The 137,592-nt window shown below is 36.6% G+C and overlaps 2 protein-coding genes across 6 annotated transcripts; one reads left to right on the top strand and one right to left on the bottom strand.

Moving 5' to 3' along the window:
* The first annotated feature begins 10,529 nt into the window (after positions 1–10,529).
* Positions 10,530–21,571, top strand: MRPL44 (mitochondrial ribosomal protein L44). Its single transcript, XM_074298599.1, has 4 exons — positions 10,530–10,814; positions 13,302–13,770; positions 17,145–17,323; positions 19,156–21,571. Exons 1-4 carry the CDS (start codon positions 10,633–10,635, stop codon positions 19,322–19,324), a joined length of 999 nt encoding a protein of 332 aa, XP_074154700.1. The 5' UTR covers positions 10,530–10,632; the 3' UTR covers positions 19,325–21,571.
* Positions 21,572–32,859: 11,288 nt separating this feature from the next.
* Positions 32,860–104,146, bottom strand: SERPINE2 (serpin family E member 2). 5 transcript variants are annotated; one of them, XM_074298594.1, is made up of 11 exons: positions 103,736–104,146; positions 103,217–103,287; positions 96,698–96,758; positions 61,184–61,463; positions 55,707–55,934; positions 50,101–50,298; positions 39,677–39,875; positions 38,836–38,936; positions 36,850–36,936; positions 34,942–35,025; positions 32,860–33,644 (listed from the first exon to the last, which is right to left on the bottom strand). In XM_074298594.1, exons 4-11 carry the CDS (start codon positions 61,440–61,442, stop codon positions 33,607–33,609), a joined length of 1,194 nt encoding a protein of 397 aa, XP_074154695.1. In that variant the 5' UTR covers positions 61,443–61,463; positions 96,698–96,758; positions 103,217–103,287; positions 103,736–104,146; the 3' UTR covers positions 32,860–33,606. The 5 variants fall into 5 exon arrangements, with proteins under 5 accessions (XP_074154695.1, XP_074154696.1, XP_074154697.1 ...); XM_074298595.1 differs by lacking the exon at positions 96,698–96,758 and having other exon boundaries at positions 103,736–103,997; XM_074298596.1 differs by lacking the exons at positions 103,217–103,287; positions 103,736–104,146 and adding an exon at positions 102,246–102,306.
* Positions 104,147–137,592: the final 33,446 nt, after the last annotated feature.

Genomic DNA, 137,592 nt, shown 5'->3' with positions numbered 1-137,592 from the left:
TCATTTGGTGATACTTCAGAATTATAAAAAGAATTGCAAGAAATTGTTAGGCCTCACTCTTGACTATCAATAGTATATTAGTTGCTTGTTCTGTTGGAGGCAAAGACAAAAATATTTGTCCTCAAAGGCCTTAGATGGGAAGAATGCATTTTTTTTATCAGAGATCGAGACTCTCACTTTTTACAATTAAGAAAATGAGAAGGAAATTTATATATTTTAGATTTCAAGCTGGAAAGAAATGTAATGGTCATGTACAATCCCTTCATTTTAAAGTTTAAAAAGGCCCCAAAAGGTGGTCATTTTTTCACAGGGAGAAAGTATAAAAACTGATTTAAACTCAAGTCCTCAGCTACAGAGATAGGATAACAAAGCTTGTCTGACTTCAAATTCAGCCCCTTATATAATACCAAGCTGCTTCAAATATGAAATTATAAAATTATTAGACGGCCTTTCCAATAACTGAAGATATTATGCTTCCCTGCTCCACAAAATACGTGATTAATATTATGCTATATAAAATATTCCTGTATGTATATAGTTCAATTTGCTTTTTTTGTTTTTTCACAAAGAGCATTCTTATGGCTCACAGGTTACATTGGTGAGTAAGAACCTGAAATTTCTGTTCTAATCTTTCTGTAATTTCTCTCCTTCAGATCTTATACTGTTAAAAATAAACTTAAATAAAAAAAGATAGATTTTACAATGCTTAGAAAAAAATACATGTTTATTTTATGCAGAAATTCATTTATTTTTACCAACAGAATAATTTTGAAAACTACCCACAAGCAGCAATTATTTATTTATAGATCTATTTTCCTTCAATTACGTTAAAAACAATTTTTAACATTTGTTTTTGTTTTAAGTTTTGAGTTCCAAATTTTATCCTTCCTTCTTCTGCTCCCTCCCTTCCCCTTCCCTGAGACTGTAAGCAATCACATATAATTAAACATGTACAATTATGTAAAACATTTCCATATTAGTCATTTTATATAAGAAGGCTCAAATAAAAGAAAAAGAATGAAAGTGAATAACAGCATGCTTTAGTCTCTATTCAAACATCAGTTCTTTCTCTGGAGGTGAATAATATACTTCATCATGAGGCCTCTGTAATTATCTTGGATTGTTCTAATATTGAGAATGGCTAATTCATTCATAATTCTTCTTCATACAATATTGTTGTTACTATGTACACCACTCTTCTGGTCTTGTTCACTTCACTTTGCTTCAGTGCATCCAAGTCTTTCTAGAACTTTTTGTGACCATCCTGCTTGTCACTTCTTATAGCATAATATTCCTTTTTTTGTTTGTTTTTTTAAATTAAAGGTTTTTATTTTCAAACATATGTACAGTTAATTTTCAACATGCACCTTTGCAAAACTTTATGTTTCAAATTTTTTCTCCCTTCATTCCTCCACCCCCTTCCCTACACAAGTAATACAATATATGTTGAACATGTGTAATTCTTCTGTATATATTTCCACAATTATCATATAGCATAATATTTCATTACAATCCTATAATCACAGTTTATTTATCCATTCTCCAGTTGAAGTGCACCTATTTGGTTTCCATTTCTTAGCTTCTACAAAAAAGAGCTGCTATAATTATTTTGGTACAAATAGGTCCTTTTCCCTTTAAAAGAAAATGTCTTTGAGATATAGATCTAGCAATGGTTTTGCTGGTTCAAAGGATATGCACAGTTTTATAGCCCTTTGGGCATAGTCCCAAATCACAAGCAGTATTTCTAATGGGGCATGGTGTCTAGTCTTTTAATTGTAAATTTTTGAAGAATGCAATGTGGATCTTGACCTTGGTAAACTTTTTTCAGTGGGGACAACTCTTCAACTTGTCTATTTGCACAGTGAGAAAAGTATGTTAAAATCTGTGAACCAAGCAGAAAACAGAATTTAATATGATTTCCTTTTTTGGAAAAGGTCCTTCTCAGCAGGACTTGGCAGATGCTGGAGAAATATTAAATCACACCACGGAAGAAGGAAGACATCATTCTCTTCTAGACAATAGTTTAACTCAGAGTAGTTTTTTATTTCAGTTCAAGTTCCCTGAACTATATATACCCAGGTCAAATACTAGACCCCTGAGTCATAATTTCTCCTTGAAAGATCCTTCTAAATGATGTTAATTGATTTTTTTTTCAATACATTTCCCCTCCAAAAAGTCATTTAAGAGACAATCTCCTTAGAACTTTAAAAAACTCCAAAGGTTTCAAAACTTTATTATCTGAAATTTATTTCTGCCATTTTCTATTTTGGTTTTTCTTTGTTGTTACTGTTTGCAGACTTCATCAACATGACTCTTTTTTTTCCACTGCCCTCTTCCACCTAACCTGATAAAAATCTTTTTTTTTTCTTTTTCTTCAAGGCCCAGCACTCCTGATTCCTTTATTTAAGGAAGAAGCCCTGGTCTGGCTCCTTGGTTCCCACCTGGGGCACCAGGACACCATCTCTCTAGGGCACTGGGCATCTTTTCCAATCTGCAGACCCCTTGCCCACTCACAGGATGGTGCTTCTTTAGAGCTTACCACCCAACAAAATGACTTTATATCAGACTGATTCTAGCAAATAACATCAACTTCCCTTTTACTGAGAAAAATGGGGCCATATGAACTCAAGACCTACATAATATGATACAATGGAAACAGTATATATCACAGGATGTGACAAAAGGCTGATATTGCCCACAATGTCAGACAGGGGCAGATGATACATCTAGAAGGAGGTACACATTTTCAGACCTAACCAGCCAGGAGGAAATGACAGTGATGGAATTAAACAACCATCACAATCAACAATTCATTTTAAAAAAGAAATAATCCAGAGGATAGAATATTTGTAAGAGAATCAATTAAACTAAGTCCCCTTTTTATGTAGAGATGAAAAGACTCAAAGTTTGCCATAAATTGTTACAAATACCAAGCAAATGGAAAGGCATGATTTTTATTAAAGCGATATCTATTTCAGAAATAAATAAATAAGAACCACCAAGGATCATTGGCATTGACTCAACAGTCATAGCTGCCTACTTTTGCAGCCCCCAGGGATGTCTTTAATATGGACTTGGTGATTTGAATTAATGGTGGATAATCACACAATCTCTTCTGCTTCCAGATTTGTCTTGATTATCAACTCTCCATTATGCATTTTTGCTCTAACCTTCCAAAGCCAGAGATCATTCTTCTTGGCAGAGAAAACAGTCAAAATAAGAGTTGAACTGATCCAGTTTCCTTCCATTGTTGGAAACCATTTTTCAACTTCCGTCCTTCCTCCCTCAAAGTGGTCCTTTCTTTTCTTTGATCTTTTAATTTCCCCAAAAATAACATAACAAACCTTATAGTTTGTTGCCTCTCACTCAAATTCTGGCCTATTTCCTCCTTTTAGTGTCTCGACCCTAAATTTAACCAACCCAATCTTCTGCCTCTACCTGTGAGTTCCTAAAACAATGGTGAGCATTGGGTCGTGTTTCCCACTGGACTTTTCCTGTTCCTCTCTATGAGCCGCTAAATACTACTAGAAGTCACCAGACCACACTGCCTGGGTTCACTACAAATTCAGGTTTTTATTTATCTGGACCATTATTAATCGGTTCAAATGAGGCCCTATAGATATTCTTTTTACTCTTCCTTGATTGACTTTATTACATTTCTATGACTGCTATTTCAAATGTTTTTCTCTTTCCTCACACCCAACACCAGCCCCAAACCAGCAGATGACATAATTTCCTCCTTTCCTGAGAAAATTAAGGTCATCTGAACTGGATGTCTTCAAAAGCATGATACAGTGGAAAGAGCACCTAGAGTCACAGGATATAAGTTCAAATCTTGACTGTTTCTTTTACTTGGGGAATATGAGCAATTCACTTAAACTCTTTGGCCCTCAATTCCCGCATGATCTAAGGCCCCCTTCTAAATCCATTACTTTTACATTGAGTGTTTCAAAACCCATCTTCATCATCACCCATCCTTTCTTCCTTTGTTCCAATTACTGAAAAAGAGATTTATCCTCAATTCCATCTCCTTTTGTGCTCTATCAATCCTGCTTCTTGCAAACTTCAGTTTGGATGGAATCTTCCTTACTGCTTGTAAACAGGTGCAGACCACACCAGTCCTCAGGATTGTAGGATCTAAGCTCTGGAGTTGGAAGGGTCCTCAGAAGCCCAGAAGTCTAGCCATGCATTATACAAATGAGAAAACCAAACAACAGAGGAGTTGCCCAAGCTAAGAGAAGCTGAACACTGGAGAGCCCCTGGCGGCAAGGCCTCTGATCTTTCTCAAATACTCTAAGGCATCCTTAAAAAAACGAAACAGCTCACTTCACTATGAATTCTTTCCCTAGAAATCACTTCTGATTTTTTTTTTTTTTTAATTTTTTATTTTATTTTATAATTATAACATTTTTTTTTTGACAGTACATATGCATGGGTAATTTTTTACAACATTATCCCTTGCACTTACTTCTATTCAGATTTTTTCCCTTCCTCCCCCAACCCCCTCCCCCAGATGGCAAGCAGTCTTATATATGTTAAATATATTACAGTATAATTTAGATACAATATATGTGTGTAGAACCGAATTTTTTGTTGCACAGGAAGAATTGGATTCAGAAGGTAAAAATAACAGTTTACATTCATTTCCCAGTGTTCCTTTTCTGGATGTAGCTGGTTCTGTCCATCATTAATCAATTGGAATTGGATTAGCTCTTCTCTATGTTGAAGAAATCCACTTCCATCAGCATACATCCTCGTACAGTATCATTGTTGAAGTGTATAATGATCTTCTGGTTCTGCTCGTTTCACTCAGCATCAGTTGATGTAAGTCTCTCCAAGCCTCTCTGTATTTCTCCTGTTGGTCATTTCTTACAGAACAATAATATTCCATAACATTCATATACCATAGTTTACCCAACCATTCTCCAATTGATGGACATCCATTCATCTTCCAGCTTCTAGCCACTATGAAAAGGGCTGCCACAAACATTTTGGCACATACAGGACCCTTTCCCTTCTCTAGTAGTTCCTTGGGGTATAAGCCCAGTAGTAGTATGGCTGGGTCAAAGGGTATGCACATTTTGATAACTTTTTGGGCATAATTCCAGATTGCTCTCCAGAATGGTTGGATTCTTTCACAACTCCACCAACAATGCATGAGTGTCCCAGTTTTCCCACAGCCCCTCCAACATTCATCGTTATTTGTTCCTGTCATCTTAGCCAATCTGACAGGTGTGTAATGATATCTCAGAGTTGTCTTAATTTGCATTTCTCTGATCAATAGTGATTTGGAACACTCTTTCATATGAGTGGAAATAGTTTTAATTTCATCATCTGAAAATTGTCTGTTCATATCCTTTGACCATTTATCAATTGGAGAATGGCTTGATTTCTTATAAATTAAAGTCAATTCTCTGTATATTTTGGAGATGAGGCCTTTATCAGAACCTTTAACTGTAAAAATTTTTTCCCAATTTGTTACTTCCCTTCTAATCTTGTTTGCATTAGTTTTGTTTGTGCAGAAACTTTTTAATTTGGTGTAATCAAAATGTTCTATTTTGTGATCAATAATGGTCTCTAGTTCTCCCTTGGACACAAACTCCTTCCTTCTCCACAAGTCTGAGAGGTAAACCATCCCATGTTCCTCCAATTTATTTATGATTTCGTTCTTTATGCCTAAATCTTGGACCCATTTTGATCTAATCTTAGTATGTGGTGTTAAATGTGGGTCCATACCTAGTTTCTGCCATACTAATTTCCAGTTTTCCCAGCAGTTTTTGTCAAATAATGAATTCTTATCCCAAAATTTGGGATCTTTGGGTTTGTCAAAGATTAGATTGCTATTTTTATTCACTATCTTGCCCTGTGAACCTAACCTATGCCACTGATCAACTAGTCTATTTCTTAGCCAATACCAAATGGTTTTGGTGACTGTTGCTTTATAATATAGCTTTAAATCAGGTACACTTAGACCACCTTCCTCTGACTTTTTTTTCATTAGTTCCCTTGCAATTCTACTTCTGATTTTTACTAACAAATTCCTGGAAAGAACTGTCTACACATTCTATCTCTATTTCCAAATCAGACACTTCTGAAACCCTTATAATATGGCTTCTGGTCCTACAATTATATTGGAATTTCTCCATTAGGGCTGACCATAGGTTTCTTAACTGCTAAACTTTATGAAACTTTTTATTCCAGATCTCACTTTCCCTCCCTGCCATTATTCCTGAATTTCCTCTTACCTGTCTCACTTTGCAGCTTATTTTGCTGAAACATCATCCATATCCCACCCATGCATTCCCAATAGTTATCTGAAAATGACTGCTAAATCATGTAGTCCAGCCCATTTCTCTAGTGAATATTGGTCCTTCATCTCTTAACAGCTTCAGACATCTCTGCCCATACATCCTGTTAACATCTCAAAGTCAGAATGTCCAAAATTGAAATCCTTTTCCCCCTTAAATTTTCTTCTCCCAAAGAAACTTCCCTATTTCTATGACTCAGATTCATACACATTCAATACCTTTGACTCTTCTCTCTATAATCCACTCCCATAGAGTCATTTGCTAATTCTTGCTAATTGTACTTACATAAATTCTGGCCACCACCCCATCTCAATCCCAGATCATCTTTCACTTGAATATGTAAAAAACACCTACTTCCAACCTCTCCCTTCTCTTAATTTATTTTCCACACAGCTGCCCAAATATTTTTCCTAAGGCATATGTCACCCCTCAACTCAAAAACTTTCAGTGACTCCATAGCGCTCCCTAGAACAGTAAGGTGAATGCTGTCTCTGAAGTCTGAGAGCTGTGGTTTGAGTCCCTGCTTATCTTGGCCAAGCCACTTAAGCTGAGTTTATTTGTCTGTAAAATGAAAGGACTGGATTCAGTGACTTCAGATTCTTGTGGTTGCAAATCAATGATTCTTCACAATCTCTATTTTCCAGCCAAACTAGAGCTCAAAGAGGAGGTAGCTGTTCCTTCAGTTCATCTCTTGCCTTTCCGGTTTCTTGCCTCTTCCTCCATGCTTGGAACTCTCTTCTCATCCCTCTCTCCTTCATGGGTTTTGGACTGTAGCACTTGTTGAATTGGGTTAAAGTCCAGTTCAGGTACCACCTCTTCTTTACAGCTTTCCTTTATCCTTCCAGCTCTTAAAAAACTGCCTTGTGGATACTTATCTGGGAACATTTGGGGTTTAGAGGTAACTGGGTGGCACAAAGTCAGACTCAGTGTCCTTTTCTGTAAACTAGGCAGAATAACAGCACCTACATCAGAGAGGTGTTGTAAGGATCAGATGACATAAAACATCAAGCATTCTGCAAAGTTTAAAGACTTTTATTAATTTATTAATTAATGCTAGCTGTCATTATTAAAATAATGTAAGTTTCATTAGTAGTTTTTCCAGAATCTTCCACATAAAAGATGTGCATAAACATATGCAATTCCTCTATACATATTTCCACATTTACCATACTGCACAAGAAAGATCAAAAAGAAAACAAAATGCAAACAAACAACAAAAAGTGAAAATACTATGTTGAGATCCACAATGAGTTCCTATAGTCCAAATTAAATGTATACTCAGTGCTCTGCGGATTTTCAAAAGGGCATAGGATAAAGGTTACAAATAGTTATATTCTCCTTATCCTGTGTGTACTTCTTTAAAAAGAATTATAAAGTTGTTTTTGATAGAATGAAATGATCCTCTTAGTACATTTCAGGAGTCACAGTGATGCTGGTTGGCTCTGAGGGCAGGACAAAGGTTGTCAAGGGAGGTTCCCAGAGGTGCTCTTTCCAACACAAAACACTGGCCATAGAAGCAGTTAATCTTGTCAGTTACTATGCTGTTACCAAGGGTGGCTTCAGCTAGGCAAAGGGAGAAGTATAACTTGTTAGCAGCTTGTCTGCTACTCTGGTGGCTGTTTGCATGTCCCTGAAGTCAGGATAGGGATTCAGACTTTGAGAATCAAAGATTTTCTTCTTCATTTGTCTCCATGTATGCCCCCAATACTGAAATTAATACAATGACAATTAAAGAAGAATAACTAATTCAAATAAGTAGAAGAGTTAAAAGGCAGCATGGTACTGTAGTTTGGGCAATGGAATTAAAAACAGGAAGCCCCGTGTTCAAATCCTACTTCAAAATATTATTGGTCAAGTAAGTTATTAAAGGGCAAGTCACTTAACTGCCCTGTGCCTCAGTTTCCACATCTGTAAAATAAGATGATGGCCTTTAAGGTTCCCTCAAACATTTAATCTATGATATTAAACAAAAGTCTAACAAAAATAAGATAATTAGAAAAGAAATAAGAAGCCTTTATTTAGCACCTCATATATGCCAGGAAGTGGAATAGATTTTTTTCCTCTTTCCATCATTTTATTTTATTTTATTAATTTTGTAACAATTTTTTTTGACAGTATATATGCATGGATAATGTTTTACATTATCCCTAGCACTCACTTCTGTTCCGAATTTTCCCTTCCTTCCCTCCATCCCCTCCCCCACCCAGTCCCATACATGTTAAATATGTTATATAATATCCTAGATACAATATATGTGTGCAGAACCGAATTTGTTGTTGTTGTTGTTGTTGTTGCACAGGAAGAATTGGATTCAGAAGATAAAAATAACCTGGGAAGAAAAACAAAAATGCTCACAGTTTACACTTATTTCCCAGTGTTCCTTCTCTGGGTGTAGCTGATTCTGTCCATCACTGATCAATTGGATCTGAATTAGATCTTTGTTGAAGATATCAAGTGGGATAGATTTTAGCAAAAATATTTCTACATGTTTAATTGGAGACACCTCTCATCAGTTCTCATTGATTTAATTACTATCTCTATGCTAATGATTCTCAGAACTACCTGCCCCAGTGTCTCTCCTGAGCTTCAATCTTGTATCTCCAACTGCCTTTTAGCCATAGAATTAGCTATCCAGTACATATCTTAAGTACAATATACCCCAAATCAAACTCATTATCTTTCTCCTCAATCTCCATCCCCCTCCTGGTTATTGATTGATATTAATTGATTGACTTTGCAGTGGAGATATTAAAAAAAACAGTAATGGAAGTTATGAAGAAGAAAGAAAGATATGAACATGTGGATCTGGAATTATCTGCATCAAGACAATTGACCTATGGGAGTTGATGAGATCTCAGGAAGAGTATCTGGGAAGAAAGGGCTAGGAGAGAGTCCTGGCATGATCCATATACGGTACAAGACATGATTGCTGATCCTGAAAAGAAAACTGAGAACAATCAGACATATGAAAGGAAAACCCCAAAGCGATTGGTCAGCATTCTATTGAAATAAGCAGCACCAAGATGATTCAGGTCAGTTCTGATGATTGTGTTGGAGAGAGCCATCCACACCCAGAAAGAGGACTATGGGAACTGAATGTGGATCTCACTTTTTTGTTGTTGTTTGCCTGCATTTTGTTTTCTTTCTCATTTTTCCCCCCTTTTTTTAACCTTTCTTGTGCAGCATGGTAAATGTGGAAATATGTACATAAGCATTGCATGTTTAGCATATATTGGATTACTTGCCTTTTGGGGTAGGGGACAGGAGGGAGAAAAAAATTGGAACATAAGGTTTTGCAAGAGGGAATGTTGAAAGCTGCATATGTTTTGAAAATAAAGTTTATTAAAACATTTTTTTAAAAGGAATTAAAAAAAAGAAAGAAAAATCAGCAGCATCTTATAAAAGGTGGTGCATTGGTATAGCATTGGATTTGCTGTAGGAAAGCCCTCAGGATGTTTAACAACTGTGACTGGGCAAGTCATTCAATCTGACAGCCTTAGTTTCCTCATCTGTAAAAAGGTGACAATAGCATTTATTTCTCAAGGTTGTTCTTGAGGATAAAATAAGCTTTTTATTTTTTAAATTTTATTTAAAAAATTTATATATATATATATTATATGTAATATATATATATAAAACACAATTCTATTTAATTTTATATTTTCAAGATGAAATTAAAAATAAGCTTTGCAACCTTAAAGCACTGTCCCCGCTAGCAGTTATTTCAGCTCTGTAGTTTAGGGTTAGGTTCAAAATCTTTTTCACCAGCTGAACGAAGGTTGCCCGGTAATGGACATGTTTAAGTGATCCCGGGAAAGCTGACAAGGGCTGAAGCAGGAGAAGCTCTTTTAATACATAGAGGTATGCATACCACCAGGTAGTGGGCAGTTTCCTGCTCCGGGACCGAGCATCAGTGCAGCTCTAGCTCGGGCCGACGGATGCAGCAAGCTAAATAGCCAGCAGAGGGAGGAAAGAAGGGAGAGCCAGGCCCCGCCCACGGGAGGATGCCCCGTCTCCTCCCGCCCCCAAGGAGAGATCGGCAGGTTTAGTCCCGCCTCCACGCCCTTCTCGAGCTTGGTCCCACCTCCCGGGCCCTGCTCTCCCCCTCCCCGCCCCAAGGATTATTTTAGCTCCGCCCCCACAAGTTAGGTCCCGCCTGCAGGGCATCCCTCCACGCATCCAGAAGCTTGGCTCCACCTCCCGCAACGCCCTCAGAGGAGGCTCCTCCTCCAGTTTAGGAAGCGGGGACTGGTGTTAACATTGCACCGTCCCGACCCACTTCCTTCCTTTCCTTCTTCCCTCCTTCCGCTCACGCTGGTACATCATGGCTTCTGGACTGGTACGGCTACTTGTCCGGGGGCCCCGAGGCTTCCTGCGAGCTTCAGCTGCTCCGGAGCCCATTCTGCAGAGTCGGGGCATCAAAGGCGGGGTCCGCGCCGCTCTCCGCTTCCAGAAAGAGGTAGAACGACGGCGGCTGCTCCGCTGCCCCCCGCCTCCCGTGCGCCGGTAGGTTCTGGGCCCCGGCAATTGTCCGTGCGCGCGTTCGTCCGTGCGCATGCGCGGGGTGGGGCTAACGGGAAGAAGGACCCGCGGCCTTCCCCACACCCACCCGCATCTCCCCATTTGACGGTGGCTGGAGAGCCTCTGCGGTCAGTCTCGGACTCCTCACTTTTCCTTCGCCAAGTAGAAGTGACGTTAGCGGTCATCAGGGTTAGACTCTTATTTTGACAGATGAGGAAACTGAGGCCCTGAGAGAAAAAGGGACTTGTCTAAAGGGGAAAGGAGGAAGAAAACGTAGAAGTGGAGAAGCATTTATTAAGTGTCAGCTGTGGTCCAGGACACTGCTCAGCGTTTTACAGCATATATTTACGGGATCCCCACAACAGCCCTGGGAGGGGTGCTGTGAGCCCACTTTGCAGATGAAGAAACTGAGGCAGGCAGCAGGCAAGTGCCTCTCCCAGGGTCGCATACAAGGTCTGAGACTGAACTTGAACCCGTGTCTCCCTACATTGCCAGGAAGGCCAGAGTCTGTCCCTGTCAATTAGGGCGGGCCTGGTACAAACGTGCTTAATGAGTGCCCATTGATCGAGCTAGTCTTAAAGCTCCCAAATCCCCTGTTTATTCCAGCATATTCTCTTAAGCCCATTATAATTTATCAGAATAAATTATGGAATAAAGTACAATGTTGACTAAAAAGCATGTTCTTTGCACATGTTTAACCTATATAGGATTACTTGCTTTGGGGGAGAGAGAGAAATTGGTAGCACGAGGTTTTGCAAGGGTGAATGTTGAAAACTGTCTTTGCATGTATTTTGAAAATAAAAAAAGTTATAAAATTTTTAAAAAGGTAAACAGCGTATTCATTCCCACCTAAGGTTAGAAGCAGTATTCTTTTTTTCTTTTTCTTAACCCTTGGCCAAATAGTTAATAATAGAAATTCTCTATGATCTGTGAGGCGAGTCCAGCATTTATTAAACACCGGCTATGTGACCCTGGGCAAGTCTCTTAGCCACTCAGTCCTTCCCTGGTTTCTTGGGCAGTTAGTAATACCACCTCCCTGGCACCTGTGAAGATCCAGTGAAGTAATATTTGTGAAAAGAAGACACATAATGGCTCAGAGCTTCCTTTTATGTGCCAGGCCTCACTTTAGGTCTTGGGGACACAAAGGCAAACTCTCAGCCCTGCCCTGAGGACCACACCAGACACACTGTGTGCCCACGGGGTCAGCGGAGACAATTGGGAGATGATCTCAAGGCAGGGGTCCTCAAACTACGGCCCTCGGGCCAGATGCCGCCCACTGAGGACGTTTATGTAGCCCCCGGTCATGGCAAAATCAGACCGGAAGTGACATTTGACCTAAACTCCCCTTAGGTAGGCACACTTCCGGCACTGGGCTGGGGGCGGAGACAGCGTGAGCTTTTGTTCTTACAGTAGTCTGGCCTCCCACAGTCTGAGGGACAGTGAACCGGCCCCTATTTAACAAGTGTGAGGACCACCGTCTTAAGGTGTTGATAAGAGCGGCAAGTGCACCTCTTGAGGGGTTCTTTGGGGCATGCAAAGGTGAAGTGGAGAGCTTTCCCAGCAGAGGGTGCCCGGGTCAGTGTAGCCAGGAAGGCAGGGAGGGGCTAGATTACAAAAGACTTCAGATACCAAACCGAATTTTATATTTCATTCTGGATCACTGGGGAATGCTATTCTCTTTCCATTTTTCTTGCTGTCACTTCCCTAACTTGTGCATTCCAGGCCTGGGAATCTCCCTCAAGGAGCCCTAAAGACTAGGCCAGGAGGCTTGTTTGGGGAAAATCTTAGAAACCTGGCAAAGGCCTTCTGCCATTTGGTCTGACTCTCATTAATAGGTAAAAGTAGTTTACTCCGAGGAGTTACGTGATGGGAATGTCATGGTGCTAGGTGAGCCAGAAAAAGATGGGGGGAGGGGAATGGCATACTTTGAAAACTTCATGGATTGGAGGAGATGGAGATTCTTGGTAAAATCTAACCCAGCGGTCCTCACACTTTTTAAATAGGGGCCCGTTCCCTGTCCCTCAGACTGTGGGAGGCCTGACTATAGTAAAAACAAAAGCTCACACTGTCTCCGCCCCCAGCCCAGTGCCTGAAGTGTGCCTTGCTAAGGGGAGTTTAGGTCAAATGTCACTTCCCGGCTGATTTTGCCATGACCTGGGGCTATCCTCAGCCTGCAGCTTCTGGCCTATAGGCCATAGTTTGAGAACCCTGGTCTAGAGCTTTTAAATTAAGATAATGTCTTACTGTGCAGGAGATGCCAGATTGTGACTACCTTTCAAAGAAAATTTAGTCATCTAAATTTCTAAAAATCATAACCATTGTTCAGTCTGATTCATGTTTTGAGAAAAAGGATCTAGAAGTAGGAATAGCAATTTTTCGAGTTATTTCTTGTAATTGGAGAAGGGAGGACATTTGATAAAAGGAAGATTATGCTTTTGCTTCTTCTCTTACTGTTCTTTTTTGGATTTTCAGTTCAGAGAAGCCCAACTGGGACTATCATGCAGAAATCCAGGCGTTCTGTCATCGACTACATGAAGACTTTTCTTTAGATCTTCTCAAAACTGCTTTTGTTAACAGATGTTACATTGAAAGTGAGGAAGCCAGGCGGCAGAAACTGGGAGTGGGCAAAGAAGCTGTGGCTCTCAACCTTCGAGATAATGGAGAACTCTCAGAACAAGGGAGAGCCTTCTCACACGCATGTCTCACCCAGCTCCTTGGGGACGCGTACCCAAGCCTGCCCCCAGAAGGCACACAAGCCATTGTGAATTTTCTCACCAGTGAGGACGTCGTGTGTCACGTGGCCAGAAACTTGGCAGTGGAGCAATTAACTCTGAGCGCAGAATTTCCCGTCCCCGCCACGGTACTCCAGCAGACTTTCTTTGCGGTAATAGGAGCATTGTTGCAGAGCAGTGGGCCTTTGAAAACATCACTTTTTGTCAGGGTATGTAATTATACGTTACTCGTGCTTTTGAGGTTGAGTTTATTTAAACAGCTACACTTTCAGATCACACATTACTCATAAGTTATTGTTTGTGAAGATCCTTGGATGATTTAAAAAGACGATATTCCCAAAACCAGGTATAAACAGCAAGAAAAATCAAGAGCAATGGATTTGTTCTTTATTTTTCATTTTTCGTTTCTGTTAAAATGGTGCACAGATTCATGAGCCATGACTGGCTCGCTTTAGGACTATCTGCCTGAATAAGCACAAGCTCCATTCAGTTTGGAATTTGTGTTGGAAATTGTGGTGGTGATGGGTCATTTCAGCCATGTCCAACTCTTCATAACCCCATGTGAAATTTTTTTTGCACAAATACTGGAATGTTTTGCCATTTCCTTCTCCAGATGAGGAAGTGAGGTAAACAGGTTAAGTGACTTGTCCAGGGTCACACAGTTAGTAAGGACCTGAAGTCAAATCGGAACTCATGATCCTAAGCCTGGTGGTGGCGCCACCCACCTGCCTTCCACCACTGTACATTATGCACAATATCAATATATGAAGATTACCAAGCCCTTTTCATTGACCCACTCATTCAAATGATATGTGATTTAAACAAACAATGGCAACACAACACCATTTGTTTCATAAGAATCTGGAGATAGGCTGCAGTATGAATCTGACTGTTAGCTCAGTGCTGTTATATTTAGATAATAATAAATTATTGCACATATTTACAAAGCATATCTATGTATAATAACAACTGGCATTTACATAGCAGGAGACTCTCTGATTTGTTTACCCAGCCCTGGTATCTCCTAACTCCAGGACTGGCCCATGTTAGATATTCGAAACGGGACAGTCCACAGTTAGCTGAAAACATGTCTGAAGTGGAACTCGTCATTATTTTTTTCCCCTAAACCCTCTTCCGAACTTCCTAGTAAGTTCACAGCCTTGTTCCATTCCCTCATTTTTGCCACTATACATACTACCAAGTTTTTTTTTTTTTTTTTTTTAAATAGCTTTTTGTTGACAAAACATATGCATGAGTAATTTTTCAATATTGATCCTTGCAAAGCCTTCTATTCCACGTTATCCCCCTCCATCCCTCTACCCCCTCCCCTAGATGGCCAGCAGTCCCATACATGTTAAATATGTTAAATTATATGTTAAATACAATATGTGTGCACATATTTATACAGTTATCTTCCTGCACAAGAAAGATCGGATTTAGAAATAAGGTAAAAATAAGCTGGGAAGAAAAACAAAAATGCAACAAATGATACATGTTATTGTCTTATTGTTTCTACATCCACATCTCTCATCTGCTTCTCCCTGCATCTAGTACAGTGCCTGATAGATAGTAGACAGGCACTTAATAAGCACTTATTGTTCTAAAGTTTGCAGAGGATTTTGTTTTTTTTATGGGATTTGAACCATACAACAACCATAGGAGGTTGTAGGTAGTAAAGATTTTTTTTATATCCATTTGTGAAGTGAGGAAACCAAGGCTTAGGGAAATTTGACCTTTAACAATACCAACTTGAATCTGGATGTTTTTCTGTCCATTTCAAATACTTGTTCACTAGATTGCTGTGTTTTCATTCCTACCATCTTGTCATTTAGTATGGTTTTTTCAACAACATGTCTGGTTGAATAAATTGCTTTAATTATTAAGTAAATGTTTTGCTAGTTACTATAGTGTCCCATAGGTGTTCCCTTTTCATTTAAATAGATAAAATAATAATAGATTAATAAAATTAATAACAGATATTAAAAGAATGAACATTAGCATTCTTCTTGGATTATTCATCCTTGTTTGTGAAGCTTCAAAATAGTTTTTTTTTTGTTTTTTTTTTTTAAGCAAGTCCTTGGTAAGGTGATTATTTTTTCAGTTAGCTATTTTGATCATCCTTAAAAGGTAAATAAAAGCTGCTGGAGGCAATAATTAGATGATTAATAAATCTGGGACTATCTTACATTTGCTACATATCAGTAGAGGTTATTAACTTGTAATCTCAGAAATATTTTATCTTTATATAATATAGGCCAGATCTGAACAAAGGACAACACAGGTCAGACTTGATGTCTATAGAAATCTGGGTTTGAAACTGGCCTCTGGTGCTTTTGTGATTCAGGGGAGTCAGTCAACCTATTTGGACCTCATCTTTCTCATTTGTAAAGTGGGGATGCCTGTCTCACAGGATGGTTGTAATAAAGAAAGATAATGTATATAAAGAGTTTTAATTTTTTTTCTTTTTTAAAAATTTAAATAGTATTGTATTTTTCAATTACATGGAAAATATAATTTTCAGCATTCATTTTTGTAAGATTTTGAGTTCACTTTTTTTCCCTTACTATTGTCCCTCCTCCCTCCTTAAAGAAAGCAATCTAATATAGGTTATATACATGTACAATAATTTTAAACATTTCCATGTTAATCATTTTGTGAAACAAAAATCAGAACAAAAGGAGGAAAAACTACAAGAAAGACTAATCAAACCCCCCAGAAAAGGGTAAAAACAATGTGCTTTGATCCACATTCAGTTTCCATAGTTCTTTCTCTGGATGTAGATGTCATTTTCCTTTCCAAGTTTATTGGAATTGTCTTGGATTATTGTATTGTTCTGTTATCACTGTTAAAAGCTAAGTCTGTCAATTATGTACAATGTTCTCTTGGTTCTACTCACTTCGTTCAGCATCAATTCATGTAGGTCTCTCCAGGCCTCTCTGAAATCATCCTGCTGATCATTTAAAGAACAATAATAAATATTCCATAACATTCATATACCATAAGTTATTCAGCCATTCCCCAACTGATGATTATCCACTCAGTTTCTAGTTCTTTGCCATTACAAAAAGGACTTCTACAAACATTTTTGCACATGTGAGTCCTTTCCCCTTCTATGATGTCTTTGGGATACAGACCTAGTAGAGATTATGTTGGATAAACACAAATTAATATGTCTTTGGGCATAGTTCCAAATTGCTTTCCAGAATGGCTGGATCAATTAATAATTCCACCAACAATGCTAGTGTCCCAGTTTTCCCACCTCCCCTCCAACAAATATCATTATCTTTTCCTGTCATCATAGCAGTCTGAGAGCTGTGAGATGGTACTTCAGAATTATTTTAATTTACAGTAAATGCTGTTACTGAATTGAACCCAGACTATTTCCTTTTTTTATTGCCCTATAGTTTTATAAGGAGTATGGGATGAAATACACAATTTGGGAGTTAGATTTCCTTTTATTCTATGGGAACTTTGTTTTTAAAGAAGTTTGATCTGGATCATGCTGTAGGAACCACATGGTAGCATCATTAGAATTGTGAATGACTTTTTTTCCTAATATTTATAATGTTATTTTTATCTGCAGGACTTCTTAATTACACAGATGACTGGAAAAGAACTTTTTGAGATGTGGAACGTTGTAAATCCCATGGGACTACTAGTTGATGAGCTGACGAAAAGGAATATTTCTGCTCCTGAACCTAGAATTACCAGGCAGTCTGGAAGCAACACAGTGTTACCACTGTATTTTGTTGGTTTATACTGGTTAGTAAAATTTGCATCTTATTTTATGGTATTATTTGCAAATTTTAACAAAATTACATTGAAGGATATTTATTGTGATTGTTCCAGAGAAAGACAGCTTCTCAGATCCTACTTTTTGGTAGATATCACTTTGTAATCTGCATGACACTTGGCTTCAGAAACAGAATCTGTTTTATTTTATATATATTGGTAACTTCTGTTAATTTTACTAGAGTGCTGAGTTTGTAAGGCATATGATGACCAACCTAAGAGATTGTCCAAAAAATTTCAGGTCTGAGATATATTGCTGTATTAATTGACCCCATTCTGCTCTTGCTATTTAACTATTGTAACTGCGAGGCACATGGGTTTAAACATTCATTTCCTTGTGGCAGTGATTCAGCTACAGAAGGGAGGACTACTCTCAGTACTCATTTCAAATTTGGGAATTTTTTTTTTTTTTTTTTACACTTTGAAAAAATCAACTTATACACTGATAAATCCATCATTAAAACATTATGAGAATGTAAATAAAAAAGATATATAAATATATATAAATATATATATATATATATTTTTTTTTTTTTTTTTGAAAAACCTTAAATACCTTATTAATCTATAAGGTCTCATTCTGATTGTCAGTTATGATACAGAAATTTCTTTGTAGGTTCTCAAAGATGATACTGGGTCCTACCAAAGCCATATAGGCTTCAATTAGGTCCTGGCAGTGGACTGTGCTTGTTGTCCCAGGGGACTAGGTTAGCTAAGTTACAGGAGGCTTACTGTGCTTTTCAGCCACAGCAATTCTAGAAAAACCCGTTACCAAATTGTAGAGGGTTATTATCTGCATCTATGGAGATGGTGCTGGTCTACATAAATGAAATTACAGATTTTTGAAATTTATGTTTACTTACCATGGTCTAGTTGCCTTGCTCTGTCACATGCCTTTGTTTTAGTTTGGCTTAAATTTTTCTTTTTTTAAATTTGCAAGGATTAAGTGACTTGTCCAGGGTCACACAGCTAGGAAAAATTTAAGTGTCTGAAGTAGGATTTGAACTCAGAGCCTCCTGACTTAAGGGCTGGTGCTCTATCCACTGCACTATCTAGTTGCCTCCTGTTTGGTTTAAATTTAAATGTCCATTAGTCTTAGCCTCAGCACATATTAAGGCAGTGTTGCTAAATTAATACAATTGTTTTGCTGTCTAGAAAGCAAGTTCTGTAACAGTTCTTTAACTGTCATGGATCTGAATAGGAACCAGCAGCAAAGCCTAGTCCAATGATAATGCAATCTTAGAAAAAGTGGTTTTATATTGAAGCTGATGCAGAATCCATTACAGGCCATAGCTATTGTTGTTGTGAAGTTGTTTGAGTCCTGACTGACCCTTGTGATCCTATTTGGGGTTTTCTCGCCAGGGTGCTCTGCCATTGTCTTCTCTGGCTTTTTTACACGTGAGGAAACTGAAACTAACAGGGTTAAATGATGACTTGCTCAGGGTTTACACTGCTTGTGTCCGATGAATCTTCCTTACTCCAGGTCTGGCACTTGTATCATTGCACTACCTCACTACCCAATCTAAAAGTATCATGATTAAAAAATCATAGTCCCCTCCAGTGCAGGTTTATTTTACCTTTTTTTTTTTTTGGTCATGTATCCCATTGACAATTTGGTAAAGCCTATGGACACTTCAAAGTAATGTTTTTTAAATATGTAGATTACAGAGACAACCAACCAATTATATTGAAATGTAGTTACCAAAATGTTCAAACAAGCTCCTGGACCATCTCCAGATGGCATTGAGAAGATGCATCTACTGTCTGCACACTGACAGTTAATGGTTGTTTTTACTTTCTAGTGAAAAGAAACTGATTGCAGAAGGACCTGGTGAAACAGTACTGGTTGCAGAAGAAGAAGCTGCTCGGGTGGCCCTGAGGAAACTTTATGGATTGGCTGAGAATAGGCGACCTTGGGACTATTCCAAACCCAGTGAAAAATTAACGGAAAAAGTTACTGCTTTGAGTTAACTGGCCAAAAGCATGTTAGCACTTGAACTCACACAAAAAAAAAAAAGAGAGAGAGAGAGACAAACTTCAAAGTGACTTGGAAAATATGATGCCAGTTCCCAGCTTGCTCAGAGACATCTTCTTCCTCCCTTAGGGGTCTTGTTAGATTACAAGAATGTCATTTGCTGCTCAAAAATGATTACTGTGAAATCCTTTCAAGTTTATTATGTCATATTTTTTGACCTCTTTAAAAGAAATTGCTCTTAAAGTTCTGGATTTATCTCTGTGTGACTTGTAGAATGGTATGCTCTTTTCATTTAATTATTCCTTTCCATCTTTGAAGCATTATGGCCAAAAGAATTGTTTTTTTAGTGCAAATTCCAATAATACTAATTTTTTTAAAATGTTGAATACAGCAAATCTTTATCTTCTAAAGTGTTACTTGCCAATTAAATTTGATGCATTTAGCTAATTTGGCCTATTTAATACAACCAAATAGTATGGAAAAGGTTTTGACATCACTGGAAAGGCAAAATTCAAATTGTGACAATTTTACAATAAGGATTAATGTCTTGAAATTTTGTGTTCCAGTAAGTCAGTAAACTAGAATTTTAAAGTAGTAATTAAAAAAAGAAATTCACGGTTATTTTTTAATCACCCTAAGAACGTAAACTTTAAGACCAATTTGAAGAATATAAATAATTGTTAGTTCAATGAATTTAGAATTGGGAAGATAATTTATTACCATAAGTACAAACATTTTTATATCTAAATTTATGGAGGAGGAATCTTTCCTTTCAGTATTGTTATTTAGGGCAGCTTTATCAGAAATTTCCCGTCTTGCTATTTGGAAAAAGATTGGTTACATATGTCCTTATTTTGAAATAGTTTATAAACATTTAAATTAATGTTCTCTAAAGTCCTTTGTAAAGCAGTTTGAAATTGTTTTTTAATTTTTTAAGTAGTATTTCATTTTTCCCTCAATTATATGTAAAGACAATTTTTAGCATTCATTTTAACAAGATTTTGAGTTCCAAATATTTCTCCCTCCTCTCCCTCTTCCTAAAATAGTAAAACTTTGATAAAGGTTATATATGTGCAATTATGTAAAAGATATTTCTATATTAGTCAAGTTGTGAAAGAAGAAACAGCCCAAAAGGGAAAAAAATCACACACAAAAAATTAAAAAAGTTTAAAAAAATTTTTTATCGGTATTCAGAGACCATCAATTCTTTATCTGAATGTGTAATGTGTGAAGCATAAAATTGTTTTTTAAAGAAGCATTTTTAATAAAATGCAACACCTGAAAAGGAAATAGTTTACTAAGTTCTCTGTATATTTGAAAAAAATCGAATGAAAAAGCTGGAAATTTACAACTAGTTCCTGAACCATCCAGCTGTTAGATTTACTCAGAGTAAATCCTACTATGAGTTTTGAAATGCAAACAGAGAAAAAGGAATCATTAATTTATTTCATTTAATAAATAACTGTAAGAGATCATAGAGGTCTTCTGCTGAAAGGGTAAAAATTGTTTCCTGTATTAGTCTCAGAACTGTCAAGAAGAAGATTAAGTACTTGTTATATAATTTGTAAAAAAATTATAAAGCCAGAACTTGAATTCTTCAGGAGTAGAACAAAAGAATATAGATACTTTTCTTTGAGATTGTAATTGATCTCATTAAACTATTTGGCAATTTTCTAAAATAACTATCCACACACACAAAAGTTTAGGCCAAATTAAACTTTTCATATCTAAGAATTAAAATGTAAAAAATTTATGTAAAACAACAACTCTTCATTCCTATCACTGCTTCATATTGGATATCTAAGCATAGCAAGCTGTCCTGAAAATTTAAGCATTAAGTTTATTCCACAAAAAGTGAACCAAGAAATACGTCTATTTTCCAAATAAAAAAAGGATGGATCACTTGAACTGGTGGTTTTATGGCAATCATTCTGATCTTAACCACCAGATGGTGCCATCATCATTTCCTTTTCATGGAAGTGTTGTTATTTTAGTCTTGTGAAAGAAAAGCTAATCTTCCAAAGCAGCAATTAAGTGATTTTTTATTATGGATAAATCCATTGTGATTGCGAAAAGGTGGTATCTGGCTTTATAATCAGATTTCTTACTCAGTTATAGGCTCTCTATTATACCTCCAAATCCAAAAAGCTAGCTCTATTTTCTAGTTTCTCTTCTGAATGCTTAGTGGTAGTTGTGAATGCCCATTGCTGCTTTAAAAATGAATAAAAAATATAAAATCTTAATGAACTAGACATCTTCCACTAAATGAAGTCTTAACACTTTTCCTGGCATTTTAAGAATATGCATCTGGTCAGAAACCTGCTTTTCCAGCTTTATTTTACTTCTTCCCTTTATCCACCTTAGGTTTTAGGTAAACTAGGATAAGGTAATTTGTTTACCCAAAACATCCTTTTTTTTCTTCTCTTTGTGTATATGTTTTTCTTCATCTGAAATGCCTTTTTCCCTATTTCTCTATTGAAGTTGGCCTACTGCTCATCTTCCATGTCTGGTACAAATTATACTTCTTTCATGTGGTCTTTGAGTCAGCATTATATACATACATACATATATATGTATATATATACATATTTTAAACAGATTTTTTGTTTTTCAATATACGTGCAAAGGTAGTTTTCAGCATTCACCCTTGCAAAACCTCGTGGTGTTCTGTTTTTTTTCTCCCTACCTTCTTCCTCCCCTAGACAGCAAGTAATCCAATATAGGTTAAACATGTGCAATTTATCATCAGCATTATATATGTAGAATTCAAAGGGACCTCAGAGGTGATTGAGTCTGATCTCATTTTATATAGAGAAACACTCATGTGACTTCCAAGGTCACACAGCAAGTATCTGAGATCACATTTGAATTCAGGTCTTAACTGAATCTACTAGTTGCTTGAGAACCTTTGTTGAAGGAGAAACTCATTTCTGAAGGCAGCCCATTCAACTTCCCAATAATTGGAGACATTTTTTTTTTTATTATTATAGCTTTTTACTTACAAAACATGCATACATAATTTTTCATCACTGACTCTTAGGAAACCTTCTCTTGCAACTTTTCCCCTCCTTTCCCCCACCCTGTCCCCTAGATGGCAGGCATCCAATACATATTAAATATGTTCAAGTATATGTTAAATACAATATATGTATACATATCCATACAGTTATTTTGCTGCATAAGAAAAATTGGATTTAGAAAGAATGTAAAAATAACCTAAAAAGGAAAATAGAAATGCAAGCAGACAATAATAGAAAGAGTGGAAATGTTATGTTGTGGTCCACACTCATATTCATTAGTTCTTTCACTGGGTGTAGCCCGTTCTCATCATTACTTAACAATTGGAACTGATTTGGATCCTCTCATTGCCGAAGATAGCCACTTCCATCAGATTTGATCATCATATAGTATTGTTGAAGTGTATAATAATCTAGCACTGCTCATTTCACTCAGCATCAGTTCATGTAAGGGGGAAATTATTTCTTCATTTGTTTCCAGTGTTTGTGCATTCACATAGATTTCACTTATTTCTAGTTTAGATAGAATCCTGGAATTTATCTTCATTGCTTTCAGTTTCTTAAACTCTAAAAGTACTTTCCTGGAAGACTTGTTATCATTTTCAATAAGGAAGTTATTTGAAAGGCTTATACAGTCAGCTTAATGGACTATGGAGGAAATTAGAATGACATTTCAAATTCTTTTTTACCTTAAGCCATATTTTTTTGTCCAAGTCAATTTTAAATATAGTAAAACAAAAATCCAAACAAAAACACCTGATGAATCATTTGTGTCTGTTTTTTTAAATCCTTTAATTTAGATGATTTGGCAAATAGAATCAATTGCCAATCAATTTATCTGCTCTTATATGACTGGTTATGCTATAATTAGGCAATTTCTGATGTTTCTTCCAACTCTATATTCTGTGTGATCCTTAAATGAGTGAAATCCAATTACACAATGCTGGTAACCAGTTGCAACCTCTTCCAGTAAATTTATTATCAGAAGAAAGGTGCAAAATGGATTAATTTTTTTTTTTTTAACACATCTAGTATTTAAAACCAATTTAATTAAAATGATCAAAAGTTTGAAGAAAATGGAGGTAAAGATCATCATTGTGTGAAGGAAACCAGAACCAAAGCTGTTCCAGCCCTAATAGGATGTACCTATAAGATAGGGCATGACCACTTCCATATTGTGACCCTTTCTGTAAGTAAATGAACAGCGATGGGACTGTGAAGGCCTTTTCTGAAACTATTCTTAGCCCGCTTCAGCTTCCATTCAAAATAACTACAGCATATCTTCTAACTCTTGTCAAATGTCTGACAATAGCAATAGTGTTGGACATCCTGAGACCTGGATCATTTTAGGGGTGCTCATATACCTTGTGAGGAACTTAGCATCCAGTCATCAACATGACCTGTTCTTGAAAGAACTGAAATCCTTTATGGGAAATTGTTAGGATTACAAGGTGTAAGTTCTCACCTTGTAATCCTAACAGGAAATAGTGAGAATCTAATATTTATAACCAGAATGATTACCTAATCAGGTAATCAGTCAGCTGGAGGAGTCTAAAGACTAGTAGACATTCAGATAATCCATAGACTTTGTTAGTCCTTAATGATAATTCAATGTATATTCTCTTCCTCAAAATAAAACAAAACAAAAAAACAAATCTCCAAACCATATATAGTCTTATAATTTCTCTAAAAACAAAATAAACAATGATTTGGTTCACTTCATACCTCTGTGTGTGTGTGTGTGTGTGTGTGTGTGTAGACACACACATATATATATATATATATATATATATATATATATATATATATATACATGAAAATCTGTATGTATATATTCATCTACCTCTAATATATAGATAGATATATACATATCTCTCAGTCCATCACTCCATCCATCCATCTATCCATCCATTCATCCATCTACCTATCTACCCATTATCTACCTACCTATCCATCTATCCATCATCTATCTATCCATCCATCCATCTAGATCCATCCATCCATCTATCCATTATCATCTATCTATCTTATCTATCCATCTATCCATCATCAATTATCTATCTATCTGAAAAAGCCTGCTGTAGTAAAACATTTACTGGGAATTGTAGGAAAGTAACTTCATTTAAAATGAAGAGAACCTAAGATCCCTTGCAAGCACTCTATCTGATCACAATTATGCAGCACTCTCCTAGGCCATAGAAACAATAGTTTCTAAACTCTTCCACTCAATTTAAGAATCCACACAAGGAACCCTAGAGTCCTGAGGGGATTCTGAGATAGACAAGTCTTGAAATGTGTCCACAGCCAAAGGCAGAGAGTTATTCAAAGACTCCTGCAGCCTTTGAGGCTGTCTTAAAATTACCTTTCTGCACTCCACAGAATCAAGGTCTATTTGTTGGAATGCAGTTGCAGAAGAGAAACTTTGGGACTTTTTTGAGGGGTAATTGTCAGATTCATTATGGCACTCCTTGTCCAAGCTTCTCTAAATAAGCCTGGCTTGGACAGGAGTAACTTTAAGGCATTCTGAATATGCCAGTTTCAAGGTTTTCCTGGTAGATTTAGCCTGGCATTCTAGGGAACAGCTTGATAGTCCAGCGGTAATAGGGCCCAAAGCAGCCCTAGGCTAGCAGAGACAGCAGCCTCAGGGTGTTCCAAACAGGCCCATTTGGGTCCCAGTAGCCCATACCACTCAGTTATTAACTTTGACTAAAACATAGGTCTCCTCCTCTTGAGCAAACTAAGCAAAACTCCGACCACCATGAATAAATACCTTGGTATTAGCATAGAAAGCAAAGTTCCACAAAAAGTCCAGGAAAAGCATCAGAGAAGAAACATGCCAGATTAAAGACATTGCAATTGTATCTAAAAAAAAAAAAATGAAACAAGAATGATCAAGAATGGAAAAATCAGAGTACAGAACAGCAAGGAAACAACTGACACATTAGAACAGACAGTGGAAACCTCATTAAAGAACTAAATACTCTGAAGTTAAAATTGGCCAGACAGAAAATAATAATTCAATAGTACAAAAAGCACTGGGAATACAAAGAAAGGCCAGGAAAAATTCTCCCAAGAAAAACAAACAAATAAAACCAGGCCTTGATATTAAGAAGTATGGGAAATGGGAAAATAACATTTAAAAAACTCATCTTTGTACAAACAAGATACTTAGAAATGATGGAAGCCTGGGAATCTAGCAGGCTGTAGGGACAGATTTGGGAAATGCAGTATCTGTCATATTTGAAAAACACCAGGAGGGTCAAAACCTCTGGATCAAAGGATATGTGGTAGGGAATAAGATCAAAGAAGAATCAAAAGGTAGGAGGTTATAAAAGTCAAACAAGATTTCATATTTGATACTGTAAATAATAGGGAGTCATTGGAGTTTAATAGGGTTGTGGTTTGATCAGATTTGAAAATGGAGGATGGATTGGAGTGGGAAGAGTCTCAAGGATAGAAGATCAAGTAACAGGCTTTTATAATAGTTCAGGTACAAGATAATGAAGGAGAATATAATAATAATAAAAAATATTACTATTTAAATTAATTTCCTCATTCAGCACTATTCCAATTGAAATGTCCAAAGGATATTTTATAGAACTGGAAAAATCATAATAAAATTCATTTATACTTTTTTTTTGGTAAATGAAAGATAATTAACACTATGTGTTAAGTTTAAGAACACTAAAAATCAAAGGAGGAAATGAGATTTATTTAAAGTAAGATTTGTTTTTCAGAAAACTTACTCTATTAAGCAAGACATGCCTCTACTTAAAGGAAATTTAAAATGATTATATCAGTTTTGTAGGCTCTAGAGTCAGTTTGTTAAATACAAGGTGACAGTATATGAAGCTGACAGAAGTAATAATAAGGACAATAATATAGTAGAAATCTGATTACCATGAGGATATATTTTCTGGCAATTATGTCTATGAAGCTCCTTCCTACTTTCCATTATCTGAGTAGCTCCAATTTTATTCTCTGAATGGTCTAGGAGGAATAAATCAACAAAACATCAAACACCTCTATGTCAGGCATTGTGGTAGGGTTGGGAATACAAAAAGAAAAGTGAAAAAGTCCTGTTCTCAAGGTTGCAGTTCTAATGGAGGAGACAACTTGTACATATTTTATACAGAAAACATCAAACTTTAAGAACCATTATGCTGTTCATTCTTCATTTTGGTTTGTCTTTGTTTTTATGTTTTGTTTTTAATTTTCACCATTCTTGAAATGTAGGAAGATTTTGTATTTCACATTTTTTCTCCCTCCCTTCCTAAATTTCCCCTTCCCTAAAATAGCAAGCAATCTGATATAGGTTATACATGTATAATATTTTTAAACATATTTTCATATTTGTCATGTTGTGTGGGAAAAATCCAACCAAAAGCATCCTTTATTTTGGGGGATGTCTTGATTTTCTTGTCCACTGGATTTAAGTGATGTAAGATTGCACAAAGTTGTCAGTCTCACTCTCTTTTTCTTGAGATATTAAAATCTAACAGCAAACAAAAGTCAGAAGGATTGGTCCATGATGCAGAGGGTGACCTTGGAGTCTTTGATGTCTGACCAAACTCTAAGGGCTCCACAAATCCTGCTTCAGCTACCTTCATGGCCATTGGAACAAGTTGTTCTCTTCCTCTCATTCCATTGGGAGAAGCCTTCTCATGTTTGGGGTAAATATCCTCTTAAATCATCGACCAGTTTGAGGACTGTTGGCTATCCTCAACCTGGTTTAGCCCATCTGCCAAGATAATTTACCAGAGTGTAATCATTGAGCATTCTACAGCCCACAGGTGGATACCAAAGAATGAGGAACAGCCTTGAGAAGGATTCAGCAAGCCCTCATACCAAAGTTTGAGCCTCCTGAACACTCTATACATCTCAAGAACCACTATTAGTTCCTTCTCCACTAAAGAGCTGCTAGATATGTGGTCCTGGGAGTACTTGGGTTACAATGAGAGTAATTTCACACTCTATGATTCTTAAAACCCTTCGGACTCTGGGAAAAATTATTTGTAAGTTAAGAATTGGCTTAGGACTAGAGTCTTTAAAAAAAAAAAAAGAATAGAAAAGCATTCAATGTGTAATGTAAATCAAATATGAAACAGGTATTTGTTTTCCATCCACAAAAGAAATGCTCAAAATAGAACACTTATAAGCACATATTTAACAAAAACAAACTTGTACAGGCAGCAGTAGTTCTATTATGTTTTACCAGGAAATTGAACAATTTAAATATTAAGCAATTTGAATTACTGCTGCTTAGGCATTTTATGTCCTACCTTGACCTTACATTATCTAAATAAACTGATTCATGCCATCTAGGGCTTGAGCCAAAACTCTGAATAATACTTGTTTCCAAGAGTGCTAGAGTAATTGTTGAGGACTCCTTTCTTTAAGCCAGTCAGGTCTAACCAAAAAGACCCAGAATCTCTGGACCACTAGAACATACAAGGTCACTGTCACACCTGGACATATCTAGCTTGAGATAGATGCTTATTCACCCCAAATAAAGAGAGAATAAACAAACAAACAAAAGACATCTCCAAACCCAAGCTCACACTTAGGCTAGAAATGAGCTTTAGATATATGCTCATAAATGGATGGTAACTAGGGTGGAAGAGAGGGCTAAATGTTCAAGCAGAGGTTATTCTTCATCAGGTGTGTTATAGTGAGGATTGCTTTGATATATGGGTTGGACTCTTTGGCCATTGAGGACATTTCTGCCTCAAATTTTATGATTCCATAGTTCAATAAGTCAGTTCTTTCTGCTCCACTTTCTGCCAGTTAAGAGGATTGCTTTGTCATCTTAGAACATCATGCCTTTGAACCCTGTCACACACTACTGGAAGCATCTGGGAAAACATTTCTGTACATGCTGACACATGGCCTCAGTTAGTATGTGAAAAATGAATATTATATATAAAAATGAATATGATTTGGGGAGAAGAGGCACTGGCATCTGAGAGAACCCATAAAGTTTTCTTGTAGAATGTGGCATATGAGCTAAGGATTCTAAGATATGGAATTGAAAAGGGAAAGCATTGTAAGTATGGGTGATGGAGTTGGACAAGGGAAGCAGAAAAAGAGGAAATAGTTGGGTTTCCATTGTAGTATGGCACTATGGACCATTTAACCTGCAAGGACTGATGAACATATTTCAGTTCCTTTTCATTCCAGTCACAACCTCTATCTGCTTTGTGCCCAGCTCTGTTCTCCAAGATTGCTCAGAGGTCTAGGGACAGATCAGAGATTCCCTCCTGCTTCCAAGTGTCATGGGAGCTGAGAAGAGCCCTTTGAAAGATAATGATGCTTCAGTGGGTTATTGTCACAGAAAATATAATCTGGACAGGCAGAGGAAACATTATGGGAGCAACTATATAGCCAGAGTCCTGGGGATCCTAAGAGCAAAAATCTGGAACTAGGATGAACTTTAGTGACCATCTAGTCCAGTCAAATTTCTAGGAAATGGGAAGTTCGGGGTTGAAATGCCTGAAAGGATTAAAGAAAACTGAAGAAGAGTTCACCCTTTGAATGAGGAACTCAGAAAAAAAAAAAAGAGGCCCTCTCTTAAGATTATTAATTTGTTAATGGTCACACAGTGTTAGGTGGGAGATTTGTCTCTCAAGTACCAAAAAACCACCTCACCCAGGACATGGTCACTAGCTTAAGCAGAATTTAGCTATTTATTTTTTAAAATTCTTTTCAGCTGGCCTCAGGAGGTGGGAAGGACTATGTAAGAACAGAGTGGAAACCAAAGATAAAAACAAATTTTCTGTGTACCTCTTTCAATTCCCCATTTCCCTTATAAGTACTAAACTAATACTATTCAGGTTTTTCATTTGCAGAAGAACAGAAAATTACAGGGAGTACAAAAGGCCACTCCCTTGTGTCCTTTTGAAAAGCTCTCTCATGAATGATTTTTTCAGGTGGCTTGTTTCCAATTGCCGCCCAAGGACAAAGACTTTTGTAGGCCATCAACACCATACAGCTTTACAATTATTTGGGTCAACGCCTCCTCTCTAAAATTTTTCAATGCATCGTGTTCCAGGCCCATTTGAAAGCACCATACATGCTCGGTGTAGAGATGAGTGGGTGTACTTGTCATTGTCCTTCCCATCTACCACTGTTACTCTTGAAAATTGCCTGTCTTCTCCTCAAACTCTGTGACATTTAATCTGTGTGAGAAACCATTTGCTTTGTATGTTTAATTGCATCACAAATCCATATACATACAAGGCCAGGCAAATACACACAGTCAATAGTGGACTGTAATTTTTATTCTTGTCTCCAAATCTTTTGAATTATTCAGTTTTCCTGAATGCAACCCCCTACCTGAAACAGCCCCTGCTATAAACTCTTTGAGAGTAGAAATTGTTTTATTTTATCTGTATTTCCAGTGTCTAGCACAGTACCTGGCACATAGCAGGTCCTTAATTAATATTTATTCATTGATGGAGCACGATCTAGACTTTCCATTGCATTTTGAAAATTTCTGGGACACAGGAAGTATGGAGTTAAAATGCCTATAAATTGAGCAAAAAGTCCCACTGATGTACTTCAACTGAGGGTTCTTAAAAAAAGAGAGACCTGCTTTGTGGACAGTTCCTGGGTCATTTTCTCACATTCTGGTCTTCCTGGGGTTCTAGCTGGCAAGGTTGGTGGGATCTGCTGGTGTGGTTGTGGTGGCCCGGTGGGCCTGGCACTGAAAATGGTGAGATCCAAGGAAGGGGAGTCTGCTGGGACTAGCAATCTCAGGTATTAAACTGAGGGTTGTTCCAAAGTTGACTAGAATGAAAGAACTAACAGTTATTGCTTTTTTTTTTTTTTTTTCCTATGAGAATTTGAAACAAAAACACATGAGAGCAAATTCCTATAAGGATCTTGGACATGGAGCAATAAGTGAATGTGCAGGTATTAACAGGAGTGACTTAGGAACTTTAAGCTTAATCTTACTCCAATAGAAATTTCATTTAATCTATACCCTAGAGAGTATAATATTAGGATAACACTGAGAAAGGAAAGGGAGAGATTAGGATACATTGGGACAGGGACAAAAAGAACCTAGATATTTTACTGTTAAAAGCCTGGGGATGGGGAAGAAGAGAAATTGTGTTATACATTCATTATAAAATAAGCTTTGACTACCACTTAATGGCTTAATTAGGTGGAGCAAATCAGGAGACCACACACCTCCAAGTGAATTGGGATGTTTCAAGTCTAGTCAACCACTTGGTGGTTTACATTGCTATAGAATACTACCATAAGGTATGCAACTCATGCCTTATCCCTAATTAAGCTGTCCTGGGAAACAAAGTCTAAAAATGAACAAGGGGTTTATGCATATTTTATGCAAATTAATCAGATTATCTGGAGGTACTTTTTTATTTGAACTATTTTATTTAGAATTTTAGCTTCTAAATCTTATTTGATTTTTCTATGAATACTTTCTACTTCTTATGTACTTTTAAAAATGTCTTTTTACATATTTTAAATGAGCAATCAAGCAAAACCAATGGACCTTCAAATACTGCAGAAACTTCTGTACACATCCAACCCACATCCTTGAAATATCTAGTTTAATCCTGACCATTTTTAGCCAATGCAGCATTTAGAAACATTTTTGAAGCAATGACAAAACAAAAGGTTGGAGTCAAACTTTGGAAGGAGTGGAAGGTGGGTAGTTGGGGTGGTAAGCCCAAGGAGAAAGATGGTGAGACAGTAGGTTAGGGTTGGAAAACTGAATCTGGGCACTTTGAAATTATCTATATTTTCACATAATCACATGAGAAATCTACAAATTAAAAATATAAAACTATATATTAAAAATAGACCTTGGGATAATATTTAAGATCTCAATTTACTTGGAAGTTTTCTTAAAATTTCATTGAGGTAACTAGTACAGGTGTTAGTGTTATTCCTTTTTTATTTTTATTTACTTTATTTTTTGTTCCTTTTTTAAAGGTAAAGAAGGTGAGAGTTGTCTTTGGCCAATATAGCTGTCATATAGCAGAGCCAAGATTTCAGCCCAAGTGATTTAATTTCAAAACAAGTATTCTTTTAAGTATCTTAAATTCAATTTTCACAAGTCTCAGAAACAAGTCCAACTATATCAAAGAGAATGTATCACAATGTAAGTGTCCTAATAAACTTCATTAATTCAGACTATCTGGAACAGAGCCAGTTCAAATTATAGTGGATCATTAGGAATACAGAAACTTGGGTTCTCATCTCTAAAGACCCTACTATCTGTAAGCCCCTCAGCTTCGATTCTTTCATTTATAAAAACAGTTGGATTGTGGTATTTAAAGTTTCCTTGCTACATCCTTTGACATTTCAATAATGATCTAATTGGGTCTCAGTTTCCTTCTTTGTAAAAGGAGAAAGGGAAGACTGCATGCTTCTTATAGTTCTTTCTTTCCAGTTCCACATCTTATTTCTAAATTCATTTCTGTTTTGTACAACTTCACATGTGATTTCTTAATAGTGGCTGGGTGTGGGATAAGGGAGAGAAATTGGAATTCAAAGGTTTAAAAAATATTAAAAATTATTTTAAATGTAATGGGAAAATATTAAATAAATAAGATTAAATTCATTTCTGGATGGAGTCAGAGGGTAAGGGAAACCAGGTAATTGTCTTATAGCCTAAAGTAACTTAATAAACAGCTAGGAACTGCATGTAATTACGTGTAAACAGTTGGTGAAAAGCCCTGCAAGCCATCTTCTTCCATCTTCTTAAGTAAGCATTCCTCTTGCCTTCATTCTTTGCTTAGTCAATGGTACTTTGAAATAACTGATGTAAAGCAGCAAACATCCACTCAGTCAGCACTGACATTACCATAAGTTGTAAATTAGCTCATCCTAAGTCTGAAATTTTCATGTACCTATTGAAAGGTGGCAGATAGAAGCCTAGGGACTGAAGGGGGAGAGGGGAAAAATATTCAGGAGAAAAATCATATTATAGATTGTGGAGGGAAAGAAAAAGTATTAGAATTGCATTGGACATAGATAGGATTTTAAGAAATCCCTTAATCCAAATGAAAAGCAATTTGTAATAATAGTCTTATGAAAACTGAGCATTAAAAAAAACTAGGATCCCAAAGAGCATGGGAAGAGTACCAACGTATATATAAAAAAGAAGAAAAATTCCATTTGTATATAGCAAGTATGGAAGAGATTCTTCCCTTGGCTGGAAGCTTAAACTAATCTCTTTTGGGGCTGGGGGGTGGTGGTGGTGGTGGGCATAGTAGAGATCAGAATGGGTCATCTTTCAGGCTACTCCTAGGCAATCCTAAATGAACAAAGAAGCATTGAAATCTTGAATTAAGATTTAGCTGTCAGGCTTGTAGGGAAAAGGACATGAAAGATCTGGAGGTGTTTGGATTTTCTGTTGTTTTGGTAAGGGCAGAGGTTCAGAAGGAATAGTTTGCTGTCAGATCAAAGTATTTCAGTGCTAGGAAAAAGCATGAGGATTTTTTTTGGGGGGGGGGGAAGAGATGAGGGTTGAAGGAGCATTTTTTCCCCACTGTTTACAAACACTTTATTGTTTCCTTTGTACAAAATACAAAAAATGCAAGTCCAGGAAAAAGCACACTCCAGCAAGGGCAGACCCACCACAGAACAGCAAATTTTGTCTAGCAAAGATGCCATTGGTTCATTAAACTTTATTTTAGTGAATACATGCATTAGAGAAAACAAAAACAAAACACACAAAAAGGCTGAGTTCAGTTATTTCTGTCCCTCAAATGCCTATTTTCAAGTCTTTGAGGGGCAAAAAAAAGATAATTAAAAAGGCATTCAACATTTTTTTTTCCATAGAAAAAAAGTCAACACTACCACAAAATTTTTAGTCACACTGGTTAAAATCCTCCCAAAGCCATGGCTTCAAAAAAAATTCTTTTTTAAAATCCTGAAACTGACAGTAAATACAAGAGGTTTGTTAGCCTAGGTAACCATTCAGTAGTCTGAAGAATCTTTTAGACATTTTGAAGTCTTAAGCCTTTCTATTCACTCCTTGCAGTGCTTCAACCATCCCCATCCTTCTTCTCCCTAGGATGCTTAGCCCAGAACAGCAATGCTTCTACAGTGGAGGCTCTATTAAAAACCCAGCCAAATTTCCTAAGACCTAGTTTTGGAACAGAGTCAGAGTAATGTACAAAAATATTCAACAGAACTATTAAAGATGTAATCAAGGAGTGTTTCCTTCACAGCAAAGGAGTCTTTGCTTCTCAAAGAAAAACTGCATTTTTTTTGCATGTTCTTTAGGGTTTGTTTATTTGTCCCATGAATAAAACGGCACCTAGGGAAGTAAAAATAGGAAAAAAAGAAACTGTTACAAATATGTATATATATTTACATATACCTACAATATATACAACATGTATATATGAATACATACATGTATAGCATTTTATTTGTTTGTGTATGTACTTACATATATACCTATAATATATGTATATATGAATACATATATAGTATTTTATCTATTTGTGTGTATTAGAACTATCTCTATACCCATATTTCTATCTATCTTCTTTCTAAGAGATTTCATTTTATTAAGAACTTAGACTGTGTATGGATTTATATATATATATATGTACATATATATTTACATATACCTACAATATATATATGTATATATGAATACATATATGTATATACATACATATCTAGCATTTTATCTGTGTTTGTATATTAGAAATATCTCTATATCTCTCTATATATCCATATTTCTCTCTCTCCTTTTAAAAATTTTTTTTATTACAAATAATTTTATCAGTCATAGGTAAATAAACTTTTTTCTTTGTGTTGTATTGTTTAAATTTTTTTTTTCTCTCTAGTCCCTCCTTCTTTTTTTAATGATAGCTTTTTATTTACAGGATATATGCATGGGCAATTTTTCAGCATTGACAATAGCAAAACCTTTTGTTCCAATTTTTCCCCTCCTTCCCCCCACCTCCTCCTCCAGATGGCAGGTAGACCAATACATGTTAAATATGTTAAAGTATATGTTAAATACTCTCTCTCTCCTTTCAGAGATATTTCATTTTAAGAGCTTAGCTTATGTATGGACCAATGTAGCAATATATCAAAGACATGCGAGAATAAAATCTTCAGAGGTCTAATCAATGAACCTTTTAAGTATGTGTCAGAATGTTGTAATATATTCAAAGATATTTTGCAAAAATGTGAAATTTCCTACCAAATTTGACCACTGCATCTAAGCCTTTGGAAAATCCGGGTGGTTTCAGTCAGTTAACCGTCATGCCTTTAAAATGCTATTATGTCTGTCCTAAACGATTACAAAAGAGACCCACCTACGAGTCTGCCAAAATGTAAAAGGTCCCACATTCCCAGGCAGCAGGCTGCCAACATGAGCTCCTGCCAAAAACTTTCCTAGATCTAAAAATGCCACCCTGTAACTCTTCACGGTTGATTGATGTAGTATACAAAAGCTAGGTAATTGCTGCCACAGAGTAATTACAGTATTAAGTGGAACAATCCTGAGGCAATAAGTCTTGATAGAGCTATGTTCCCCACACATTTCTTTGAATGCCCAAATTCAGTACATAATAGAATCAGTAGTAATCACTTACCTGTAGGATTGTGTCGAATGAAAAATAAAAACGGTCTGTCTACTATAAACCAAGGAGGTGATGACCTTGCTATTAGAATGGCAGCTAGGAAAGAAAGAAAGGGGAAAACGTATTGGAACCAAGAGGAAAATATCAGTAATATAAACAAGACATGGGAGGGGGGTAGGAGGGGACAGAGCTGGGGCAGAATTAATATTTCTCTTACTAGAGAATTATTAGTTAAAGTTAAATTAAATAATTAAATAGTCTCAGCAGACTCCTTCCCCTCACTCCCTGTCTGGTATGGGTCAGGGGGAATGATTTGACACATAGAAATACCTTTGTTAATGTCATTTCCTTCATTTATAATTTCCCCCCCCCCCCCCAAGCTCTTTTATTTTGTCCATTTGCTAACTATCCTTTATGGCCTTCCTGAAACTGCCACCTCTATGAAGTCTTCTCTGACCTTTCTAGACCGCTATGGCAGCTTCTTTTATATCATTCAGATGATATATAGTATTGCAAGTAAATTTATTTTTTTTTGGGTGAATAAATCTAGTCTTCCTTCAACCTAATCTGTAAGGTCATTGAAAACAAGAATTATGCTTTACACTATTGTGTCTCTTCCCTTCCTGCTTCATCAGCTGGATGAGGGCTGTGCTCTCTGAGCAGCCGCTGAATAGTATAACATTTAAAATATAATAATTTACAAAAGGAAAAGCATGCTTTCAGACTTTTCTAACCTTCTTTTACCAATATCCTTTAAAATATAACTGAAAACAAAGTGAGTAAGGAAGCTCATCCAACCTGGTTAGGGCCCCAAATGAGAGCTTTCAGAAACAAAAATGTGTTAAATGAAAGCAATTTAAAGAGCTTTGTACTTGCAATATTGCATAGTTGGGGGAAAATGCTTCAGTTTTTTAAAATTCCATGTATTTTTATAGGTTTCATAATCTTGACTATATGTACTTTTTTCCTCATTGCAGTGTCGTATCCTGGAAAGCAGAGATTATTTCATTCTTTGTGTTTGTGTCCTCAATTTCTAGCGGAATATCTGATATGCAATAAGTACTTAATCAATTGCCAGGTAGTTTGAGATTACATATATAAAAATGAAATAATTTCTACTTGTAAGGAGCCCACATTCTAATCATTAAAGCTCATTGACTGATGGACAGATGGACACATTAAGTGGACTGACTGATTTTTGTCCCACATTACTCAAATTTGGTATCATGATAATCAGTACTGGAAAAATGACTCAAATATACTTAGTTTTGGAGAGATTTATAATTTTCTTTCTCGAATAATGATCATAATGATGATAACTATTATTTATATTCTATTTTAAAGTGTGCAAAGTACTTTACATGTTACCTCATTTGATCCCCACAACAACCCTAAGAGGTAAGTGCTATTATTATCATCCCAATTTTACAAATGAGGAAACTGAGGCAAGCAAGGATTAACTGATTGCCCAAGGTAATAAAGCTATCAAGTATAGCTAAAGCTGAATCAGCGTTTTCTAATTCCAGGTCCATGGTATTATCTAGATGATTTTCTCTGAGTTTCTGTCCCCAGATTTCTGGGCTGTTAATTCTGGGCAGAGATTGTGGCTCATCTCAAACTTTCCCTAGATGGTGCCCTGCACACAGGTCATTGATGTATGAATTAAATATCTGGGATTCATCAGACAGATATCAATCCTTCTCTTTGCTTTGGATAGAGAGGGAAGTTACTTTCTATTACGAATGAGGCAGTTCTACTACCTGGGGATCATGGTCAAAGAAGCGTGGTCTTTCTTAGTGTCCAAAGTGGAAAAAGTCCAAAAGAACACAGGACTTAACAGTAGAGCTCTGATGCTAATCAGCTGGACGAGGACTGAGCTCTCTGAGAAACTGCTAGGAAATATCCACACTGGGCACTTACTTGTTGCTGCAGAAGCTTTGGTCCCGTCTTCGCTCACTTCAATTTTTGCTTTCTGGATGATGTGAGACACATGAAGGTTTCCTGATCCTGTTCAGGCAAAACAAAGTAAGATTGAATTTTAAGTCACACATTTAGCCTAATGTGAACAAAACCCATGCAAATTATTGTTCTAACTGACCACCAGGTGACTCAACGGATAGAATGTTAGATCTGGAGAACCGAGTTCAAATGCAGTCTCTGACATTACTAGTTGTGGGGTTCTGGGCAAGATACTTAATCTTATGTCTCCTTAAATTTACTCATCTGTAAATGGGGATAATAATATCTATCTCTTAGACTTCCTGGAGACTCAAATGAAGTAATATTTGCACAGTGCCTGGTACATAGCAGACACTATATAAATGCTAACTATTATCATTATTCTTGATGGCATGGAAAGTGATCTGGTTAGCCAATGACTGAAGCTTGTTGTTTTAGGGTCACCTCAGATAACTGAATTATGCAACAGTTCCATGAACTTGAAGGGACCTTAATGATCACCTAACACAGCCCTCTCAGATTTACAGATGAGAATACTGAGGGCTAAAGAAATAGCTTAATGAGATGGAAGATCATATAGGAGAAGTCACTGACCTTAAATCTCTCATATGGAGGTGATTAATGCTCCATAGATCATAGGAGCATAAATTCTGAACTAAAAAATATTGGAGATTATCTAATCCAACCTCATTTTGCAGATGAGGTGAGGTTAATTGTCTTGTCCAAGGTCACACAGACTGTAAGAAGTAGGAACAGGAAATTAAATCTGATTCTCTGACTCTAAACATGATATCACTCTTCCCTCTGTACCTCAATGCTTCTGTAAGAGTCTAAAGGCATCTCACAAGGGAGCTCTTTGCATAGTATTCCCACCATTATCAGCATCCATTTCACACCAAAGGATGACAAAATCATAGGTACAGCATCCTCATTAAAGTGCGCTGCCATACCCATGTAAGCATATTTGTCACCTGTTAGGAATAAATAATTGGGGTGAGGGGGGAAAGAATATCCAAAGCTGTATCCTGATTGATGAATCAATGGTAATTGGTTGAATTCTTAACCTTTAACAGGAATGAATTTGTATGAGTGTATTATGCAAAGTGTCTAGATATTTTCACTTCCCAAAATGGAAAAGAACAAATTCAAAACTTTAAAAGATAACATATCTATATATATGTATATATATATATATAGATATATTTGTATATACACATACATACTGAGATCACATCTTTGAAATATTACATTGGGGGGAAAATTATAGAAAGTGAGATGTGATAAATGTAATTTCAAACCTATAAATCCTAAAAGTATTTGCAAAGGAAACATCCTTCTCTCAATTCAAAACAAACTATAATCAAGCTCATCTTTGAGATCTCATTTCAAATTCACAGATATAAATATATCTGAACTTCTGAATTCAGGCTAACCCTATAGTTACCAACCTCACACTTGAGCATCTGAAAAGGCCAAAAATAACTCAAAGCTTTCAGATACTGGAAAGAATTTAAAAGTGATTCAAATGTTTTAGAATGCCTACTTTATGAAATGAAAGTCTTCTGAAGATTTAAAAATAAATTGTGACAAGTTTAATCAGGTATAGATAGATTATCATTATCTTCAATATCCAATTGGACCATTTTGTGATGTCTATAGCAAAAAAATTAAAATTTGAAGTGGTCATTGAGAGTTGCAATACATGCTAAATTCTGGCTGCTTCCCCCAAATGAATATGAAAGGTCTATTATTCTCAGATGAGAATTCCTTCTCTCTTCTCAGTCAGAAGGTACATACCTAACTTGATTAGATCACACAGCCAGCAATTCTCAGAGGTGGGATTTGAATCCAAAAGCCCAGACCTCTATCCTATTCACTAGTGCCATGATATCCCTACTCCCAGATGAAAGTACAAGCTTATTTAGGAACAAAACTTGTCAAACATACTTGTTATTTTTGCAAAATTTGCCTTCGATGAATCAAACATGTCAGTAATGCCAAGAGCTTTCAGGGACTCCTTCAGATCAAGTTTTGCTGCTGCTGTGAATCTGGTATAAAAAAAAGAAATCAGAGGAACAAACATGTACTATTAGAATTCAACAAAGAAACAACCTAGGAAGAGGTTAGTACCCAGTGGCAAATTTTAAAAATAGGAATTTAAATTGGTACCTTGATTCTTAAACCCCAAATTTAAATATCAAGCAAATAGAAGCAATCCCTAATAATGGTGTTACAGACAACCTAAACAAATAAAAAGGAAGCTAGAGAGGAAAAGCTCAGTGTCCCTCTTTGTCCTACTAAGGGGAGGGGAAGAGAGAGAGACTCCCAAAGTATCCCCTTTATTTTTCTCTAATTCAGATGGGAAATGTGTGACCTGGAATGAAGGCTTCTACTTCTGTAAATGTGAGTGATTATTAGGCTCAGGAGCCTAGCCTAACTTCTTGCAGGGAAGAAATATATTCTTAGCATCCCAAAATGGAGCTTGGGACTCACAATCCAATGGTATAGAGTTGGAGGTGACTTCGGAGTTCAGGAGTCTCTCATTTTGTGAATGAGGAATGGATACAAATGACTTGTTTAAAGTCACATAACCAAAAAATGGCAGCTCTATGACTAGAACCGAGCCACGAGACTCTCAGTGTGTTAGATGCCCTTTCTCCCAGATCGTACTTACTATGGTGGTCAGCCCATTTAAGAGCTCCATTTGGCACCCAAATTGATTGCAACAAATGTCTGTGGAGTACTTCCATCCAATTAACCTTTATCTGTGGTCCAAAGTGCTACTTACTTGGGCAGAATCAGTTGCACTCTCTTTGGTACCATGTTAGTCATCCAGCTCTGTATTGTCTTGGTGCTGATGTGAGGGATGATGGCAGAGAGTGGGGTGGTGCTCTCCGTAGGCAGGGCAATCAACATGCTGATGCTTTCTCCGTGGTACGGCAGCTCAATAAAATTGTACCATAAATCATTAGGCGTGCTTGCTGACCCTACACAGGGAAAAAGAAATCAGAGTCAGCTTCAGTACAGCCTCCAAGGTTTCCTAGAAAATTCACAGATTGTCCTCCTCCCAAGTGCAACGGGTGCCAACAGAAAGCAACAAAATGTACACTAGCATATCCTCCAGGGCAAGAGAACAATTCAGGTTGACATTTCCTCTCCATAGTTCCTCTCTTGGAGGAACAAGGCCAAGTATAATTACATCTTCATTTCCCATGCAGCTTTACATTTCTTCTAATTTAAAAGGAGGTCTGAATAATATAGCTATTATGTTTCACTATCACTGCATTAGCCCTGGTGTGGATTTCAGCTGAAATGCAAGGGCAGAGACCTTGTTTTTGGAAATACTTTCAATTCTGGACTTTGCATTAAGTGGGGATCAATTATGAAAAAAGGAAGAATTAAGGCTGCCTTGAGGTCATGCTATTTGCCAGAGGGTAGGAACAGGAGTATAATAAGGAACATCTTTCATTCATTTCTGCAGCTATCCTAGTAAATGCATTTGAAATCCATAAAGATACAAAACACTCTGACAGAAATTTATATATAACCTCTAGAGCTGGTCCATCAGTGGATGCAGTACACGTGTATATAACTACCTACTGAGCTGGTCTTTCAGTAGATACAATTTGGATAATGTGCTTTGCTTTAACATGGGGAGGGATAGGATAGATTGGAATGTCTTTGGAGAACTGTGCAGTGCTTTTAGTGGTGCTCCCTTCCCTCAAATTTCTCCTTGAAGTGAAAGAGCATCTTTTTCTTTTTCTTTTTAATTAGTACTTTATTTTCCCAAATATATACAAAGATAGTTTTCAACATTCACCTTTGCAAAACCATGTGTTCCAAATTTTTCTCCCTCTCCCCCAAGACAGCAAGTAATGTGATATAGGTTAAACATATACAACTCTTCTAAACATATTTTCATGTATCATGCTGCACAAGAAAAATCAGATTGAAAGGGAAAAAGACATGAGAAAGAAAAAGAAAAAAAAAACAAGCCATGAAATACCACAATCTCCCGCTGACTTACAGTTGAAACCTTCTATATGTGCAGTCTCTCTTACTAGAACCTGAGTTCCTTAAGAATTGGAACTGTCTGACTTTTCTCTTTGTATACTCAGCACATAATAAGTGTTCACTAAATGCTTTTTACTTATTCATACTTAATCATGAAAGATTAAAGTTGTAGTTTCAACCAAAGAGTAATGGAGAAATGCATCAGGATCTATACATCTCTGGGCAATTTTTTGTTAGTCCATTCAATAGATAGATTTAATATATGAAACACTGAATAAATTGCCCTGAGACACTGTTAAAAACATATTCACCATACCAATAGTATGCTTTAGAGCAGAAGTGTCAGATTCCTAGCTTGAGACAACACTCTTGAGTGAAATCCAAACCAGATAAAAAAGTAATTGGTAGATTTTTAACAGAATAAATAAAATACAAATGAATATTGATAACATTCATATAAGTTTTCTAAATCATTATGGGACTCTGGGGAGCCTTGAGTTTGATATTACTGCTTTAGTCTGAAGGCCGGTCAAAGTGAATTAAAAGTTAAATCAGAGAACCTGATGATGAAAAAAACTCCACCATCTTGTATGAATTATGACTACTTCTGCAGGGGGAATGTTTCTTGAAAGAGTTATACCAAGTCATCAGCCTCTGTCTGTTCCTGAGTCTTCAAAGTCCAGTAACAGGACAAAAATCAAGAAAACTGGTGGTGACCTGGGATGCAGTGGATGACCTTAGTGTCTTTGATGTCTGACCAAGTTCTAAGTGCTGCACTCTAGGTGCCAGTAAATATATATTCACTGATGGATAATATTCCATATTTATTGATGTCAAACTGAAGTGTGAGTCCTCCCCCCGTTTTTTCCGAGTGTGAATACTACATAACACCATAATTACTGTTTTGGAGAGGCTTTTCCAGACAAAGGTAGGAATCTAAATAGGCAGAGGAAAACTGATCAGATTTCTCATTTTGAAAACTCCTAGGACTCATGCAATTAGGTTTCGTTAAAATGGATGTAGTGAGGTAGCCCTCATTTAACAATTGTACTGTAGGTGTTCAGAGGGTAAAACAAACAGCTAGTGAAGAACTGTATAAAGGGGGTAGTATAAAGGATGCCAGAAATCTAAATAATTAGAAACAGTCCATGGTCCAGTCATGTAGAAAGAGCAAGGGATGACTGATGAAGAGTACATGTCCAGCTGTTACCCTGCCCATGTCAACAGACCCAACAAGGAGGTTCACTGATGGATGGATCACATCAATGAAATGACAGATTCATCAACATTCTGACATATCAAAGTACATTTGTAGAGCACTTTCCTCCAACAAGCAGCTAGAGGTGATGACTAGCTCAAGATCATAGATAGTAAGCTGCAGAGCCAAAATTCTTGACCTCAAGTCCAGTGTTCCCCCATCTCTCCAAACTAGACTAACATTAGAAGAAGTGTAATATTGTTGGTAGAAAGCTAGTATCAGTCACAAAGACCCAAGTTCAATCTCTGCCTCTGATAATTTGACTATGGCAATTCATGGCAAATAGCCTCTCAGGACCCCAAGCAACTCTTAAGGCTCAGTAAGTCGGAGTACAAGTCACTAAAAATTCCCCTGTGTAGATGAAATCACCAGATTCTACTTTAAAAAGTAAACCGTTCTCACTACCTAATAAGCTTGGGACATTAGATCCAAGAAGAATACAATATTCTAAGAGATGGGTTGTAGTGAAAATAGAGGTATGAGCAGCTTGAAGGGTTTTACTATCTTTAAAAAGATGAATCAATATATTAGAAGGAAATTAGCTTTTGCCCCCTGGAAACCAGAACTCTGGTCTATCAATCAAGAAGTATTTATAAGGAGTTTACTATATTAGACATCTGGATAGTGCAGTGGAAAGAGTGTCAGGTCTGGGGTCAAGAAGATCCAAATTCAAATCTGCCCTTCTTCTACACTTAACTAGCTGTGTGACTTTGAGCAAGTCACTTAACCCTATTTGTCTCAGTTTTCTCATTTGGAGATGAACTGGAGAAAGAAAGGGCAAATATTCCAGGATCTTTGCTAAGAAATATCCAAATGAGATCATGAAGAATCAGACAGAATTGAAATGATTGAACAACAAAACATGTTGTCAGGCACTTCACTAAGTACTAGAGATATAAAGAAAATACTGAAAAAAATCTTTCCCTCAATATTTTAATGGCTGAGAAAATACACATTTACACAGGTCTACATAAGAGAGAGCAGATGGAAAGTAGTAATTTTAGCAGAGAAGGCATTAGCTTCTGGGGAGATTGGGAAAGGTCTTTTGTAAAAGATGATACTTGACCTAATTCCTATCTTTTGGGGCAACATTTTGTTGGGAATGTCTGTCTGCCCTCTTCCACAGGACTCTGGAATCCTGTCTGCCATAAAATCTACCTATCAAAAACATAAATGGACACAGGGGGCTCTGTTGTGCAAAGAACATCTTGGACCAGAAAATGCAATAGAATTAGTCCAGCTAGTGGAATGCATGACACCAGTGTCTCTTTAATGAGGAAATATTTAGACAAGCATATTAGTGTAACCTTTTGGAACATGGTGTTCCCTCTATCCACGGCATTCAGACAACAAGGCCACTCAGCTGCCCCAGCACACTCGGCCACTACTCAGAGATACATAATAACTCTCAGGATATGAGTGATTCAGTCCTTTGGTTGCTTGAGTACAAAAGATAGAGGGATTTTCTATCCCCCCTTCTAGCTTTAGACTTTAAACATTCTCAAGAAAATGAGTTGAATTGTTAGAGGCAAAATAAAGACTATTAGTTGGTTTTTTTTTTTATCATCCCTTGGAGAGGAATGATAATCCTCTCAGTCTTAATATTGCCAGAAATTTGCTTTTTGAGTCCCTGTGATTTCACTGGAAATTTGAAAAACCTTTAAGGCTATTTAGAAAACTGGAGCAATTTTTCCCCCTAACAAATCACTTTTTTGAAAAATCAGTAGGATTAAGTCATTAATAGAGAGAGATGTAGGTCAGGGATAAAATTTATGTGGGATCAGGGATAAAATATATGTGGTCTTTTGCAAGTCAATTCATTTCTTTTTGAGTTTACTCATCTATTATTTGTGGGGATTGGAAAAGATGGCTAAAAAAGTCCATTCTAGGTCTAAATTTATGACTGTGAATAAAACAGTATCAACAACAAGGGATGCATCCTGAATATGTACAAACATAAAAGCAGCTCTCTATATGGAGATTATATATGTGATTTATTGATTTCTATTTATATCAATCAATGCCCAGTCTTTACACATAGCCAATGACCATTTCTTAGCCTATCTCCCATATAATCTTGTATTTTCATGTTCTAAATCACAAATTTTTCAGTGGTCATTAAGATACATGCTAGAAAATTGATAAAGTGGATATTGGAGTAGGCTTGAGGAGAAGGAGATAAACTAAAAGTTTCCCTCTGGGGAAAAAAGAAAAGAAAAGATTATTTTTTCAGAAATGAAATTATATCCTTTCATCACTTTTTAAAAGACAGGAATAATTCATTGTGTGATTCTATGGAAATTTTCTAGAAACCTAATCTTATTGACTATAACTTCATTTCTTGAAGTAGTATTCTAAACACAAGATAATTCAGTGACCAAAAAAAATCACACCTGCGGCAGCTGAAAGTTATTGTTTTCATAAAACAATGAATCAGGAGCAGAAGGGAGTATAGGCAGCCTCTTGGCAGAACACAAAAGTTCTTTCCCCACCAAGATATGTCCCAGTTCTAAAATTCTATGTACTTTGTTCCACATTCTTGGATATTGAAGGACACTCAATATCTTTCCTAATTAGAAGATTTTGGGGATGCTATCAAATCTCACTTGATAGCTTGCAAAGAAAAACAATGGGAAGGCAAACATTTTTGCTCGAAGGAAATAAAACCTATAAAATTTGAATGAAAAATAAGAAATTAAGAAATGAAAAAATGTCAAAAAAGACCATGGATGCTTAGAGAGCCTTTATGTATCACAGCATGTGGTTTTATGGGGAAGCTCACTCAATTATACTTCATTTCTATCCTTAGTTCCCAAAGAGAAAATATAAAAAAGGCATTTACATCCTTTCTGAAAAACAAACAAAAATCCCAAACTCTTTCCTAGTCCAAATAAAGGAACATTTTTGAGTTTATGCAGTTTTCTTTCTTTTCAAATAAATAATTTTATAAAGATTTTACATAGGAAACTAGCTCATGAGGTTCTTTACACATATCAATTCTCATCACAACTGGCAAACGTCCTCCTTGGACTATCAAGAATTTACTTTATGGTGTACAGTGCAATGTTGTAAATGTATATGTTAATAGTAGGAACTAAATATGGCTTCCAAGATTTATTTAAAAAAATTAAAAATACCAATTCATCAGAAGAAGCCAATCTAGATATCATATTAACAAGGTGAAAATCCATCTGCATCCTGAATCTACATCACTGGCTTGTGTGATATGCATTTCTTTAGACATCTCATTTAGTAAAATGCCTACTATGTGGCAAACACTTTGTTAGTACTACAAGAACATTAAGTGTTTATTATGCATCATGTATCGTACTTGGCTTTTGCAGTAAATATAAGCCAGCGAAGCAAGCTCCTACTCTCAAAGGAATTTCTATTCTGTTTTAAAAATTCATTTTGATTTTCTTTCTGGTTCTGAATTTTCTTCCTTTCCCTTTTCATCTCCCAATCAATGAGGAGGAAAGAAAAATAAAACTCATTACAAATATGCAGTCACACAAAACAAGTTCTCCATTAGCTATGTTGCAAGAAAGAAAAAAAAAAGTAATCTGTATTGAGCTCATCACTTCTTTATCTGGAGGTAGAGAGCATGTTTTATCATGAATCCTTTGGAATTTTGGTTGGTCATTGTGTTAATCAGAATTATTATTCCAATGGGGGAAGACAACATATAAAGGGGAATGGGGAAGGTGGTGGGGAGACATTATTGAGAAGAAGCATGGTTAGGGTCTCTCTTAAAATAGTTTTTTTTTTTTTTGTGTAGTTTTTCTTTTAGTACTGTCTGACTCTTTGTGACCCCTTTTGGGGTTTTCTTGACAAAGATATTAGAGTGGCTTGCCATTTCCTTCTCCAGTTCACTTTATAGATGAAGAAACTGAAGAAAACAGGGTTTAATGTTTGAGGTTGGATTTAAATTCATGAAGATGAGTCTTCCTAATTCCAAGCCCAGTGCTATATCTGCTGCAATATCTAGTTGTCTCTCCAAAATAGAATGTTTCAAATATATATATATATATATATATATAAATATGTATATATACATATATACATACATACATATATATATATATATATATATATATATATATATAAAATGATATGATCTTAGGAAAATTACTTAACCTCAGTTTCTTCATCTGTAAAATCATGAGGTTCAATCAATAGCCTCTAAGGTCCTTTTAACTCTAAATCTATGGTACTACAAAACTATGATTTTCAATCAATCAAAAAACTTTATTAAGTGCTTACTATGTGTCACATACAGTGCTAAGTGCCAAATTTGCCATAGCTATATTTCAAACTTGGACCATCAGTGTTAAGTGTCCCACGGGTTTAAGTTCCCATGGAGAATTTATTTCTGGTGCATATTCCAATATTTCTGAAAATTACAAAAAGGTCAGAAATAAAAGGAATGAGGAAAACTATAGGACTTTTAAAATATGTGGAATTCACTTATAAATCCATCTGACCCTGAAGATTTTTTCTTAGGGAGTTCATTGAATGGCATGATCAATTTCTTTTTTCTAAAATAAGACTTGAGAAAAACCCACCCAGATAAGAAAATTTACATTGTCAAAACTGATAGTCCAAGAAATTTGAAATCTGTCTAGATAAAACTCACATAATGGTGACCTGGCCTGCCCAAATCTGGATCATGATTTTCACTTGGACAGATTGGACAAATGGTTCTAGCTCTTGTCACAGGCATAAGTATTTGCTAGGAACAGAGGAGCCTATGGTAATTCTTATAAACTATTATATTTGTTTAGCTCCTGGATCAATACATCAATATAATGTGGCTATAGGAAAATCTGTTCAGTTAACAAAAAATGGGCCTAATGCATTTGAGGAAATAACTTATCGAACTCAACAGGGCATAAAAGTAATTAGATCCCAGTTTATTTTACTCTGTTTTGGGGTAGGTCTCAGTTTAAACTTTTCAAAATGTTTAAGTCTAGTTCTCATCTCCTTTTCCAGTATTATTTGATAGATCTCTTTTGTTCCAGTCAAATTGAAAGAACAGCTATTTTTAGTACATGACCCTCTACTTCCTTTTTCTGTCTTTTTACATGTGGGTCCATGTCTTTTAACTTTGTGTCTTGAAGAATCGTTAGCTACCTTCAAAGAATGGCTCAGGAGTCACCTCTCTACACAAGCCTTTACTGACTCTTATTAGCATTCTTTACCTCTTAAAAATTACTCAATATAAACTTCCTTATGTAAATATTGCATTCATTCAACCCCCAATAGAAGATAAGCTTCTTGGAGATAGGAAAAAAAAATATGTTGCTTTTGCCTTTCTGCCCCAGTAACTTACATATAATAGATACTTAATAAATGATTATTAAGCTTGACAGGGAATTGAATTTTTAGAAACAATTCTCTCTTTATTGACCTTGCACGGCCCTCTCTCACTTAAATCCAGTGTACTTACATGTCATGGCAGCACTTCCCTGAAGTCATGTTGCTCTTCCAGAATGAAGTACAAACAACAACAAATAATTCATTCTATTAAAAATTACATGCTAGAAAGGAATGGGAGAATTTGGCAATTTTTTCAACTTCTAATGATTAGAGTATTGTTTTAACAATGTTAACCATGATTTAATTGTAATTGAGCATGACATAATTTCCCAAATTTCTAGTAGAGATTCACAAATATAACACGTGCACTCCCTTCTCCAGATAACATGGTGAAGATTACCTAAAAGAGCTTTGCAAATAGCAACTTGGCTCCATGCCTGGTACCAAAAAGTACTTATGACAGACCTATGTTAAAAACTGGTAAATATATATGTTCTATTATCTTGGTAAGATCACTATAAATAATGTAAAAACTAAGGGTAATGACAAGTAGTTATATTGAGCTAATGCTGTTGGTTTGTGGAGAAAGATACTAAGATACCCATCCCTCCCTTTGCTTTCAAACAGCCTAATTTTAAGACAAATTTATTTAGAGAAATCCAACTGCTATTCTCTCTGGTATTTCAATAGCCCCAAAGACATGCTATAAACATGTCAGGAGCTCAAAAAATACTTTCTTGAATAAGCAAAAGTTTTATGAGACTACCGTCCTTCCAAGAGGTATACTGGTAGTAAGAGACTACCAATCTCAAATAGATTGTCTCTTCTAAGTTACACAGCTATGTTAAGGTTTATTAGGGATAACTAATGGAACAGCTCACAGTTTCACTATGGGTTAATAATGACAAGATCTGCCATAAAAAAAAAAAAGGTAAAAACTGTCCTTGGTATATTCAGAAGATTTGAGGTACAGTGTACACAGATGGGAGCCATATAGAAATAATTGCATTGAGAAGACTGCCATAGATTAATTGGAGAATTTAAGTGTTGAAGTTTAATTGTCTCTAGATTTATGAAAATGTAATATTGAAAATCAAATGTACAAGTTTAGGTTCAAGTCATAAATTGCAACATTTTCAAGCAGTAATCACTACTAATTTAAATTGGTTCCCAAGTGTTTCAGTCAACTCCATTTTTTAAGCACTTTCTATGTGACAGGTACTTATTAAGCCCTAGAGCTACAAAGAAAGGCAAAAAACAGCCATTGCAAGGAACTCACAGTCTAAAGAGAAGAGGAGAGCATGAGGAACAATCATGGACAAATAAAGTCTCTACAGGATAATTTTGGGGTAATCTTAGAGGGAAGATTAAGGTTTTGGGAAAGGCAGAGATGAAGAAGCAGAGTGTTCCAGAATTGGGAGGCAGACAGAGAAAATGCTTAGAGACAGATGAATGTGCAAAGACACAACTGCCACTGAATTACCAGGTGGAAGGGAGAAGTTATCACAGGAGACTGGAAAGGTAGGAAGGGAGCAGGTGAGGAACCAAACAGAAAATCTTGTATTTAGCAATAGGGAGCCACTGGAGTTCATCAGATTATAGAGGTGATATAGTTTAAAATATAAAAAAGGATAAAAAAGAAATAAAGAAAGAGAAAGATGGACTTAATTCATTCATGCTATTATAATGAGCACAGAGGTCTTTAAGTCATTAACAGGAAATTAAGTCATTAATAGGAAAATTCACCTGATCCTTCATAGGGACTAGATCTGTGATTTCATCATTATAGAGAACTCCCAAGAGGAAAAAACTCCCTTTAACAATCGATAGCACCTTCTCCTTTCAGAGAGTTGACTATAGCTGAAGTGTGAAGCTCTGGGTAAATGCAGCTTAGGTAACTCAGACTACAATGTCATTGTGAAATTATAACAAAATAAATTAAAATGTAATACTGCATAGATAGTGTTAATTTTTGGTTTTCTTGGTCACTATGTATCTCCTAGGGATTTGTATTGTATTTGGGTTTGATACTCAAATACTGAGTGCTCAAAGGTTGTAGGACTTCCTGGGGAGTATGTGACCTGGTCTGTTCTCTAACCATTATATCACATTTCCTTTAAAAGACCCATGGATCTATGATTTTATAATCATGGCAAATCTTCCTAAGGATAAAGACTGTAATTTCTCCGAGATGGCTTTTATAGCTACTTATGTGGCTAAAAACCTCACCATCTACAGGCCAGATTTATGGCAATGAGCATCCCTAAATTAAGCCATGGCTAGCCCTCAGATAATTGAAACAGCCTGTTAACATCACCTACACTTTTGGGCTATGGAAGTTATCTTATGGGCTTTCAAGGAATGGTAAGTTATTACAGGTTTTACTAAGCTCTAAAGGTTTTAAATGAATACCTGGTAACATTATGACATTATTTTTTAGGGGAAGAGTCTCCTCACCTCTAAGCTTTTTATTTTTACTTGAAAAAAATAAAATTAATTAAAAAAAAGGAAAAACAACCACTGTTCATATGTACTAGACCTTGCCCCACACAACAGATTTTTACAAAAGTCTCTCTTTTTTTTTTTTTTTTTGAATTCTGGGCACTTGCGTGGGAGCTTACCACATCGGAACACTGCGAGCTGAGCCAACATTGGTACTTGGTAAGACTTCCCATCACCTGCCACAAACGTGCGTTTCTTTGTGTTTTCAGGTTGAAATCGTGATTTCCACAAGCCCTTGAAATATATCGCATTGACAAGCACCAGCTTGGTGAGCATGCCATCAATAAGATCTGAGGAGATGAGGTTGTCAATCATTCCTATAAAATCAAAAGGAAAATGCAGTGAGAGATCAACTCTATGTGGTCTACTGATGAGAAGGCAAGAAGGGATTTAGAGAGAATAGGAGCAGGACTGGGAGTTCAAAAGATCATAGATTGAAGGTCCAAGGGACCTTTGAAGCCACTGAGTCTAATTCTCCTCCCCTTTTGAAGATATAGAACTCAGAGCTTCATGCAAACTAAATATCTGAGGCAAGACTTGAACTCCAGATCTCTCTATTCTAAGTCCCATATTCTGAGCATCACAACATTCTGCAATTCATTTTTCTAGTCCAATGGTACTTTAAACTTACTTTGTAACATGGACATTCCTCTCCTTTAAAAAAAAATTTTATTTATAGTTTTGAATTCTTTCTTTCATATTGCTCATTTAGCAAACATGAAAACAAAGCAAGATATACATATACACTTAATACATTGTTAAGCAAAACAAATTTCCACATTAGACATGCCCCAAAATAAATATATTTCTTTCTCTCTCTCTCTCTCTCAGCATACATTATCTATCTCTACAGCTATCTAAACATTTTAATCTGCATGCTGAATTTACCTCTCTATTTGGAGACAATAAGTTTCATTTTAAGTCCTTTGGAAATGTGTGGTTGGTTCTATTGTCTGTCTTTACAGTATTGTTGTTATTGTATAAATTGTTCTCATGATTCTGCTCACTCCCTTTTGTATCTCTTCAAGCCTGCTCAAGTTTTTCTAAAACCACCCCCTTCATCATTTTTTAGAACATAATAGCAGTCCCACATATACAAATCCCTTGGACCCCTTTGGCAGTCTGGTGAAACTCATGGATGGATGGACCCTTTCTCAGAATGTCTTTACTGGAGGAAAGTATTAAATTGCAATTGGTGAGAATTGAGATATATGTATTTTTCCCCATCTAAGTTCACAGACTCTCTTGAAACGTATACATAGAGAACCTTGATCTAAACTGACTTTTTCATTTGATACGCAAGGAAACAGAGGCCCAGAAAAAAAAGCAGCACAAAATGAAAGAGCTAACTCTAGAATTCAGGTTTCCTGGTTCCCAGTCTTCCAACCTCGAGGTGTTGAAAATGGCCTACATCACCTACTAAAAATCATAAAAAGCATCAAACCCCGTCTCTCCACAGGAGACCAGTTTCTATGAAAATATGTGAACTCTGGTTAAAACCAGTTTTTAAAATTCCTTTCACTTCTTCTCTAAAGATTTTCAACTGTGACTTCTGCCTAGATATCACTAAAAACCAAGCAGCAAATATGAAATTGTAGCATGTTGACATTTAGTTACTACTGTTCTGGAGATAGGGAAAGCTTAGAGATTAGGGTCCTTGAAATTTTAAGTTTAATTTAAAAATACTTGAAGCTTTTCCTATCACTGAAGTTACATTAACTATTTTTAGTGATATCTACATAAGTTGCTAAAATTTCTCAAACTGTGCACAGGGCTTTGTGCCCCTGTGAAACAGTTTCATTGTTGTCATGTCTTTAAATAAAAGGGCATTCCCAATGCAACTTTAAATAGCACTTGAGTCCAAGCAGCTCATACACAGTCTCTTAAGGGGTGGTTGATATTATGGGAATGGAAGTCACTTCCTTCCAGGGTCAAGGTGCCCCCACACCCATCCCCTTCTATAGTATGTTTTGGTGATTAGGTAATGGGCAGAATCAGCTAGCTCCTGGCTCAGCTGCTTGGGCCAAGGCTTGGGTCCAGGCTCTTCATGCAAAGTTACTTTGGATAACAAAGGATGAAAACCCATTTAAATATATAAATATATTTATAGTTAATAGAACAGAGTGATCCCGTTTTCTACCATTTCTTATTATATAGTATTTCATTTATTTTATGGGAAAAAATCAGTTTTTGCAAGCTGGTAAGAGGCTTTCACCATTTACATAAATAATTCTATAGGAAAATGAAGTCTAGTTAAAAATTTCTGTGCTCCTGAATTGAGGATTGATTGTATAATCCAAATTTAAAATATATATACACTCATACACACATACATAGATGTACATACATATATATAATGTATGTATATAAAAATTTCAGAATCTCAAAGCCAGCTACAATGGCTCTAGATCCTATTAGGAGCAGAATATCATGGACCTAAGGAATATTGGTGGCAGAATTCTAGTGTTCAATGCTATGAGGCTGAAAGAAACAAAACCAAACCCAAGAAGGAAGTTGGAACTTTAGCAATTTAAGCATTATTTATTAAGGTCCTACTAAATGAATGAAATGGAATATTATTATTATATAAGAAATGATGAATAGGCTGATTTTAGACAAACCTGGAAAGATTTACATGAACTGATACTGAGGGAAATGAGCAGAACCAGAGGAACATTAAACACAGCAACAGCAAAAATGTATGATGATCAACTATGATAAACTTAGGTCTTCACAGCAATATAGTGATTCAAGGCAATTCCAATGGACTTTGGATGGAAAATGTCATTTGCATCCAGAGAGAAAACTATGGAGACCGAATGTGGATTGAAGCATAGTATTTTCACTTTTTTGTGGTAGTGGTTTTTCTTTCTTGTGGTTTTTCACTTTTAATCTGACTTTTCTTTCCCAACATGACTCATATGGGAATGTTAAAAACTGATTGTACATATATAACCTATATCACATTGCTTGCTGTCTTGGGGAAGTGGGGGAGGTAAAGAAGTGAGGGAGAAAAATTTGGAATTCAAAATCTTATAAAAATGAATGTTGAAGACCATCTCTACTTATAATTGGAAAAATAATATACCATTAAAAGAAAATTAAAAAACAAAATAAAAAATATGAAAATGTCTCTCTATGCTATGTACAAAAAGCTTGTTAGATTTTAAATAAATCTTTAAAGACTTTAAATTCTTGGAAGACTTTAAAGAAGCTATCTTGACTGATACTATTTTACAGAAGAAGCAAATAAGATTTACAAATATAAAAAGTGACTTGCCCTGGATCATCCAGCATGTCTTGAAGCCTGGATGAGTCTAGGCTCCACCTCAAAATCAATGGATTTTCTGGGGAATAAGCATTTATATAACACCTACTATATGCCAGGCCCTGAACTAAGCACTTTTTATAAAGGTTATTTCATTTGATCTTCACAATAACCCTGTGTTAATATATATTATTACTATTATATTATGTAACATTATATTAGTGACATGTTATGGTATAATACATATATAATATATAATGTTATCCTCAGTTTTACAGCTGAGGAAACTGAGGCAACAGAAGTTAAGTGATGTGCCCAGGATCCTGGAGCTAATAAGTGTCTGAGTCCAGATATAAATTTAGAGCTTCCTAATTCAAGGCTCAGCATTCACCTTTCTTCAGTGCCACTCAAGGTTAAAGAAGCAACAGAAGGGATACCTTGGGACTAGATGGCTTTATGAGGTATTGATTTGTCCTTGATTATAGAGTTGGTAAGGTCAAAGATAGGATTTGTATCTAGAATTTCTTGACCTTACCCCTAATAACCAACCCGTAAGCTCTCATAGGTAAATTTTTGCTTCATCTTCTTGGGAAGCAGACTTCAATGCTCATCCTACAGAGAGTTTCTCTCCTTGGTACGGCTCTAGGGAAAGAACTCTTTCTCCTCCTTGCCTCAATCATCAGTACCTTTAGGAGTTGGGTTCCCCCATTAGAGTGTAAGCTCTCAATCTGTATTATCTCCAGGGCCAGCATTTCATTCACTGTCTTCCTAACTCCAAGGCCATCTACTCTGTCATAGATGATGAGAAACTGGTTGTTGCTTGTCCTTCATTTTCAAAGGAGATCAATGACATCACAGGATGATGTCTTGGCTTGTTTATGAATTGAATTTAAGGCAGAATTGCCCAAAATCATCAGCCTCAGTCCCTCTTCCTGATCATTGAAGTCCAGTGACAGGATAAAAGTCAAGACTACTGCATGGGCTGATCTTGGTGTCTTTGATGTTTGACCAAGCTCTAAGCGCTCCAAAACAAATTGAAACAAATGGTTCTATCTTCCCATTTTCCAGGAGAAGTCTTCACATGCTTTGGGTAGATATCCCTCCCTCCTAACTCACTAAAAGTCTAATTCACAGATAATTTGGTTGCCAGATAAGGAAGAGACTATTTAGCTTGATAGATTTAAATTTTTTAAATTCAAGTCATCTAATTCAGATAAAAATTGCATCCTAAAGTACCAAAAAATTTGTGCATCTGACTGCTAAACCTTCTACCTAAATCTATAATTCTGTCACTCCACTGATTTTTTTTTTTAGGGAGGGAAATATGAAGGAAGGAAAAAGCATCAAAGCATTGGAGACTGGAAAATGAAATACTAATTTTCAAAAAGGGGAGAGCTTCAAATTATAGATAGATAAGTTTGACTTTCATTCATGGCAAAGTGGTTAAAGAAAAAGAAGCTTGATCAATATGAACTGAGCTCACCAAGAACAAGTCATAACAGACTCATTCATATTTTCAAATAGATTTGCTAAAAGTCTGGTTTTCTCCTAGCCTTCTACAAGAGATAGTATACCTGGATTTCAGTGAGGCATTTCATAATATCACTGTGGACAAGAAGGGGCCGGATGCTAATACAGGTAGGTAAACTAGGGCCTGACTGAAAAGCTGGAGGTGATTCAGGGATCAGTGTCAATCTCTGATATAGTGGAATGCTATTAGGTTCTGTCATTTGCCTATTATATTAGTCATGCTATTGATTTCTGAGTTCAGTTTACTGACAAAAATGCTTATCAATCTTATAATCCCAACTAAAACCCTATCTGGTACAAGAAGACTTTCCATAATCTCCTTTATCCAGGAATGGTTAATCAGTTATAAACAAGATAAGAAAGATGGTATGACTCTAATAAGACAGAACTTAATACTTAGGGTTTTAAACTGCACAAGTAAATACAAAGGAGAAATGATTAAACTACTGGGAACAAATCTAGACACCTTACTATTCTGAAAGTTCATGGGTCAACAGTGTGTTAACCAAAATTCCATGAATAGAAACAGTGTCTAGAATGAGGGAAGTTATAGACACACAGTGTATTTGATGCTTTTCAGACCATGTGTAATCCCATGTTCAGTTCTGGGTGTTTAGGAAGGGCAATGAAAACCAGAACATGCCCAGTAAAGCCAGAAGGAACAATAATCAAGTGATATGGGGATCTGCTGAAGGAATTGAGGATGTTATTAATGAGAAGAGAAGATTTGGGGCAGCTGCCTATGAAAATAAATGGCTGTTCAAATGATTCCAAATTCCAATTTAGCAGTAGCTGGATTAATAAGGTTTTCCCTTACAGAGGGGTGAGTGGGACAATCCAGTTGGGTGTTCAGAATATATCTTGAGATCTCATCATTCATCTACTGTGTATCATCCTAAGTATTTTTTAGGGTGCACAAATGCTCACCTCTAGTTTCATTTTTAACCCAGAGATTGATGGAATCAGCAGCAGAGGCTTTATCTTCAAAGTTCAAATTCCGGACCTCACACTGAAACACATCTTTGTTCCTTGTAACAAAAGGCACTTCCATTTTAAAGCCATTTTTTGCAAATATAGCATTAGCCACTGTGACAATGTCTTTATTCTTCTTGGAGACGACGGCCTTGTTGATCTTCTTTAAAACTTTCCCAAATCCTGTGGGAGAGATGGGAGAATGCAGCAAATTAATTTCAAAGAAAATAAAAAAGAGACCTTTATCTTGTAACTTATGGGGAATAAGAACATTCTTTATCGAATGGTTGCAGAGCAGGGTGCTGATTCTATTGTCTTAGTTGTCTACACGAGTGAGTCCTCTCTTAAAAATGGAAGTCAGATAACAACCTAGGAACTGTTGGGAATTTAAATCTGATACAGAGCAAAGGCAAAGTCACAAGGCATATAAATTTATTAATATAAGGTAGAATTGGCTCTGACATCTTTGATATATTGACATCACCTTCACGATCAACAATTTTTTCCTAGAGAAGTTAGTTCAACTTTAAGGTCAAAGTCAAATTGGCTAATATCCTGATCCAAAATGCATCCCCGCTCATTGCAGTTCAACTATGGAAGTATGTGGGAATACAACACTTCATGCTCAACTCTTCACCTATCCTTATAATAAGCAGATAAAAGGAGATGGGTTTGAAGGTTCCTTTTGGTTCTCACATATTAAAGGAATAGATTTGATTTTGTTGTTGTTTCATTTTCATACTCTTTAACATTACTTTTTAGTCAAAGAGTACCAATGTATCTTACACCCTTGAAGTTATCAGTAACAACAGACCATGCTTCTATGAGTCTAGGGTTCAATAGACATATATAAAGACACAGTTCATAGATTCTCAAGCTGGAAGGGAATTTAGTCCATTCCTTTTGTTTTACAATTGGAAGCTAAGTGAGACAGCCAGGTTTTGAATCCAGATCCTCTGATCTCATTGGCCAGCATTCTTTCCATTGTACAACACTGACTATGAACTTTTATTGTAAATAACTAAACATCCTACTTAATTCTAAAAGGATTAATGATGAGAGACCTCCACTCAGTTCTCCTCCAGTGCACTATCATGGTGTGGAGAGGACCCTTGGGACTTGCTAGAAAGAAGATAAAAAATGCAGGACCACTGGAATTTCCAAGGTGTGCTAATTCTTGCCTGTCTGTTCATCAGATCTATAAGAAAGTTTTCAAAATAGTGGCGAGTACTCCTTAAAGGCAGGGCTATTTTACCTTTGTCTTTGGATCTTTAGCATCAGCACCACATTTAGCACAGGTGGCATTTTAATGACTGCTGTTGAATAACTGAGATAAAAATAATGTACAGTCTTTTGCAAAACTTAACATGTTACAGAAAAGCTGCCATTATTGTTGTTATTGAATGTTACTAAAGTGGAAAAGCTTTAATTATTAATCCAGCAAAGATCTATCACAGGTGTTTAAAATGCTTTTAATATGAAACAAGACAACCAGGAAACTACTGTGTCAATTAAGAGTTAAGATCTTGACTTTCTCCTGTTATTTCAGTTTTCTTCAAAAAAAGACTCAATAGAGCAGGGTCAACTTCAAACATCAGGTACATTGTTCACCTTTGACAAAATATTCATTCGATAAATGTTTATTAGAAATTCATTCAATGAACATTTACTGTAGCAGAACATTCTGCTATGTAGAGGGGACGCTAGGGTTAGGTAACACCTACAGACCTTACACTTCCTGCAGATCCTTCTTTCCCTGAAATTGTTAATATCAGGTCTTCCTGACTTTGAGATCAATTCTCTCCTTTCACATGATACTTTAAGGTTTACTGGTCAAATCTAGAGAAAAAAAAATCAATGTCCCTAGGCAAGACTAAGGGGAAGTGCTGATTTGCATTGGTGAAAACATTTTCCTCATTAGGACTCCCTTACACAGATGAAATCATAAACTTAAGAGAAATGCCATATAAATATGTAATAAGGATCACTGATAATGAGCTGAGAGGCAATTCCCTCGTTTTGCAGAAAAGTTAACTGAAGCCCAGGGAAGCCAAATGACTTTCTCTGATCATTCAGAAAGTGCCAGAGGGAAGTTTTGACCCCAGATCCTCTTAACTCCAGAGCCAATAACCTTTTCACTGCTTTCTTATTCTTAATGCTCAATAAACCAGTCCTACCTTAGCCCTTCCTCCCCAGAGACAACTCAACCATTTTGTCCTAGAGTGCCAAAAGCTGAGGATGTACTCAATCAATTATTCTTTTTCCAGACTGAATTTTGTACCATTTAGCCAGATTTCAATACCAATGCTACTCTTTTTGTTTTGGTTTGTTTTGAATAGAGATGAAGAGAGGACCAGAGAAGATAGGTGAGGGGTAGAGATAACTCATCAAAAGGCCAAAAACATCAGTGTATTTGAAAGTGCCACTGGTTGGATTTATATGTGTGGGTTTTTTTTTTTTTTAATAAATACTCTTTTTATAGAGTCTACAAGTGTGGGCTTACCCTCTAGAAGTTACTAGTCATCATTTTTGCAAGCAATTCACTTAACTATGAAATAATAAATCTTGTAGCCAATGTTTTTAGAGAGAATATAATTGTTCTGAAGAAAAAGCCCACAAGAGGAAGCCTTGCATGATGCAATGGAGTCCAGAAATACTTCCATAATCCCACACAGAGAGCTGATGACACAGGAAAGCAAGACCTAGCAAGCCTGGGAAGTTACAGCAACCCCAGGTTGTTATCTCCCCCCAATACCAACTCCAGGGCTTAGCTTTTTAATTCCCTTTCTTAGTTTTTAGATGTTTGGAAATTGGGCACACCACCCTGGACTTGCTATGGTGGGATAGACTTCTGCCTATTTGTCATAAATGATATCTGTACAGCTCTTAAAGATTTACAAAGTATTTGACATTCATTATTTTATTAAATTCTCATTTTTCCTTCTTTAAAGAAAGTGCAGTGAGGTTGAATCTTTTTCCTAGCTCTGGGAAAATAATATAAATTTCTGAGCCTCATTTCCTTATTTTTAAAATGGGCCTACTACTTACTGACTGTGAGGGAAAATAGTGATATTCCAATCCAATAAACAATCCATCCACAGTCATCCTGATCTAGGTTTTGCCACTGGACTAAGATGACTCTGGAGGAGAAAGTGAGATGGATGACTTTGTATGGTCCTCCCTCACTTAAATCCATTTCAATTGCATTCTCTTCAAGAATAAAGGAACAAGTACCTACTATGTTCCAGCCATTGTGCTAAGCACTAAGGATGCAATTAAAAAAAAAGACAGTCCCTATCCTAAAGGAGTTTATTCCTAATATTCTAATATTCTTCTTTTAAGGCTTGGCTCTCCTAAAAGATGTTCTGAATAATTTTTTTCTGACATAGACCTTTCTTTGACTGTTTTATGAAGCCCATTCTCAAAGTAATATTTTAAAATGCATAAAATAAAAATAAAGGATTACATACTATACTGAAACTTAATTATTAATTTTTTAAAGTTCATAGATCTTATAATATTAAAAATACCCTGCAGGAACAATCCCCTATTTTCAAAAGAGGCAGATTACAAACTACTTTCCTTATTACAAAGGATTGTAGATTTAGAACTGGAAGAAGCCTTCAAAGTCACTTATTCCAGCATTTCATTTTCCTATGAAGGGAAACGGAAGTCCAAAAAGTTAAATAATTTCCCCAAAGTCATTCAAGAAGCAAAAGGCAAATTTGGATGTGACTCCCAAACATTGTACCCAACCTTCTTTTATGCCCCCAAAGGACATTGCAGACCACCAAGTAAACCAACTAGCATGAAACTGACCCATTGAAGCACCAGCAGTTTATAGAGCAGAGTGAATTCTGGACTGTCAGTCTCTGCTTTAATCACTTCCTGCAACTTGGAGTCATAACTAGCAATTTGGGGCCTCAAATTAACCTGGCACAAATAGCATGAAAGGATGCTTCCAGGCAACTTTCTAAGATAAATTTGGTTGCTGGGATAAGACCCCGACAAATTGCCTGAGGGAGAAAGAAAAAGACACCAGCCTTTGTGGGCAGCCATCAGTAAGTCTGTATTTGCAGCGGTCATTGGAGTGGGACCAGGTGGGAGCTCACCTGGAACACAGCTGGGAGGGGAAGAAGTTATTATCTGCTAGCTTCCTATTTTAAGAAATTATTTTTGCTAGTAAGGTGCTAAGCTTAACTGTTTCTACTTGCTGATGGATTCCAAGTACAATCAGCATCTCTTAAAGTTCAGTACTTTGAGGCAAAGTCCTGATTGCCAGACTACCCTGCTTCAAACAAGATGCTAGTTCATCTTGATTAATTTTTACACCAGTGAAGGAGGCAGAAAAAAGTAGCATTAATTGAAACACACACACACACACACACACACACACACAAAGACAGACAGACAGACATAGAGAAAGTCAGACAGAGACAGAGAGTGGCAGAGAGAAAGAGTCACAGAGAGGCAGACAGGAAGAGGGGAGAGAAGGAAGAGAGAGAAGAGGGGGACAGAAAGAGAAAGAGAGACAGAGACAGAGAGACAGAGACAGACAGAGAGAGACATAAAGAAGGAAACCAACTTGTTTAAAGTTACATTGCTAATTAGTGGTCAGCCCAAGATCATCAAGATCTCCTGACTTCCACCCCCCAATTCTTCCAACCCAGAGGCATTATGGTATATAACAGAAAGAGAGTTGGATTTTGAGTCAAGTCCTAGATTTGAATCCTGATTTTGCCACATTATTATTTGTCTGACTTTGAGGAATTCACTTTTCTTAAGAATCTTCATTTTAAAAGCCACACTCATTTCCTCATTTGTCTAATAAAAGAGTAAAACTGGATCACTTCAGAGCTCCTTTACAGCCCTAAATAAGTCATATTTATATATCATATTATAATAAAGCTATTTTCTCACTATAGCATTTTTTTTTAAAGAACATTTAGTGAACAACCAATTCATCCTAGGGCTATACCGTGTAATGGAAATGATACAGCTTTGAGAGCTAGGCAGTCTGGGGGGGCCTGGTGTCAAGCCCTGCCCCCAGCTATGTTATATGGGGCAGCTACTTTGATTCTTCTGGGCAGAGCATTCTTCTGTGTAAAATGAGGCACTGGACCAGATCACATGATACTAGATTTAGAGAAGAAAAAATACCATCCAGTCCAGCTTCCTCATTTTACAGATGAGATAACTGAGGTCTATGGTTGTCCAGTGACTTCTGCCCAAGGTTATTTGGGGAGTAGTCGAAGGTGGAATTTAAACAGCTTCAGAGATAATGATATTTCAACTCATTTTAACTTTCTGGGGTTGTAGGAATCAATGATCTTCCCCAATAAGCCTTGATGCATCCTGAGGAGCAAAGAAGCCATCCTGGAAAAGGCATTCCCCTTCTATAACAGATAACCCCCTAATGAGAGAAAACTCACCATTGACACCATATCTCATCACTGTTGTCAGCTGCTTCTTTGTCTTGCCATCGGCTCCAAGCTGAAGCATCCCCAGGACTGATGCAATCCCATGAGGAGAAAGAATGATATTCTCACGAGGTCGAGATTTGACTATTTGATTAAAAACCTGGATTCCAGTGTCTGAGCCAAGTTCCTCAAGAGAGAAAGGATCGAGATGGGAGTAGGCTGAAGTCAAAGTCACTGTGGTGAAAAGGAGAAGTGGAAATTGCCAAGACATGGTTCCTTCTTGAAGGATAACCTGCAAGTTAAGGAAAATTAAGATATATTTACTATGTAGTCATGAGGAGTTGGTTGTCTTCTCAGCTAGGTGAAAATCTTTATGCTGCATATTATCTATTGAAAAACTGAACAACTAAGAACTCAAACTAAATACATCAGAAATTATTGGATGTCTCCTAAGAAATTAGGGGCGATGACTGAGTTGAAGTCCTGCCTCTGACACATAGCTGTATAATCTTGGGAAAGTTTTTTAACTGCTCAGTGATGATGACTCTAAGAGTATAAGTTACAATCATTAGTGAAGGGATTGTCCATACTGGTAGTTTCTGACACTTGATGAAATCACAGTTCTAAAAATCCTGCCCTCCCTCAATTTAAACTTCCCTTCTTATAACCTCACTGTTAAAATCAGTAGAGAAACAAAATGTCTCAAATCTTCAAAGCAACAAAAATCTTAAATGTTCTTTGGAACTTTTTAAAGCCTAATACCATGAAGGAAAGGAATGAAGAGGATGGAGAAGGCAAAGAGGAAGAGAGGAGAAAAAAATGTTTTAATCTAGGACACAGAAGGCTTTAATAAAACTTTAATAGATACAAACTCATCCACAATTTAGTGTTTGAGTTAGTTTACCAACAAGATACCAAATCTGAGCCTAGTTATCCAGATATTTACTAATCATGTCAAGGCAGCTTGTCAGTTGATAAACCCTGGGCTTGAATTTATAAAGATTTGTGTTCAAATCTCAGCTCAGACATGTACTAGCTGTAAGACCCTGAAAAAATCAATTAACTAAGCTCAATTTCCTCATCTATAAAATATGAATAAGAAAAGCACTAATTCATAGAGATATCATGAGAATCAAATGAAATAGTGTGTACAGTGCTTTGCTAATTTCACAGTTCACATAAATTAAATTAAATTCCATGTAAAAATCGCTAATATAATTTTAAAATAAAAAAGTATTGATATCACTTATTTTTATATATACCTTAAAATATTTTTGCGCTCTCCTTCCTAGAGAGCCATACCATGTAACAGCTAGATGGAATAGAGGATAGAGTGCTGGACCTGGAGTTATAAAGACATTTGACCTCAGACATTTACTAGCTATGTGATCCTGAACACCCTTTGCCTCAGTTTCCTCATCTGTAAAATGGGGATAATAATAAAACTGATTCCTATTGCTGTAAGGAGCAAATGAGATAATATTCGTAAAGTACTTTGGAAGCTTTGAAGTACTATACAAATGTTAGTTAGTATTTTAACAAAGAATAACAAATGGAAAAACAGTTCAGCAAAACTAGAAAACAAATTGAAAGATGCTGATGTTTTATGTTGTGTTTGATACTCATAATATTCCACCTCTGCAGAAAATAGAGGGGAGGGGAAGGTGGGAATGGATGGGAGGAAGATTCACCACATATTTAAATTCACTCATACATCTGCTGAAAATAGTCATAAAGGGAGTATACAGATGTTAACACTTAAAGGCTACATTAAATGCCTAAAGTATATCAGAGAAGACCATTAAGCAAATTGATCAAGAATGCATCTGCTTACACTTCTGTTCATTTACTCTACCTCCATTTTAAATAAGGCTCTTTCCTCACCATTAAGTAGAACTTGCTATCCCCTCCACTTTTTTATTTTTTCTATTTCTTTTTTTGCTGTGGGAGCATGATTCTATTTGTCAAAATGCATCCAAACATATCTTCCATTTAATAAATTAGCAGAAATGCTACTTTAAACAAAAGCACAGTAACTGGCATATAGAAGGTACTGAATATATGTTTTCTGAATAAATGAAAAGCATGTTTTCCCCCTCCATATAGTAATACAATTCCTACAATAATAACTTGTATGCATGTATGTCATAAAAGGCCCAAGAACACTGTCCCCACTCCCAACCTCCCTCACTTCTAGAGAGATTTTAGTAGTGAAGCAAAATAAAGTGGGAATCAAGGAGAGGGCAGAGGAAGCAACATGATAAAAAGTTGAAAACTTTTTGTTTTGAGGGATACAGACTTTTTCATCCAATCTGTAATTTGGAAAGAAAGAAAGAGCAGAGAGCAAGGCCAGTCTGAAGCAATATTCTGTAACTGGAAAAGTTCCTTTTTTTGGTTCCCTCGCATTTCCTTTCTATACTTTTCTACTTTCTGCTCTAGATATGACCAGCAACCTCAATCTACTGCCTGGATGCCCACCATTGATATGAAGCATTTTTGCCCTCTCTCATCACAATGTCCGACAGATCAAATTGTGTTCAGACTTTGTTATACAGTCTTGGCTTAGGGAAAAGAAAAATTCACTTTTAATGAACATTGTCAAAGCAGACACGTTTCCTAATTATGGTCATCAAATATCTTCTTCATCCATTATCCCTTTGATTTTTGCACTCCTTTTCTGTTTCTCTGGTATCTCGAGTAAGTATCAGGAAGACCAATGGATAATTCACAGGACAGTCTGAATAATTAACCTTCCCCTCTTCCAACTCTTTTTTCTGTTAGAAATGAATTGCTAATACATAGATGGTGAGTGTTACAGGTATCAGTAAAGGAGATAATTTTCTTATTCAAGAACACTTTATTATTATTTTCCCCAGGTATATGTAAAAACTTTTTTTGTTACACATGTTCATTCATTTTTTTACATATTTCCATATGAATCATGTTGGGAGAGAAAAATCAGAACCAAATATAAAAACCACAAGGAAAAAAAAAAGGTGAAAACAGTATGTATTTATCTACCATTCAGTCTCCATAGTTCTCTCTCTAGATGTGCATGGCGTTTCCCATCCAGAGTTTATTGGGATTGCTTTGGATCCCTGAACTGCTGAGAAGAACCAAGTGTATCATCAGTAATCATTGCACAATTCTGCTGTTGCTGTGTACAATGTTTTCCTGGTCCTGTTCAGTTCATATAAATTTTTCCAGGCTTTTCTAAAATCAGCCTGTTTAAGAACCTTTTCTTAAATGAGATCACAAAGGCTATTATATCTATAGGAGCTGCAGTCATTTTTGGGGTATTCTTGCACAAAATATTCCATTTTACAGAGGAAGAAATTGAAGCAAACAGAGTTAAGTGCCTTGTTCAGGGTTACACCACTAATAAATATCTGACGCCAGCCAGATTTAAGTCTTCCTGACTCCAGGTCAGTAGCTCTACCCACTGTGCCACTTAGCTGCTCCTAGTTATGTTTGTGAACTAAATATTTCCACTCCCTTCTCAAGACCTTTTCCCCTCATTACAACGGTGAATTTGGTCATTATAATCCTTCCTTTCTACCCATAAGCTTCTCATTGGAAGCCCGTTGTCATCCCTAATTTTTGCCCCTCAGGAATGAGAAACATCATATTGCTTTAAGTCCATTTGACTTTTCAATAATATTTGTTAAATTAACAATGAATGTCTACCCAAAGTCAAGCACTTTCCAAGACCCCCAAAATCTATCTGGTCTTTTGTCCTAGGTATCAGTAATCACCTACAGTTGTCAAGTCAGTTATTCCCAGAAATACCTTCCTCTAAAGCCCCCAATGATTGGCTTTAGTACTATAATCATAATGATTATATGAAGTGCTTATGAGTTATATTTAATAACCTATCATTCAGGTTAAATTGGTAAGTTTGCTTTGATTACAACCACTCTATCCCTTAGAAGAATTGTTTTGAACTTTAGCTTGAGTTAAGCGACATATCTTGGCTAATGTATAGTTTACAAATTTGCCAATAGGAACTAATATTAAATCTTATGTTCTGAAGCTGACAGTTTGTTTACTTGTCCCTTCTATCTTCACTAGGGGATATTGATACATCAAACTGGTGTTCTTGAGCGAAGGCTAAGAAATGAATTGTATTTATGTTTATTTCTCTGTTAAAACTAATTTTTTCCTTTTGGTGCATTATAAGCCCAGAGTAAAGACAGTAAAATAAACTATTATGCCGAGAACAGACATATAATCAGAAATATAGTTTGCAAAATTTCTAAGCTTCATGGCTATTAGCCATAACTAGGAGGCTTGTCAAATCAAGCTATTCATCCTTATTTTCTGTCATGTAGAATTTGTTATTTGTTTAATCCAGAATCAATATTTCATGCATCTTCCCAGGGATGTAACTGCAAAATAACTGTGTAAGTCAAAGCTTTCTAAATTCAAGACTTCAAGGTGACCTACATACTTTATTTCTCTGGGTCTTTTCCATGGCCAGCATGACCTAATTTTGCTTTGGCTCATAGAATTACTTTTAACATTATTATGCTAAACCAGGAAAAAATAATATCTGGAATTTAAGAGTTTCCAAATTTTTGCTACACAAATTACGTTAATTTTTCAAAACTACAGATTATATCTTCTTTTTGGTGTAAATGACCCCAAAAGTCTACTATGAAGAAGTCATAGTTAAATTTTATTCTAGTTAAAGACACTTGGTTATACTTGAAAAAAATATCCTTACAATTTTCTCTTCCCTGGTCTATTCATATTGATTTTAACCTATTTTATTGTTTCCTTTCAATGAACCATAGTCGGTTTCCTAAATAACACCTGTATACAATAACGTATATACAAATTAGAAAGCATTTGAGTTCCCACATATCCCATGATTATCTGATCAGCTTCCATCACAGATAATCTTGGTTCAAATACAGTGGAAACCCAACTAACTACCCAGTCTGAAGGCAACTATGATATCCTGAATATTGGAAACCCAGTGAAGAGTTCTGTTCCAGCCTCCTTTGAAACTTGGATTTCTACTACCTGGTAGTCAGATGGATAGTGATTTACATAAACAACCATCTTATTTCACTGAATTACTGTTTTAGGAGTTCTGCTGGGAGAAAAAAAAAAAAAACAAACTCACCAGTTTTTATTGCCACAGGGAGTGACTGCCACCTTAGTGGTCTCTCAGCTGTGGATGTGGATAGAGAGAAATCTATTCTGGAACAACTGACAGTATGATAAACCTAGGAGGTCTCAGAATTAGTGAAATTTTGAACAGTGTTCTCTATCTAGGAGGGAACTAGCCATTCCTTCTATTCAGCTATGATTCTCTAAGTCAAATTATCTCATATCCTGAATTTACCTATTCCCATGTAAATGAGTAACAATGTTCACACTTCTCTCCAGAAGTAAAACTCTCCAGAGTTACTATTTATTTATATCTTTTCACTGGGTATAAAGCTTAAGAATTTCTCTTAGGCACAAACAATACTAGATATTTAATCATGCTCAAATATAAGCAGTTTTTGCTTTATTGATGCATTTTTTTGACTTTTTAACATCACATCCATTTCAGAACACATCCCTCCCCCCCAATCAGTAAACTATTCCTTGTAGCAGACGTGAAAAAGGGAGTTGAGCAATAAGAACCAAAACATCAACTGTATCTGATGACATGTATAACATTCCAGACCCAGTCTTCTATTTCTGCAAGGAACAGAGAGAAGTACATTTTGTCAAATCTTCTTTGGGGCCAGACTAGATCACATAGCATTCTGTTTTATGTTAACTGTTTTTTCTAAAGGAGGCAGTTCTTTACATGAAATTAAATTTTGGAAGAAAATCAGTCCCTGGAATCTTTCAGGGAGGGAGGTTTTACTTCATCAGAGTCAATTTGTTTTTAAAGGCAAAATAACACTCAAAATGTTAAGTGTGAGAGAAAGAATAAGGGTGTTGCCCAAATACACTGGGAAATTTCAATAAGAGTAGCCTCAATTACTTTTACTGTTTTCATGTCTTGAATCATGTTTTTCATAACAGTAAAAATGTATTCAAATTTAGGCTTTCCTCCCAGGGAAGTCATAACACATCTACAAGTCTATTTCCACAAGAGTTATTCAGATATTTCAAAATGCTTGGTTTCATTCTCCCTAAGCATTACATATTTTCCAGGGTGGGAAAACATACTTGTGTATAAATGAAAGTTTGCTTTATGTATGAATGAAAGTTGTGCTAAAATGGGATTTAGATTCATATGCCTTGGAAGGCATATGAATGAAAATCATGAAGTTGATATTACTTACAGAGGCATCACATACCCGGAGCAGATCTACCCATGGTGTTTCGGCAAGGTCAGAAAGAGGAGACACAATTCTTTTCCTCTTTCATTAATTCAATTAATCACTTCTCCACAGATGACTGTGGCTTTGCTTAAGCGCTAATCCTACCTGTCCTATGGCTCACCAGACACTTTTACTTCAATCATAAACATCTATAAAGTATCTATGTGTAAAAAGCATGGTGCTTGAAGACACCCAAATTGAAATGAAATGTTGGCTGGATAGATTTCATTATCACCTCAAATTTGAGATGCTTAAAAGCAAATTCATTATCTTCCCTGTGCAAATGGCTCCCCTTCCTGCTTTTCTTAGTTCTGTTTGTCGTACCACTGTTCACTGATTCAGAGACTTAAAGATCTTTATAGTTACAGAATTCTGGTTCATGTGACTAGATTGCAGAGTGAGCTCTCCAACAAGAAAGTCCCCTTTCCTTAAAAGTAGGCTAAAAAGTAGAGGAGTGCCTTGGACATCCTGTATTGAAAAGTTAGGTTTTTTAACCAGCCTGGCAGTGGCAGCCAAGTAAAAGGCTTTTCTCCACCATTTTCCCTTTTAATAAGCTCATTGGCTCTGAGAGGAGGCAGAGTTTGTCAGGAGGGATGTTAGGGACACTGTAGGAATTGGGGTACATTCTGGATTTAGTTTTGGGACCTTTTTTTGATTGCCATCTGGGAATGTGGCTGATGGAAGTTTCTCCAGGGTCTCCATGTTATAATTCTCTAAAAGAAAGAACAGTCCGAGGACTTTGACTTTCACCATTCCCAGAATGTTGCATACCTGGGATTTGAAGCAGTGCTCCTGCCTGTTCTTTTTATTAATCTCAGAAATTATGCCCTGACTACATATAAATGGAACATTAGAAAATTGGTAACATTTGCAAAACTAGTATTATTAACTTTAGTAAATACTAGCTAATTTTCAATCTTATTAATAACCAAGAATCTCAACTTTTGTGATAGCACAGGAGTGAAGTCCATTTACCTTTCCAATTGTTAGACAAGTGATAACAATAATAATATCTAACATCTAATATTTTAAAGCTTACAAAACACTTTACATATGCTATTCCAATTGATTCTCACAATAACCCAGTGAGATACATGCTATTATAATTGCCCACTATAAATATAGACAAGGAAATAGAAACTGAGAGATTCTAAGGCACTCACCTAGGACCACACAGCTAAGATATGTTTGAGGAAGGATCTGAACCCAAGGTTTCTTCTAACTACTAGATCATACTGTATCCAAATTTTGCTAATTTTGACTATGATAAAAACATATATATATTTGAAAACTACATCTTTCTCCACTGGTTCAAGAAGGTCGATAAGCTTAAAGTCTACTGTAACTGTTTTGAATATGAACCAAAAGTTATAGTGAAAATGATGGAGAAATATGAAAGGCCAGCCAGTTAGTTAAGTTGAAACAGAATTTCCATCTCTTTTTGGTTGACTGTGCATTATTATTATTGTTTGGATTCTTGGTAATGTATGAGAAGGGTATGTTATTTTGATGACTGAATTATAAGGTCCAACTTCTTTGGCAATTAGGCTAATATAAACACAATCCTGAATTTTAAGTGTTGGTTCTTGACCTCACTCTAATTAAACATTGGATCAATCATCTAATGGAGCTTAGTTTCCTTTTCTGTAAAATAGGAATAACAACATTTATATTTCCTATCTCACAGTTCTGTTGTGAAGCTCAATGGAGTATGTATGATCCCCAATACTTTTTTTTTTTTGGTGAGACAATTGAGGTTAGATGACTTGATCAGGGGCACACAGATAGTAAGTGTGAAGTGTTTAAACTCAGGTCCTCCTTGATTCATGGTGCCATCTAGCTGTCTCTCAATTACTCTTTCAATCACTTTTGTCATCACACCAAAAATGAGGTTACTGGATTGAATAATCTCAAAGTTCACTTCTTGTTTGAATGTTTTACAATTTAATGAGGCAATCATAATTCAGAAGATTGTTTCTGGTGGTTGATATTTTAAATTCAATAAATGCTTACTAAGCACTTCCTATGTGACAGATACTTTTCTAGGTAGACTCTAAAAACTTCCAAAAAGCTGTCTTCAAGGTGCTGATATTTTTGTTTGGGGAACAGGGTGGGTATTTCACAATAATTTGTAGATTCTAGACTATCTGACAGGACAGAATTGAAAAGGGACAAGGGGAGCTATGGAGATTGGCACAATCTTTAAATCACAGGTTCTTAAAACAACAATAACAACAAATTAAATCCAAAGTTTTTATTAAGAAAGAATAAAAGATACCACTGTTTTTTTCAAAGTTTGCCAATGGTGCTGTGACTCATCTAATATCCTATGGGGAAAATGATTGATAAATAAATGGCATTCATTCTTATAGCCCACTTCATATCAAATTTTAGGATGTAAGATCCTTGTGAATTAGGACTGTTTCATTCTTATACTTATATCTCCAAAGTCTGGCACAGTGCTGGGTATATAACAGGCATTTAGGAAATGCTTGTAGATAGATTGATTAAGTATTTTAACAGATATGTGGTTTTTTGGAAATGTTCAATTCATGCATAAATGACCTGTGAGCTCCTCAGGGTGGGAACATTCTCTGACGCAGATATCAACCCACTTAATAACAACATATATATCAACAATTTAAGGTTTACAAAGCACTTTCCTTTCAACAAGTGAGGCAGGGAATATAAGAAACAAATGAAAAAAATTAAAGCTCATAGAACCTAAATTTCTTATCCATAATCATATAACTGGTGACCATCCAAGATGTGGATTTGAACCAGGTTTCCTGACTACAGCATAATCATCACTACACTGGGAGCTACTTCAAGCAGGCCCAAAGTGAAACTAATTGTGTGGGAAAAAGAGTGGCTCTGGTGATATTCTTCTATATCAGTTATTATTACTGACAGGGGCAACATCAATTATAATTTAGCCTATCTTTGCCACAGTTTCTTCAATTGTAAATTGGGGATAATAAGTTTACCTACCTCCTAAGGTTGTTCTAAGGACTAAATGCAATAATATTTGTAAAATGCTTAGTACAGTACCTGGCACATAGTAGACACTATACAAATGCTAGTCATTATTATTATTGGAGATAGCTAGATGGCTCAGTGGCATAGAGCACAGGACCTGGAGTCAGGAAGACCTGAGTGGAAATCTGACTTCAAACATGAACTAGTTGTGTTATTTTGGGCCAGTCATTTAACTTCTGCTTTCCTTAATCCTCCGGAGAAGGAAATGGCAAACCACTCCAATATCTTCACCAAGAAAACCTTGCATTGAGTTATGGATATGACTGAACAACAATTATTATTAATTGCCATTTTGTATACTGGATACTGTCTTTCCTTCAAACATCTCAAAAGAAGTAGAAGAGAAAAAAGCCATTAGATTAGTTATAGATATGAGAAGAAATTCCACATAGAGAAAAGAGATCTGTTAAAACAACATACATACATACATCCTTTGATGTTGGCCACAACAAGGGAAGCTAAAAACCCCATTTCCCCTCATACTATCATGTTCCACCACAAAATATTTTAAGTACATGTCTACTGGTGATCATGAGAAATACACAATATCAACATCAGTTTGGGTTGTTATTTATATTTTGGATGTTCATACTCTATAGTGATAATGACTTTGCTGCAATGACTACACTCAATTCTGGAGACCTCATGATGACACTTGCTACCCCTAATCTCCAAATCAAGATGTTACAGTTTCAGAATAAAGATGGAGACTTTTTTTTGGACATGGTCAGTACAGAAATTTATTCTGCTTTACTATACATGTCTGTCTGTCCTTAATTTTATTTTGGGGTTTGGGGGAAGGGTATTTTCTCAATGTGGAAGAAGGAGGGTGTGAAAAGAACTTGGACCTGAAAATAAAATAAAACTGAATTTTAAGAAAGAGAAATTTGGCGTCAGAGACCCTGACTCAAATGCCCTCTTTTCCATTTCTTAACCCTATGCTGTTAGGTATATTACATAACCTTTCAATTCTACTAATGATACTATAATAGCTAACAGGATTGTTGTGAAAATTAAATGATGATGTATGCAAATTATTTCATAAACCTTATAGTATTACATCTTTGTGAACTATAATTGCTTATTTGAGCTTGAGCAAATCATAGAATTGTAAACTGAAACCTGAAAGTAACCTTAGAGATATTTGTATTTTATAGGTAAAGAAAATGAACCCTGAGAGATTATCTGATTTGTCTAAGATCTCTGTGGGCAGTAAGTAGCATACTTGATATTTGAACCAGGTTCTCTGAACCTAAATCCAGTACACTTTAGGAAAGGTGAAATGGGTGCTAAACTGGAAGTCACAAGGCCTTGAATCAACTCCCAGCCCTATTGATTATTTACTTGCACGATGCTGGGCCAGTCACTTAATTTTCCTGGGCCTCCATATTCTCATCTGTGAAATGAAGGGGCTTAACTAAATGACCTCTAAGATCAATGATTGTACCGGCTTTCTAAAATGAAAAAAAAAAAAAAAAAGATTTGACTTAATGAACTTAAAGTGGCACATCTTTCTTGTCAGAAAAACTGGCACAGTTCCTCTTTCAACCAATTCCTTATAATAATTCTCATCTTATTATAAACTCTTAATAAATATTCTGAGGGGTTGATGGGAAAACATGACTTCTATATTCTGAAGTAAGGAAAGGATTGCAGGGTACTACTTTCCTGATCCCCTAAATATTTGTCTTAATGGCACTTGGAAGGGCAGCCTGTCTGACCACAGCAGTTAGCTTTTTAGAGTTCAATAAAAACCTGGCAGACCAAAGATCTTCCCATACTGCTAAGTTATATTTATTAAACAAGTTTCCTGTGGCATATCCCAAGCAGTGATAGGACACTGTGCCGAGTCATGGGGTGGGAGCAACAATAGAGCTCTTTCTTTCTCTCTGTTCAGTAGGCAGCTGGACTTTTGAATGTTCAGTGCAACTAATCCATTTTAAAAAGTTCAGATTCTTTGTAGGAAAAGAAACAGGGGAGAAAATGTTGCCAAGCTAACACGTAATTGCATCCTGTTGTCTTGTCTCCCTCCTTGCCCCTACACCATCTCAGGCAGCTGACACCTGAATGAAACCTGATAGTGCTTATGTGAAGGGAGAGCATTTGTTATGTCACTGAAGGGAAAGATCATATAAACTGTTCCTATTCTGGCTTTTTCTAATCCCAAATTATTCTTACCACTTCTGTACTTGCTGGGTATTCTCTAAACCAATTTAATCCAAGCTACACGTTTGCTTAAGCAAAACTGAAAGGTGAAATCTATACTTTTCTCAGTAGGGAGAGTCAGCTCATAAATGAAGCACACAGCACAGAAGATGGTCTCTCAGAATCAGGATTTGACTATCACCTTGGGCTACGTTAGCTTGATTATCCCACAAGGGGATTCTGGTGAGTATTGCTAGGATGCTTGGTTTTGTCTCAGAAGAAGAGCTGATGGATAGTCAATGTGAAGGCGCTATGTTTTGAGACTCACCACAGGATTACTTTTTCTCACTTGGGAGGATATCATCTCACCTCCAAGACAGTGATAAGGTTAGGATCTAGGTTTAAATCAGGCAAGAACCCTTAGCACAGAAGATTTTAGTGACAGGGTAGAAGCAATACCTAGATAAGCTAGAGGAACCAGCACACTCAATATCTCTTCTCCATTGAATCTCCAATTAAAGTCCTTTTAAATCTTAATCAAATGAAACAGAAACATGAGACAGTAAAATTAAAAAATAAAATAAAATAAAAAGAGCTGGATATCCAAGGGCATGTGCCAGAGTTTTACCCATTTTTTTTTTTTTTAAATAATGAAAAGGATAACAGAATAGACTTGGGGTCAAATATCTGCTTCTGGGTCTAAGCTCTACCACCTACAACTCAAACCAAAAGGAAAATCACTAACCCTTGCTAATTTTCATTTTCCCTTTCTGTCAAATGGAGGAGTTGAAGCAGGTTATCTCTAATGTCCTTCCAATTGTGATCTCTTGTGAGTTGCTCATTCTTGCCACCATATTTTATGGCAAAGATGATACTTGCTTGGAGCCTAATCATGACCAGCAATCTGCTCATTACAACAAATGTCTGGACGAGAACAAAAAATGATACAATGGATTCTAATTAAGACTAATTTGATTTCAAGGTCATTCTGGCAGTTGTCCCTCAGTTGTGATCATGGTAGCATGAAGGCACTAGGAAGAAAAGGAAGTGCAAACTCAGGAAACTGATTGGAATCTGTAGCCTGAATAGAATGGAATTTACCCTAACATAATGGGAATTCTTATTCAATAGTTTATCTTAAAATGTTTCAAGAGGAGAAGATTTGGTCTTCCAAGATTCTACTTAAAAAACAAAAACAAAAACAAAAAAACCCAACTCCCATTTACTGTCATATCCTAATGGCTCTATGTCTCAGTAAAAACTGAGAGAAACTGCTCTGAATTTAACCGCTGAGACCTGGGGGTATACCCAGCTCTGCTCCTTAACAACTTCGTGATACAAACTTTTCTGGATTTTATTTTCCTCATGTATTGGTCTGCTTTTAGTCCATACTTGTGATTTTGTTGCTGTGAGGGAACTCCTGGTATGACAGCTCCCTTCATAGGCATAGACCAGCATCTCTGGTGCAGTTTGGAGAGTTGGCTGGGAGCACTAAGAAGTTATCCGCCTTTTTCAGAATTATAAAGGCAGATAAACTCATGATACAATGGATTCTAATTAAGACTAATCTGATTTCAAAGTTATTCTGTGGACCCCTCAGGCCAAAGCTAACCTCTATATCCACTCCACTGTGCTGATTACATAAAATAAGGAACTCTAAATCCTAGAATATTGAATTTCTTTTGGTCCATTCCAGAACTACAGTATAAAGCAGTATAGAAATATTCTTCACCAATAGAGATCATCAACTTACCTATGACAGTCAGCTTCCCATTAGTGGATAAAGAATCCTTAGAAATGGCCACACATTTTCAAATTTATACCATTTGAAGTAAGGATTATCTAAATTGTGGTAATTAATCCTAGGTCAAAGGAAATGTACAATATAAATATAATAGTGCCACCTCATAAGATTCATTATTTGCACTAATTAGGCCCTACTTGAACAGTTTGTCACTTCAAATCCAGGACAATTTATGTTATTTCATTTTTTTGGTTGATAAGATAAACAAATGAGAAGTTACATGACTATAACATGTCAAAGAAAACACTCAGAACTGGGAGCTTTTTGACTCTATCCTTCTATCTCCCCTATGCTATTTTGCCTCTCAACTATAACAAAATCTTCAACACTTGTCCTATGTAATTTTATATGTGAAAGGGAAGGAGAAGCTATAAAGGATATGGGAGTATGGCTTTTAAGACATGTATTAGAGAACATCCCAGAAAATTTCTCTATAATTGTAGAATATTTAACTGATTTTGATTCTTTAAAACCATTTTACTTCTTTCTCTTTCTGCCCTTCCCCCCCCCAAAAAAAAACCCTAAGCCCAACTCCCCTTCTATTAATTGGTGTTACTTTTCGAGTTGTGTGCCAAAAGTTGACTAAATAACTCCTATTTTTATTTCTTTGCTGTTGGAAAGACTCAGTACTACAGTACAGGACTTTATTAGCTTTTCCACATCTGGGTTAAACACCTTTGGGGAGAGATTGGCTCACTGGCCCCCTTGTCCCTGGAGGCTATCTGTGGGAATGTAATCCATCAGCCACTGTTAGAAACCTGAACAAAAGGCCCTTGGGTGACCAGTAAATAAAGCCTGGAAGTTTATTCTCTGCGGAGTCTGAAAGTTTGATTTACTCCACAAATAGTGATCACTATACCAGCTTCCAGGTATTTGCTTTTCTGTTATTTTCTAAGACTGCCAAACTCAGGCAACACTAGGAAGGGTGTCTTTCTATACTATCCTGAAATTTAAAGAGGGTCAGGTGAGCCCCCTAGTAGCAAGGGTCTGAGGCCAGGTTAGTATTTTAGAAACCACTAAGAACCAAAAGTGTGAAGTCAAACATTTTGAGATAAGTGAGAAAAAAAAACAGGAAGTAGAGTCTTTCAAAAAATATAAAGTAATATTTGAGATCATAGATGGGACAGTACCTAGAAGAGAGTTTAGAGACAACCTTATTTACAGATGTGGGAATTGAGGGCCAGAGAAATTAAGATTTGGCCATTGCAACATATCTAGAGAGTACAGGTCCTCTCACTCCATTTTGGGGGCTCTTTGCAAGATACCTTTTATGTTTCCCTGAAGAGTCTTTTAAGTATTTAAAAAAACACAAAATGGGGAAGGGCATAGAAAATGAGGAAGTGGTTCCTTCTAATGTCAACTTCTTTCAATTCACATTGTTAATTTTGGAAATTATGTGCCAGTGTCATGTATAGGCTGTTCTAATTGATAATGATACCTCCTTATAAGATTCACTATTTGTACTAATTGGGTTCCTAGCTGTCTTATAAGAGCCTGTTGGTCAGGGTTGTTTGGAACACAAAATTCTCTTTCCAGTAGAAATGATGGTGGAGTCCCCAGGCCAGTCCACAAATCAGTCTATGAACCAACGGGCATTACAAAGCACTGGAAGAATAGGAAAAATCTTCTTCCAAAGGAATTTGACTGGAGTCTTGAAAAAAAGGCAAAAGGCAGGAGAGATTAGGAGAGAGAACATTCTGAGCAAGAGGGAAAGTCAATGGAGTTTATTGAACAGGAAGGTAAGAAACATCGTAAGCAATCTGAGTGTGAAGTTGAATTCATACTGGGGGGCGGTGATCTTAGAGGAGGGAGAAAAGGGCCAGGGAAGGAATATATTTGGAAATGAGGATGATATTAAAAGATATCAATGAAAACTTAAAAAATAAGTGTGGCAGTAAAGGATTGAGGAGGGAAGGGGAGAGAGATAAGTTGACAAACTTAAGGAAGGTTAAGAGAAGGTTATTTTGGGGGGGTGTTTTGCTTTTAGGCTAAGAGAAAACAGAAAATTTGTAGACAGAAAGAAAAATTTCTGCAACTGCATAAAAAAAAGTTATTATTATTATTATATTATTTTCAGAGTGGGAGGTTTTTGTTTTTTTTTAAACATATTTTGTATCCCAGAACTCTGATATTCTAGTAACGTTTATATTTCAAATCCAATCTTAGACTTTCACTGGGCAAGTTAGCCTCTATTTGCCTCAGTTTTCTCTACTGAAAAGTGTCGATGTTAATAGCTTTTATCTTGCAGGGTTATTGTGAGGATTTATGTGTGTGTGTGTGTGTGTGTGTGTGTGTGTGTGTGTGTGTGTGTGTAACATACATAAACACATCCTATATATTTTATAATATCTATAGAGACACAGCAAAACACCTAGCACATAATAGATGCTATATTAATACTTATTCCCTTCCTCTCTTCATGGGAGGAACCAAATGGTTTCTACAAGACAGAGGGTTCCATATCAGTGGAGTTTGTTCCTAAGTGAAAGACAACATGTGATAAGAAGGAAAAATGAGGCTATTTTGTAATTCCCATTGTACTCTAAAAATCTGCTCACACATCCATGCATAAGGAAAGTCTTGTACTAACTCCCTCAGTATTTTTTCCTTTCATATGAAAACCCCCAAGATTGAAATGCAAAATAACTACCTTAATGCTATTTTAATCTTGGGGCTAACACACAGAGAATTATTATGCACCTCTTAGCTTTATCAGCTATGCTGCAACAATATTTTCTGTGATTAAAGCCCCCAAAGGCCCATGAGTCATTATGTAAATTTCCCATATGAAATAGTCAATTGTGTTCTCAGAATTATGCCCAACTGTAAAAATCCATCCAGGTTGGACATTCCAGTGCATTTCTTCAGCTAATTGAAAATATCACAGGTGTAACACATGAGTTAAAGCTCCCATGAGGAAATTCAATTTACATTCCCTGGTCTAAAAAGTATGCAAGCCGATCCTCCCGTTACACTGTTCTGCACTTTTAATTCAATATTGTTTGCCTGAAGACTGAACTAATCAGAAATGTTCACATTGCAAATTGATGACCTGAGACTTTTAATGTTGAGTGACTTTTAAAATAGTGCTTTTTATTGTACCTGGTTTACCATAGAAACATTAGCAAATGTAGCTTGCTTAGTTATCAGTGAAGCAAAGGAGAAGCCTGAAACTCTTAATAACAGATATCTACCTGGGGAAGACACTATGAACACTCTATTCCTTGACAGGTCATGATTCTAATAACAGCAACATACACAACCGCCTGTGAGAAATCTCTACCCAGAAATCTGACAGACATCTCAAACTCAATACATCCAAACTAGAATTCATTATCAGTTATCCACTAAAACCACTGTTCCTTAAAAGCAGGAGAACAATTTCTATAAAGCCAAAAATATAGTACAGATGAACAATTTTGAAGGCTTAGGAACTCTGATCAATAATGACCAGCCACAATTATGGAGAACTCATGATGAAATATGCTGCCCAGTTAATCTACCTTGCAATAGAGATGATGGATTGAGATATTTTTTTTTAAAATGGCCAATATGGGAATTAGTTTTTCTTCACTATACATTTTATAATGGGTTTTGCTTTTCTTGCTTTTTCTACTAAGGCAGGGGAAAGAGAAGAGAGAGAGAATGCAGATCTGGAAATAAAATTTAATTTTAAAACTCCCCACTAGTCTTTAAAACTTCATTATTTTTCTTGAAGGTTACTATAATCAATTCAGTTTTCCAGTTTCTCAAACTCAAAGGCATTTCCAACTCTTCCTTCTCTCCCATCTTACCAGTTGCTAAGTCTTAGTACCTTTACAAAATCATTCACATGGGCTCGTCCCTTTCACTTCACTCATGTGCCTCCCACCCTAAATTTGGCCTTCATCACCTTTTCTCTGGTTATTACTACACTTTCCTAATTGGTCTTTTTGCATTCAGTCTCTTTACTCTATAATACCACCTACCACACAAAAATGCCAAATACTCTTTAAATTTTTGTCATTCTGTCCTTTAACCCAAAAAAATGAAATTTGTAAGGTAGCTCAGAAATGTTTTAATTTGCATGTCTCAAATTATTAGTTATTAGAAGCTTTTTTTTCATATTTACTGGCTTGCATTTTTTCCTTTGAGAACTTCTTTTCTTCTAACCATCTGCCATTTGGGAAATGATTCTTGTACCTGTTATATCTTAGACAGTAGACTTTTCTCAGAAATTTTACACAAAGAGTTCCCTGCCTCCACCCCTCCAGTTTAGTTATTTCTCTTTTAATTTAAACTGTACTAAATTTGTGGGGAAACATTTCAGTTTTCAGTAATCAAAATTGTCCATTTTGTCAGAAGTCACTTTACATGAATATTCCCATATGCAAAAAAGATGATTGTATTTAAAAACACATCTGTACTATATATGTATCACTTTTAAAAAAAGTATGTAACAAATTCCATTTGCTACTTTCCCTGCTGTCCAGCAAGTATGTTTCCTTCTGAGATTCTTTTGTTCTCTTTTGCACATTTTATTTAAGCTTCCAATAATCTTTTTTCCAGTTTTTGTCGTTGTTGTTTGTTTGTTTTTGTTTTTGTTTTTGTTTTGGCACCAGTTCCACGGACTTTCCTCATTCCCCGCACTAACCTATTGGAAAAAAAACCCCAAACCCCAAGTTTCTGTATTAAACCTAGGCAAGTAAACAAACCTACTCACAGGACATGTTTGAAGATGTAAGGTTCATCTTATACCCTAAATCTATTACACATCTGGCAGGATCTTGAGTTCTTTGGAGTTCTGATTAATCATCCTCCTGATCATACTTCTTAAATCTTTGAAAACTGTCTTTACAATGTTATTGTTATTGGACAAAGTATTCTTCCTGTTCTATTCATGTCGCAGCTTTGCTTTTGTTTGTAAAAACCTTCTCAGGTTTCTCTTAAACAGGTCCTTTCATAAATTCTCAAACTGCAGTGAAATAACTTTTCATTTATACACCACCATTTGTTTAGCCATTAACCAGCTAATGTATCTGCAGTGCTTAGTACTCTGCCTGACATATAGTTGGTGCTTAGTAAGCTTTTTAATTGATAGACTGAGTACTATCTATTTGTTTCCACGTCTATATTATAAGAAACTACTATGAATATTGGTAATCTAGGTCCTTCCTTTTTTTTATCTCTTTGGGTATTATTAGATCAGAAGGTATTGAATTTGGTGATATTTTAGCCATAGTTCCAATTGTCTTCCACAATAACTGGATTCTTGATATCTCCATCATCAGTATATTATTTTGCCTGTCTTCCTAAAACACCTCCATACTCGGAATTTTTTTTAATCATTACTCATCTGAAGCAAAACCAGGAGATCCTTATACACTTCAACAACAATACTATATGATGATCAATTCTGATGGAAATGGCCAAATTCAACAATGAGAGGATCCAAATCAATTCCAATTGATCAGTAATGAACAGAATCAGCTACACCCAGAGAAAGAACACTGGGAAATGAGTGTGGACCACAACATAGCATTTCCACTCTTTTGTTATTGTTTACTTGCATTTTTGTTTTTTCTTCTCAGGTTATTTTTACCCTCTTTCTAAATCTGATTTTTCTTGTGCAACAAGATAACTGTATAAATATGTATGCATATGCTATATTTTACATATACTTTAACATATTTAACATCTATGGGACTACCTGCCATTTAGGGGAAAGGGTGGAGGAAAGGAGGGGAAAAGTTGAAACAGAAGTTTTTGCAAGGGTCAAAGTTGAAAAATCACCCATGCATAAATTTTGTATATTAAAAAAACTATAATTAAAAATTAACTAAAAATAATTATTCCTCTGAAAGGTATAAGGCAGAAGCTCAAGAATTGTTTTAATTTGTATTTCTCAAATTATTACTGATTTGGAGCATTTTTTAATATTATAGTTTATGGCTCGTATTGCTTCCTTTGAGAATTGCTTGTTCACTTTTTTTGACCATTTATCACTTGGGAAATGACTAATTCCTCATCTACCTTGGAAATCAAGCTTTTCTCAAAGAAAATTTATATAGATTTATAAATAAGCACACATATATACATATGTATATATGTATACATCTATATGAATATATAGATGTGAATCTTCTCCCTTCCCCAGTTTAGTTAATTCCCTGCTCTATTCTAAATTTAACTGCATTGATTTTGTTTATAGAAAAACTTTTCAATTTTCAGTAATCAAAATATCTATCTTATTTGAGGTAATTTTATATATGTAAAATACTTTGCTGGACTCAAAGTGCTATATAATTGTCACTTAGCTGTAGTTGTTTGTCTTTTGCTTTTGAAGAGGTATAATGACATCACAGGGTGATGTCTCGATTCATGCATGAATTGGATTTAAATGAGGCAGAGTTACACAAAGTTGGCAGTCTCTCTCTTTTCCAGAGTCATCACAGTCCATTGGTAGGACAACTGGCAATGCTCTGGGATGCAGAGGATGACCATGGCCTCTTTGATATCTGACCATGCTTTATGTGACTCACAGTGCCTACTCCAGCCATCTTCTTGGCCATTGGAACACACTGTAATCATCTCATTCCATTTGAGGATGTCTTCAAGAGCTTGGAGTAAATAACTTTTTACTTTAAATAACCCTTAATGAGGTCCACTGGTTTTCTTCAACTGGTTTAACCATCTGCTGAAATGATTTAAATGTGGTATGGCTATGGAACATTCTACAGCTTTTAGAACCACAGATGAGAATTGGGTAAAGGTAGACAACAAAGGTGGATGAGCAGCCCTGAAAAGGGTCCTGAGACCCTGAAAAGGGTGCCAATCCTCTCTGAACATCCCATAAACTGAGAAAATGGAGGCTTGGCAGTCTAATTATTTTATATACATTCTTTCACTTCTTGATCTTAGTGTCCTCATCTGTAAAATGGGGGTTTACTTCAAAACTATTTGTAAAAATGTGTTCATTTTAGCTAGGTGATCTCTAAGGACTCTTCTAGTTCTAAATCAATGATCCCATGTTCCACAATGCTGATGGAATAATACCTGACAGGTTAGCTACTTAGCAGTGAATATCATTTCTTATTCTATGGCTTGATTTCCAGAAATATTAGGGAATCTTCAGAAATTCAAAGGTAATTTTCTTTTTTTCCAAAATGCCTGTGGAACAGGAATGGTCCTAATCTCTTGAATATCAAACCTTTCTCCTATCTACAAAATGATTACTGAAAACACATAAGGAAATGTCCAATGTTGGGATCACAAGCAGATATTCCATTTAGAAAAACTTCTCCCTGGAGAATGCAACAGTATAGGCAGGACTAGGGACTGGTAATAGAACTTTCATCCAAGAAGGGCAATCTATGTTTTCTAGATATTGTGTAAATGAAACTATAGCTAAATAGGTATAGGTATTTGCTGAAATACTGCAACAACACTCTTCACCATTCTCCCTCCCCTCCCCATTATTCTATTCTACTTAAGGCCCAATTCTCCCATTGTATCTGAGCCATCTCCAGTCAACCAGATCTATATCTTGCTACTGGACCCAGATACAACAGCAAGTGGTCTTGCATGCACAGTATATAGTTAGTGCATATGCAGTGTTGCTATAGTTATATAAAGGTATTAGGGTATATAAGATTAAGAGAATTTGGAATAAATGTACTCCTTATTTGGCATCCACATGAGTCCCTCCTCATCACTCCTCCTCTAAGACAAAGGACTTGGGCTGATACTGAGATTCTCCAAAGAGCTAGTCTCTGGACTACACACTTCAAGAACAATGGACAAACTATATCAATCTTAAGAGCCAAGTACTGTGATGATGTGTGTGGGGGGAATAAATAAAAGCAAATGAGGAATCATCAAGTCATTTACATTTAAATGCAGGGGGTTAGCATATAAAGGGAAGATGATGAAAAGTAGAGAAGGGGAGAAAAGAAAGTCCTGGGAAAGAGAGTTGTCAAGACAAGAGTGAAATGAACATAGTTTGCTGAGGAATCAAAGCCCGGATGGACTCCTGAAGGCATGACTCAGGGAGTGGAGGCAAGAAGAACCAATGCAAAGGTATTTTCAAAGGATAACATTGCAACGATTCAGACTTTTAAAGTCTATGGAACCTTGGAGCTCACCCTGTAAAACCCATACGTCATTAGAGAGTCCTTGCACAAACCTCCACTTGACACCCTTTAGTGAGGAGGAAACTCACTTCCTCTTCAGACAGTCCATATATTTAGGAATTTCCCCCCCTTCCCCTTTATATCTAGCCAAAAAGCTGTCTCCTATTAGTCCCAATTCTTTCCTCTGGGGACAAGTCTAATCTAGTTTTCTTCTACATAGTGACCTAATAGTTTTCGGAGCACAAAGCTGGAAAGGATCTTAGAAGTTATCTACTCTAAACCCTCCATTTTACAAATGAGGAAACCAAAGCTCAAAGAAGTCACCCCAGATCACTGGAGTAGAAACAGAACTCCTAGCCTTATCAATGCTCTTGATCAACTGATTTCCTCACTGTCTGATGAGGATGTCTTCTCCCTCTTATCCAAACCCAACTTATCCAGGATTGGAAAATGCTTTAACTTGAAAGGCAAACTGATGTTGAGAGGTGGATCTTGACTCATTTGCCAGAAAAAATGGCAAAAATATATTATCTGTATAACTTTTATTTATACCTCAGATCATTGAGAGTAATAAATTTAGGATTTGAGACACTAGTAACAGGGCATAGTAAGGAGAAGGGAGGTGTGGAAATCAGGAGAGGTCTCATATGGGAGGTAGTATCTGAACTAAATTCTGAAAGAAATTAAAGTTTCTGAGAGGCAGAAGTGAGGAGAAAACGAATTCCAGGCTTTAATTAATCTTTACCAATGGTCACTGAATGGCTGGCAGATGAATTGCAAAAGTAATTCTTAGGTATAAGATACATCTTAGAGGGAAACTAGTCCCTTGAACTAAAAGAACCACTAAACCAAAAAAAAAAAAAAAAAGATAAATCAATTTAATAAACAAATCTAAATTTAAAAAGAGCCTGTATAACAAAAGCATAAAATACTTGGCTCTACATGAGTTCTGTTAAGGGGAAAACATTTGGTTAGAGTTCATTGAGGGGTAAACAAGGATGGAGGGAAGGCGAAGAAAGAAAGGGAAAAATGTAATTCATGATGACTTTCAAAATGCCTGACAAAATTTGCCAAGGACTATTAATAAATTTGAGACACCAAGGAACTGGGAAAAGCAGAGAAGGGAGGAAATAGTTTGTCACAGGGCAGGCAGTTTTAGATTAGAAGTATAACCATTTAAGACTCAAGGCTTTATATTAGAATCTGCTTTTTCAATCATTTTTAGAAGTAGTTTGTTTGTTGTAGGGTAAGCATTGTAAAACCCCAGAGTTCAAAGAAGATGCTCAGATTTTCAAGGGAGTAAAGTGACAAGCTGCCAATAATACAAAGAAAAACTTCAAGAAGATTTCCAGAACTTCAAGTTTATAGGAAAATGATAGATGAATTTGAATGTGACAACTGTTAAGGTCAATGAAGAAAAATACTCACAGGAAGTTCATTGTGTTTCATCAATACTACTTCTGCTCCAGGATATACATCACCAGTTACTTCAACTGATTCTTGTATAAGTATGATTTCTGGTCCCCACTCCATTCTCCATCAAACACAGGTCAACAAAGTCCTTCCTAAGGTTTAATGACCAGAACTGCACACAAAGCTCTCAGTGTGGTCTGACTGAGACATGGGAATACAACAGAGCTCTTCCCTTCTCTAGGATACAATTAAAGGCATATTATTCTGAACTTGACCTCCTCAATGAGTATGCCATCGATATAGAGGAAAAAAAATAGAACTGGACGTGAAATAACAAATTTCTAATCTTACAGTTTGCACTGTTTTCATCCATTTTCCTCTTGATCACAAAAGCGACCTGTGTAATTTTGTTCAATCTCTAGTCTTACAGAATCCCCTATTTTAACTCTTTCTCCACAAGCTACAATAGGAAACCAGATGTTGTTGTTCTTCATTTTTGAAAACCAATGACAGCACAAATGAGTGATGCTATGATTTTCCCAAAGTAGCTAGATGAGTAATTGAGATTTTTGGTTACTACAAAGAGTTTTGAAATAAGAGGGGAGGAATCCTCCAGGAGTGAAAGGAGGAGAAAAGGTAAGAGACAGGGCTTGGCAGGATTCAGATCCCCAAAGAAACACATGACAATGAGATCTAAGCATCTCCAATGCCAGTTGATACCACGAATAAATTTCCAGTTATTTATAAGGCTCTTTCTCTTCTCTAAGAATCCCTGGGGCACATTTTATATTTTGTGGCATATCTAGTGCTATTTTAGTTATGATTTAATGAGGGTTTTATATCATTCTTCCCACCCCCTTTCTGATACCTTTGTACATGGGGATTCTGCCTATATCATTTCTGTCTTTGGTAGCAAAGTTTCTGACAACCAAGTTTGGGCAAATTACTTTCCTTCTCTGAGTTTCATTTTCTTCATAAATGAGGACCTTGATTAAATGAACTCTTTGTCTCCTTTCTATTCTGGCAACCTAGGATTCTTTGGAAGGCACTATTTTACCAGAAGCTCTAGGATCATGGGCAAGTCTCATTGCTACCACGTGGGGAAAACACTAGGTGAAACACACCTGTCTCAAAGCATTCACTTATTCATGATATGATTATAATGATATTCATTATATGGACCATCATTTATGTCCAGTGGCAGAAAGATTCCATTAAGTGAAACATTAGCAATATTATTCTCACCTTTGGAATACCAGAAGACTTGTGACCAGTAAAACTGTTGTCCTTTATAAGGACATGGAGATATACTTACTTCTTCATTTGGAAAGGTCTCTGGCCAATTCTGGACAGAAATGGGGAAAAAGAGCTGCTGATTTATCCAGAAAATTTAGTGGTCTGGATCAGCCAGTATCAAAAGTGAAATTTACATGCAAACAATTATGTACTTATAAGCTATAGCCAGTGTAAATGGGAGATCATTTTAGAGGAAAGGCAGTATCAGTGAGGGAAATCAGGAAAAGGCTCTTGCAAAAAGTACAAGACCAAAGATATCAGAAACTCTCTCTGTTCATGCAGAGCAGTACTTTTTCATTAATTTATAGGGTTAGAGTTGCCTGGGGACCCTAAGAAGTTAAATGACTTCTCCAGCATTATATGGCCAGCAAGAGTTAAAGGTGGTACCAGAACTCTGAGACCAACCCTCTGTTTATTACTATACACTGCCTCAATTAAATCTCAGGAATTAACTCAATAAAAGTGGTGACCAGTAGGGCAGCCCAGATGGTCATTGTTCTGTAGCAAACAGCCAATGTTCCATTTTACATGATGCTGTGTTTAGATGCTGCCCCTCACTGTCAGAATGGCTACTTGTTAAAAGGCTGTGCGATCCTGGGCAAGTAATTTACTCTTTAGGGGTTCCAGGGAACTCTCTAAGTAACCTTTCTTAGAGGTAGCAGTCTACTGACCCTTCCTCAGAAGGTTTTTAAATGCATAAAATAAAATATATAAGATTAAGAAAGTAAATCAATTGTACCAAATATGAATATAATTTTTTTTTAAAAAGAAAAAGAGCAAAAACAAGTTCATAGACCTCAGGTTAAGAGTCCCTCCCTATTCTAGAATTAAGTTTCAGAGAAGATATAGACCTGCATTAGTAAAGAGAATTTTTTTCCCCGAGGCAATTGGGGTTAAGTGACTTGCCCAGGGTTACACAGCTAGGGAGTGTTAAGTGTCTGAGGCCAGATTTGAACTCAGGTCCTCCTTCAGGACTGGTACTAAGAGAAAATTTTAATACCAATAAAATCACAGGTCCAGTCCATGGCTGTAGGCAGCACACACTCATAATCTTGAACATGAACTTTGGCACAGGCTATTCTAGTGGCTGGAATATAAACACTCCTCAATTCAGCATTTTCATCTTCTACCTTCCTGCAAGAGTCACCAATGGTCCCAGCTGCATAGGAGCCCTCCCAGATGCCCTAGATGCTCTTTCTCTCTTCAAACTATATTAGATTTAATCATCCATTTACACTATTGGATGCTCCATCCCCAGCTGTTCCTTAAGCCCACACAACTTAGTATACAATATACAATGTGCATTTCGTTCCAGCTCCCTAGCTGCTATTTCTACAAACTGGCTGTAACTAAATGCATTGGTACATGGCAGCTTGCAAGCTATCTGACCAAATTTGGCAAGACCCAAGCCAAAACAAAACAAAACAAAAAACCAGCATACAGAGCTCACTGATAATTTTTTTTTTGATGTTAGCTGAGAGTGATTTTGTTTGTTTTATTTTGTGCCTCAGTTCCCTTCTGGCAGTCTGGTGAAACCATGAACTCCTTAGAAACTGATCCAACCATTCTGGAAAGACACTTTGAGCTATGTCCAAATAGCAATCAAACTGTGTAATACAATATCCCCAAGAGAATGTGAAAAAGGGGAAAATACCCACATGCCCCCAAAATATTGATAGCAATTCTATTGCACAGAATTGGTGATTGAGGTGATGCCCATCAATTTGTGAATGGCTGAGCAATCTGTGGTGTATGAATGCAATGGAATACTAATGTGCTATAAGACACAATGAGCAGGTGGATTTCAGAAAAACCTGGAAAGACTTACATGAACAGATGCTGAGTGAAGTGAACAGAACCAAGAGAACATTATAAATATTCACCACTGTGCAGTGATCTACTATGACAGATTTAGCTCTCCTCAGCAATGGAATGATAAAAGACAATTCCAAAAGACCAATGAAAGAAAATGCTATCCATATCTAGAGAAAGAGCTATGGAGTCTGAATGCAAATTGAAGCCTGCTATTTTCACTTTTTTTTCATGGTTTTCCTCTTTTGTTCTGATTCTTCTTTCACAACATGACTAATGTGAAAATATTCTTGACGTGATTGTACATGTATAACCTATACATATCAGATTGCTTGTTGTCTTGTAGAAGGGGAAAAGGAAGAAGAAGGAGAATATATGGAACTCAAAATCTTATAAGAGTGAATATGTTAGAAACTATTTTTACACATAATTGGAAAAATAAAATGCTATTAATAAAACTGAGAAAAGAAAAAATGCAAAAAGGAAAGACATCTTTCTAAGTTTAAATCTGGTCTCAGACACTCACTAAGTTTGTGACTCTGGGCAAGTTAATTCACCCTGTTTGCCTCAGTTTCCTCATCATTTTTTTTCATAATATGTTATCTATCTTAAAGCAAGTTCAAACTAAGATGAGGAGCTGTTGTCATATTAACATAAAGTCATATGATCTTGGGAGCTGGAAGGAGTTAAAGGTCATCTAGGCTGGGAGTCTGAACTTAAGTTTTTTTGGTCTTATTTTAAAAATTCTGATAACTATTTCAGTATAATTGGTACACGATTTTCTCTGTAATTCTATGTGTTTTATTGTGTACATTTCATTTCAAAGTGTTATACTGAGAAGAGGCCGTAAATTTTACCAGATTGCCAAAGGGATCCAAGGCACAGAAAAGTTTCAGAAGCCCTGAACTAATCCATCTTCATCATTTCACAGGTGAGAAAATAGAAGTCCATTAGAAGAGAAGACTGACTCTTACATATGCAAAAAAGCCCTAAAAACCCCAAAAAACTACCTAAGAACCAAACAAAGAAAGCAGTGTGGCATAGTATTAAGAACATTTGCCTAAGATTCAGAAAACCTGGATTGTTTTTTTTTTTTTTTCACTTCAATCCTGCCATTTATTACCAGCCATTTGGCTCTGGACAAATCCCAACCTCTCTAATCCTGTTTCCTTTTCAATAGAATGGGGGTGAGGAATAGAGTTGCACTAAGTGATCTTTATGGTCCCTCAATGGTAACATTCCATGAATCATGGCCAACTTTCTTCTTACTGTAGAAAGTTATTTACTTATCTGGATCATTTAATTGTTAAGACCAATGACAGCAGGTACTGAATCTCATTTTTTTTTTTCTATCTCCCTTGGCCCCTTGCACAATGCTGTGCACAGCATAGGACCCCAATGGGTCTTTGTTGAATCAAATCCTTCAGTGTTGGTATGTCAGAGTACCTAAGCGTGACTGGTTAGTAAACATGCCTTTTTTGCAGTTCTTTTTAACTGTTTGGCTTCAAAAAGAGCCAGACAAAAAATAAAGAGGGAAGGAGGAAAAATACACACAGAGAGAGACAAAGAGACAAGAGTCACAGAAAGAGACAGAGACAAAGAGGGGGAAAGACAGAGAGACAGACAGAAAGACAGACACAAAGAGAGACAGACACAGATCCAGAAAGAATAGAATTCATATATATTATATATATCCTTGATGCTGTTGCATCTTTTGGTCTTGTACTAGACGCTCTCTAGAAAGATACTATTTTAAAGGAGGAAGAATATACATTGGGAGATAGAGGCAGAGACATAGAGATGGACACATACAGAGAGAGACACACAGAGACACAGAAAGAGAGAGACAGAGGCAAACAGAGAGAGACAAAGACAAAGAGAAGAAAGACAAAGAAGAGGGAAAGACAGAGAAAGAAGCTAATCATTCACCAAGCAACTTCTGTGGAGTCAATTTCAGAGGAAGCGCTATAGAGAACAGGGTTTGAAAATAAAAGGTGACAAAATCTAGGTATCTAAGAAAAACTCCTTCAGAAAGTCATATCATAGATTTATAAATGAAAGGGACCTTAGAGATCAGTGTATCCAATGTGCCCTTTTCATAGGTTACAAGATTGGAGGAACTGACTTGCTCAAGCTTCCACAAATAAAAAGACACTGAGCTTTCATTCAAACCCAGACAATGTGATTTCAAATCCACTATTCTTTCCACCATCTCATGCTTAGAAGGAATATAGTTAGGCTCCTATCAAAGGATCTAATTTCTCAACCACAGTCAATAAAAATCTTCTTTCAGTCATTTTTCAGTCATGTCCAACTCTTCTTGATCTCATTTGGGGTTTTCTTGGAAAAGATTCTATAGTGATTTTGCCATTTCCTTTCCTAGCTCATTTTACATTTGAGGAAACTGAGGCAAACAGGGTTAAGTGACTTGTCCAGGATTACATAAGTAGGGAGAAGATAACAATATCCACTTTGAAAATTCAATTAAACACTAATTGGGAAATTAAGGAGAAAGTAAATGTTTGATTTTTTTTCATTCTCCTGAGAATGCTGTTATCTTTCATCTGAGAACCTTAAATAAGAAACTGAAAAGCAAAACTGTTGTACTTGGGATTTGGTTTGTTTTAAATAAAGCTTGCTTGGCTGAGAGGTACTTCGCTATCCAGCAGATGAATGCAATACTTCTTTTTGCTATCTCATCAACCTTGCAACCATTTGCCCTGAATCTAGCTGCCAAGATCTTTTATAGTTCAAGTCCTAGAAAAAGATCAAGCATTCTCTACCAAGTTCAATATATACTCTATCCATAGAAGACAGTCACACTTAGTGGAGAATGATGTCATTCAATTCATAATGTGGGAAGCTATCTTATAGTAGAAAACAGTGAATTTGGGGTCAGAAGGCTTGTGGGTGAATATCACCTCAGACATTTACTTGCAGTATGACCCTAGTAAATCACCTAATTACTCTGAACCTCAGTTACTTTGCCTATAAGATGGGGCTAATAGTGCCAGCTAGCACATGTAACATGCACATGAAAAAGATATTTCATGAGTTAATTCATCTATGGGTGTGTATCTGTATCTGTATATATCTATATTTATATCTTGAGTGGATACAGAAGTGCTTGTTATTAGTTACAGATCATTATGATAACAGAAAAATAAAAATTTCAGGTGACCCAAAAGGCAATGTAAAGACATAGGGTAAGTTTAAGAAGGCTATAACAAATTACTAAAAGCACCATAAAAATATCATTAAGGATATGCATAAGCTTGAACAAGATATAAGCTAGTCATTAGAGAGAATGAGAAGTAATGGAAAGAGAGCTGAAATGATACAAAGGTGAACTTTAAATATTAGCTGAGCCAGAAGAAGTCCTCTACAAAGTAATCTGATCAAAAATACTGACACAAGGAAACAAATTTGACTATATCCCACTGAAATTTAGTATAAATAGAATAGGATTCTAAAAGTGTATGTCTTATTTAGAAGGAATAGGCTATGTGAAAGTTGGGGAATGGGCATGAATATGTAGACTATAACTATATGTTTTAAAATACAATCATTGAAAAAATCTAGTAAAAGGAAGAAACAAGAAGAAAACGTTTAGATGAAAATCAAATAAGGCAGAAACAAACTTTAGTGCATACTCAGATCACTTAGAAGGGAAAAGAAAATAGAGGAGAAATTTGGAGAAAGAATCACAAGCCTAAAATGGAAGCACGATAGGGATATTTACAGATGCTAGAACTTTCTTTCTGACCAAAGTAAGACAGCTAACAATTTCTTGGCTTGCCTTTATTATAATTTAACCTCTTTCTCCCTCAAAAAAAGTATGAACCAGTAAGGGGAATTTCCATTCTGAATCTGATTGTTACCAACAATGGAAGAAATGGTTACTGAGGTGGAAATAATGGAAATCTTAGGGGAGAAGGGAATGTCAAATTCATTTATCTCAGAATATGACAGAGGCGAGTAGAATAGGATATAGTGAGCAGACTTTAAAGGACTCTTTCAGAGAAAGGCAGATAGTTTCACATGGACTAAAAGCTACTGAAGAAATTCAGAAAACTCCCAAGAATGAGTTTGAGAACACAAAGTAAAACAATAGGAATGAAGATGAAAAGGAGGAATTGTACAAAGAGACCTATGGAGATATAGAAAGAAACCAACCAACTTACTTTATTTATTTATTTATTTTTTTAAATTGTGAGAAAGATGGAAGATGGCGACAAATGTTAGGTATTATCCTATAAGAAGAGTGTTTGGAGTGCTAAAGCTAAGAATAACCTAAGAAAAACCTAAGAATAACCTGTAAGAAGTGTTAGGCAACAGAATGGGATTTAAAAAAAATTTATGTAGAGGGGAAAAGTACAATTATAGAACTGTATATAGAGAATAGAGAATATAGATATGGTTGCTGCTGGTCAAAATAATTAAGGTAGATTACCCAAAACAAAGAGTAAAGGAACGAGGCCAAAGCTAATTAACTTATTTTGATTCCATTTTCTCTGCTAAGGAAAATGTCTGAGGACTAGAAAAGAGAAACGAAAAATAACTAATATAGATGTGATACCCAAGAGAGGGAGGAAAATTATAAGAGAACATCTGCCTGCCATTGATGAGTTCTAGTCACCAAGTCTAACATCCTTGGGATTTGAACTGGAAGATTTGATGAAAGTATCAGTGATCTTTGCAAAACAACAATAGGAAAGATATCAATGGAGAGAATTTACTGAAAAATATAATATAAACCATAAAACCAGTGAATTTGACTTCAATTCTTAAGAAAATTCTAAAACATGTTATTAAGGAGATGGCTAGAAAAGTTGTGTTCTCAAAGAGCTTCATCAAGAATAGACCATATCAGATATTAAGGGCTGTTTAAGGAGGTCCCCTGAATTTATATTTTTGAGTTGCCATATTTTCCAGAAATACTGGACCCAGAGCATGCAGAAGACCCTAAGGGTATTAAGAACAAAGTTCCCCAGCTGACATAATTTGTTGTTTGTATCCTAAACCAGATTCCCTGTGCATTCTTGGGAGGCAAGCCAGGAACCAGCCACTCTGGTCTCTAGCAGGTTGGGAAAAATGCTTGCTCAGTTAGGATCCTTTGCAAATAAGTGGACCTTCCTATCTTCATAGTTTAGAAGCTCCCAAGGAAAAAGAATGTGGCTTTTGCCATCACCTAGTCCCTCTCCTTTGGGAGGGACTACTGTACGTTTCCCTTCCATGCCATGCCCCTTCCTGCTTTCTTCTTCTCCTTTTGTCATAAATATGCAAACCTCCGTAAGGACTGTCAAATCTTTGAGTTATACAAGCATGTTCATTTCTCTTGTAATAAATCTGGTTTTCACATAAAAATTGTGACATTATCTATTGATATAGACTAACCTAATTTCTTATGGTAATACACTATTATAATAATTAACTCATTTTAAGCCTGGGGGTAATATTGGCCTAGCAGCTCTTTAGTTTTGGAAAATTAATTTTATATGAAAAGTTCCAAATTTCTCCTGGTTATGAAAAAAATTCCAATATCTAAGCAGAGGTTATCTATTTATCTGACTATCTGTCTGCTTATCTATCTATATTTTTAGGTAAATGTAATATTATACCCTGGCATTTGTGTATAAGAAGCAAAAAATTCAGTTTACTACAAACATGTGAGTGATGAAATTGCAGATTATATTGTGCTTAGTGGTAGACACAGGAAGGAAAAAATGAGGAAAGAAATGACCTTTTCTTGGGATTCTCCTCAGCCTTAATCTTCGCTTTTATGTTAATTATAGAGTCAAGGCCATTTCTTCAAATCTCCTTTCTCTGCCACAGTTCAGTCTTATATTTTCTCCATGCCCACTCTAAGCTCTGGAATTCAGCTGTTATGATCTTTTTCCCAATTCTTAAGCATTTTCCCCCTTTATAAAAGTATTTAGGTCATGAGTCATATAATGAGTCTCTCATGCAATGACTTTGATTGATTCAAGGAGGTATACAGGCCCTGTTCACAATGAGACCTAATTGATTCAATTAAATATTTTTTAAAAAGAGCTCATACCTTGTCACACCATCAGAGATAGAAGGGATGGTTTTGACCTTATATTTATACTTTTTTTTTTTTAAACAATTTATTAGGTTGGTATAGTTAGTCAGGGGAATGCTATAGATACAGTTTGCTTGGATTTTTATTAAGGTTTAGCAAAGTTTTTCATACTATTATTGTTTTTTTTTAAACTAAATCAGAAGTATTTATTGATAAAATGATCTGAGTATATAAAACAACCCTGAATAACAAGGGTTCTCAAAGTTCACTTCCAGAGGCAGAGGACTCATTGAGATTTCAAACTGCAGTCATGTAAAAAGAATTGAACTGAACAATATGTTTTTCAGTTCAGTATTTTCAGTGGCATATACTATTATTGTTAAATCCACGATGATAGATGTTGGCTAAATAATATCATAATCTATATTACATTATATAGATTATGAAACTGAATCACTACCACCCCACCACCCCAACCTAGAAAGTAATCATGTTCAACATCATCTTTGAAGACTTTCTGTGAATTGTTTTATGTTATTTTAACTAATTAGTTAAAGGCACAAATGACATGCTTGTCAAATTGGTAGATAGCAAAGCTGGGAAGGATAGCTAACAAATTGGAAAAGTTTTAAGACCCTCAAAATCTTGGCATGTACTAGACTTTGCTAAAAAGAAGTCTTTTTTGAGGGGAGGGAAAGGGCAGTAGGGGAGAATCATGAGACAGTAATATTGATACCAGAACCAAAAAGATGAAAAGAAAGGAAAAAACATCTATAAATAAAAATCAGAAGGAAGTTCAGGAGGGGGCACATTACCGTGTGAAATCTGAAGCATACCCCCTCAAAAAAAAATCCCAACCACAAATTTTACATAGTATTCATGGTTTCACATACAATTTTCTTTATTATTCTCTGAATAGGAAAATGTTAGTATTTGTCAAATTCATAATAAAAAGAAACATTAAAAAAACTCAACAGTCAAAACACTGGGTTGAATCAGGGAAGATGAAATTTAACAAAGATATATGTAAAGTAATATTATTTCACCACTAAACAATGGAATAAGTATGGTTTGGAGCAGTTCATCTGGAAAGGACCTGGAGATTTTAGTGGACTGAAAATTCAGTACGGATTAGCAGGAAAATGAAACAATCATACAATCATAAACCAGGGTCCAGGACTGGAGAAGGAGTTTCAGTACGTTTTAACCCAGAATCACTTTTGGAATGTCAGGTGCTACAATTTAGAAAGAACAACTGATTATTGAGAGAACTTCCAGAGCAGAGACACCAGAAAGATAAAGAGTCTTGAGATATAAAGAGCTGATGAAATAACCAGAGGTGGACAGCCTGAAAAAGAAAGGCTGGAGATGGAAGGAGAAGAGAAGGCACATAACAGCTGTCTTGGAGATTCTGAAAGATCATCATGTGAAAGAAGGATTAGATTAATGCTACTTGACTCCAAAGGATAGAATGAGATACTATATAAGATAAACAGAATGGGAAGAAAAGCTTGCCAACAATTAGAGCTATTCAAAAGTAGAACAGGACTGCCTAGAAAGATAATGGGTTCCTCCTTTCAGGAAAAGGTCTTCAAGCAAAAAGTAGATGACCATTTCTTGGGTATAGTATACAGAATTCTTGTTAAGGTAAAAGTTAGATAAGACAGAATTCAAAGAACTTGCTAAGTCTGAGATCTTGTGATTCCAGGAAATCTTCTATGAAGCATTTATTGAAACACATGGTCAAGGATTGAAAAAGGCTCAAAGGATAGTCATCTGCACCAAGGCAGGGAATGCTGGCTACAAAGAGAAACTGAATGCATAGAGATAGTGAGAAAGCAGTCCACTTCACAGGCTCATAAAACATTCTTTCACCTTTTCAAATGCCTTGTTCATTTCTAAAGTGTGATGTTTTTTTCGGTGATAATATCACCCATCCCCAATCACAGTCCATGAAAACTTTGGATAAAAAGAGAAGTGATAGTTCTTTTCTGTAGACATGTAGAAAAGTGATCATCTGATGTGGGTTTTGAAAAGAAAAAAAATTTCCACACTCCTTCCCGTGCTTCATATTTTTCAAGCAAAAATCCCACAAGTTCTCAAGGTATAAACAATATCAATTTGTCCTGAAAAAAGTATCTTCTTGAATCAATAAAGGAAGACATTAAGCATTTAAAAAATTGCTACCTTTTCAAACAACTGTCTTTTTTAAGGCAAGCATTGAAAGGAAGAAAAACAATTTTTAAAATTTTAGATGATTAATAATAAACTACTGGCTAGTCTAATATAAATATGGAGGCAACGAGGTGACATAGTAGGCATAGTGTTAGATATTTTTACCATTTGTTTGACTCTGGGCAAATCACTCACCTTCTTTTAGCCTCAGTTTCCTCATCTGTAAAATGAATATAATAGCAGATATTTCATAGGGTTGTTGTGAAAATCATTTGAGCTAACATATGGACAGTGTCTTATAGATCCTCAAGCACTATGTGCTAGAAAACACTAAATGTCGGTTATTTTTATTGGTAGTATTAATATTTTGGAGAAGAAAAAAGTGGTAAGGACATAGAATGTTTTAGATAAAATTTTATAAACTGCATACGATATTTATTTAAGAAAGTTGCTTGAACTCTAGGATGAAACTATGGAATGTTTAGACATTTTTTAGACCAGTCATTTGAAGTAACTACTAAAGAACTAGGGGGAGGGGTCATATTGGAGAGACTTATGCATTCAAAGAAGGTCCCCCAAGACATCTGAGCCCTTCAGACTGGTGATTTTTACTTCCCCATCTGTAAGGCTGATCGCCTCAATGGCAAAAATCACTGAACATCTAAGCAAACAATCTGGTAGGAGAAAAACAATATGATTTTCATAAAAAGTTTAATGTTTTAGAGTTCTTTGACAAGGTAAATAAGCATGTGGATTAAGAATGTGGATATAACTTACTGACTTTCAGAAAATACTTTATAAAGTTCCTCATTAAAGGTTAGTCTATAAAACTAAGTTACCATGGGATTAGAGGTAATATTTAGTCATGGATAAGGAGCTGGATTGGAGACAAAAGGAAAAAGTCCAACTCTGTGAATGAGGAAGTATTCAAAGAAAAGGAATTCACTAGAGATTGATCTCAGGATGAGTTTTATAAATAAGAATTGGATAAAGAAACCAGGAGTATATAGCCCAGCAGAGAGACAAAGCTTGAAAGTAGAAGCAGCACATATAATAGCTTTAAACTTTTTTTCTTTAAATGATTTTCCTGTAGGAGAAAGAGCAGGTGACAGTTCCAGTGAATAGTAAGAGAACTAATAATAAAAATAGTAATTGGCACATATATATATATATATATATTTAAAGTATTGTAAACCATTTTGCAAATATTACCTCCCAATTCTGTAAGAAGGTATCTACTATTGTTATGTTCATCTTATGTATTTAAAAATTGAGGCAGCCAGAAGTGAGGTGACTTGAATAAAGTCACACAGCTGGATAACAGATAAAGTAGATAGTACTGGATCTACTTACTGAATTTAAACTCAATTCTTCCAGACTTCAAGTCCAGTGCTCTACCTGCTGGACTTCTTATCTATCAGTGAATAAAAATGAGAGAGAGACAGAGGTTAAATGTAAAAAGTAAATACTTCTTAACAATTAGAGCTATTTAAATTCTTAACAAATTGTAGCTATAGGATGGGCTGCTTCACTGTGAGTTTCCAAATCACTATCCAAGAAAGTTTTCAAGATTGTTAAACAATAAATAATTATTAAGCACCGACTTTGTGCCAGGCATCTTAAATGGCTTTGTGATTACAAATGACAAAAGCAATATGACTTTGCCCTCAGGGAGCTTATAGTCTATCAGGAGGGGAAAGAGAGAGAGAGAGAGAGAGAGAGAGAGAGAGAGAGAGAGAGAGAGAGAGAGAGAGAGAGAGAGAGAGAGGTAAATACAAGATTTTGGTGGGAAGGGATCCAGTAGGTAGTGAAGAATGGAGAAGAAATCAAGAAAAGGTGGATATATTCACACCTTCATGGAAAAGGTAGTGTATTTACAGAGTCTAAAAAGTGGAGGTGATGAACAAATGCATTTTAAGAATAGGCATAACTAGTACAAAGGCATGGAGATAGGAAATAGAATTCCTGGGCATTTGTAGAAAGGGCATAATGGATCAGATGGGGGCTAGATCAAGTGACCCTGAGATTTCAACCAACTCTAAGATGTAGGATTTAAAATTACTTGGAAGATATAGAATATAAAGTGATCTTTGGGCTAAGAGCTCACTATAAGAGAACAAGGGGTTCTGAACTTCTGCTTGTCAAAGTCTCCTTTGGCAGGCTAGTTCTTGAACAAACTGATCTCACAAGACAGTGAGAGGGGCTAGAACAGGGTAGATGAAAATAAAGAAGTCAATTTGAGGAAAATGATTCAAGTCATTTCCATAAAAATCATATCCTGATATGGCATTGGTACAAAGAAGTGATCCTGGGTTCTCAAAGACTGTGTAAACAGAATGCAAGTTCTCTACTAAGTTGAAAGAGTTTGTATGTTCCTTGCAATGAACTGTATCTGCTGCACAAAAATCAGACTCAGTGAGAATGGAGAATCATGTCACAAGCAAAAAGGACCCCCTTCAGAATGACAGTTAAAAAGGCCCTTGGACACCAGCTAGAGGTGAGATGTTACAGTAGAAAGAGCCCTGTCTAGCTATATGACCCTAAGCATATTAATTTCTCTGGCTCTCAGTTTCCTCATTTATAAAATGAGAGAATTGGATTAGATCACTTCTAGAGACTTTTCTATTAAATCTATGATTTTTTCAACTCTACTGGGATGTGAATGAGAATCCAAACTACACAATTAGAAAAAAAGAAACAATTAAATATATGTTAGAAAAGAAACCAAGAAGTCACAAAATTTTAAAGGTGGAACAAACCCGAGGGATCATGTAGACTAAAGGTTTTTAATCTTTTTTGCATGACTGACACCTTTTGACAGTCTGGTAAAAACCTATGGACCCCTTCTCAGAATAAGTTTTTTTTTATTATAATTGAAGGAAATGCTAAATTTCAGTAAGAGATTAATAAAAATCAAGATATAAGTTTTTTTCTATGTTCACAGATTCCTCAGTAATCCAAGGACTTTAGGTTAAGAACCCCAAATTTAGATGAATAAACAGTATCAATTTCCTGAGTTGTGGTGTCTAAAACCGAACCATTAGACTTGGGTCTATTTCATTTCAAAGTCAGAATTAGAACTCACTGGGTTCTGGGAAAGGAGGTATTTTTGAATGTTGCAGGGGATGAGGCCACAGGATGCTGGTCAACCTCAAGAACAAAACTGAAAGTTCTCTCTTACCCTTGTACACATTTCAACACTTCAAGGATCGGTGATTTCATCAGTGTGGGTTACATGGGTACAAGAATTATCCTAAACCCAACTAAAACCAGGAGCCTTTCTACTTGAACTATTCTCAGTTTTCTACCCAACAGGCTTAATTCTCCATTTCTGGACAAGACCTTAAGCTTACACCTCTAGGAGGATCTTTCAGAGCTTGGGCTCTGCAGAGGGACTTTTCAACAATTCAGGGTCCCCTCCATGCCATGAAGGTACATGGAAGAAGGACTTCAGTGGACGTACAAGTATGGATATCTGTCCAAAAAAGTATGTAAAATCCAGGATATTACTCTGAATCATGAGTCTCAGAATGACAGACTGAATCAAGTCTGAGAGGGCCCATTAAAAATGATCAAAGGAATGAAAGAGCTTTTAAAGGCTAAAGTTGGGCATCATCAGTGGCAAAGGCTGAGGAGGGATATGATCAAAGGTTATAAAATGATGGTATATATTAAGAGGATGTGGAACTCTATTTAGAACAAAGAGAACCCCTTGAAGTTTGAAAGAAGACAACAGAAGAAAATGCTATTTTAAAACAATCAGTAAATTGATGAAATTATTACCATCTAAATTATTACCAAAGTTAATGAAAGGTGAAAATAAGCTAGTCATGAATAAGCTTACAAGGGATCATTAAGGATAAAAATCCTTTATTTTAAAGATGTGGAAACTAAGGTCCAGGGAAGTCAGATAATCCTTCTAAATTAAGTGAAGTGTGTCACTAAGTTAGCATGTTCATGACAAAGCTTGGACTAGAACACAGGTTATCCAGATTCCAAGAAATTCTTAGATGATAGATAAACATCAAAGCGGGATATGGGAAGACATCCTTGATGTTAGACATCATGATATTCCCCAACCATCTCTTCCTAGAGAAAGAATCTTTGACTCAATATGACATATATTACAGCCTATAGACCTAATAGCAATCCAGAGAATGTTTTGAGATTTACAATTTAAACTTTATTGATGCTTTTTTCCTTTGTAATATCACTGTCACTATTTATTTCCCACAATAGAACTCTCCCTTACAAATAATACTTATAGTCACACAAAATGAATCAGTGCACTGACCAGGTCCGCCAACATAAGCTTTATTCTACAACTCTAGGCCACCACTTAATAAGAGATTTGAGGCACAAAATGCTTTCTCTACAACAACTCCACTAAGCATGACAGAATGAGAAGAATGCTGGACATAGGGTCAGACAATCTGGATTCCAGGCTTTGCTCCTTACTAACAAAGGACTGGTAACTTTAAACCCTCTAGTTCTCAATTTTCTTATCTATAAAATGAGATGGTTGAATTTGGTAATTGTTTAAAAGTTCCTCAGCTCTGAAACTTATGATCCTCAAGAAATTTTTTAATAAGAATTACCTCTATTTCACAGATGAAGAAATTGAGATCTATAGAAATTAAGCAATTCTTCTAATTAATAAACATCTAAGCACTGGTTTTTAAGTGCTGACTCCAAATTTTTTCAATTTCTTGTTAAATCACGATTCTCCCAAGCTTGGAAAAGGCACAGAGATAATCCAGTCCCCTCCATGTGGAAACAGGTATGTTCAGTGAGGTCAAATTCATGGTTGCGAAACTCCCCCAGATTAATATGAAATACAAAACAACAGAGTTAATGTTAATTTATGGTTTTCTAAGTCAGTATTTGACCAACAGGGATCTGATTTCTATTTGAGTCTTACCCTACTGAGGTCTAGAAAAGTCAAAGAAATGGGCATATTTAGCCTCTGACTGAACACCTACAATTTTCTCTAACTCCTGAATTAGAAAATGGTGGGAGTGAGAGACGAGGGCAGGAAATTGGTACACTGTCAGATTCTAAAGTCTAAAGTCCCATTTAATAAATGCTTTGCTTCTTCCACCCATCCCTTTAAGAGTCATTAATCTATAGAATAACTCTGAAGAAGTTTCAAAAAAACACTTGGTTTTATACATCCATATAAAATCTTACACTTGGGTTGAAAACAATCAATTCAACAAATATCAAATGGGAATGGCACAGATAAATGGCAGTTATTCTGAAAATTACCTAAGATTTTTGATAGACTGTAAGCTCAGTATGAGTCACTAGTGTGATATGGCCATCAAAAATGACAATGTGATTTTGGACTACAGTGAGAGCCAGAGATGCCAGGAATAAGAGAATATGTGATAGTAGTCCTATCTTAATTTTGTAGTCAAAGTTTTGGAAAGATAATGAATTGATAAATTAAAGGCCATAGAGAGAAAGACAACAAGAACAATGGAGCCTTGATACCATTTTATATGAGGATCAGTTAAATGAATTGAGGGTTTCTGGTTTGGAGAAGATTGAGAGAGTAGGGAAGACAATAGCTTCAAGTACTCAAAAAATTAGCATGTGGAACAAGGATTGTTCTTGTTTGTTTTGCCATTTCATTCTCCCACTTATTTCACAGATGAGGAAACTGAGGCAAACAAGGTTAAATGACTTGCCCAGCATCATCCAACTAGTAAATGTCCAAAGGCTACATATGAACAAAGAAGGCAAAACTGTGGACAAGTTGCAAAGAAAAAAAAAAAGCTTTCTAACAAAAGTAACCAAAAGGAAAAAAATGAATAGGAGTTAATGGAATCCCCTTCAGTGAAGGTCTCCAAGCAAAGGCTGCAGGTATGTTGAAGATAGGATCCTTCTTCCACATATAGGATGAGCTAGTATATTCCTATTGTGAACTTCTGGGACAAAATCAAGGACATCTACTGTCCCCTATTTACAGAAACTACATTTTAACAATCACAAGGGTTTTTTGTTACTATAAATGTTGCCAACACCTTTGACTAACATGTTTTGTACAGTATCATGAAGGAAGTTAATTCTAGAAATTTCAATTATTATTAATTTTTAAAATCTTAAAATTTAAAAAATGCAAGTTCAAGCAAGGAGCTTCCAGAATAACTCATCCAAGCTTCTCATTTTATACATCAGGGAATTGAGGCCCAGAGATGAGCCCTAAGTCACACAGCTGAGCTAAGGCTACATCTCAGCTCTGCCTTCAAAGCCAGCTATCTTCCCAGTATAGTACTGTGCCTCTTCAGTTTTCCAGTGTTTCGTGTTCAACTCATGTCAGACAAAATTAAAAAAAAAAAATGTGTATTTTTTTTTATTCTATCAAAGCAATTCAGACAATAAATACCCTTTGGGGAATGAATACTAAAGATAATATTCTTTTGAGCTATAATCACACAAATGACTACCCACAGTAAAGAACAACAGAATTTAACCCTAAGCCTATTTCTCTAAAGAGCTCTTGGTGATCGTCTTTCTTTGGCCAAGATACAACATGTTTAAAGGAAGCAAGGTGATATAAGTAGTACTTGGGAGTCAGAGGATATGGGAACTGAATCTCATTTTAATAAACCTTTCTCATGAGGCTTTCCTTGGTCCCCCCAAATTGTTCCTGCCTTTCCATGGAGGTTGTCTTGTGTCTGCTTTCTATATGTCTCCAATATCTCAACTCCAACCCTTCCTCCCTCCAGAAGAAAAAAAAAAAGGTTCTTTCAATACAGATAAATTACATACAAGAACATTTCACAAGCACCTTAGAACATCTCCATGATAAACATATTTAGCAATCCATCCTGCGATTCTTATTTTAAAAAATTATGATGAAAACAGCTAACCCAGACTTGCCAAGAATACTTACATATATCAATGGCAGACAATAAGGTGACAATAAGGACTTTTTAATCTTCCTTCATCAAGCCTCTCTGAATGGCTAATCAAATTCTTCGAGAGAAAAAGACCCTTCAGATTTTAGTTGGCCCACACCCTGCCCAAATAAGGGATAAGGAGGACCGTAAGCATCAACTCATCTGGCAGGTTCCGGCGCCGGAGCCCAATCTTGCCTTTAACAAGTGATTCTCGATGTAAGCTTTTGCACTAAAATTCATTATTCAGTTGGCTGGCATTTCCTGTGGATGCCCCCTCTTGCCTCTACCACTGGTTAGGAGAGATTTCGAGTTTCAGAAGTTAGGAGGGGAGAGAAATGCCCCCCAACTTCGCAACCTTCTTTCCAAGTCCTCTCCTCTTGTGGGATTCCATATAGCGATTGGGGACTCAACGAGGGGGAAGCTAGTGGCGTGACCCTCCTTCCTCCCTCATCCACAGATTCGCAGCTGCGAGTCACACCTGGATGCCACAACTGGCACTGCCTTAGCTCTCTCGCTCCCTCCCCCCCTCCCAACCCCCTTTCTCCCCGGGTTATGTTTGCGGTCGCTACAGAGTGGGGGGGGGGGTGAGAAAAACCCGGGATGCCCTCAGCCCGAGACAGAAGCATCCAAAAGGAGTAGAAAGTTCTACCAACGTCTCGGCGTTGTGGGCTCTGGCAAGAAAAGGGCAAAGGAAAGGCTTTCCCCCACCCACCATCAAAGTTACTCTGCCTTACGGGGAATGCAAGTGGTGAGAGCCGAGGCTGGAAAAGCAGAAGCCCAGTGGGCGCACGGAACCAGGGTCACCCACTCCGGGCTTCCTCGCCTTCCCCGCGCCCCGGGAGGGAAAGCAGGATGCCGCCGGGCGCCGTTAGCCGGCGGGGCGCGGCGGGTCCCGGTGCCGTCCTGTCCCAAGGCACCCGGTCCTCTCCCGTCCCTTTTTGCCCCGCTCCAAGCCCCCACTCACCGCCTCGGACTCTCGATCGCCAGGTACGCCACCAGCGGAGCAGCAGCAGCAGCGGCAGCGGGCGCTGGGTCCTGCGAGGGCGGGGAGAAGACGGAAGAGGAGAAAAAAAGCAGGAGGAGGAGAGAAGTACAAGGAGGAGGAAAGAAAGGGACAGGAGGAGAAGGGGAAAGGAGGCGGCAGCGGGGAAGGCGCTAGCGCCACAAAGCTCCCTTTATAGTCCTGGACCGCTGCTCCGAGAGCAGCTCCTCGCAGCCCCGGCTTTATCAAGCAGATGGAGCGGGCTGCGCAGAGCAGACCGTGAGCCCCGTGCAGCCCCCCCCCCCCCCGCCCCTTCCTTCCTGCCTCTTCTCCCCGCCTCCCCCCCCCCAAGTCTGCGGGAGCCCTCTCAGACCGCGGCCCCTCCTCCCAGTTGGGCCCCCGCCTCCTTCTCCTCCTCCTCGTTCTTCCCCACTCACCCACTCGAGCTACCCCCTCCCTTCGCCCCTCTCCCCGCCAAGATTCGTTAGGGTTAGCACCTACCTCTGAGGTGCAGCCGCAGGGCCGGGACAGATCTCGGAGCACGTGGAGTGGGCAGAACAGGGTTCAGTTCCAACAGAAAGTGGGAGGATGGGGAGAAAGGGGACCAGAGGGGTCAGTCCGAGGTCTGTCCCTTTGGGACAACTATGTACCAACCCGAGGAGGGCGAAAGCATTTCTTCCCTTTCCAAACTTGAAGGCTGCCATACATAGCCTGTGCCCAAGAGGATACAAAAACCCTACTAGCTGAGTAAGTGCCCGCCAACTTGGCCCTGACAATGAAAACCAAGGCCAGAGGGCACTGGACAAAATTCAGGGTCCACTCTCATCCGGGAACTGTCCACGGGGGATCCACCAGGGTTTCCTCTGCCCCCAAAGAACCAGACTTATTTGTAATCCAGACCATTCTAGATGTGGAGGGGTGGGGTATGGAATGTTTTTACATGTACCTTCCCTGGAATCTACCTGAAGAAAGAATGCCTTGGTCCTGGAGATCAGTAACAAAGTTCTGTCCATATCCCCATCAGAATTACCAGAACTTAAATGCTTCATCTGATTACTAAGTAAGAAGGGGGTTTCTTTGGACGTTCCTTTAGACTGGGAGAGAAATCTCATCATATCTCTAAGTCTACTATCTTCAGAATCAAGCTAAAAGCTTTCCCTCTAAAGAAAGCGAACTAAATGTGAATCCACTGACTAATAATCAGAAAATCTTGGGTGAAATGTCTCCTTTTCAGTCACTTAAAAATATTTCTTGAGTACATACAGTGTTCAGGGCATTGTACTAGGCACTGGGTTGGGGGTAATGTACAAAGAAGATCAAAACATGGACCTAGCCTTTCAAAGAGCTTCCAGTCTAGTTAAGAAAATAATTTAAGTAACAAATGATGATTCTTCAAGTCTATGTAAAACATCAGTCTCAAGTCTTTATAGTTATATGCATACATATACCTGCACGTGTATACTTTTTTATATTTGTCTAGGCCTGTGAATGTGGATAGCATATTCCAGGCAAGGGAAATTACCCTTTCCAGTACAACTCTCCACTTTAGAGAAAAACTGGGGCTTCTGAGATATAAAGTGACTAAGGTCACAAAGTCTTGAACCCAGATTGTCTAGATTCCAAGGCCTGCCCTTTCTGCCACATCTTGCATAAATCTAAAAATGGGTAAAAATATTAGATCATAAATTATATTTATCATAAATGATAAACATATCATAGTTAGTATTCTATGTTGGACCTGCAAAGAAGGACCCTTAACTCATCCAAGTAAGTCATACTTAATACATTTAGAGATATTCATGAAAATTTATATTTTCCTTTAAACCTAAATCAGATTTGACAGGATTATACAAATATGACCCCCTCCCCCCTTATCATTTTCATTTATTATTTCAGTTTAGGCAGTTGGTTTTTCCAAATCATTCTTGCTTAGCCATTTAATTTTAATAGCTTGTTACAGAAAACTTGGAAGTTGTTACTGCAAAAAAGATTCAGAGTAAACAGAAATCTGGGGTCCTTACCTATTTTTGGCCAGGCTTTTCATTGCTATTGAATACCTCCTCTTTCTCCTGAACTTCATACAAAGGAAGATTTTGAGCAATAGTCAATTCTGAAATCAGACAGGAGGACATGGTTTTAAAAAAGAAAGAAAATGCCAGTTTAAATCCTACGACATATTGCTGTCTTTTATTCTCTGTGGATATTATATGAAACGTCCAAAGCATCTCCTCAGAAGGAAATAGTACAAGACAAAAGACTGTTTTGCCAGTTGGATAGTGCGGGGAATACCAACTCTGCTTCTAACCAAGGGAGCCTTCCTAATATTATTAGTCTATGCTCTAGATGCTGGAAAGAAGAGACAGAAAAAAATAACTACAAAAAATTCAGGGGCATCATTTTTCTAGCATATAAAGCAAATTATTATATAATATTATTACACATATATTATATAAGATATCATAAACTTGTGATCCAAGTCTCCTCAAGATTCACGGAAGAAACTGTATTTCTTTTTTGGGGATAGCCAGTAACAATAAAATAAAGCTATTTTTCTTTAGTGCCTGATTCTTCTTTAGAATTTTTTTAAAAATGAATTTGTACTTTTAATGGTCAGCTCCTCACTATCTCTATTTCAGTCTTTTTGGAAAAATCCAAGGGCTTCCTCATTCTCTAAATAGAATAAAAAAAAAAAATTTGGTCTCTCTTTGCAATTTAGTCTTTACTGCCATGAATCTCATTATCCTGTTCATTTGTTCGATCTGTCCCATTTTTCAGATAGGGCTTCAAATTGTTTGTTCCTCAAAAAAAATGTAAGGTTACCTGGAGTTTATCCAGCTCAGTGCAAGGACGGCCTAGTAGAACTCTAAGCCTGGCTTTGTGTCTGTAAGCCACAGTTGGGAGAAACGTAAGAAAAGCCAAAAGAGGAGGAAACAAATGATCCTTTTAGTCCCATTTCCTCTCTTGGAAGGGGTCCAGTGCTGAAAGCTTCAGAAGATGTAAATCCCCCCTCCCAGCCCCCACCTCTACAATGGACCTAAATAGTGTGATCTTGTACCTTAAAAAAAAAATTCCTTTTTGATCTCAACTTGTGATCATGTGAGGTCCTAAAGAATGAGGGCACTGCAGAAAGCAGTGCTGGTAGTGGGAAGAGCTTTGACCTGGAAGCCTATCAGGCCCAATTTGAATCTTGATTCTCTACAAATAAATTAGCTCTGTGATCTTGGACAAGTCATTGAATCTCAGACCCTCACTGACCTTATCTGCTAAACTTTTCCCCCTTTTACTCATGAAATTTTTACATGACTGGGTAATATAGGTAAATAAATAATAATAAATTATAGGTAAATAAAAATATTCAAAGCAAACATTTACTCATGATAAATCATAAGTTTGTGACCTCCACATTCACTTATGAAACCTCATATGGGGTCAAGAACCACAATTTAAGAAACTGGGGATCTAGAGGATTTTAGAGGTTCTGTTCACCTGTTAAATTTATAATCCTATGATGGTGTTGTATTAAGACAACTAGTTTCTGCTAACCTCTCTTTAACACCCAAACCACAAAACCAAGTTTTATGTAATGTTATATATTCTAGCTGTGTGCTGGGAAAGTCACTTAATCTCTTTGCCTCAATTTCCTCAATTGTAAAATAGGAATAATAACAGCATCTCAGGATGACTCAGGTCATCCTCGACCCCAGATCTGTTCAAATATTTGTGAAAAAAGCTTTTTAAAAATAAATTCTCTATTTTCTATTACTACTCTAAATGCTGTTCTATAATCCAAATGAGTAAAAGAAAACTGGCTTTTAATTCAATCTAACCACAGAATTTAACTTGTGCCTTTTGTACATTATATTTACGTTCATTTATTTCCCTTAAAATTTTGTTCTTCAATTAAATCAAATGACTTCCTTTTTTGACCTTCTGAGACAGTTTGAAACATTTATCTATTTAGCTTACACAGTTCAATTCTCACAGAATCACAGAATTGAGAGTCTGAGTAATCTTTAGTTGGAAGTGAGGCAACTAGGTAATATAGTGGATAGAGCACTGAAGCCTAGAGTCAGGAAGATCTGAGTTTAAATGCTACCTCAAATACAAACTAGCTGTGTGATCCCGGGCAAGTCACATATTCTGTCTCAGTTTCCTGAATTGTAAAAATGAAGATAATAATAGCACCTATTTCAGAATTGTTGAGAAGATAAAAATGAATTAATTTTGTAATGCACTCTGTCAACCTTAAGGCACTATAGAAATGCTATTTCCTCAAAGACCATCTAATTTAATTAACCAAAGTATGAAAAGAATCCCCACAGTAACAGTACCTGACATTGTATCTTTCCATTGAGTTTCTGAATGAGGAGATAATACTAAATACAAGCTATGGCATGCTTTTGTTATGCTACATTCAGACTAGTGAAATTACCACACAAATAGGATGAAAAACCTCAGCTTCCAACAGAATTCTCTAGCCCCAGCTCCACCTCTCTCTTTCCTTGGACCAACTTTTTTTTTTTTTTTTTAAAGTATCTATTCATTATATTAATTTTCACATCATTCTCTAACCCTTAGCCATCTATCTTCCACCACCTATCCCTGGCCCCTCATAGTATCGTGGACAAGAATTGATAGTTCATCTAGTCCAACTCCTCTTGTTTTACAGATGAGGAAATCAAGGCTCAAAAAGTTGAGGGTCACCCAAAGTAATACTGGCAGAACTGGATTTGAGCACAGCTTTTTACATTTCTGCTTTTCTGAAAAGCTCCTTCAAAGTTTCTATTGACTTTCTAATGGCCAAAAAACAATGCTTTTTTCTTATTCATCTTCCTTGAGCAGTGTATTCAATCCAAAAAGGATTCATTTATCACCTATGTCCACAGCTGAGGTCACAGAGACACAAATCAACAGTTTCCAAAGTAGGAGCTTTCATATTCTTGGAATAGATACCATAGAAACACAGATATGTCTAAGGTGGGGCAAGCAGTAGGGATGGCATGGGGAGTGGGAAGAAGTGATGAGATTAAGAATTCTGGAAGAAAACAAAGACTATTAAGAGCTGGGAAGTCAGAGAAAACTTCATGGTCTCCCATGGTGATGAGAGTTAGACAATATAGAGTTGTGAATTTAGACAAAATTCATAAGTAGAATTTTGACAGAAGATAATTCTGAAAGATACAGATGAAAAGAGAGTACATTTTGGGCTTGGGGGTACAAAAAGGAGATAGCCATTTTAAGTCTAGTGCACAGTAAATAGTGGAAATTTAAATAAAGTGGATACAAAGGGGAAGAAGGTGAGATAAGGCTGTCATGGTAGGTTGAAACTAGGTTGCATAACTAAGGCACATTTTATTCTAGAAAACATAGGAAGCCACTGAAGATCTTTTGAGCTGGAGAATGACATGATTAAACTCGTGGACCCAAAGATGGTTATTTTGGAAGCTTTGTGAAGTATAGACTGGAGAGGGGCAGAAAAAGGTATAAGGAGGCTATCAACTTATAGAAGGGCAGTTAGGTGGTTCCAAGAATAGAGCAATAGGCCTGGAGTCAGGATACTCATCTTCTTAAGTTCAAGTCTGGCCTCAGACACTTATTAGCAGTGTGACTCTATGTAATATTCTTCTCTAAAATATAATGATCTCTGGGCAGGTTTCTCGGGGGGGCTTCTAGAAGCCTTCTGGATCTTGGTTTCAGTGTTCTCCACAGGACAGCCTGCCACCACTTCTCTGTCTTCCTTAATTCTGCGCAACTGCCTTCTCTGGCTTTGAATCTGCTCGACTGAATCCTAGCTGAGGCTCCTAGAGCTTCTAGTGGGCTTCTTCTTATATATGCTCTCTTAAAGATGTGACCTCCTTTAAACGTGAACTAAGCACATAAGCATCAGCACCTTGTTTCAAGTTCTGGCTCATAACATCTCCCGCTTTCTTTTGATTTAGAACATAAGGTAGTCATGACCTCCCAGACCTCTCAAGGAGGTGAGAACCCCAAAAAAGGTGATCACGCCTTCCCTGACTTCTCAAAAATGGAATGAAAACACCATAAAAAGAAGATGGTCACACCCTCCCTGACTTCTCAGGAAGGGAGATGAAAACACCAAAGGAAATGGGAAATCAAATCAGATTAGTGGGTTTCTGAAGGGGCTCACTCTTAAAACAGGTATACATAAATCTATCAATATGGGAGACATTACACAAATTACATAAGTTACATAAGCACATAGTAATATAACACAGGCAAGAAGTGATGTAACAAATAACATGAATCAACATGAGGAATTATACATGTCCATAAATCCTAGAAATAATCCAAAAGAATCTATTGCCCATTAGTTCATATGCTAGGAATCCAATAATTCCTGCAAGTTTTGAAGTCTTGTAATAGTCTCACCTTGTGTTAGGTTAGGGAATCCAATGATTCCTGCTGGTTTTCAAGTCCTGCAACAGTCTTATCTTGTGTTGGGAAATGCAATGATTCCTTCATGTTTTCAAGTCCTGCAACAGTCTTATCTTATGTTAGGGAATCCAATGATTCCTGCAGATTTTGTTCTTAGGTCTTCTCCTTTGTTTCCAGATTTTTCTCTTTTTCTGACTCTCTTCAGGTGCTCATTGCCACCCATCTGTTTCCTTCTCCTTCTGTAGGAATACAAGCAAACCCTTTCTCCCAAGCAGTTAACCTATCTAATTCCCTTCTATTTACCACTTTGGGGATTTCTCCTCCTTACCTGGCAATTACACTGGAACTGTTTGCACTGGACACTGCCCTGTTGGTTTAAAAAGGCTGTATTCTCCCCATTGTAATCCCTTTCTGCTATCTGATTGTTTTTCTGATGGTTGATCATGTAACCCCTTTCTGCCATCTGATTGCTTTTTGACTGATAGATCACATCAGAGTCTTGACCTTCTAAAGACTCTCTGGGTGTAACCTTAGCGGCCAATATGCCTCACCTGTCTTTTGTATGATATCTTGGGGCTGGTCCCTGCTCTCATCTCCCTGGGCCAATCTACATTCTGAGGCCCAGTGGAAGCCCTTGTGGCATCTTGGACATAGGGTTTGGGGTTTTATTCTCTCAACCTTCCTCTCACTCTATCTCTATATCTACACTGAACTCTGAGATATCCTATTTTTTCATACTGAAAACATCGACGAGTTTCTCTAGAAATCCCTTGCCAAGAGGGACCTTGTCTTCCCATGTTCATCATAGTCTGGGTATAATGAGCTTTTGTGCCCACTGTGGCACAGTATCTTATGATCTCCTCTAAAGGAGCATCTTTGTTTGTCCCCATATAATTCTTCTGCAAACCTCATTGACATTTTCCTTAGCCAAATGTCTGGTCATTATTTCTGTAGCTGCATTTTCTCCAATGGTTCTTGTGACAGCTGTCTGCAAATGTCCCACAAAATCTACAAAGGGTTCATTGGAATCTTGCTCTATTTTTGTGAAGGCTTTTCCTTGATCTTTTTGTCTGGGGAGGGAACCCCAAGCTTTTATTGAAGCCTTAGAAATTTGCTCATACACTATTATGGGATAATTAATCTGTGCTGAATTCTCTCCATCCTGATCTTTATGTGCTAGTTAGTCAAAAGTGACTTATACATTAACTCCTGTTTGTCTATTGCATCTGGCTTGAATCCTACATAATTCATGATACTCTGAAAGCCACAACAAGTTGTGTCCAGATTCTAAACATGTCCTTCCTATGGATTTCTAGTCACTAGGGGTTAGGATTTCATAAGCCAAATTATCTAGTAACATCTTAACATAAGATGATATCCCATAAAGAATGCAACCCTTTTACAAATCCTTAATTTTTTCCAAATCAAAAGGAGTGTATCTTCTCCTTTTTTGACCTGAAGAGTCAAATTCTTCAATCACAGTGTATGCATTTATTTTTAAATCAGATATATCCTGTCCTTCTCTCTTAGCCTTAACCGATGCCTTTTGTAATCTTGTCATAGACTGCTTCAGAGGTGGTGCTGATTGTGTCACTGCCTTTCTCCCTCCTTCTTCTCCCTCCACCCATAAAGGGTTAACTGAGGGAAGTAGGTCAGGGGAAGGGAAATGCTCTTGTTGTAAATGCCACACTCTGAATTGTACTTAACTCCATTCTTATCTGATTCTTCTTTCTTTTCACTTAGTTTAACTTGATCCTCCCTCTCCTGCTCTTTCTTCTTATAACTTATATAATTTCCTAAAGCCAGTTGTATTAAATTATATGTATTAAGTGTGTTTTTGGAAATTGAGTCAGGTCCATTTTCATTGTAGAATTGATATAGTTGCTCTCCGACTAATTTCCAGTCCTCTAGATCTAATTCTTTTTCCATAGAGAAACAAGGAGATGTGTACTGCACAGTTTCTAAAAGTTCAGTGATCTGCTCCCAAATTATAATCAAACCTTGGCTTTTCATAAGTCTAACAATGCTCTCTACACATTTTCCTTGAATTGGAAAAGAAGGCTGTTTTCTAAACATCTGTTCCATTTTAGCTGAAGTACTACTTTATCTCTTTAATAAAATTTCCTTGTTGTATCACCTTAATTTCTGGATCACAGATGAAGGTTCTTGGTCCCATGTTCAGGAGCCAAAATGTAATATTCTTCTCTAAAATATAATGATCTCTGGGAGCAGGTTTCTTTGGGGGCTTCTGGAGGCCTTCTGGATGTTGGTTTCAATGTTCTCCACAGGACAGCCTGCCACCACTTCTCTGTCTTCCTTAGTTCTCTGCCCAACTGCCTTCTCTGGCTTCTGAATCTGCTGGACTGAATTGTGGCAGAGGCTCTGAGAGCTTCTACTGGGCTTCTTCTTATATATGCTCTCTCAGAGGTGTGAACTCCTCTAAAGGTGTGAACTAAGTACATAAGCAATAGCACCTTGTTTCAAGTTCTGGCCCATAACAACTCTAGATGAGTCACCTAATCCTATTTTCCTCAGTTTCCTCAGCTGTAAAATGAGTTGGCAAAAGGAAATGGCAAACCATTCTAGAATCTCTGCTAAGAAAACCTCAAATGGGGTCAGTTGTATACAATTGAGAAATGATTGAGCATCAACACACATACAGGAAACATACAACACATAATAGGAGACTGAACAAGAGTGGTGACCCTTAAGTAGAAGAAGAAAAAATTCATGTGAAGAAAGAATCAGAAACACTAATCATAATGATAGCTAACTTTTATATAGCACTTACTATATGCTAGACACTATGCTAAGCACTTTTACAAATGTTATCTCTCACAACTTGGGAGGTGAATGCTATTGCTATTTTCATTTTGTCAGTGAGGAAACTGAGATTAAATGACTTTCCCAGGATCATACTGCTAATGAGTGTCTGAGACTGAATCTGAACTCAGGTTATCCTTGACTCCAGATCTGTTCTATTCCCTTATTCTACTTAGTTGCCCTAGGAGATTGGTTTAGGGCAATGAGATAGAAGAAAGCATTGAAAAGAATGGTGAAGTTACAAACCTTGATGTGTCTCAGCAGAAATAAGGAAGTCTTTAGATAAATTGTTTTGAAACATATTGAGTTGGTGAAACTGCAGTGATTTCTAGGTGGCTATGTCTAATAAACAGTTGGGGGTCTGGAAGTGAAAGTCATAAAAGAGATGAGGATTGACTAATGCACTTTAGGAATCATCTGTGTACAGATGATAAGCATATCCTTGGGATTAGACGAGATCACCAAAATAGAAATTATACAAAAAGAAGCATTTGACTTTTTTTAAAATTTAGTTTTCTTTAAATTCTCAAACACCAAAAAAGGGAACATTGCTATATACAAAAGACAACACAAAAAAGAGGATTGTATCTAAAACCATACTGCTTGATTTAATATATATATATTTATATATATGTATGTATATATATATATATATATATATATGTATATATATATATAATAATAACTTCAATCCATTATTTCCAAATGGTTTTGCTTATCTGCTTCTTTCTGTTCTTTGCACATAATGGCCTATTTCTTGTTTCTTTTTAAAAATTTCTTTCTCTTTCCTCTTGAAATTTCTTTTTCCTTTGCTTAATACATCATAGCTACATTCCTGAATCTTTCATATACTTCTAATCTTTTTGTCACTATCTCTTATAATGGCTCATCTTTTCCTTTCCTGACAAGGTGGATGTTCTCCAATGTCTTCCACTTTTTTGCTCATGATTTCTCTCCCTCTTCAGTCTCTCTTTTTAAAGAACCTACCTACTGTGATCTAGTTACTTCCTCAGCTGTTGCCATGTAGATAATTTCCTAAATCCATTTCTTCAGCCCTGACTTCTATCTCAAACACAAAATACCTTCTTGAAGCTTGGTTATTCTGTCATTACCTAATACCCATATGCTTAAAACCACGTACTTCTTTCCCCTTTCCCCCCAAATCAGTCTTTCATCTCTTTATTAGTGATCTCACAATTTCCCCTTTATTTCAACTGAAAACTTCAGTTTCCCCCTTCAGCCCACCTTCCATCCTTTTCTAAAGTCCTGTCCATTCTTCCTTTTCAATGACTCTGAATCCACATCTTCCTTTCCATTTCCAACCCATTAACACAATTCAGACTCTTATCTCAATAGCTTCCTAACTTGTCTATGAGTCTACATATTCTCTCCTTGCAGTTCTTCCTGTATATTACAGCCAGATTAATCTTACTAAAATTCTATTTTTCTAAAATTTGTACTTAGTCCATTCTTCACACAACTGCCAAAGTGATATTCTTAAAACATAGGTCTGTCCATGTAATTTATTTGCTCAAAAAAAAAAGCTTTAGTTCTATTCTATTTCCTTTAAGTTAAAATACACATGGCAGCTCTTTTCGTACTGGCTAGAAACTGGAAGTTGAATGGATGTCCATCAATTGGAGAATGGTTGGGTAAATTGTGGTATATGAAGGTTATGGAATATTATTGCTCTGTAAGAAATGACCAGCAGGAGGAATACAGAGAGGCCTGGAGAGACTTAAATCAACTGTTGCTGAGTGAAATGAGCAGAACCAGAAGATCACTATACACTTCAACAGCAATACTGTATGAGGATGTATTCTGATGGAAGTGGAAATCTTCAACATAAAGAAGATCCAACTCACTTCCAGTTGATCAATGATGGACAGAAATAACTACACCCAGAGAAGGAACACTGGGAAGCGAATGTAAATTGTTAGTTAGCACTACTGTCTATCTACCCAGGTTACTTATACCTTCGGAAGCTAATAATTAATGTGCAACAAGAAAATGGTATTTACACACATATATTGTATCTAGGTTATATTGTAACACATGTAAAATGTATGGGATTACCTGCCATCGGGGGGAGGGAGTGGAGGGAAGGAGGGGATAATTTGGAAAAATGAATAAAAAAAATTATCTATGCATATGTTTTGAATAAAAAGCTGTAAAAAAAGAAAGTTAAAATACACATTCCTTTGGTGTTTAAAACCTTTCACAATCTGTCTCCAGCACACCTTTCCAGGCTTATACTGCCATCCAGTATTTTACCATGCAGCCAAACAAGCTGGTTTCCTAGCTGCTCTTCACACAAAACTTTATCTTTTACCACCTCTGTGCCTTTGCCTGAAATGTCCTCCCTTCTCACTTCAGTCTTTTCAAATCCTTAGCTTCCTTCAAAGATCACTCAAATGATGCCTTGGACATGAATATTTTCTTAGTTTCTCCTGGCTACTACTGATCTCATTCTCATTACCTTGTATTTATTTTTTATATTGTTGGATTTGCTTATATGTGTGTTTTTTCAATGGAATATAAAAGCAAGAACTGTTTCATTTTTGTTTTTATATCCCCTAATACTTAGCACAGTGCCTAATATATAGGAGACATATTTTATTGATCACTAATGAAACTCTGCAGCCTTGCAACTTTCCATGGACTTCAGTTACCTAAAAAGGGTGACTTGGGGTTCAGTGGAGCTGAAGCTGGGCTATGGATTTATAGGGACCAGATTCATCTGGAGGAGAGCCTGGCTCAAAAGAGTTAATGGAAAAGGTCATTGTTTTTTCTGTTTTTCTGCCCCCCCCCACTCTTGAATAATTTAGGGGAAATTTCTAAAACAAAGCCAGATCTGCTTCAAGTCTAAGATCTTCCCCAAAAGGGGCTTAACAAGATATTTTCTAAAAGAACTCAATATGAAATATGGTGTCAGATAGAGGAAAGTAATTTCCACTGAAGATACTTAAAACATAAAAGACATAAATATACCTCAACAAATTTAGAAACATAAAACAATAATCTGCTGTGTATATTTTGCTCTCTCAAAAGGTTAAAAACACCTCAGTACTCCTGAAACAGATATTTTACTTTTATCTCCACACTGCATTATCTCAGCAGCTTATAAGGTCCAGAGCTCCCAGGCAGCTAGGGTCCATATATGATGGACTTTCTTGGTCCTTTCACTGCAGCATCTTTTTCTGGAGATCAGGGCTATTGTGGGCCCATATGTGATGGATTTTCTTAGTCCTTTCACTGCAGCATCTTCCTCTGGAGATCAGGGGTATCATAGTCCATATGTGATGACCTCGGATCAGGATAGAAAACATAAAGCAGAAAAAGAGGGATGGATACTCAAGTTTACCTAGGCAAACAACTATTCTTCCAATTACTATAGTTACATTAGTAATAGGTGTTTGTTGATTGATTGGTTAATGCCTCCTATATGCTAGGCACTGTGCTAAGTGTTTTGCAAATATTATCACATCTGATATTCACAACATCCCTAGGAGACAGGTGCTATTATTATCATTTTCATTTTATGTAGACTAAGTGACATAGCTACTTAAGATCACATATCTTGTGTCTGAGAGCAGATTTGAACTTAGATTATCCTGACTTGAAGCTCAGTGCTTTATCTACCATACCACCAAAATTACCATGAATTAATAAGTGATATGAACAGAGGTGAAATTATCTCCTTTCTCTCCCTATTATTTCCTCAAGTACCTGAAATTCTTTCCACAACAGTCTTTCATGAGCTAGACAATGAAAAGTCTTCCAGTCATTCTTAAAACTGACAAATGTCACTGGGGTGGTGTCGTAAAGAGGGAGAGGACTGAGGGAGAGGAAGCAGAAGACTATTTTCACTGGTACTTTGGCACAGATTTGTTTCTTGGAGTAGCTAGTTGGCATCTTGGAGACTTTGGAAGGCTGAAGGAACTTGAGATGAGAGGGGATGTAGGTCAGCTAAGTTTCAAAATGAGTGAAATCCACCCATTGCCAGGGGATAGATATCATGAGGCAGCCATTCAGGGAGGTCAGACTCCAATGATGGGCTTGGATCTGATGACAAGACAGGGGGAACATGTAAAGTCCCTCTGGAAGGGGTTAAGGAAGGTACTGATAACTTTATAATGCTAGTTGTGAGAATGTGAAGGTAGACGCGTCATTTAGACAGTGCTCGTACATAGTAAGTGCTTAATTCATGCTTTTTAAAATTTGTTCATGAGGAGGCTTTAAAAGGGGGGGGGGTAAAACTTATCACTCACCTTCCATTTTTTTTCTTCTAGGAAATATGGCTCCTCCCACTACTCTGCTTTCATTCCTGTACAGGAAGGAACGTAATACATGCTTTTTTGAGAGGAGCCCTTGTATAGTAGAAAGAGGAGCCAAAAGTACTGGGGTCCAGTCCAGTTTTTACTATTTACAAATTGTGTAACTTTGGACAAATAGCATTGTTGACCTTTCCTCATACATAAAATGAGGATAATTCCCACCTCCTACCTCACAGATTATTGGGAAATTCAGTAATGGAAATGGGAACTGTTTTTGCTGACACTTTGGGAATCTTTTTGTAAACACTTGACTGTGTGTATTTGTTACAAGTGAGGATTTCTATTCATAGAGATTCAGTTATAGATCAGTGGGTAGTAATAGACATTTGTCCCAAAAAACTATTTTTTTTCCAAAACACTATTAACAAACAATTTTTTAAAACACATAGAAGAAAACCAAGAGAAGTGCAAAAGGAGACACAAATAGAGAAATTTTGTTATTCTTGTAAAATTTGATAGATAGATATTTATTATATATTTATATTATATATTTATAGATAGATATTTGATAGGTAGATATTTAAAAACCAAGCTACATATAAAAGTTCATAGTTTATATACATACACATACATATATATACAAATATAAGAATATAATCTTCTTTTGCTGTATATTAAAATGTATGTGCTTGTTGATGATTAAATTCAGAATTTAAAAAAAATAAAAACTATAAAACTAAACCAAGGAGTGTAAATAAAAACATTCCACTTATTAACTCCTACTCATTATAATAAGGGAGACCATTTAGTATAATGGAAAGCTGAGTAAATATAAAGTAAAAAAAAACCTAGATTTGTATTTTCCCTTGATAACTTTCCCAAGAAAGTTATTTGATACATTTTCCTGAGTTCAAATATGCCTTCTTATACTTACCAGCTGTATGATTACTTGTTGAATGAGAAACATTTATTTAATGCCTACTATGGGCCAAGCACTGTGTAAGTGCTTTGAAAATACTATCATATCTGATATTCACAATAACTCTGGAGATAAGTGCTATTATTATCATCTCCATTTTACAGTTGAGGAAAATTATTGTTTGTTCTTCATTCTCTAAGAAAACCATGACATCAGGGAGGTGATGTCATGATATGAAAGTGAATTGGATTTAAGTGAGGGAGGGCTGTGCAAAGTCACCAGTCTCACTTTCCCCTCCAATGCCATCTGGTTCCAGTGGCCAGATATAGATCAGAATGATGAAGTAGACATAGGCTAAGTGATTTAGGGCAAGTCATTAAACCTATTTCCTCTTCTGTCAAATGAGCTAGAGAAGGAAATGGCCAACCAGTCTGATATCTTTGCCAAGAAAACCTCAAATGGATTCAAGAAGAGTTGGGATAGGATTAACAACAACAAAGCATCCTTCTCACAAAAGGGAGGGTCAAATGAGATAATGTATGTAAAGAGTTTTTTAAACATAAATATCAGTTATTGTTATTGTTGCTATTTTTAATGTTAGAGGCAGTATAGTGTAGGGTTCAACTTCTTAAACTGTGGTTTAAGATCTCTTTTGGGGGTCTCATAACTGAATGGGGGTATCACAAAATTATGATTTATTATCAATAATGTTTTATTTGTATTCCTATTTTATATACCCATATACTTGTATAAAATTTTGGGAGGTAAAAAAGAATCAAGAGTAGAAAGTTTTAAGAAGCCCTGGTGTAGGGGATAGGGAGTTTGTCTCAGAATTAGGAAAATGTGGTTTCAAGTCTCACCTCTGACACAGATTAGTAATGTGATCCTGGAACAAGCCCTTTTAATGTTTAAGACACAACAGATAAGGCTGCATATGGCAGTTAAGGTGAGACCTGCATTGGTGGAGTTACTTTCCTCACCAGGGAGGTCTCTAAGACAATAAAATCATAATGGAATGTCCAATCCCAATCTATTATGTTAAATGAAGTTGATTGAAGGCCTGTAAGAAAGGTTATAGGAGTGAATATATTTCCTCTGATTAAAAGAAGTAACAAGGAGAGATTTTAAGCAACAGATGTGTTACACAAAGGGAGTACTATTATAATGTACTTTTCATTTCTGCGAAGACATAGATCAAATAAATTGCAGGAAGATAGATTCGGGTTAGCGCCCAAGGCAGATTTCTTGATAGCAAAGGTTACTAGTCATTGGAAGTGATTACTGGGCAAATTCCAGGTGAATATCCTCCAGGGATGTTAAAAATAGACTTGGGCCAGATGATTTCTGTGGTTCCATCCAAGACTGTAATGCTAGACCGCCAGAGATAGATACCCATCTGTCTTGGATGGGATAGGTAGGTACACTGCCATGTTGTACCATGGAAAATCCCTAGTCCTCTTCGAGGCTTATTCTGGTTTTAGGGTTGGTTTCCCCTTCACCCATTTGCTTTGCTTTGCTCATGTTCACTCTTTGACTGTTGGTTCACTCAGTTCTTCCCCCATCCTCCCTGTCTCTTTTCACAGTACGAGCTGTGTCTATAACAGACTCCCTCTTGTGATATATTAAGATAAAAGCCAATACCCTCTCTCCTTTCAAATGCTCTCTCAAACCCTTCTTCAATGGAGTGTTTCTGACCACAGTACAAGGCTCCCCACAGAGCTAATAAGGATAGAGGAAAAATTCTGTATTTATTTATTTTGCTCAGGGTGGGAGGAAGACTCAGGGGAGAAGGGTGGATTCTAGGGGAGGAGGAGGAATAGGGGGAAGGGCTTGCTTATTAATATTAGTCTATCTTCTCATCTCTCTACTTCTCACATGTTGAGTTGTATTCATAGTTTTCTGAAAATTCTTTATTCCTTTCTTCACACTTAGCATATTCTCTATAAATATCATATGAGCAGCTAGGTGGAATAGTGACTAGAGTTCTGCATTTGAGATTAGGAATATCTGAGTTCAAATCCTTTGTCAGATACTATCTGTGTGATTCTGGACAAGTCTTTGAGCTTCAACTTTCTCATCTATAAAATGAAGATAATAGTAGTCCTACTTTAAAGGTTATTTTGAGGATCAATTAAGGAGCTAGTTGTTGTTTGTTTGTTTGTTTATTTTTTGGCTTTTCCCCTCCAAATAACTGGCACAGTGCCTGGCACATGGTAGTTATGATAGAAGGAAGGAATGAAGTAAACAAATATATAAATGTTTATACTAAGTGCCAGAGTGGCAAGCAAATATAAGGAAAAAGCAATCCCTTCCCCCAAGGAAATGACATGCTAATGAAAGAATATAACTTAGGAAAGAAAGCCAAAAAGTTGGAGGAGGAAGAGAATGAGATAAAAGTACATGGCCCGATGCTAATTTTGAAGTCTAAAAAAATGGAGAATTGGGCTGGAGGAGGAGTATAGACATTCTGGCTCATGTCTCTTCACAAAATGGCAAAATCACTAATGGGAGAAGGGGGTGGGAGGCGGGCATTACCAAGAGATGCTCAGGGTGAGCCAGCAAGGAGGGTAGTAGTCTGCTCCAGGGTGAGGAGACCCCAGATATCCTCTATCACTGCTAAGGAGGGTTGTATTTTCTTCTCTTTGGAATCACCCCCAAAGCTTTCTAAGATGCAATGTTTTAGCTGGGTTCCTAAAGTCTTCTTCTTTGAAACTTGACTCTCAGTTGCCAAAGTTAACCTTCCAAGATCATAACTGACTCTGATTTCTTCTGGCAGAAGATCCACTCTATAAAGCTATTTCCTTCCTCAAGTGATCATCTTTATATATCTGTATCTATTGAGAATCCAAATCTCTACTCCCTCAGATGTACCTCCAACTCCCCTTGTTCTGACTCAATAACCTCTAGACAGAATGTCTTCTCAGAAATGTTTGGTAAATGAATAAATAAATGTGTTTCCAACTTCCATTGGGTAAAAATGTATTACTATATGCACCAGGGATACATCTTAGGTGAGTGTCCATTAGTTCTCTCCACTTGCTCATTAGAAAGTTCACCTATTGGTTGATGTTAGTGCTCTAAAAGCCCAAAGCAATCATTTTCCAGAAGTAATTTGTAAAAATAGATATTCTGATCTTTGGGCTTCACTTTGAGATATCAAAGAGTCAAGAGAGTCAACATTAAAATGTTGACTATTGACATACTATGGTTAACTATTGACCCTACTATTGTAACTATCTGGGGGAACCACCAGATGGTGGTATAACTGATAATTTTCTAAATTGAGCTCATCAAGAAGAGCAAAAAATGCTTTATTATTTTTATTATGGTACAATTATTTTTGCTCAACTGTTGAAATGTTTTGGGTGTTCAGAGTCAAGAGCAATTTCTGTGTGTGATTAAAACATCTCAGAGGCACCTGTCAAAACCTCAAAACAATGTGTCAAGAATATCTGAATGAATATTAATAGCCCTAGAGGAACATTTCTCAGGTGAGACCCACAAAATAAGGATATGATTTTAATTATAGCTGGGTTGGAGACAAATGACTTGCTCACATGTAAACTATGCACAGATTTCAATGGATGTTTCTAGGAATCTATAGGTCACATTTTCATCCAATCACATAAATAGTACTTCTGACTGGGAGCCATGCATGTGGCCTATGGAAGAGAGACCTTTGCTTTTGGGGGTATAAAGAATATCGTAGGTTATATTACCGAGCTTAAATGCCAGGCAGAAAAGAGTTTCTCAGCATTTAATAGGTTTCTCACTGGTTAGAGAGGCCAATTTGGGTTTATTTGGTTAAATTAATCTAATCTGATATAAGGGATATTATCAAATTATTGTAGGCTGTCTACAATCTTGAAAGCTCCTTTTTCCTGGAAGAATGTGTGTGTGTGAAAATAAAATTTCTGCCAGAGGGGTTCTGATCCTATGATGGTAAAAGGAGGATGACCCATCCTTAGAACACTATGCTAGGAATTTGGGATGCCCTGGATTATGTGCTAGGCAATTTTGATTAGTTGTTGTCCATTATTCTTGAAGAAGAATATGACATCACTATGTCAGAGTCAAGGTACAGAGTATCCAGCTGTGATTAATCAGAACAATATGAGCTCAAAAGGCTCAGCCACAGGTTGAGCAAAAAGAGTTGGACTTTCATAGTGGACACAAGATATATTATGACATATAGGAATTTTTCAAATACCCATGCCAAGATTTGAACCCTAATCCTCTGACTCCAAATCCAGTATAACTATACCCTTGTTGGTTCAACAATTTGTGAGCACATATTATATGCAAGGCATAACCAGTTTATTTTTGACTTGTTATATCAAACCACTCTGAGTCTGTTGTCTGTATTCACTGAGGGTGTATTCTGAAGGTGCTGGTATTTTGATAATGTGTGCTACTCATGTATTCAATGGCACAACAAGATGATAGAACAGCCTTTATCTTTGGCTAAATACATGATGCTGGTATCAGCATCAATCAAACTGTCAGTTCTCACCACCATCAATCAATCAATTGGTCAATCTTTATCAAATGTTTACTATGAGCATCTGAGTTACAGATCTGGAGTTAGGAAGATCTGCCCCAGATACTTTTTAGTTGTGTGATCCTGGGCAATTCATTTAATCCTGTTTGCCACAGTTTCCTTGTCTGTAAAATGAGTTGGAAAAGGAAAGGCAAACTATTTTGGTATCCTTGCCAAGAAAATCCCAAATGGGATCACAAAGATTCCAAAATGATTGAACAACAACAAATATGCTCAATGCTAAATATACAAGGAAAGGCAAATTCCTTAAGGAACGCACTAGGAAGCCATGAGGGTTTATTAAATAGGATGTGGTGTGACATGATCAGATCTACACTACATCATATGTACACTTTAGGAAGATCAATTTGACAGTTAAATAGAGGATAGACTAGAGGAGGAATGGAGCAGAGAGATCCAGCAGTAGACTAATATAATCATCCGGGTGAGAAGTGATATTATCTGCCTTAGGGAAATGGCAGTGTCAGAAGAGAGAAAAGGGAATGTACAGGAGAGATTACAGAGGTAAAATAGAATTTTGACAACAGATTGAATATAAAGGATGGTGACAGTGAGGATTCCAGGAAGACCCTTAGGTTGTGAGCCTGGGTAATTATAATGAATTATCATTATAGCCTCAACATATATCATATATCATATATCATATATCATAGCCTCAACAGTAAAATAGAAATTCAGAAGAGGGGAAGGTTTTTGAGGAAAGATAACATTTGGTTTTGGATATATTGAGTTTAAGAACATCCTGTTAGCGATGTTCAATAGGCATTTGGAGATGCTATGTTTTTGCTGTTGTTCAGTCGTTTCTGATTCTTTATGACACTATTGGGGGTTTCTAGGGAATGATAGCAAGATACTTTGTCATTTCCTTCTCCAGCTCATTTTGCAGATGAGGAAACTGAGACAAACTGGGTAAAGTGACTTGCCCAGCCAGGAAGTGTCTAAAGTCAGATTTGAACACAGGAAGTTGGATCTTCCTGACTTCAGACCCGGCACTCTATCCACTTTGCCACCTAGCTGCCTAATGATAAACGGGGAAGTCAGGAAAAAGATTAGGTGGATCATTAATTTTGAGAATCCTCAGGATTCTCATGATTCTCATGGTAATTGAATCTTTGGGAACTGATGAGATCACCAAGTGAAATACTATATATAGAGAGAAGAGAAAGTGGGTAGGGACAGAACCCGGTAGGGCATGAGCTGGATATCACACAAAGGAGATTGAGAAGCAAAGGTCAGATAAATAGGAGGAAGACCCAGATAGAGTAGTCTCATAGAAATCTAGAGAAGAGAATGTCAAGGAGAAATGTGATCAACTGTTATGGGCCAGAATTTGAAACAAGGTGCTAGTTCTTATGTACTTAGTGTGTACCTTTAAAGGAGTTCACACCTTTAAGAGAGCATATATAAGACAAGCCCACTCTTGGACTTTGGGAGATTCACAAGTCAGAAGCCCACAAGCCCACTCTCTCAGAGGCAGAGGCAGATTCACTCCAACTTCCACCTTTGTGATGGCTGGGCACTTCAGGAGATTCACAAGTCAGGATTCATCCAGGAGATTCACAAATCAGAGATGGCAATTGGGGGGAACTGAGGAAGACAAAACTGTGGAGAACACTGAAACTAAGATCTGGAAGGCCTCCAGAAAAGCTAGCCAAGCCCCAAGTGAAGGAAAGAGAAAATAAAGGATTTGGACTTTAACTCCTGGCTGCATCTGAGGTGATTATTACAATGAACTGAAAGGAAGGCTGCCTCCAGAAGCTCCCCAAAAAACCTGCTCCCAGAGAATGATTACATTTTAGAGAAGAACATTGCCTTTTGGCGCCTGAACATGGGACTAAGAACCTTCATCTATGATCCAGGAATTAGGGTGAATACAACAATAAAACTTTGGTAAAGAGCTAAAGTAGAATTTCAGCTGAAATGGGACAGATGTTTAGAAAACAGCCTTCTGTTTCTCTTCAAGGAAAATGTGTAGAGAGCATTGTCAGGCTTATGAAAAGCCAAGGTTTGATTATAATTTGGGAGCAGATCATTGAACTTTTAGAAACTGCACAATACACACCTCATTGGTTTTCTATGGAAAAAGAATTGGAGCTAGAGGAGTGAAAATTAGTAAGAGAGCAACTTTGTCAATACTACAATAAAAATGGGCCTGACTCAATTTCCAAAGACACACTTAATACATATAATTTAATACAACTGTCTTTAGGAAATTATATAAGTGTTAGAATAAGGAAAAAGAAGAAAGAGCAGGAGGGGGAGGGGCCAACTAAACTAGGTGAAAAGGATGAAGAATCAGATAAGAATGGAGTTAAGTACAATTCTGAGTGTGGTATTTCACAACAGGAGCATTTCCCCTTCCCTGACCTACTTCCCTCAATTAACCCTTCATGGGTGGAAGGAGAAGGAGGAGGGGGAGAGGCAGTGACACAAACAGAATCACCTCTGAAGCAGGCTATGACAAGATTATAAAAAGCACTGGTCAAGGCAAAAAATGAAGGAGAGGATCTATCTAATTGAAAAATAACTACATACTCTGTGATTGAAGAGCTTGACTCTTCAAGTCAAAAAAGGGGAAGATACACTCCTTTTGATTTGGGAGAAATTAAGGATTTGAAAAAGGGTTGCACTCTTTATGGGGCTACATCATCTTATGTTAAGATGTTACTAGATAGTTTGTCTTATGAAATCCTAACCCCCAGTGACTGGAAATCCATAGTAAGGACATGTTTAGAATCTGGACAAAACTTGTTGTGGCTTTCAGAGTATCATGAATTATGTAGGATTCAAGCCCAATGAAACAGGCAAACAAGAGTTAATGTACAAATCACTTATGACCAACTAGCAGATGAAGGTCAGTATGGAGAGAATTCAGTACAGATTCATTATCTCATAACAGTGTATGAGCAAATTTCTAACATCTGGCTATGGAGAATGCCAATGAGGTTTGCAGAAGAATTATATGGGGACTACACAAAGATGCTCCTTTAGAGGAGATCATAAGATGCTGTGCCACAGTGGGCATAAATGCTTATTATACCAAGACTATGATGAACATGGGAAGATAGGATCCCTCTTGGCAAAGGACTTCTAGAGAAACCTGTCAATGTTTACAGTGTGGAAAAGTTGGACATCTAAAAGCTCAGCATAGATATGGAGATAGAGAAGACAGGCTGAGAGAAGACTTATGTCCAAAATGCCACAAGGGCTTCCACTGGGCCTCAGAATGTAGATTGACCCAGGGAAATGAGAGGCAGGGCCCAGCCCCAAGATATCATACAAAAGACAGGTGGGGCATGATGGCAGCTGAGGTTATACCCAGAGAGTCTTTAGAAGATCAGGATTCTGATGTGATCTATCAGCCAAAAATCAATCAGATAGCAGAAAGGGATTACAATTGGGGAGAATACAGGCTTTTTAAAAGAACAAGGCAGTGTCCAACATCATGAAAGGCTACAGAGAGCTCAAAAATTGACTTTGATAAAGAAGTGTCCTTTATTGGGAGCATTTTATATTGAGGAAATTACAGGTCTGGATCAAAAGGAAAAACACATATATTCAGATAGCCCTTTAAGGTTTACAAAGCAGCAGTGATAACTCAAGAAAATATTTTCTGCTACTAGTCAAAAATAGTAACTTTAATTCCTGTGAAGCTATGGTTCTCCTTTTATATTCCCATCAATTAAATGGAGAGTTTTAGACCATTGGGTATCTGAGAAGATTCTGTAATTGACAGTAGATTACTGATGGCTCCATGACCAGCCCCAACCCCTTGCATCCCAGGACCACCATTCTCAATAACACACTTAGGTCGTATAACAAGACTCCTCCCATATCTCTTCTCTTTTTAGATATCAAGAGGACAAGATAAACCCATCCTTCACCACTGACCCCTAATTATATACCATGTGAACCATATGTACAGAAGGGGTAGATTTTCTTCAGGAATGATCTACTTTCAATGAGGAGGTCCCCAGAATTAAAAAAACTCACAGTTAAAGAAGTTTCCTGAATCATCTTATAAAGTCACGACTCCCAGACAACCAAGGGGCAGACTGTTCTGTGCTTGGCTCTCCTGAGGGGTAGAGAATCCATGATGACATCTTTGACTTAGGGGTGCTCAGTGCTCATAGCAGCAGGCACTCATGTGGACTCCAGCGCTTCTCCTGGCTCTGTGCCCTTAGCTGGTAGAGGAGAGGAGGGGAGAGAAATGTGTCTTCCCTGATGAGAGTCTAAAGAAAGATCAAACTCTTTGTGATAGGAGAATCCTTGAAAACATCCTCGTCTCCCTCGAGTCCTCTTTTCTCCTGGCTAACTATCTCTAGCTCACTCAGCAGATCCTCACATGTCATAGCTTCAAGTTATCTCACCAATCTGGGCTTCTTGCCCTGAATACTCTAGCTGGTTCATATTTTTCTTAAAATAGAGCATTTACAGTTGAATCTAGCACCCCATATGTGGTCTGACCAGGAATAAAGCGGAGCAGGATCTGGCCCAAGCCCATTCTTTTAATACCCTGGGATATGGTCCTTCCAAGTCAGGGATCTGTAACACATTGAGAGTAGTTAGGTAGCCTCTTACCATGTCTTCACCTTGGATAATAAGACACATATGTATAACTCATTGGAATGGAGAGAAGAACTGGGTTCAAACATGATTTCTGGGCCTATACTGGCAAATTATGTAAGATCTCAGTATTCTGGACGACTGGCTAAGAGTAAGTTTCAGACAAAGCAATGACCCGCAAAAGGGAAAAAGAACCTGCATTTATTAAATACTTCTTGTGTGCTATGTATTATGCTTTTATAAATGCATAAATATTTTGTGTATTGCATATTGCAAATAAAAATAAACAAATAATATATAATAAATAAAATGTATAAAAATATACATTTTTATAAAAATAAATTTCTTTAATCCTTACAACCACTCTGGGAGGAAGGTGCCATTATTATCCCCATTTTACAGTTGGGGATAATAAGTATCTTGATCAAGGTCATTTAGATAGTATCTGAGGTCACATTTAAACTTGGCTCTTCTTTACTCCAGGCCCAATGCTCTAGCACTGGGTCCCCTTACAGCCTGAGAGACAGTTTAGAGGGAGCTTCTTCCCCAGAGACAGGGCTATGCTTCTATATGGCATAGTGGATAGAATGCTGAAATGAAAAGCAAGAAGACAAGAGTTTGAATCCTGTCTCAGATACTTAGTGACATATGGCCCCAGGCAAGTCACCTAACCTCTGCCTGTGACTCAGTTTCCTTAACTGTAAAAATAAGGGAGCTGGATTTGACGGTCTTTAAAGTTCTTTCCATTCTAGGTCTGTGATTCCAGAAGGAGATGCTTCTGAGATCATAAGAAAACTGTCTTTACCATTTGCAAGTCCTTAATTATTATGTCTTCAATTTTTTTCTATTTGTGGTCCCGATCTGGAGTGAAGATATTTTGTAAAATCATTCAGACCCAGAAATAGATTTACAGGTCTCTAAGAAACCTGAGAGATAGTACCCACCCCCTTCAATTTACAAATGAGGAAACTAAGCCCAGAAAGGGTCAAGTTAGAGGACCATCATTATCCATTAGAACATAAATTCCTTTGAGGGCGTATTTCTTTTGTCTTTCTATCTCTAGCACATACATGATTGTTGTTGCTACTGCATCGTTTCAATAATGACTTACTCTTTGGGGTTTTCTTGGCAAAGATACTGGAATGGTGCTCCATTTCTTTCTCCAGCTCATTTTTATGGATGGAGAAACTGAGGCAAACAGCATTGAATCACTTCTTAGGATCACACAGCTAATGAATGTCTGAGGTTGGAGTTGAGTTCAAGAAGAGAAATCTTCCTGATTCCAGACTCTATCCAACATAAAACCTAGTTGCCTTTTGGCCAGTTACAGGGTCCTATATTTAGAGATCTTTTAGTCTAATACTCTGACTTTAATATAAAGAAATAAGGGAAAGAAAGAAACTGAGTCACAGAAACACTAAATGATTTGTTCACAGCCATTTATAGGAAATGGTAGAATTTAGATCCCCTGAATTCAAACCCAGGGCGCTTTTTATTGTACCAATAAGACAAAAAATGTCTACAGAGATAATATCTGTAGGGCCCATCTCACAGAACTGTTGTGAGGCTCACATGAGATAATGTCAGGTAATAATTCATGGATGTCGGGATTAAATTAAGGCTGCTCTCCATTACAAGTGCAGCTCTTTCATCACTAAAACTATAGTGTTACTGAGTGCTAGATCACTGATTCTGAAGCATCCTATTTAGATCAGTTTCTTCCATTAGAAGGCATCATGACAGGTTAGATGACTATTTGTCTTTAATTGGCAATGATGCTGTCATGGTCTTCTGGGGATGGAGAAGATGAAACTACCTGCAGTATGTGGTTATCTCTGAAGAAAGAATTAGAATTAGACTTTTTAAACTTAGAAACTAAAATGCAAACACATTTCTTTTCTTTTATAGCTACAATCTCTTTAATCCCTGAACTCATTAATCAAACAGAAGAAAAAAATCACCAAGGGGATGGTTTTACCTAATAAAAACCAAGCATAAATTTGAGCTTCTCTAAGAAAAATGGGTTATTCCCTGGGATACAACCAATTAAATTCTATTCAATTTAATCCACAATCTAGCAAATATTTGAGTGCCTACTATGTGCAAATGTACTGTGCAGGCTCTGAGAAGGATAACTAAGATAACTAAGGAGGTCACAGCCTTCAAAGAGCTTGCAGTTACAGGAAACCAAGCAACCTGGTACAAAGAGAGTACAAAGTATATGAAAGTACAAAATCAGGAGACGTGGGAGGATCCATGGGCCTGGCTGGGATTACCAGGAAAAGCTACACAGTAGAGAGTATTTAAGTCAGTCAATTTATTAGGTATCCACTATGTGCCAGCACCTTGCACTAAGCATTTGGCTCGGGCTTTGTATTGTAGAAAAAAAGCATTAGACAGGAGAAATCTCTGAATTATGAATCAGGAAATATGGCTCCACGGCAGCTCAGAAGTAAAGAAGATAGAGTAATGGGTCCAGAATTAGGAAGACATTTATTCAAGTCCCTTCTCAGATATTTATTAGCTGTGCAATTCAGGGCAAATCTCTTAACCTCTGTCCACTTCAGTTTCTCAACTATTAAAAAAAAAAAAGTACCTTGATAGGTTGTTGTGAGAATTGAATGAGACAATATTTGTAAAGTGCTTAGCACATGCCTGGCACATAGGAGGTGCTTAATAAATATGCATTCCCTTCTCTCCCATTGTTCTCAAGTCACTTACCTTCCTTGAACCTCAGTTACCTCATCTGTAAAATGGGGGGGGGGGTAAAGACCAAATAGCTGTTTAATTCTCTTTAAAAAGTGTGTGAAGGGGAACATGGCAGTCATAGGATGGCCTAGTTCACCTTCTCAGACACTAACGACTTGTCATTTGCATTCAATTTTGTTTTCCACAGATTGCCAATTATAGTTAAATTTGTCAGACCAGTAATATCCCCGGGATAGCTCAAGGTTAAACAAATTCTCTAATCCAAATATCACAGGGGAATACTAACGCCTTACTTTTCTGCCAAGAACAATAACAATATAAAAGCATTTCTGTGGCATATAAGTGAATGACATATGTAAATCCCATTTAGTATAGACAGGAAACATGGGGTGAACACATTAAAATGAAGATGGTTCAATATAGACTAAATTCAATTGTTTGTGCTAATAACTGTTGGAACAGGTTCTCCTAACGTTGAAAGCTTTCCAGGAAGGGAATTAACCAGGAAGGCATTAACTCTTGAAGTGTGAACAATTTTACTCTTGAACATTACTTTAAAATATGGTGATTTTATGCAAATTATATGCAGCTTATATTCATTCATTAACTCTTTCCTCAAGTGGATTTTTTGGAAATCCTGGTTTCTGTATAGTATTCTAATTTCTCATATAAATGGAAGTTCCTTGAAAGCAGAGATCGATTTATTTTTTAGTCCTACCACCTAGTAACTATCCTATACATAGCACTTATATGTTTTTTAATTGAATAATTATGTTACCTTACATGGTTGTTGAAGGGATCATATGAGATTAGTTAGTTAGTTAGTAAGATACTAACTTTCAAGTGTTAAATATATGCAAGCTATGGTGAGTATTATAACTCTTTCATTTTCAGTTCTTTGCATCATCTGTCTTCTCTATCTTGAATACTTTCAAGCTTTCTGACATGGCTAGATTGTATAGTCATAAAGCATGGGATTTAAAGTCAGGATTATTTGAGTTTGAGTCCTGATTCAGACACTGGACCCTTCTCAGTCTCAATTTCCTTATTTATTAAGTGGGAGTAATAATAACACTTAGGTCACAAACTTGTGAGAATCAACTGAGATAAGATATACAAAGCATTTTGCAAACCTCAAATCACCACATAAATGTTATTAATTAGTATTTATTTGAAAAGACAGAGTTGCATTGTGGGTAAAAAGTTAGCATCAAAATTAAAAATTACTGGGTTCAAGGCTGGCCAGATACTGGTTGAGAGGTTCTGGGAAAGTTACTTCTCAGTGCCCTCCAGGAACTATCTAAGACTGTCAGTTATAAAATAATAGCCCAATTGCATTGGAAGAAGTTTTTAATGCCAAAGGAATCAATATTCTAGATTTTTAAAAAATTAGGGAGATGCAAAAGAAATATAAGATCAGTCTCTGTATTAGTTGCAAACTGGAAGATAAGACACACACACATATACACATACACACACATATGAAACAGGTGAGCAATATGAAAGTGTTCTAAGATTAATAATCAGGTGATTACATCCAGTCTTGGGCACCATATATAGGAAACACATTGGCATTGACAAGCTTCAAGAAATCCAGATTAAATGAGTTAACATCACTAAAGCACTTCACAAATCTTATACTACTATATAAATACTAGTTGCTCATATCATTTGTTGTTATCCAGAGGAGGGCAACCAGGATAGTGAGATCATGCTAGACAAAGATCTACTGAAGAAACTTAGTTTGTTTGGCTTGGAGAAGATATAGTTAAAGGAAGCAGATTAACCATCTACAAGTATTTGAAGGGCTAGAAAAGGCCCCAGAAAGAAGAGCCAAGAAGAACTGAGGGATGTTTGTTTGTTTGTTTGTTTGTTTTAAAACTTTTTATTTACAAAACATATGCATGGGAAATTTTTCAACACTGACCTTTGCAAAGCCTTCTGTTCCAGATTTTCCCCTCCTTCCCCTTTTCTCCCCCAGATGGCAGGTAGTCCAATACATGTTAAAATATATGTTAAATCCAATATATGTATACATATTTATGCAGTTATCTTGCTGCACAAGAAAAATCACATCAAGAAGGAAAAAAAACTGAAAAAGAAAACAAAATGTAAGCAAATAACAACAGAAAGTGAGAATGTTATGTTGTGGTCCACACTCAGTTTCCACAGTCCTCTCTCTGGGTGTAGAGGGCTCTCTTCATCACTGAACAAGTGGAACTGGCCTGAATCATCTCATTGTTGAAGAGAGCCACGTCCATCAGAATTGATCATCATATAATCTTCTTGTTGCCGTGTACAATGGTCTCCTGGTTCTGCTCATTTCACTTAGCATCAATTCCTGAAAATCTCTTTAGGCCTTTCTGAAATCATCCTGCTGATCGTTTCTTTCAGAACAATAATATTCCATCACATTCATATACCATAACTTATTCAGCCATTCTCCAAGTGATGGGCATCCACTCAGTTTCCAGTTCCTTGCCACTACAAAAGAGCTGCCACAAACATTTTTGCACATGTGGGTCTCTTTCTCAGAAATAGATCTCAAGAAGATGTGGGTAACAACATCTTACCAATCAGATCTTTCTAATAGTGAAATGAGATGACTCCCAAGCGTTTTCCATCCCAGGGATCATGGTTTCTCCTTGAAGAGACATTAGAGAAGATCCAGTTATGGAACCATAGAATTAGAGCTAGAAGGGACCTAGGAATGATTTATTTTAGATTCTAAGAATGGACTTGTCCAAGGCCAGGCAGCAAAGGTGATAAATAACAATTTTAGTAATAATATGAGATTTTGTAATCCTTCAAAAGGAAACATTACCATAAACCAGATTGGACTTAGAAAGGTACCATGGCAGAATTTGGGGGTGAGCTAGGCCTTGAAGGGTAAATTGAATCTGGAATGCATTTTGGTCCTTTAATTTCAAACTCATGGACTTATACGCTCAGGAAAATGTGAGTGGACATCACTAATTTAGTGCATTATAACAGGAAGTTAACAGATGGCTTTCTGATGAAATGCTGTGGAATCTGGGTACAATGTGTCCCGATGATGTCCCTGGTTTGCTGTAAACTCAGTTCCTTAGAGAGCCCCGCTCTCTGAGGGGCTAGGTAGATTATTTTCAGGTCCAGAGTAGGGTCAACAATCTTTTTTATTATGATAAAGAGAGGGGATAGTTCTAAGGAAAGGTCCATTTTAAGAAACCATGAGATCATAGGGTTTAGAGCCAAAACAGTTGGTAGAAATCACTTAGTTCTACTCTCTCATTATACAAATGAAGAAATTGAGCCCTAGACAGGTGATGTTAATTGCTGGAGCCCATATAGACAGCAGGGCTAGGATTCATAGGATCATAAGTTTAGCACTGAACGGGACCTTTGAGATCATCTAATTCAACCCCTTCATACCATACGGAGAACCTCAGATTCAGATTATAGGTAGGAATCAAAAGAAGTGGGATTTAAATCAAGGTCCTCAAATTCCATAAAGTCAATGTTTTTCTACTGGATTATCTGGAAATCCTTTGAAATTCTTCTGTATCAAAGCAATCCTGGTACTTATTGCTAGTTATAGTCCCCAGGTGCCATAAATTCTAATGATGGAAGATCTCAATTAGTTGAACAACCAACTAATCCATTAATCTGCACTATTTGAAGTTATAATTATGCATAAAGCATAGTAATTAGTTCCAGATCAATAGAAATATACAATGAAAATTCAAATAATGTAATCATTTCATGGGATTCATTTTTCTAATTCATTCACTAATGAATCTACAAACCTGCACTATTTGAAGTTACAATTATGTGGGAAATATAGTCATTGGTTCTATCCAATAGAAATATTAAATGAAAACTCAATTGATATGACAGCTTTGTTGGATTAATATTTTGTACGGAGATCTTTTTGTAATTAAGAAGTCTTTAGGTGAGGGATGCATAAACAGCTGAAAAAGAAGTAAATGTCTGTAACCAGAAACTAAAGGAATTCAGGATGAAAAGGTGCTTATATGTTTTGAGAGGTCGGTAAAAACCTGATAGCTAGGGTCAGGAGGACAGGATTCTCTTAACCTAAGAGAAGGTCAGGAATCCTATGAAGGTAGGTATCAATTCTTGCTATAAGTATTATAAGTCATAAAGGGAACAAAAAAGAGCAATCTACTTGTAAAGTATGAGCCACTATTAAGTGTCATCACTATAAGTCTTACTTTGAAGAAAAAGATGCATTAACTTGTGTGGATTGCTCAGCTGGGAGAGAACTTTTCAAAGTTAAGAATAATGAGGTAGTCAAAAAGCCAAGGAGAACAAAAGGAGAAAGAGGAGTGAAAGGGGAAAAAGATTGTGATTTCCTTCCCATACCAACATTTACTTATCTGCCACTGGGAGTTTATTTTATTCTTCTTTGAATTTCTTGTTCTCAGTCTGCCACTGTGCTTTGCCTCCATAGTAGTTATTGATATTGGGTGAGTAAACAAATGAACTGATTAATTAAGAGATATATTCAATTTTTGCCTAAGACATATACTAGCTCTTCATAGTGCCTGACACATATATAAATGTTAGTTATTATTAGTGATAATAATAATTGTTATTATTAATTGTGAGCCTCCAAAAATCAGTTGACCTTTCTCTACAATAGATGAAGATGGTTTCCTCATCTGTAAAACAAAGAGGTAAGAGTTGATGACCTGCAAGACAATTTTTGATTTTATGTTTATGGTATCTTACAAAAGCAGTTCAAGGAAGCAGGAAACTGCATCAAGGTTTGTAGACATTTCCCTAGAGAAAATGAAAAGTTTATGGAGAGGAACAAGGAAATCTGTAAATCCACAGAGAATCCACATGACTGACAGGTCACTTTCTTCTAGACTCATTGGTTTTCTGGAGACAATGAAGCCTCATAGAAAGGACTCTTGATCAGCTAGCATTTATTTAGCACTTTAAAATTGCCAAGAAATGTTTCAAAAAATTATCATCTCATTTTATCCTCACAATAACCTTGAGAAATAAGTAGTTATAACTTCCATTTTACAATTAAGGAAATTGAGGCAGACAGAAGTTAAGTGATTTGCTAGGGTAACATGCCTAGTGTCTAAGGATGGATTTGTACCATCTTCTGGCCTTCATAATAGGATCATCAATTTAGATTTGAAAGAGACTTTTGAAATAGCCTGTCTAATCTTATTTTACCAATAAGGACACATGTCTTTTTTTAAAAAAAATTTTATTATAGCTTTTTATTGACAGAACATACGCATGGGTAATTTTTCAACATTGTCCCTTTCAATCACTTCTGTTCCAACTTTTCCCTTCCCTCCCTCCACCCCCTCCTCTAGATGGCAGGCAGTCTCATACATGTTAAACATGTTAAAGTATATCTTAAATATAATATATGTGTACACATCTGTACAGTTTTCTTGTTGTACAAGAAAAATCGGATTCAGAAAGATAGAAAAACAAGGGAAGAAAAACAAAAATGCAAGTAGTCTACATTCATTTCCCAGTGTTCTTTCTCTGGGTGTAGCTGGTTCTGTCCATCATTGATCAACTGGAACTGAACTGGATCTTCTCATCGAAAGACACATGTTGAAAAAAGTTACTAAAGTAGAAATTGACAGAGCTATATTTGATCCATGGTCCTCTGACTTCAAATCCAGCACTCTTTCAATTGATTAGGAAGCACAACATCTGGATTCTAATTCTGATTCTGATATTTAATGCAAAATCATTTCAGCTCTCTGCACCTGAATTCTATCATTCATAAAAATGAGAAGACTGACCAAAGGAAGCAGTAAGATCTCTTTGGGTTTTAGTAAGCCACATATCTTGATGTTTGATTTGGGTTGTTTTTTTCTCCAATAGAAGTGATGGATTTGTGATTAATAATTTATATTCCTATTCAATCCCTGGCTAGTTGACTGTTATCAGGGATGAAGTCTGAAGCTTGAATGAGTTTTTCTCCCATTATAATGTGAGCTCCTTTAAAGTCAGGATAATGGTGTTGTCTGATTATTTATTTTTTGGCCTTTGTTTGTATTCCCAGTGCAGTACATAGTGCTTGGTACATATCAAACATTTAATAATTCTTATTGACCAATTCACTAACTTCAAGTGAAATTAAGTAGCTTATTGGACATTGAACCTGTCTTATTGTTTAGTTATATCTGACCCTTCATATCCTGTTTTTTGGGATTTTCTTAACAAAGATACTGGAATGGTTTGCCATTTCCTTCTCCAGCTCATTTTAAGAATGAGAAAATTAAGCTAATAGGGGTAAGTGACTTGCTCAGGGTCATATAGCTAATAAATATCTCAAGTCACATTCGAACTCAGGAAGATGAATCTTTCTGATTTTAGACCTGGCGCTCTACCTACTTTGCTACCTAATTGCCCATATTGAGCCTGGAGCCCAGGTTATTTTAGCATTATGCTTAAAATCAATATTTGCCAAATTAGCATATCCATACAACTCTTGGTATCTGGAAAACTATAAAAGGAATTTATAAATATTAGCCCTGGCATAAAAGAATTTGGGGAAAGTATGAGAACAATCACTCAATAGCATTTATCAAGCCCTTATTGTGTGCTAGATACTGTGCTAAGTGCTGGGGATATGGTCCCTGCCTCATTTTAATAGCAGAGACAATATGCAAACAATTGTGCATAGACAAGATTTATATAGGGTCAAGGTGATACTGAGAAGTTAGAGTGGAAATAGGCTAAGATTCTAACATATTCCAGTTTCTGTTTAAATGGGTTTTCATTAATAGTATTAATAGATCCATTTTTGTAAACACAAACCTGAATTCCAGGAATGTCCTGTTGGGTTTCTTGAAGGCTTCTAGAATCAAGAGCAATAAAGACTCATTACACTATCAAATCAACTGTGTTGATTGGCATCTGTCCAGTTTTATTACAGTTTGGTGCATTACAAATGATGGAGATCTTTGACTAGGCTATAAATATAAAATATTAGGGTAAATGGAATTCCCATTAACCTCCATTTCACTGGGACTTAAAACAGGGCACATTTTTTGAGTACTTGACAAAATTTCTAATTAAAAAATGATTTTTGAATCAATCTCTTTCTCAATTTTGAATCCAGGAAAGAAGTATGGAAGTTGCTCAAAATTCTGAGCCAGGTTGAAGTTAAACATGCGAATAACTCTCTGAATATTTATTTTTATATTTCAGGGACCCATGATTTCACCCTGTTAGTATTCCTTGCAGAATATCATCCTTCTGTGCCTTATTAGAGGTTTTCACAAACTGCTACAATCAAAAATACTTCGTCATCTGGTGGCCATCCCTTTGGCACTAATCAATATAAAGGTCTCATGAACTCTGGCGAAGAACTAAAATTATCCCTTTCACCATCTCCTATGATATAATAGTATTCTCTTATGTTCACCATATAACAAATTTATTCAGTCATTTCCCAATTGTTGAATATCCTCTTAGTTTCCAGTTCTTTGTCATCATGAAAAGAATTACTAAATTTTTGCGCATCTTTCTTTGATTTCTTTGGGATATAAGCCCAATAGAAGCTTGTTAGTTGAAAAATTAATTTAAAAAGAATAAGAAAAAGCTTAGAAGGAATTTTCAAGGATGCAGGAGTGGCTAATCATGTGAGTTAGCATGATTTAGCCCTTCATGAATTCTTGCTTAAAATTCAAACAGTTTGTAGCACCATCTGATACACAAAAGTTTCCCAGAGACAAATAATACAGAGGAACCCACATGCACATGCAAAAAGAAGCTGAAAAGGGATGAAGAGAAGGTAAAAAATGGGCTCAGCCTCCTCCTTAAATAGAGACCCAAGAGCCTGTGGTCTGACCATCCAGTCCGGGTCTAATTGGAGATCTAGCCTCTCGTTTCCCAAGGCAGTCTTAGAGTGGGAGAGAAACTAGTGTCTTGTTTAGGGCAATTCGTAGAAGCTGCTGCTTTCTCACCCCTCACATCAGCTCCCCTTACTTTCTAATTGTGGAAACACATCAAACTCCTCCAAATCTGACTAGGGTAATCCTCATGTGATAGATAGACATGCAATTCATTTCAAGGAGACTACTTAAAGCTCTTCCCACTTCAACAGTTCTTTCTGGGG

This window comes from Sminthopsis crassicaudata, chromosome 3 (genome assembly GCF_048593235.1).
Source record: "Sminthopsis crassicaudata isolate SCR6 chromosome 3, ASM4859323v1, whole genome shotgun sequence".
Lineage (NCBI taxonomy): Eukaryota > Metazoa > Chordata > Mammalia > Dasyuromorphia > Dasyuridae > Sminthopsis > Sminthopsis crassicaudata.
This window is presented reverse-complemented; position numbering and strand designations above follow the sequence as displayed.

What these genes read in the sequence shown, in the direction of transcription:
- MRPL44 (XM_074298599.1), top strand. Translation starts at nt 10,633, where the DNA reads ATGGCTTCTGGACTGGTACGGCTACTTGTCCGGGGGCCCCGAGGCTTC. An exon ending in CCCCCGCCTCCCGTGCGCCG is followed by an intron (nt 10,815 to 13,301) that starts GTAGGTTCTGGG and finishes TTGGATTTTCAG; the next exon opens with TTCAGAGAAGCCCAACTGGG. An exon ending in TATTTTGTTGGTTTATACTG is followed by an intron (nt 17,324 to 19,155) that starts GTTAGTAAAATT and finishes TTTACTTTCTAG; the next exon opens with TGAAAAGAAACTGATTGCAG.
- SERPINE2 (XM_074298594.1), bottom strand. Translation starts at nt 61,442, where the DNA reads ATGTCTTGGCAATTTCCACTTCTCCTTTTCACCACAGTGACTTTGACT. An exon ending in GCTCGCAGTGTTCCGATGTG is followed by an intron (nt 39,876 to 50,100) that starts GTAAGCTCCCAC and finishes TTCCCTGTGTAG; the next exon opens with GGTCAGCAAGCACGCCTAAT. An exon ending in AAATTTTGCAAAAATAACAA is followed by an intron (nt 36,937 to 38,835) that starts GTATGTTTGACA and finishes TTGCCTGAACAG; the next exon opens with GATCAGGAAACCTTCATGTG.